The sequence below is a fragment of the Gasterosteus aculeatus genome, chromosome 12 (assembly GCF_964276395.1).
Source record: "Gasterosteus aculeatus chromosome 12, fGasAcu3.hap1.1, whole genome shotgun sequence".
NCBI lineage: Eukaryota > Metazoa > Chordata > Actinopteri > Perciformes > Gasterosteidae > Gasterosteus > Gasterosteus aculeatus.
In genome coordinates this window covers 3,403,931-3,543,366 of record NC_135700.1, presented here as the reverse complement: position 1 = coordinate 3,543,366, position 139,436 = coordinate 3,403,931, and the positions used below count along the sequence as shown (strand labels likewise).

At 45.5% G+C, this 139,436-nt stretch overlaps 10 protein-coding genes and 3 long non-coding RNA genes across 21 annotated transcripts in view; 5 read left to right on the top strand and 8 right to left on the bottom strand.

Annotated features, from left to right (window-relative positions):
* LOC120835581 (synapse-associated protein 1) overlaps nucleotides 1–1,974 on the top strand; it is a 3,899-nt gene extending 1,925 nt beyond the window's left edge. Inside the window, exons 6-9 of the mRNA XM_040204634.2 lie at nucleotides 1–18; nucleotides 982–1,031; nucleotides 1,128–1,290; nucleotides 1,400–1,974. The exon at nucleotides 1–18 is cut by the window's left edge and continues 134 nt beyond it. Of these exons, the coding sequence (XP_040060568.2) occupies nucleotides 1–18; nucleotides 982–1,031; nucleotides 1,128–1,290; nucleotides 1,400–1,530 (362 nt within the window). The 3' untranslated portion in view covers nucleotides 1,531–1,974. The remainder of the gene's footprint in view (nucleotides 19–981; nucleotides 1,032–1,127; nucleotides 1,291–1,399) is intronic.
* A 9,419-nt stretch (nucleotides 1,975–11,393) lies between these two features.
* Nucleotides 11,394–25,098, top strand: LOC120810147 (adhesion G-protein coupled receptor G1). 3 transcript variants are annotated; one of them, XM_040164465.2, is made up of 15 exons: nucleotides 11,394–12,054; nucleotides 18,167–18,242; nucleotides 19,361–19,626; nucleotides 19,719–19,905; nucleotides 19,990–20,035; nucleotides 20,237–20,330; nucleotides 20,707–20,829; nucleotides 20,943–21,059; nucleotides 21,348–21,390; nucleotides 21,475–21,581; nucleotides 21,682–21,797; nucleotides 21,887–22,146; nucleotides 22,226–22,325; nucleotides 22,498–22,772; nucleotides 23,891–25,098. In XM_040164465.2, the coding sequence occupies exons 2-15, from the start codon at nucleotides 18,176–18,178 to the stop codon at nucleotides 24,016–24,018; spliced, it is 1,929 nt and encodes a 642-aa protein (XP_040020399.2). In that variant the 5' UTR covers nucleotides 11,394–12,054; nucleotides 18,167–18,175; the 3' UTR covers nucleotides 24,019–25,098. The 3 variants fall into 3 exon arrangements, with proteins under 3 accessions (XP_040020399.2, XP_040020390.2, XP_077941137.1); XM_040164456.2 differs by having other exon boundaries at nucleotides 21,884–22,146; XM_078085011.1 differs by lacking the exon at nucleotides 11,394–12,054 and adding an exon at nucleotides 17,550–17,572 and having other exon boundaries at nucleotides 21,884–22,146.
* A 4,749-nt stretch (nucleotides 25,099–29,847) lies between these two features.
* LOC120834380 (adhesion G-protein coupled receptor G1) lies at nucleotides 29,848–41,306 on the bottom strand. The gene is made up of 15 exons (XM_078085010.1): nucleotides 41,155–41,306; nucleotides 37,536–37,801; nucleotides 37,257–37,443; nucleotides 34,310–34,355; nucleotides 33,972–34,065; nucleotides 33,767–33,889; nucleotides 33,703–33,731; nucleotides 33,559–33,655; nucleotides 33,228–33,270; nucleotides 33,037–33,143; nucleotides 32,821–32,936; nucleotides 32,472–32,731; nucleotides 32,293–32,392; nucleotides 31,846–32,120; nucleotides 29,848–30,767 (listed from the first exon to the last, which is right to left on the bottom strand). Exons 1-15 carry the CDS (start codon nucleotides 41,216–41,218, stop codon nucleotides 30,640–30,642), a joined length of 1,935 nt encoding a protein of 644 aa, XP_077941136.1. The 5' UTR covers nucleotides 41,219–41,306; the 3' UTR covers nucleotides 29,848–30,639.
* Nucleotides 35,466–36,267, bottom strand: LOC120834393 (uncharacterized). The gene is made up of 3 exons (XR_013451505.1): nucleotides 36,128–36,267; nucleotides 35,925–36,021; nucleotides 35,466–35,586 (listed from the first exon to the last, which is right to left on the bottom strand). It is a non-coding gene; the product is annotated as an uncharacterized LOC120834393 (long non-coding RNA).
* Nucleotides 41,307–62,692: 21,386 nt separating the features above from the next.
* LOC144385295 (uncharacterized) lies at nucleotides 62,693–68,383 on the top strand. Its single transcript, XR_013451504.1, has 5 exons — nucleotides 62,693–62,969; nucleotides 63,214–63,376; nucleotides 64,030–65,197; nucleotides 65,277–65,357; nucleotides 68,288–68,383. It is a non-coding gene; the product is annotated as an uncharacterized LOC144385295 (long non-coding RNA).
* Nucleotides 68,384–68,773: 390 nt separating this feature from the next.
* slc7a6 (solute carrier family 7 member 6) lies at nucleotides 68,774–73,206 on the top strand. 4 transcript variants are annotated; one of them, XM_078085006.1, is made up of 10 exons: nucleotides 68,774–68,994; nucleotides 70,115–70,625; nucleotides 70,712–70,837; nucleotides 70,915–71,059; nucleotides 71,145–71,268; nucleotides 71,353–71,456; nucleotides 71,597–71,667; nucleotides 71,801–71,950; nucleotides 72,460–72,643; nucleotides 72,726–73,206. In XM_078085006.1, the coding sequence occupies exons 2-10, from the start codon at nucleotides 70,148–70,150 to the stop codon at nucleotides 72,841–72,843; spliced, it is 1,500 nt and encodes a 499-aa protein (XP_077941132.1). In that variant the 5' UTR covers nucleotides 68,774–68,994; nucleotides 70,115–70,147; the 3' UTR covers nucleotides 72,844–73,206. The 4 variants fall into 4 exon arrangements, with proteins under 4 accessions (XP_077941132.1, XP_077941134.1, XP_077941135.1 ...); XM_078085008.1 differs by having other exon boundaries at nucleotides 71,571–71,667; XM_078085009.1 differs by having other exon boundaries at nucleotides 68,899–69,025; nucleotides 71,571–71,667.
* A 524-nt stretch (nucleotides 73,207–73,730) lies between these two features.
* On the bottom strand, nucleotides 73,731–78,221 carry slc7a6os (solute carrier family 7 member 6 opposite strand). The gene is made up of 5 exons (XM_040202332.2): nucleotides 77,919–78,221; nucleotides 77,091–77,420; nucleotides 75,523–75,729; nucleotides 75,112–75,244; nucleotides 73,731–74,728 (listed from the first exon to the last, which is right to left on the bottom strand). The coding sequence occupies exons 1-5, from the start codon at nucleotides 78,105–78,107 to the stop codon at nucleotides 74,589–74,591; spliced, it is 999 nt and encodes a 332-aa protein (XP_040058266.2). The 5' UTR covers nucleotides 78,108–78,221; the 3' UTR covers nucleotides 73,731–74,588.
* Nucleotides 78,222–81,593: 3,372 nt separating this feature from the next.
* On the bottom strand, nucleotides 81,594–88,037 carry adgrg3 (adhesion G protein-coupled receptor G3). The gene is made up of 12 exons (XM_040165720.2): nucleotides 87,835–88,037; nucleotides 87,653–87,707; nucleotides 87,280–87,364; nucleotides 87,005–87,133; nucleotides 85,912–86,064; nucleotides 85,780–85,831; nucleotides 85,604–85,695; nucleotides 84,726–84,844; nucleotides 83,994–84,274; nucleotides 82,800–82,902; nucleotides 82,408–82,724; nucleotides 81,594–82,311 (listed from the first exon to the last, which is right to left on the bottom strand). The coding sequence occupies exons 1-12, from the start codon at nucleotides 87,890–87,892 to the stop codon at nucleotides 82,199–82,201; spliced, it is 1,557 nt and encodes a 518-aa protein (XP_040021654.2). The 5' UTR covers nucleotides 87,893–88,037; the 3' UTR covers nucleotides 81,594–82,198.
* Nucleotides 88,038–88,546: 509 nt separating this feature from the next.
* LOC120811560 (adhesion G protein-coupled receptor G3) lies at nucleotides 88,547–95,915 on the bottom strand. 3 transcript variants are annotated; one of them, XM_040167022.2, is made up of 14 exons: nucleotides 95,685–95,915; nucleotides 93,191–93,275; nucleotides 92,883–93,107; nucleotides 92,574–92,742; nucleotides 91,929–92,088; nucleotides 91,703–91,825; nucleotides 91,486–91,608; nucleotides 91,257–91,296; nucleotides 91,024–91,118; nucleotides 90,671–90,786; nucleotides 90,320–90,588; nucleotides 90,053–90,158; nucleotides 89,322–89,650; nucleotides 88,547–89,192 (listed from the first exon to the last, which is right to left on the bottom strand). In XM_040167022.2, the coding sequence occupies exons 1-14, from the start codon at nucleotides 95,790–95,792 to the stop codon at nucleotides 89,080–89,082; spliced, it is 2,061 nt and encodes a 686-aa protein (XP_040022956.1). In that variant the 5' UTR covers nucleotides 95,793–95,915; the 3' UTR covers nucleotides 88,547–89,079. The 3 variants fall into 3 exon arrangements, with proteins under 3 accessions (XP_040022956.1, XP_077941127.1, XP_077941128.1); XM_078085001.1 differs by having other exon boundaries at nucleotides 95,629–95,725; XM_078085002.1 differs by lacking the exon at nucleotides 95,685–95,915 and adding an exon at nucleotides 93,730–93,880.
* Nucleotides 95,916–96,780: 865 nt separating this feature from the next.
* LOC120811563 (adhesion G-protein coupled receptor G2-like) lies at nucleotides 96,781–100,434 on the bottom strand. Of its 2 annotated transcripts, XM_078085005.1 has the most exons (8): nucleotides 100,160–100,434; nucleotides 99,952–100,046; nucleotides 99,615–99,733; nucleotides 99,104–99,372; nucleotides 98,745–98,832; nucleotides 98,354–98,483; nucleotides 98,070–98,226; nucleotides 96,781–97,126 (listed from the first exon to the last, which is right to left on the bottom strand). In XM_078085005.1, the coding sequence occupies exons 4-8, from the start codon at nucleotides 99,348–99,350 to the stop codon at nucleotides 97,032–97,034; spliced, it is 717 nt and encodes a 238-aa protein (XP_077941131.1). In that variant the 5' UTR covers nucleotides 99,351–99,372; nucleotides 99,615–99,733; nucleotides 99,952–100,046; nucleotides 100,160–100,434; the 3' UTR covers nucleotides 96,781–97,031. The 2 variants fall into 2 exon arrangements, with proteins under 2 accessions (XP_077941131.1, XP_077941130.1); XM_078085004.1 differs by lacking the exons at nucleotides 99,952–100,046; nucleotides 100,160–100,434 and having other exon boundaries at nucleotides 99,615–99,898.
* On the bottom strand, nucleotides 100,299–102,521 carry LOC144385293 (uncharacterized). The gene is made up of 2 exons (XM_078085003.1): nucleotides 100,868–102,521; nucleotides 100,299–100,434 (listed from the first exon to the last, which is right to left on the bottom strand). Exon 1 carries the CDS (start codon nucleotides 102,146–102,148, stop codon nucleotides 100,916–100,918), a length of 1,233 nt encoding a protein of 410 aa, XP_077941129.1. The 5' UTR covers nucleotides 102,149–102,521; the 3' UTR covers nucleotides 100,299–100,434; nucleotides 100,868–100,915.
* Nucleotides 102,522–103,934: 1,413 nt separating this feature from the next.
* On the bottom strand, nucleotides 103,935–104,542 carry LOC144385294 (uncharacterized). Its single transcript, XR_013451503.1, has 3 exons — nucleotides 104,404–104,542; nucleotides 104,245–104,317; nucleotides 103,935–104,076 (listed from the first exon to the last, which is right to left on the bottom strand). It is a non-coding gene; the product is annotated as an uncharacterized LOC144385294 (long non-coding RNA).
* A 3,940-nt stretch (nucleotides 104,543–108,482) lies between these two features.
* Nucleotides 108,483–123,406, top strand: mmp15b (matrix metallopeptidase 15b). The gene is made up of 10 exons (XM_040161235.2): nucleotides 108,483–109,253; nucleotides 113,826–113,974; nucleotides 114,214–114,336; nucleotides 114,481–114,788; nucleotides 117,191–117,352; nucleotides 117,548–117,744; nucleotides 119,408–119,546; nucleotides 121,358–121,508; nucleotides 122,005–122,123; nucleotides 122,465–123,406. The coding sequence occupies exons 1-10, from the start codon at nucleotides 109,134–109,136 to the stop codon at nucleotides 122,974–122,976; spliced, it is 1,980 nt and encodes a 659-aa protein (XP_040017169.2). The 5' UTR covers nucleotides 108,483–109,133; the 3' UTR covers nucleotides 122,977–123,406.
* Nucleotides 123,407–139,436: the final 16,030 nt, after the last annotated feature.

Genomic DNA, 139,436 nt, shown 5'->3' with positions numbered 1-139,436 from the left:
AGGACGTCATCTTTACAGGTCCGACCGACCTTCACATTTCCCTTTATTTATTTATTATCAACTACACATGAGGTTGGGTACCAAAAGTTTGTTTTTTACACATTTTTCAATGTAACGTAAATGCTTTTCAATAATATATACACTTCCGGTTCTAACAGAGGGGACACACTGTAAGTTTACTGTAAACCGTTGCTAACAGTTAATATTGTCCGCAGTTTGACGTTAAAAAGTCTGAAGCTGTAGTTTGAAGCCAGATGTTTTCTATTTATTTCTATTTACAGTATACTTTAAACAGTACATTGTTCAATTGGCATTGGCACTAAGAGAAAAGCCTTTTTTTAACGTTGGCAATCGTTGTTTTGTGGCACCGGTATTGGAAAACACCCAAACATTACCATCCCTAACTGCTCATGTTGTTCACAAAGCCTCAGCACTGAGCTTTGAACGGCTGCTGCTCACAGAGTGAACTTCCATCAGGCAGAAGCCTCCAACTCCAAAAAGCCAACGCACAGACACACTGTGGCTACTTGTGGCATACATTGATTGGTTGATGTGGTTTTAAAAAGTACTTGGATTGGCACCTAGCAATCAATAACATTAGCTGATAGGTTCAAACCTCTTCGCTCTGCTTGAATTATATTAATATATTATATATTATGACATAATGATCTACAAAACACATTCAATGAATGATAAAGGAGAGAGAAAAAAGTGCCTGAAGTTTGTGTGAGGAGCAGACTGCCGCTCCCCGTGAGGGCGAATGACCTGCCTTGTCATCAGGAGCTCCTCTGCTTTTTTCTCTTGGGAAAGCATCTGATTGGATTCCTTAGGAGGAAAATATTTGAAGTTGTGGTGTATATTGTAGTTGGACCGGGCTGAATGTGATCCCAGGAAAGTTTGTGTGTAAAAAGAGACAAGAGGAAAATAATCCTTGCCAACGCTGCGTTGTGATTCGCATTGTGTGTTGTTTTTTTAATGCAGACAACGTGAGACCAAAAACGCCCCCAGTTTCCATCAGCGACGCACCGAAGGTAAGAGCACCGAAATGCACGTGACTTTCCAACAATCATTCCGAAAATCCCCAAAGACGAGTACGGCCCTTTTTCCTGTTTTCCTGTGCCGCTCAGCCACCCCGGGAGGAAGTCGAGGAGGAGGAGATGTCCGCGAGTCCCGGCGTGTCCGAGTTTGCGAGCGACGCCTTCGACTCGACGGGCATCGACCAGGAGGACCTGAGGAAAGAGATGGAGCAGCTGGTGCTGGACAAGAAGGACAGCGTCCCCTCTCCAGAGGGTCAGCTTCTGATTCTTCAGCTGGATGCTCTATTTGGCCTTTGGAAGACCCGATTCCTTTGTAGTCTCACTGCATCGCGGAGTAAATAACCCGCCTTTCTCCTACTCAGACGAGACGGCGGACTGGGAGAAGGAGCTGCAGCAGGAGCTCCAGGAGTACGAGGTGGTGACCGAGGAGGACCACAAGGACGACCAGTGGGACCAAGAGATCGAGAAGATGCTGCAGGCCGACGACAGCTAGGCTGATCCAGGCCCAGAGCGGCGGAACCGCGAGCCAATGGCGCACGGGGAAGGAAAGGGGAGGGGCTTCCACCCTCTCTGTGATTACTATCTCGTAAAGCAGCCACGGTGTAGATCCGATAATAGCAGGAGTGCGTCTCCTCTGCTGCAAACAGCGGGTTTATCCGGGCGTATCAGATGAAGTAACGCTATTTCCTACTTTTATCTACTTGCTTTCCCTTCTCGCTTCCTGAAGGGAGAACAAGCTGCTAGAGGGCGCTCCTGTACAAGTATAGTGGATTTTATAATGAGAGGTTCGTTTGTTTGAAATGACATAAAATGATGGTGTATCTCTGTTTTCACTGCTGCTTTCTGGTGCGCTGTACAGTAAAGTGTCGTATAGTTCTAGTGAAGTAAAGGCAAATCTAAAGTTACATTTCTGTAAATAAAGCTGATTCTAACACAATACTTTGTTTTGGTCCGTTTTCTTTTGTTTCTCTGCACCTGAAATACTTTTCTGTTGAAGCTGTTGTGCTTAGAAACATATTTACCTGTTATTACGGACAACATCAGGAATCAGGAAACATTTATTGCCAAAATGTGTCAAACGTACAAGAAATTTGTCTTGGCGGTTGGTGCGTGGCAGTAGACACAAAACAGACAATAGACAACAAGACAGCAATGCACAAGTAACAAAATGAAATGCAATGCTAATGCAATGGGTTACTATAAAATAAGAGAATAAAGTTAAAAATTAAAAATATTAAAAATAAGGTGCACTATTGAACAAGTGACATCAGGTTTAAGGTGACCACGTATCCCTGTGCTGTTTCTCAATGTCGTTAATACACGAGCACCACAGCGCACTCCTCTTCACTGCAGCGTGTTTCCGACACTCTGCTCCCGTCAGTCCTTCTTCTGGTCCTCCCTGTCCTCCCTGTCCTGGTCCACTGGGTCCACAGCACCAGGGTGTCGGTGCAGACTGCCTGGTCGGATCAGCGAGGTGGATGATGGGGGAGGTCGTCGCCTCCCTTTTCCACCTGGGCAGTGGTTCCCTAAGTCCTTCTGTCGCATCCCCTTTGATGATAGAGTAACATTGAAGGCCCCCCATACCTTCCCGAACCTTCTTTAGTGGGAACAATGAATTAACTGTACGGTAATCTGGCTGCCTTGTAGGAAGAGAGCTTTCACCGGACCAGATGCAGTTTTGTGTGCCGTTGTTGTGGAGGTTTCATCACCTGTTACAGCGGGAACAGACTTATCAAGATTTACACCAGACACACATCTCCACCTGGCACGTTAGTTCCTCTTGATTTCTTTTTCTTCAATTTGTATGTCTTAGGTGCAATGGTAGAACATAGTGGACTATATTTTCAATTCATCAAGAAGTATTATGTCCCGCTTGCTTTTTAAATCTATCTTAACGTTATACGTCTTTGTAACCTGTCCTCCCACTTCCATGTAGACTTGACAATTTACATTGAATACCGGAAGAAAAACTAATGCAGTTTGATATTGTATAAACAAGTACAGACAAGAACACATATTGAGAAAGACCAGGGGCAGAAGTGGGAAGCCTGAAGGTACCAGGACATCTGATGAGGGAGAAATGTACCATATATACTGTATGACTTGTCACTGAAAATCCCACACGGTAAGATAACTGTGAAACAAAGTCAGTTTGAACATGAATCACGCTATAAAAGAATAAATGAGGCTAAATCACTGTGGTGAAGAGATGAAGAGATTGAAACCACTCTAATGCCTGTGATGTGAATATGAAGGTTAGTCTGCAGCCACTTAGCTTAGCATAAAAAACACACTGTCCAAAAGGTAAGAAGGTAAGACAATGTACACTTAATCCTTTGTATGTAGCTTCAGAGTGTCTTTAGGTGGACTTTCTTACTGTTTGAATGAACCAGGTTGACCCCGTTTCTAGTCTTTGTATTACGTTAAGCTAACAAAGTTAAGCTTTAGGTCCCTTAAGTATACCTGGGAGATCTGCAGCTATCTATGATCATGCAGGTAACATCTCGGCGATAGAAAGAACAAACCCCTCCATGGATCTCTTGAAGTACAAAAGGAGCCACTAGAACATGAGGCGAAGGTAAAAATGCGAGGTGAAGGATGCAGATAGGCTGGGATCCCTCTTACAGCTTCATCCGGTCTAACAAATGAAAAGGTTATTTTTCTATTTGTTGGGCACAGTGGTATCAATCTTCTCATCCAGCTCATGTAGGAGAGTGAATGAGCACATCTCCTTAGATGTCGAACCAGTCTGTATCCATTCTGTCTTTGGAGACATTGTGTGAGGGGGAGGTACGGACCCACATGCAGTACGGCAGACAGCAATCAGAGTATTTTATTTTCCTCAATGCAAGCAGACAGTTTAAAGAGTCACTTGAAAAAACGTGGTCAGGGTCAGAAGGCTGGGGCAAGGGCGAGACAGGGTAGTCCAAGACAGGCAGGGTCGGCAACGGGGAATCAGTCCAAAGGAAAGTGCTGGAAGGTCTGGCATGAATGCAAAATCTAACTTCTGCCCAGCCTTAGCTTTACTGTGTGTTGATAGGGTTTTCTGTGTTTCCTCGAGTCTTGTTTAACTCGGTGTCCGCTCGGTCCTCTGTTGTAGGGATTGATCATGAGGACTGTTGGCTTTCTTGGTGGCACATAAGCTGTTGGTGCTCTTGTAACACCTAAGTTTTCCTTCTTGGGGAGCTGCTTGGGCCGGAAGTTAAGACTGGGACAGCCAGACTTCTCTGTAGCAACTAGAGAATGGTTTGGGTTGGAGAGGCCTAAATCCTTAATCCAGTTCTCAACGCTAGCCGATTTGGAAAGTTGATTAGAAGAGGCTGTCTTCAACCTTGCTTTGGAAAAATTGATCTGAGGAGATACTGCAGTCTAAACCTTGCACTGACCATCGTCCGTTTGGAAAGCTTGATTCGGGAGAGATCCTACAGTCTTATCCTTACAATGACTACAGTCAGTTCGGAAAGAAAAGGTTCACACCGACCTGAGGTCAGTCCGTAAAGAGATACTGTTGATTTGGAAAGGATGTGGATTTGAAAGAGACTGTCTTTAACCTTGTGTTGGCAAAGGCCAGTTCGGAAAGAAATTTCGAGACTCACAGAACATAGAAAAGGGACCTCTGTGGTGTCTGTGGATTGGCCAATCAGATCTCTGGGCTGTTTCACCAAGAGAGAGAAATCACACCTCGGCATGAAGGCACATTCTTTGCGGGGGGGTTTATGTCCTACAGCAGAAATGCATTGAAAAGTCAGCCTAAAGCCTAGATTGTGGTTATGCGTTTTCAGAGAAACGCCGGGACGACCAATGCGTCGACCAATTTTTCTAGACTAGCGTCAAAAGCTACGCAAGCCTCATGCCGCCCGCAAGGCTGTGATTGGTCTGCCAACTACATTCTTTCCGGAGTCTCACATTTCCTGTTTCATAGCATCATTTTTAAAAAGAAGATTTTTGAAGAGAGAATGAATCAGATTGAAGAGCTTTTGTCGGAAGAAATACGGAACTATGACCACTTATACAAGCCATCATTGGCGGACTATAAGGACGCGCAGATGGCCTCTGATTCATGGAGGGAGATCTCTGCAAACGTCAGTCAAGGGGTGTACAAAGGAGGAATATACGGAACTCCCTCCTGGCTGGTCTCCCTGCCACCGCCATTCGACCTCTGCAGCTCATCCAGAATGCAGCAGCTCGACTGGTCTTTAACCTTCTGAAATTCTCCCACACTACTCCACTCCTCCGCTCTCTTCACTGGCTATTGGTAGCTGCCCGCATCCAGTTCAAAACACTGGTGCTCACCTAACATGCTGTGAATGGATCGGGTCCAGCTTACATCCAGGACATGGTCAAACCCGACATCCCAACCCGCACTCTCCGCTCTGCATCTGCAAAACTGCTCGTCCCTCCCTCACTGAGAGCAAAACACTCGACTAGGTCTCGACTCTTTGCTGTCCTGGCTCATAAATGGTGGAACGAGCTCTCTGAAGACACCAGGACCACAGAGAACCTTCACATCTTCCGCTGCAAACTAAAGACACACCTCTTCAGACTCTACCTCGACTAAAAGACTAACAAATTGTAGCACTTAAATTGTACTTTTAATGGCACTTATATATAGCAAATTGCTTATTTGATGAATTTGCACTTTCTTGTTTCTTGAGTTTGTACCCTATGGTTGAACGCACTTATTGTAAGTCACTTTGGATAAAAGCGTCAGCTAAATGACATGTACTGTAATGTGATGTTTCAGCCTGCTCCAAGGTGGAGCTGAGAGCAGAGAGGGAAGCCGGTCGAGAGAGTGACTAAGTACATGAGGAATGGTGGGGAGGGAGGCCTGGATGTTTCCGTAGTAGAAAGTCTGTAATCATGTAGCAAACCAAAAAAAGAGAAGAACGCATTGCTCTCCCTCTGCCAACCAGACAGCCTGTCATGTCTCTACATGCTCCATACGTCTCGCTGCAGCAGTGGAGGAAACAGATGGTTCACTGTCTGCGGAGTCAACACTACTCCCGACGTGCGAAAATGAATCGGGGAATAAATGCTCTTTTGCAACTGGCAATCAATACAAGGATCGATACTCAATATGTTAATGCGTGCAGTGCTTTCTCTCTTCTTCTTCTTGGGATTTAAAGTGTGTGCCTCAGCATTTAATGTGAAGAAACAGACCGCTGAATGAGTAATTCTCCACGCGGCTCAACATGTCGCCTCTTTGTTTTGTCTCTCTCACACACACACTTCACAGTCACCAGCTGGCCTCTAGCGGGGCACACAGTTGTCACCATGGTGACAAAGCCCGGCAGATGAGGACCCATGTGGGTTTGGTTTAGTGCTTGTGTGTGATGACGGTTTAACAATCTTTCAATAATGCACAACGGCAGTCCTGTGTGTGTGTGCGTGCGTGTGTGTGTGTGTGTGTGTGTGTGTGTGTGTGTGTGTGTGTGTGTGTGTGTGTGTGTGTGTGTGTGTGTTTGTGTGTTCAGCCAACAGAACCCTCAAATATTCATGCCCGTATTTCAAACAAAGAGATGAGAGATAATCCTGTTGAGACTCATGATTGAGTGTGTGTTTCATGTGGGTTTCATGAGGCAGTCATACTAAAGCAGGAATCCCACCATATCAGTTATTATCACATTTTAAAGCAACGGTAAAATGCCGTCAGGGAAAGGATGTTCCTAAAATAGGGATATTTAAAAAAAAGAAGGGGGCGGTGGGGTTAAAAGAGAGACCAAGGGAGGAGTTGAGGAGGTGGGAGAGAAGCTGCATGGCTGCTCAGGACGCCTATCGCTCCCACCTGGATCTCAATTACAAGATTTGGTTTCCAGTAGCTCTGAAAACTGCAGACAGAACAAACTGTCATCATACGATTGAGAAAAGAAAGAATGTTGATACATAATACAGAACAATTACTTGTTGACGAGAATTGAGCGACGTGGGTAGTCGAAACATTCGTAGCTCGGCACAGAGACTGTTTTGTTTGGCAAACGATATTTGCAAAATGTCCCTTACCTTAAACAGTTTGCATGAAAAGTGTTTGCTGCCGGCAAAACAAACTATTACGAGACGACTTCCTCTTAGCCAGTACCACCACTCTCTTGGCGTCTAGAAGTTTTTGTTCTTAGATGTAAGGTTCAAAGGTTACGCGTCAGCCCATCGTAGCTGGCCAGACCCTTCCCCATGCAGCTGCTCTGCTGCTCCTCGTTGCCTAACAGTGTTCTCAATCTCATTTCATTGGAAATGGCTCATTTGTAGCCTCTGACAATTCCAAAGAGGTGTCAATCATTGTAATCGGCCAATTATTTCGGCCTTGGTCTAAATAGATTATATATATATATATACTCTATACATTGTATTTTTTTGCACATTTTAGCATATTTGACCAACTTCTTCCAAAATTTATTTTTATTGGCAAAAAAAAAATTAATTTATGGATGTTAGTAAATAGGCTAAGAATTTGTCCTTAATGCTTTCCTATGTCTGACTTAATTCACTTCAAGGGAAGGACCAAAGGTACAACCTGCAGACACACTGCAAAGAATGATAGTTAATTAGTTAAAGACAAATGTGAATGGTTGCTACAATTCTGTGAAATTGACGTAAACTCAAAACTCCAGCGGGGGGGGTGCTACGCTTCCGGGGCAACGCCATTGTTTAGGATGCTCTAATCAGCTATAGCCTCATATACGAGATCCCAAATCAGGTCCATGCGCAAATCATTAGCGAGCAAAAGTCTTTGCAGGCTATTTGCTCGCTGGCTCGTGGTTTTTCTTTTTGACAGTAAGGGGGCGGAGCCAGTCACCATGGTATCTTTACATCTAATTGGTTACAAACCCCGTCTTTAGATTGGCTCGGGTTATGCATTCCCAGAACTATAGAAGCCTTTTTCCACACTAAAAATAAGGGATAGAAAGTCGACTTAATGAGATAAAACATTGTTAAAACACAAACTCTCTGTAACCGTGGTGAAGTCGACAACCAGCAACCTACAACCCCAATTCACCATCATTTTACCAATGCGGAGTCTCATTTCGGCCACGCATTAAGACCAATTTGTCCATTGGTGAAATAACATTTCGCTGACGAACTATTGAACCGGGAAGTCTGGATCTGTGAATTTCTTGCTAACTTTACGGAACTATAAAGGAGCACGCTCATGTCTGATCTCAGAATTTTAGCTTTATCTCATAATTTCGACTCTCCAATGCCTTTATGTTTTTTGTGCGGGAACAGGCTTCTACAGTTCTGAGAATGCTTAACAGAGAAGATGAAATCCAGCCAAAGAGGAGGATTATAACCAATTAAATGTAGAGATACCTTGACGACTGCATCGGCCCCTTTTTGTCCAAAAGAAAAAATGCGAGTGATCAAGCAGAGAACAGCCTCTCGACGTTAAAGTATGGACCTGATTTGCCTCTAAGTTTGCCTTCATATGAAACGGGCACTAAAAACACACATGGCGGGTGCGGCTAGCTCAACAAAGCAAGGAGAAGCTCAGATAACAAAACACCCAGAGCGAGAGTAATTTAAGTAATGTCATGGGATATCTACAAATTGTGGCGCTTTATTTTTCATAGGTATTGCTGCAAATGCTGTATAAGATTGCCTGCTGTGTCCGGGCATGTCTGACTTAGCAAATCACAGTAATTGGTACATCAATGCCTTTGAATCCCATATGTTACCTAGAAGGGAGGCCTGTGAGCTCCTAGCGTCATAAAAAGCATTTTATATCATATAAAATGTCCTCTGTTAGAACAAGAATGAAGTATTAGTCTAGATTGAAGCATTTGAGAAAACATTGCAGGCTGAATAGGAGAATGTGGGTCAAGGTCAGCATTGAGATTTGGAAGCAGGATAATATTTGGTAAAAAAAGAAGGAAATTACTCTTAGAGACCCTGCATGTAGCAAAGTGTGTTGTTGTCAGGGTTTCGTCCTTACAGGTGCACAACCAGCAATACCGTTGGCATTTAGGAGGGGACTTCCACAGCGTAGGTCATCTGCACAGTAACTCAAATAAACCTACACTCAGAGACAGAACCCTGCTCTTACAAGCATGAGATATTGGTCCAAAAATCATAAAAACATTTAGTGCTTTCCTGTTCCCCCCACACCTCTCACACGATTGGACGGTCCGACTTTCTCCTGCCCATATTTGGAGCTTTTTGACAGGAGATCACACACGGTCATCGCACACCTCTGGGCCGATATACACAAGCTGGGACATTGTTCGTTGCAGACCCGCCTGCTCTGATACGGTCTGCTGCCCCTCGCCTTGTTAACGACAGGCCTAATAGCTCATCTATTAAGGGAAGGAAGCGGAGCTCCACATTAGCATTTTTGCTCACCTGCCACTGTGGCTAGTGGTTTTCCAATTTTTGTTGTTGGAAATTGAGTTAAATTCGATTAAGGTTGACCACAGTTTGCTACAATTGACTTGAAAAAGTAGATTTACAATCCTTTCAAATGTATATAACCATTGTAAACGCCCGAATCAAGACTACAGAAAATGTAAAGCTCCAGCTCTTATAAGTGTGTAAAGCTCCTTTTGTATGAAAACATCTGCACATCTTGAACCGGCAGTGTAGCGTATTGAGCCTGACAGCTAAACTAAGGAGGCTCACGCTCGCGGCTTGGTGGTGGTGGTCCTCACTCGCTTTGCACCGACCACCGCTGTCACCAATAACCCCCCCAAGCACCCTTCTGCCCCTACAGCAACACCGAAGGGACATACTGGAAAACAAGTGCAAAACAAAACACTACGAGACCGTCCGTTACGCTACAATAAACAAACAAAGATGGGAGATACATGGAGTTCCACCCGCTAAAGTGGCTAACTGAGAGTGAGCGCTTTACCCGCAACAGCCGAATTCTACCCGCATTTGGCGGGTGGGCGAGTGTTAATATCAAGCCCTGAAGTGAAGTCACCCGCATGTCTGCTGGCAGTTCTTCTGCTGCGTTTTTTCAGGGGTTTTTTTTACTGTCGTATTTTACTCTCTTTCTTTGTGTGTGTGTGTGTGTGTGTGAGACAGAGAGAGAGAGACAGAGACAGAGAGACAGCACCGCAGTCAACGTGGAGACAGTGGGCCCTTTATTAGCCAAGCCCACGCAATTCAACTGAAGAATCCTGCTGACAAACGCACACACACACACACACACACACACACACACATTCTCTCAACCACTCACGTAGACGGTTGAAAAGAAAAGAGGAGCCAGGTGCAGAATCTAGCCACCCCCACCCCCTCTTTCTCTCTCCCCCTCCCCTCTTCCCACACTTTCGTTCCTTCTTTCGTTTAGAAGATATAAGAGTTCAATCTAACAGGTTCAGGATTTTAGTGGGAAATGTGGTTAAAATTGTCGGGTGAGCACTAACAATGTGAAATTGATAAAATGCCCCGGGTTTAAACATTAACCTGCTTTTGATCAGCTGCAGGTGCACAGTGGGAACTTTTATGCAAAGCACTATTACAACAGAAGGCAAAGTGGAGTTCATTTATACTTCAGAGGTCATTTCATCAGCGCTGCAGAAGCACCAGACGTTAGTGGAGCAACAAATGTGCAACACAGCCGGAAGTAGAAGAAATCCCACAAAGGGCTTATGAGCACGGGGCTCATGCAGGTCCTTGCTGGCTGTCTGATTCACTTTAGGACGACTGTGTTGCCTTTTATCGTCATATCTTCACGTAATGTCAACGGTGGCTGCATTAACTTGATCTGATTTGTAACAAAGGCCATGATAAAGGTGTCAGTCTGTTGTACCACAAAAGGCCGTGCACAATAGTGTTTATTGTATAGTGTTTATTTTCTTTTTTCATGAAAGGAAGCAATACTCTTTGGTGGAGCTGACGTTTTTTTAATCACTCTCACATCCCAAGGATGTGGATTAAAACTGCGCTAAAGAGACTTCACACTCTCCCCAAGGTGGCTTTATGTTTTCCGTTCACACGGCTGGTTTTTCGGAAATAACAATTTCTTTGCTGGATTACGGTTCAAAGCAGCCGAACACAAAGCTGCGGTTTGTGGTCACACGTAAGAGTGCCAGCTGCCTGTGGAATAAGTGTTCAAACAATACCTGAAACAAAAACACACAATGCACACATGCACACAAGGCTTTAGGAGATGTCCAAGGTAACATGTCCCCCTAAAATAAAACTCCTAAAAGGTCCAAACACGATAACAGTCAGCATCTTGAATTGAGCTCCAACTAAATCCTTCGTTCATTGAGTATTCAAAAGCATGAATGGTTATCTATTTATTAAACAAACACTGCTATGAGGCGTCTTCTTCTGGGATTGTTGCCCCTCCTCTCTGTGAAGCCACATCCAGGTCACTCTGTGCTCCCGTTTCACACCTTGTTACCCGACAGGTGAGACGTAGACGACCGAACATAAACGGAAATGACATTGCCTTCAAAATAAAAAAGAGAAGATAACTAGGGAGCAGCGTGTCAAGCTGTACAAAGTATTGGAGCAAGTGGTAGGAACTCAATGTGTAATAATAGCCGTCAGATTCAAGGAAGCAAACGTATGTGGACCAGAGGGAATGTTAAAAAGAAAAGAGACAACAAACTATATGAGTAGTTTTCTACATTAGGTCGGATCGTTGATTTCTTATTACGCATTTTGAAAATCCTGGCCGGAAGCGAAGCTCATCGCAGCTGCCTTGACCGGAGCTGCGGTTCCGCACCTCAGTCCCGCTGACAGCCCGTCCGCTCACAGGCTCCGCGTGACGGGGTCCACGGAGCGTCAGACCGGCCGCCGGTTCTTTTGGACTTTCCACTTCTCAAGTCTCGGGTTCGTTGAAGACGTCCAAAATAAGCCGAAGAGCAGCGGGTGAACAGCTATTTAAAGTCTGTTTGGTCTACCTGAGGCAGCGCGGGTGGTTCACCGAATAGGAGCGTCCATCCCCGACTGCCAACGCCGCGTGTAGCACCTTCCTCACCGGGTCCAGTTTGTGAGGAACCGGTGCGTGGAAGTTCTACGTGGAGGCTTCGGGCATTTCAGAAGAGACGAGAAACCTCCAGTGAAGGTAAAGGTCACAAGACCAACGTTACACCTCAGGTGGAACAAGCTGGGCTATGAAATGCATTTGACCATGTCTGATATTCTAAGGCACCTCTTTTACAAATAAAAACAGCACTTTTAAAATATGTTTATTATTGTTATAATATATTATTGTATATCATGTATAAATACTCATACAGAACCCATATTGGGAATATTTATATATTAAAATATGTATTTATTTATTTTTATCTCTCTCTCTCTCTCTCTCTCTCATATATATATATATATATATATATATATATATATATATATATATATATATATATATATATATATATATATATATATATAATATATTTTCTTTATTTTGTAAGGTTTTGGGGCAGGGATCACAAAGATCTCACTATTGACAGTAACAGGGCGACCAGCTATTATTCTCTCTCTACCTCGCTCTTCTTACAGCATGTGGTTTCCTGACTCTGCCTTTGTGCACAATCACGAGACTTCACTCTGTGGAAAAAAAAAGACATGGTGTGAAAAAGCCTTAAAAAATAACCGGGGCATTGCCCCATATTGAACATCTGCAAAGCCTGCAGATCAGACGAGTACTGAAAGTGAACAGATGACAATCATGGAGGGATTTTTTTTGTGAACTCCCCCTCCCCATAAAATGTAAATATTGCATAGGAATATAAATTGCAGAATGTCCTTCTCCATTGTGCTGGCTTTTTATTTCTGGTAATGAGGAAAAGAAAGCCCCTGAGGACAGACTAAACCCAGTGACCCACACCTAAGGCCACGCTGGGGGCTGAATTAGGCCCTAATAACATGCTGGCTGATGTCTGTGCATGTGTGTGGCTGTTGTTTTATTGATTTATTCATAGCCCCAAAGGACATATCTGCAGCATTCCACCTGCTCCTCCAATGTCCTCACAGAGATACAGATCAAGGAATACGTACACGCACACGCAGACGCGCACGCCGCATCACTATGGTGCTCGCACAAAGAATGCAAGGTCCTCCCACAAAGGTAGCCTCGGGGAAACCCACACCATCCGTACGACATGCAGCGTTCAAGTGGATACGTTGCCGTGCACAGAACTGTGCCGCTTGTTATTGGACTTAGTTTGCTGTATTCCGACGTAAAAGTAAACGCCACGGCTTTACGGGGTGTACGTTCAAGTAGAAGTCACAAGTCTGACTTTCAGTAGCTGCTCAGTGTGAGACCATCATTTTCCGTTTTCACACGCAGGTCCTTTTAATTCAACGTGTCAAGCAAAGAATGCCTCCAGAAGGCCAACGCAAATCTTATCTGTTGGCAGCAGCGCACAACAGTAGCACAGTGCGGCGTTCTCTCAGCGGCCACAGAAGTGAGGTCAGCGCGGTACTACAGAAGCAAAGCAAAGAAGGGATTTTCATTTACAAAATACATTGAGCTTCGCCGTCCACAGTTTAAAGCTTTTCCTGTGTGTATTTCTTCAGACCATCGGCTTTAACAGCCTCCGTAGCAGCCAGTGACCTTTGACCGGTATTCACGCTCACTGTCACCCTGAGGCCGGACAACAAAGAGCAGCTTTTGTTCCTTGGGTTACTCTTCGCTGCGCATTCTTTGCTCCCTCACTGGGCTGCTGGGACTAAACCCTAAAAAACTCTGGCAGGACTAAATACAAACTACAAATTCAGCCGACTGCAAAGCGGATGCTGTACGTCAGTCCGTATATGAGTCAAGGTTTGTTTACCGAAAGTAAAACAAGGTGAACGTCTAAATGCAGGAGCAGACATGAAAAGCACTCTCACAAAAGAACTTTGAGAACGGCAGGAAGTGGTATTTTCAAGGTAGCTTACTCTGCTGTACCGAAAACAAGTCTGACATGTCACAGGAATGTTCGATTTGAAGTGCAGCTGTAGCACGGAGGCCAAATCAGCCTTTTGATGGAGTCCACAGTCATATGTAGTACTTATCAATTAATAATCTGGGTACGCATGCAGGGCTTGACATTAACATTTTTGCTCACCAGCCGCTTGCTTTCCAAAGTCACTAGACATTCAGCAATTTCATTAGCCACAATTTAGTTTGGTGCTGGGAAATCAAGTTTTATTTAAATACAGTTGACTACAATCGGCTTGAAGAACAAGATTTACAATCCTTTCGAATGTAAATGACCATTGTAAATATATTAGTCAAATCTCCCGCTCTTATAAACGCGTAAAGCTCCTTTTGTATAAAAGCTGTTTAATACAAAGACAGAAAGAGGAGCTTGTTTCTTGTCCCTTAACCTTGTCACTCCCGTACGTCCTACAATCAGTGCAAGACACTATTTTCTTGGCTGGATCAGAAACCAGCTGTTCTCAACTGGACCTCCAACATTTCGTTGAACAGTCTTTTTCGGTTTCACCACCAGTTTGTCTCCTTTGCGTCTGGCCTCCGGGTTTCGCTCCACCTGCTACTGTATGTGCCGCCACATCCTTCCCTCGCACCCAGCAGGTCACCAAGTCGTCCCCAAAGCCTCCACCTGTGACGCGTGTTGCAGGCTAACAAAACCTGCGCTGGCCGAGACGGTTTAACGTCTTCTCAAGTTGTGGCGTGTGGTTTAAACTCAGTTTAAATTTATATTCAGAAGACCGATAATACCCAAATAATAACATTTGATCGAAAGTTATCCTCTCTAGATCTCATCAGGGTTTGAGGTTAAATATGAAGATCAGTTCTCTCTACTTCCATCGAATGACAAACACTTTTACCTAAATTGTTGTTGTTCTTATATATTTTTATGGTCATAGTTTTGGATATATATTTATATGTGCATAGTCATTAAATGTTTATCTGTTCTACTTTACGTGCTCCTTGTTTGATATATTTTTTTACTTTTTTATTGATAAAAACCTGTGTACGTATGTGGAGACCAAAGTGAAAACCGGAGCCAAAGTCCATGTATGCGTTTGCACGCATGGCCAATAAATGGTGATGGCGATTGCCCTGTTTGGCCCCTCTGTCTGCTGTCTGTGTCACACACGTCAAAACGGGACGCGAGGACGGCGGCGTGAGTCACAGAGACGTACCAAGCAGCCGAAGTATGACGGCGCCCGGCTGCCTTTTACTGGAAAGCGGCGAGCGAGGCGGCGGAGTGGAAGCGCGGGGCTTTTACAGCGGCCCGTCTCCTTCACACATGCGTGGGTCACTGGAGGTGAAGCGAGTGAGAAGGGGGGGGGGCGAGTTTCAGTAGTGTGTGCCTCCCGCTGAAAAAGACAAATGTTGCGTTAGGGCGGCATGTCTGCGGCGCTCCAGTCACACACACACACACACACACACGCACACGAGCGCACGCTCACAGAAAAGAATGAAAAGGGGAAATTCTTGTGCTGAATTGGTGCCATGCAGGAACAATGGAGAGGGTGCGGGCGGGGGGCCGGGTGGGGGTGAAGGGGGAGTTCGCTTACAAGTTGTTTCAACTAGTTTAGACGTCACGTCCGACAGAGGCGGATCATCACAGGCGTTTCATCTGAAAGCAAAGTTCTGCTTTTAAGCTCCATCTAAAGCATCTGACACTGAAATGCAAACAGAGTGGTCACACCTTTGTGTTTCCTACGTGTGGTGCGATCATGCACGTGCACACAGAGGGGGGGACTTGTGTCGGAGTTAATCACACATTAAACCCACGTGTGAACGTGCCACCAGCGTGATGCTGAAGGGCTGCGCTCTACTCTTGCTGCTGTAGGCTACATTTAATCAGCCAACGGGGACATTGTTTCTTTAGTGTGTGTAGCTATTAGCAAACGCACCATGACATCATCTCTGGCTGCGTACTGTGTCCACGGTTATCTTCAGCAACTTGCTCGGGATTTCTGTGGCGTTACCTCAATGTTGACCTTTTTAAATGTAATTTGTTTCTCAGAAGCGCTGTTTGTTGGAGAGACGGCAGACGGCTCTCCGACACTCGGTAACATCACGACAACTAGACGGCCACAGATTAGACCGATGCTAAATACAGGTGTTAATTAATCAGGGGACAAAGTGTCCCGTCGTGACTTCTCTGAGCAAACTCAACTGGTGAAATCAGTCTGCAGTTTTTAGATCCCTTCAAAAAGTCTTAACCGAGTCACATAGTTTTATTATTTTAGGCCGCTGTGCAGATTTCCGTCAACGCGTGTCAAGCAAACAACACATAATTCCGAACATTTCAATAGGCTAATATTATTCTTTCCATGTTCCCGCAATAGTCCGGTTGCTAATTTTGAATAAAAAGTGATAAAATAGAAAGATAAGTATATACATTCATAAACCAAGACAGTGAGATTATAACCGTGGGACATTTTGGTAAACTGCTTATCCTGAGGTATTTCTTTACCATCAAATTGACAAATTTGTCTAATCCTGATTTGTCAAAGGGAAATAGTCAATCAATTGACAAGAAGTTTGCTCGGCTGACAGAAGTTTGGGGCTCACATCACACGATGGACGATATGAGTCATGAATTAATACGTGAATTAACATCATCCGCTCATTTCCAAGTTCTCAAATTCCTCAACCGAATATCCATAAAATGTGTATTCTTATATGATGAGAGGGGGCTTTTACGGCCCACCCGTACCTGATGGATGGGTTTGTGAAGGGCTGTCTGGGCCATGATGCAACCGCAACACGTTTGTGCACGCCTCAGCATAGCAGGCCGCCAACGCATGCATGGCCCTCTTTTGGTCGGGTGTCCACGCACTCTGAGCTGTAGCCTCTATTCTATTAATATTAAATAAATAATAAATAAATAGTGTGTGCATTGTAGTGCTCATGGGTAAAGTCCACTGCGGCTTGCTAACGCTTTGTATATAATGCGTGTGTCATATTGGTTTATACCAAAGCCACAGGAAGAGACGCCTAAACACCTACTCACTATTGACGCCCTTGAATTATCAAAAATGGGAAGTGAACCACTAAGGATCCATGACTAAGTCATGCTGTGTTGAATATACAGAAGTTTCAGTTTCACACAATATCACCGTGTTTTAACTGAAGTGAAAGTAATGTTTTTGTTAATGTTAATGTGTTATTATAGTGCATTGCTTTCATTTAGCCTTCACCGTCATGCCGGTGGAAATGGCCCCAAATAAGGATTCATGTAGTCATGGAAATAATAAAATGTGGGCATTTGTCTGTTGGGGGTCAGAGTCACATGTCACCATCTAGTCAAAGTGAAAACACATGTATTGTGTCAAACAGTAATCGATATGCTGCATTCTTTACAGAACTTTCACTTTAGAGTCCCCTCTATTCATTATTTATATCACAGTGTCTTCACACAGTCCAGCAGTGAGGTCCGCAGAGAGACGTTTCTCTCGCTTTGCAGCCCTCTCTGTCTCTTTCTGTCTGTCTCTTTCATGTTGCTCTCTCATGTGTCTGCGGTTCCTCCGGGTTCCTGTCATGCAATGTTGCACCCCCCCCCCCCCCCCCCTCCCTTGTTCAGAATCGATGTCTGCATCTGTAGTGCGCAGTGACAGCCGCCCCCAGTGAGTCGGCTCGTCTGGGAGAAACCGAAGATGACCAGAAGGTCTGTGCGCGGGTCATTGTCACACGTCTGTGTGGTCACACTCACGTGACGAAGTGACTCTTTTCTGGGAAATCTGCTTTTTCTTCTCGTTCTATCCAGTAATGTGACATCTGTGTATACGGCACTATACACAAAAAGCACTAATCGTAATAACAAGATGGCAAGAGTGTGTGTGTTTTTGCGCGTGTGTGTGTGTGCGCGCAGAGGGGAAGTGTGTTTCCATTGATAACAGCACAGAAAGGTCCCTGTGTGTATTTTGAGCACAAACTCTTTTGTATTCATTGATAAGAGGGAGCAGATAGCAAAGCAGTAAGAATGCTGTCGTAAATAAATGCTGTTGTGTCAAACCTGTGTTGCCTTCAGATAGGAACTCTTTGTTTCATGTGGGATGTGCGTTTGCTCTCAGAAATATCTCGTGAAAGATCTGTTTGAGTCGTGTCTTTCGCCGTTCCATCTAACCCCCCCCCCCCCCTTCATCAGCAGTCAGTGGTTGTGGATGTGGTTGTAATGCACAGACTGCCCATGCAGAGAGAACATATAGACGTGTTCCTCTTTTACAACAGCATTTCTCTCTCTCTGTCCCCCCGACGGCAGCCGGTATCTATGGAGCCGCTGCTGACTGCTGGTCTGAGGGCTGCGCTCGTCTTCATCCTCCTCCTCCTCGCTGCGGGTAAGATGAAAGGATTGATGCCAATGCAGTGACTGACATCACGACAGCAACAGGTCCTGGATCTGTGCCTCCAGGACGAGGAGGTCGACTGAGTCGGAGCAGGAAAACATTGTGGGAGAAAACTGATAACAGCCTGACAGTTATTTTATTATGTAATGTTCTGGTAAAGTGGAAAATATTCAAAAAAGTCATATTGATAATTATTATTTCTAATGTTTGCGATGATTAACATGAAACATTTAATAAGGATTAATCATACATGTAGTAGTGAGAGTTATCTAGACATTCTAGATTAGCTGTGGTTCAAGAGTTCTTGATCCGGGGGAAAGTTGGCGCGCAGCGAACTGCGAAGGACTAAATCTGAATAGTATGTAAGGGTTCAGGGGCCCATTCTGCCTCGTGTTTGTTGGGTTGACTTGTGTTGAGCTGTTCAACAAACGTGCGAACCAAAGACAATCAAGCCGAGTGGTGCCCCGGTCATCTAAACTCGCCAGAGGCCACTATGGTTTGAACCATGGCAATTATGGTTGACCATTATTTTAGCCCAAAGAAATATACAAAAGCTTGTTTAAACTATTATTTAAGAGATGAGGATTTTCTTCATTTTTAGAAAAATTCTAGTAGGTTTTTGTTTTGTGGAAACCTCACAGAGGATTGTTGTGTCAGTGCATACGGCCTCTGCTTCCATAACATGTCTATAATAAAGTTTTTTATAACAGAACTCCGAACTTCCTGAGCAGGAACAGCTTTGATAGTCGAGGAGCCACCATTCTGCTTCTTGCTCATGTTTGCCCCATGGGGGGTAATAAACGCTTTTCCCCCGGGTTCCAACTCAGGGCTTTGCTGCTCTGTTGTGTGTTTGATGCAATGCTTCAACATCAATGTTGTTGCTAATTACTGACATGCCCTACACTATGATTAAATAAATCCCCTCGGCATTAGGGATACTTCAAACAATGACGTAGCATTTAAAAAGTTACATTTCTGAAAATGAATGAATATTTGGGACTAAAGTATTGTGAATGCTTTGACTCAGACATCAGAGCAATTTAGTTTGAATCGAATATACTTCAAGAAAAAACAACACCAAGCCACCTTTTGCCTCTTGTCTCCTTCAGGTACAAGTGAACATGATCTATACCTGAGTTTTTGTGGGACTTGGCGCCATGACAGCGGCGCCCTGAGCCTGAGCGTCAACCTCTCCACGGGCTGCAGTGAGATCTCCATCTCAGCGGGGCAGAGCTCCTTGTCCATCGACGGGCAGATCACGGCTGGGTGCAGCCGGTCCGAAGTGATTCCCCTCAAGCAGCTGGGCCTCAAGTCCCAGGAGGAGACTCGCTTCTGTCTGTACTGGGAGCCACTGCTGGACCAGTTGAAGCTGCAGGTCTAAAGAGTTCCCATGCAGTGGAAGACCAAAAAACACGTTTCTCTCTTTCCGAAAGGGAGGTTCATTTCATGTCTCATTTCGCTGTGCAGGTGGGAGGGAAGAACCTGAGTCTGTGCTGGCCCAGAAGTGTGCAGGGCCTCTGCTGCACCGATCTGTCCTACGGCCCCAACGCACCCGTGGCAATCTATGGCATCACCGATGGAACCAAAAATAACGATTTGTTGACGCACAAAACGCTGGAAGCCTACAAGTTCATAGGAGAGTCCACCGACTGCAGTAAGGGAGAACGAATGTGCAGCATTAAGCAGTGTTTTCCACACAAGTGTCACAGTTTAATGTTTGTTGTGTGTTTTTTTGCAGAATCATTATGTGACCAACAGAGCCGGGGATCCACCCACGTCAACGTGTAATTTCCCCTATTTCTGTTTCTTCTGAAATCCGCCGTCACTGTTTTTATCATCACATGAATTGCTGAGTCTGCTTCATGTAATGAGGCTTTATAAAGGGCTGTGACTACAAACAGGAAGCTAAAGTTAAGAGCCTGTTAGGTGGAGTTACAACAATAACCGTTGTTCATTTAAAAATGTGTGTTGATGTGTGTGTACAGGGAGCCGGCTGTAGGGAATGTAGAGCATCTGTGTGCTCACAGCTCTGAGGTGGACATGAAGGAGGGTTTCAGAGGCCACAACGTCACAGCGGCTGTAAGGACAACATACACACACAAACACACACACACACACACACACGGGGGATTTAGTGGAGAGAATAGGTGAGCAGTGAACCACATGAAAGCAAACGAAGGCAGCGTTTTTTCTGGCAAGGATGGATTGTGAAAGCTGACATTTGTCCTTAAAATAGTGCACCCAGCGTTTCACAGGCAGTGATTACCAACGTGTAACAGCAGGGGGCCGAGCAGCAGCGCGGCTCGACCAAACCTTAAAGTGCTCTTAGGTGACTTCTGGCGTGTTGGATGTGGTGGGTGGGAGGCGTTGGATGGAAAGGTTGGTTTCCACTTCTCTGTTCTCCGGTTCTCCGTCTCTAACCGAGCAGCGGCCCTCTCTCTGTTCTGTGATACAGGCCACTAAAGGTGTACCGGCAGAGTCCAGTACCACCGTCCACCTGCCCCCCGCTCTGAAGACAGCTGCCACAAAGACCAGCAAGGTCGTCTGCACTTTCTTCAACAACAACTCCCTGTTCCAGGTAGCTGGGAAAAGAACACGTGCCTCCACTTTGAGATTAGACCCCGAGGCCTTAGTCCTTCTGTGTGTAGAGTTGAAGATGTGTGTGTGTGTGTGTGTGTGTGTGCGCTCCAGGAGGGTCACAAGGAGAACAGGCTTTTCAACGAAGTGGTGGGAATCACCGTGGAGAACGAGGTCATCGCTAATCTGTCTGAGCCAATCACGATTGACTTTCACCACGATGTCATACCTGTAAGCTTGTGTGTTTTTTTGCCTTCATTTTGTCAGTGCCAGTGTGATCGTCGCCCACGCTGCATTGTGCCTATCCATACTTCAAATGATCATCAAATCGACTGTTAAAAATCCAGTACTGGAATCTGCTAAAAAAATGTAATTCAGTTTACTTTCATAGCCCCGAATGCCAAATATTTCTCAGAGGGCCAAACTTGACCACAACCTGTGTTACTGCAATGTTGTTCATGTGAATGCGAATGTGCAGCATCTGAATGAGAATCTCTCCCTCCTTTTTTTCTATTTCAGCAACTCCATTCAAAGAAATGTGTGTCCTGGGACACCAGGAAAGGTTGGAACCTTTTAGAATAAACATTGACTTGCTGTTAGTCCTGCAGATGAAGCCTGTTTCTAAAGCTGTGTTTCCTCATTGCAGATCCGTTGCAGGTGAATTGGTTGGCTGACGGATGTGAGACGCGACAGAAAGGAGCGAAACACACCGAGTGTCTCTGCAACCATCTGACTTACTTCTCTGTGCTGGTGGTGAGACGTGGTTACATGACTTCTACACACGTTACGTATTTGTAAAACAGGAACACTTGTGATTTGATGTGTGATGCCTCCGTCTCTCTGTTCATCTCAGCAAATGGAGCCTCGCCCAGTGCGCCACCTCCTGGCCCTCACCGCCATTACATCTCTGGGCTGTGCTGTGTCTGTAATCAGCTGTGTCGCTGTCTTCATTTTCCTCTGCAGGAAGAGGTGAATACTGATTTTACATGTGCAGTTTTCTAAAGGGATTTAGCACAAATCCAGCAACCTTCTCATTTCTATCCCCCTCCCTCTAGCAGACGGTGCAAGGAGCAGTCCATTCCCATCCACATGGGCTTAGCCGTGTCTCTCGGCCTCCTCAACCTGCTCTTCTTCTTCACCGGGGTCCTGGCCAACGTGGGAGGGGAGAGGCTGTGTGTCTGGGTGGGGGCGGGCCTCCACTACACGCTGCTCAGTTCCTTTACCTGGATGGGCGTGGAGGTGTTCCACACCTTCTGGATGGTCCACGTGGTTTTCAGCCCCTCCCCGAAGGCCTGCGTGTGGAACCTGGTCGGCTTCGGTGAGCGTGATGAAGTGATGCTTCTTTGGTGGCGCGTTAAGGTGGCGTAGATATGTGACCCGTTAAATTCCCTCTGCAGCTCTACCTGCACTGCCCGTATTCATCCTGGCTGCCGTGGGGGACATTTACGGAGTGAGAGAGGTGGTGCCAAGCGATGACGTCTCCAATCCTTATCGGATGTAAGCAAGCAGTGTGAAGACAAATATATTTTCCCTGAAGAACCGTGGTGTTTGGATAGTGTATTAATATCACTGAGTAAAGTCCCCCCAGCGTTTAGCAGGAATACCACTTTACCGTCCTCTCTGGGATTGGGTTTGCTTTTCTCTCTCTGAGTGTGTTTGGTGTTTCCAGGTGCTGGATGAAAGACACCCCCAAGGCCTTGCTGGCCCACTACTTCACCAACATGACAGCCGTGGCCGTCCTGGTGATCTCGGGCTTAGTGATGCTCTTCCTGGTCTACAGGAAGATCCGCATCAGGGACGAATGGAGGCAGAACCGTGTGGCTTTTCTCAGCATCTGGGGCCTCAGCTGCCTCTACGGGACATCTTGGGGTCTGACCTTCTTGGACTTTGGACCCCTCTCTGACGTTATCCTCTTCCTCTCCTGCGTCCTCAACGCTTTTCAAGGTTGGTGCTCGAGGTGCACTGCGCCAGTTAGTCGGTTTGTGTAGTGTTGTCTGCTTCTTTGTGGTTCACTAGACTTTATACGACACTCGTGATCCAAGGCTGGGGGGAAAAAGACACACGCCACATATTTGTGTAGTTTTATCACCATGTTATCACCTCCACAGAACTACACAGTCAGGGGTATGTGCAGCCAGCGACGCATCGTATCAGTGTGAGAATGGCCGTGGTTAATCAGGGTACTGAAGGAAAACTACTTTTCCTCTCGTGCAAGGGGCTTGTTTATGATTCAAGCCCAGGAGCTCAACTTATTAACCCTGTTTCTGCTGCACACTGGTGGCTCAGGGAGAGAATGTCTCCATGCCAACGTGGCGGTTTTATGAGTTAACATCAGTGGCATGGGTTGAGTTCTATAAAAGGTGGGTAACGTTTTGGTATAAACATGTCCCACTAAACAAATACTTAATTTGTGGAAATCCATTGAATTTCTTTTTTTCGCCATGTTGAGAAGACCTTCACCAGTACTGGAAACCAGAACTCATGCCCTCAGATCCTAAATCTGTTCAAGGGGATTATCAGATAGATATAGAGCAGATAGATGCACTACACTCTGTATATACTGTATTTTAGAGTAAAAAAATATACATCAGGAAAAAAAAATGAGCATCCTTAACCTCAACCTTTCAACAACCAACAAAGACACTTAACTCGTAACTCGATGATTGAGCTGTAAAAAAAATGGGTTGCTGGAAAACTTGAATGTAGCCCAAACGCTCAGTGTTGAGAATGTGAGGATACGCATTCACATCCTCTGCCAATGCAGTAGATATTTACAGTGCAGTTGTGGCAGATAAAACAAGTGACAAATGACTAATGACTTAAAATGACTTGACTTGACTTGACAATATCCTACAGCTCTATTATGACAGAAATCTTTGGAAAGAAAAGAAGTTGTCTTCTCCCCTTGGAAGATAGCTTGTTTCTCTTTAAGTTACTCTGTGGTCACATGAAATTAATTTCGGGACACAACTCTGCCTCGGTTGTGTCTCCACCTCCTGAGGAACTGACACAAAGGGGTCACCAAACCTTGTTTGTTTTTTTCTCCCTCTCTGCTGTCCCAGGTTTCTTCCTGATGCTGCGGTTCTACATGCTGGCCTGGATGCGGAAGCAGGCCGGCGGCTCGGCTCTGGGCAGCACCAGCACCGGCTCCACCCGCCAGCACATGCTACAGGCCCCGGAGAAGAGCTAGACGGGCCGCCGGCGCTGCAGCCCGCTGTGCCGGCTGAAGAGCTCTCAGTGACCCCCCACCTGTCCTCCCTCTGGCTGCTAAACGCAAGCGCAGCTCATGGGAGCACCACCTCATTGATGCACCACCTCATCCACTTTGATGCACTTAGTCAGTGTCTTGGGTTCAGATGGTGTTAATTTGGCCGTTCCAGTGTTTTCTCCAAGAAAAGCTGAAAACTGAGGGGAAACACTGATCATCACATGTTGGATCCACTTGGCTTCGGTTGATTAAAGCCACAGATTGCACCCGGGTGGAGATGAGCTGACTGTAATCAACCACTGAGCCGTCAAATTCACGTTCACCAGGACAACGGAGGAGATGAGACTGTCACTCAGGAAAAAAACACCTAGACCGAGTCTAGTAGAGAAGGGAGAGAATTTATTTGAAATACTCATTTGTAAACTGTATGTGAAGCTTTTAAATGCAGACAGGGACACGTGGGGATGTTAAAAGATTACAGGTTACTGTGCTGTGATTTCCCTTTTATTGAATTGAAAATGATCTATATTATTATTGTTGTCGAAGCACTCCTTGAACCTTAGATAAGCTTTTTATTTTTGTATTTGTACTTGTATGATTTTTTTAGCACTTTCGATTTTCAATCTTTTCAAAACAACTACTTAGTGAGTTGTGTTTTATATTGTTTTAATATTCTTAATATGACATGTGCATAGTGGAATAGATAGCTGAATGTTAATAATAGATGACAGAATTCATTTTTCATTTTTCCAGTCCATATTTATACCTTCAGTCAAAATAATTATTAAAAAAAAACATAATGTTTAGGCCTTTATCCTCCAAATGGACCAAAATAGAGTTGATTCAAACGATCTGGTTGGACGAATGCGGTCCTTTTAGAATATAGATTTCTTCTTCGTGATTGTATCATTTGGCCGAATATTTCATGTGAGATTTTTTAGATACTGTGATATTTGCACTTTTTGTGGATTTACTGAGGCGGTATGTTGTCATTTAAATGATTGTGCATAGCTGCTTTTTGTGGATGAAAAAAGACAATTAATAAAAGTCCTTTGAGTGTAACAGCTCTGGGTGCGTTTGTCTGATCAGTGAGAGTTCACCAGTGCAGAAGAAGCTTTTCACAGGCTTGCTGTTTTTCTGCTCACTCGGCCCTCCTTCTTATCTTTGTGCGAATCCCCCTGGAGCCTGTTATATTTCTTTTTCCCTCCCCAAACATGTGGCCTGTTTGCTGTGAGAATTCGCCATGTTTCCCCTACTGTACACGCACAGTTTTCTTTACAGTCCCTCTGTCACACGACTCTTATCTTATCTCCAGTGTGCTAACAATGAGCTCAAAGCAGAACCAGAAATCTGAGGAAGATCTGCACACAGTGGGACCATCTGGACCAGGAGCTGCTTCATTGTCATGGTAACTATTGACCTTAGGCGATGCCCTCCTTCACCTTCACATATTCAGAATATGATAACTACCATATCATAACTATTATAAATATCATATATATATATATATCATATAATAAATATATTATATTAAAGGATAAATATTTTTCGATATGAATATATTTATATTAAATCTATTAATTCAATTCATTTTATTTTGTATAGCCCTGTGACCGGTTCGTTCTACGGGGGGGTCTCGTAATGACGAGAATGCACTGTTGGTTCCATTTTACACTCTCTATTTTACTGTTCACAACAATCATGGACAGCCGGCTCCAGCCTCCTCGCCTCGCTCAGCACTCTCCCGCTGTCGCCGGATTTCTCCTACTTAAAAGGTAGGAGCACACGGATTGATTAGTCCCACCTGAGGCTGATTATGCCTCCCCCGGCACCGTTCCCTGAACCACTCCCCTCTCCGTCCCCCCTGCAGCTGAGCCAAACCACGCCCGCCACCACAAGCCCAAAATCGCAAATGACAAATTTGATTGTTAATACACGTGCTGCAGCATTCTGAATCAACTGGAGAGGCGAAGAGATTTAGCAGAGCAGATCTGATAACAAAGAATTACAGTAATCCAGTCTAGAAGTAACAAACGCATGAACTAATTTTTCTGCATCACTTTGAGACAGGAAGTTCCTGATTTTCAATATATTACGTAGATGAAAAAAGGCAGTCCTTGAAGTCTTCTTTATATGAGAGTTCAAGGACATATCCCGGTCGAAGAGAACTCCAAGGTTCTTTACGGTGCTGCTGGGTACCAGAGCAATTCCATCCATAAAAAGTGTGACAGCTGAGTTCAAGATAACTTCTGTTTTTTCTGAGTTTGGCATCAGGAAGTTGCCGGTCATTCAGGTTTTCATGTCTCCAAGACATTCTTGAAGTCTAACAAGCTGGTCGGTCTCTTCTGGTTTGATCGACAGATACGGTTGAGTATTGTTTATGCGGCGTTTCCTGATAAGATCGCCCAAAGAAAGCATATAGAAGGTAAATAAAATCGGTCCAAGTACAGAACCTTGTGGGACCAACATTGGTGGTCTTCGAGGATTCACCGTTTACAAGCACACACTGGGATCAATCCGACAAATAGGATTTAAACCAGCTGAGTGCAGTTCCTTTGATACCAATCAAATGTTCTAGTCTCTGCAACAGGATACAATGGTCTATGGTATCAAATGCGGCACTGAGGTCCAGCAAGACAAGAAAAGAGATGAGTCCTTGGTCCGATGCAAGTAGAAGATCATTTGTAATTTTCACCAGTACTGTTTCTGTGCTATGATGCACTCAAAATCCTGACTGGAAATCCTCAAACAAAGCATTGTTTTGTAGAAAGTCACATAATTGATTTGCAATGGATTTCTCAAGGATCTTAGAGAGGAAGGGAAGATTAGAGATAGGTCTGTAGTTAGCCAACACCTCTGGAGCAAGAGTAGGTTTCTTAAGAAGAGGTTTAATTACAGCTACCTTGAAGGACTGTGGTACATGTCCTGTCAACAAAGACTCATAATATCTAATAAGGATGTGCTAACTAAAGGAAAAACTTCCTTAAGCAGCTTAGTTGGAATCGGATCCAAGAGACAAGTAGAAGATTTAGACTTTATTATAGAAGTCAGTTGATCAAGGTTGATGGAAGAGAAGGCATCCAAAGAGGCATCAGGGCCCACTGCTGCATCCAAGGTTCCTACATCTGAGGACAGGTCGGCACTGGTTGAAGGCAGAAGACCATCAATTTTCTCTTTGATAGTCTTTGATAGATAGTAGAATCTTATCATTGAAGAAATTCATGAAGTCGTTACTACTGAGGTCCAAAGGAATACACGGCTCGACAGAGCTGTGACTCTCTGTCAGTCTGGCTACAGTGCTGAAGAGAAACCTGGAGTTGTTTTTATTTCCCTCTATTAATGATAAGTAATAAGATGCTCTTGTGTTGCCTTCTTATATGTTTTAAAGCTGTCTTGCCAAACTAGCCTAGATCCTTCTGATTTGGTGAAACGCCATAATCGTTTCCGCACAGTTTGCTTTAGGTTCCGGGTTTGAGGGTTATACCAAGGAGCAAACTTCCTTCTTCCTTCCTTCCAGAGGAGCAATAGCATCCAGTGCCACTCTCAAAGAGCCTGTAGCAGCATCGACAAAATGATCGATCTGGGATGGACTGAAGTTCTCACAGGAGTCTTCTGGTATCTTCAGACAAGACAATTTAGAGCAGAAGCAATGGCTTCTTTAAATGAGGTTACAGCGATATCTGATAAGTGTCGACTGTAGAAACCCTTGGCAGGAGGAGGAGATTCCGGTAGTAGAAATTCAAAGGTTATCAGACAATGGTCCGACAGGAGAGGGTTCAGTGGAATAATTGTTAAATGTTCAATCCCAATCCCGTACACAAGAACCAAGTGTATGGCAATGTCACGGACTGACCCGAGGTGTCAGAAGTGGGATCTGGAGTCAGGCGAAGAGGGATTATTACATCAAGCCGTGATGTCCAACCGAAGGGAGAAGAAGAAGGAGGAAGAAGAGGGAGCACTTGGAGCCGAATCCGCCACAGCTGATCCGGCTATCAACCGGATGGCAGCGTTGTTTGAATCCTTTATGGAAGTGCAGCGCAGCAGAGATGAGCGGCTGGAGAAGGAGTCATCCAAGCAAGCCCATCAGTTCCAAGTCCTCACTCATCAAGTGACTCAGTTGCAGCTGGATGCGGAGGTAACTCGGGAACGGGGGACCATACCGTTTCCAGCAGCCCTACGGGAGCCTACACCTGATCCACCATCGACCCTCAGTCAACGGCCTAGAGGCTATGAACCAAACATGGCTAGGCTGGAAGACTCTGATGACATTGAGCACTATTTAACCACCTTCGAACAGCTTGCAACAGTCTTTGACTGGCCAAAGGAGGACTCATTCACCTCATTCCGCTCCTGACTGGCAAGGCCCGGTGTGCATTTGTAGCTATGGATCCAGAGAGCACTTTGGACTATGACCTTTTAAGGGAGGCCGTGCTAAAAAAATATGAGATAAACTCAGAGACTTATCGTCTGGAGTTCAGAGCCTTGGAGACCAGCCCAGAGGAGACGCCACACAAACTTAACGTCCGCCTGAGGGATCTCTTCTCCAAGTGGGTCAAGTACGACCGGAGCAGCAAGGAGGGCCTCATGGAGACTATGGTGCTGGAACAGTATCGCAGAGTCCTCTGTCCAGAGGTGAGGACCTGGGTCAAAGAACACAACCAACTAACGGCAGCTGAAGCGGCCAGGCTGGTGGAGAACTTTGTGGCAGCACACCGAAGCTCCAGGAGCTACCTGACAACTGTCGAGTCAGTTGCCTTCAGGCAAATGCCTGAAACAATTATTTTGTGTAGTATTAAGTATTAAAAAGGACTTTTGTACTATTCCTTGATTTGAAGGCCTGTTGCCCTGTTGATTACAATAAATAGGTCTAAAAAATGTGTTTATTGTGTTTGACGGTTCAGTACTATTTATATTCATTACATTTAAAAAGCAGACATAAAAGTAACTTAAGTTACTTTCCAGAGTAACTAATTACTTTTGATACACAGTAACTGGTAAGTAATTCAATTAGCTTTTAAAAGAAGTAACTAGTACTGTAACTAAATACTCATTTTCAGTAACTTACCCAACACTGGTCAAAACAAACTCAAAACACCAACCAAGGGGACCTCACTTTGATAGGTAAAAAGAGTCTCTACACATTGGACTTGACATACTTATTAAAACACTATTTGAGAGCGAGGCAATCTATTTGTTTTGTTTGTGCAGCCTTTGTAGGTTCAACCAGTTTGATTGGGGCTTTATTTTGAAAGCCATACGCGGAAGTCACTCTTCAATGTAGTTCAATGTAAATTGACACCGGCTATTTCAGTGAGGAAAAGCCGGCCCGGGATGCTTTGTTGGAGAAGTGGGAATTTGAATTCACAACGCACACGTATACAAGGTAAGGGACAGTGGTCATTATTTGTTTGGTTATTTACTTGTGCCAGAATCGAGTTTTAAACTGTAATCAGCTGAGATTCCAGCAGCGCTAACCTTATGTGTATTTGTGAATCATTTCTGTCGGATGAATTGAACGTATTGTACGTTTTTTATGTTGTTCATTCTGTACGGCCAACAGAGTCTCTCCGTCCCGGGGAGGATCCTCCTCTGTCTCTCTAAAGGTTTCTTTCAGAATAAGTTTATAAAAGAAGCCTAACGAGTCTAATTCATAGTTATGAATAGTTACGAGGATGTATGTACTGTGTGTGTGTGTATATGTATGTAGATGACCATATAGAACTAGGAGTTTTATTGTGTATGCGTGTGTGGGAGAATCCGTTTATATCCATTGTTCATAACCAGACATTTGATCAATTGAAGCAGTGAAATATGGAACATAAAGAAGTTTATTAAGCGCCAAATAAACCAACAGATCTAAGAGCACAACATACAGCGGACAAGCTTTCACCACATGTTTTCCAGATGTACTCTGCATCGCAACACTGTAAAAACATGTACAGTATGAGAGAAGGCATGATACATAAGTGTGTGAGGCATGAGAGAGTGTGTGAGTCCGTGGGACAGTATGTAAGAACAGTCTGCAGTCAATGTTCGACTGCAGCGTGTGGCGCTCGTACAGGACGTCATCGTGATGTCATAACGGGTCTATGCGATGTCGGAGAACTCTCCCTATAAAACGTTAATCTAACAGATATCGCTCCTTCATCAATGAACTAATACAGAAGCTCAAATGAACCTGTACCAGTGCAGATTCAAGTTTTTCGATGTGTTGCTATGGTGAATTAGACAAACCTGCTTCGAGGAACCGAAAAGCCTGATCTACGTCATCTTATCCTGAAAATTACCCAGCTAACTCGTACGAGGAACGGGGCCCTGTTGGGATGTAGAAGAGGCTGCGTGGCTTAAATGGTTTGGGAACCGCTGTCTTAGAGGAAACACTTGAAAGGACAATTTAACACCATCTGCACCCAAGACACTGACTAAGTACATCAAAGTGGATGAGGTGGTGCCTCGATGAGGTGGTGCTCCCATGCGTTTAGCAGCCAGAGGGAGGACAGGAGGGGGGTCACTGAGAGCTCTTCAGCCGGCACAGGGTGCGAATCATCTACGCAGATAAGAAGACTGTCTTAAAGCTTTGGTGCTGCAGCGCCGGCGGCCCGTCTAGCTCTTCTCCGGGGCCTGTAGCATGTGCTGGCGGGTGGAGCCGGTGCTGGTGCTGCCCAGAGCCGAGCCGCCGGCCTGCTTCCGCATCCAGGCCAGCATGTAGAACCGCAGCATCAGGAAGAAACCTGGGACAGCAGAGAGGGAGAAAAAACAAACAAGGTTTGGTGACCCCTTTGTGTCAGTTCCTCAGGAGGTGGAGACACAACCGAGGCAGAGTTGTGTCCCGAAATTAATTTCATGTGACCACAGAGTAACTTAAAGAGAAACAAGCTATCTTCCAAGGGGAGAAGACAACTTCTTTTCTTTCCAAAGATTTCTGTCATAATAGAGCTGTAGGATATTGTCACTTGTTTTATCTGCCACAACTGCACTGTAAATATCTACTGCATTGGCAGAGGATGTGAATGCGTATCCTCACATTCTCAACACTGAGCGTTTGGGCTACATTCAAGTTTTCCAGCAACCCATTTTTTTTACAGCTCAATCATCGAGTTACGAGTTAAGTGTCTTTGTTGGTTGTTGAAAGGTTGAGGTTAAGGATGCTCATTTTTTTTTCTGATGTATATTTTTTTACTCTAAAATACAGTATATACAGAGTGTAGTGCATCTATCTGCTCTATATCTATCTGATAATCCCCTTGAACAGATTTAGGATCTGAGGGCATGAGTTCTGGTTTCCAGTACTGGTGAAGGTCTTCTCAACATGGCAAAAAAAAATTAATTCAATGGATTTCCACAAATTAAGTATTTGTTTAGTGGGACGTGTTTATACCAAAACGTTACCCACCTTTTATAGAACTCAACCCATGCCACTGATGTTAAATCATAAAACCGCCACGTTGGCATGGAGACATTCTCTCCCTGAGCCACCAGTGTGCAGCAGAAACAGGGTTAATAAGTTGAGCTCCTGGGCTTGAATCATAAACAAGCCCCTTGCACGAGAGGAAAAGTAGTTTTCCTTCAGTACCCTGATTAACCACGGCCATTCTCACACTGATACGATGCGTCGCTGGCTGCACATACCTCTGACTGTGTAGTTCTGTGGAGGTGATAACATGGTGATAAAACTACACAAATATGTGGCGTGTGTCTTTTTCCCCCCAGCCTTGGATCACGAGTGTCGTATAAAGTCTAGTGAACCACAAAGAAGCAGACAACACTACACAAACCGACTAACTGGCGCAGTGCACCTCGAGCACCAACCTTGAAAAGCGTTGAGGACGCAGGAGAGGAAGAGGATAACGTCAGAGAGGGGTCCAAAGTCCAAGAAGGTCAGACCCCAAGATGTCCCGTAGAGGCAGCTGAGGCCCCAGATGCTGAGAAAAGCCACACGGTTCTGCCTCCATTCGTCCCTGATGCGGATCTTCCTGTAGACCAGGAAGAGCATCACTAAGCCCGAGATCACCAGGACGGCCACGGCTGTCATGTTGGTGAAGTAGTGGGCCAGCAAGGCCTTGGGGGTGTCTTTCATCCAGCACCTGGAAACACCAAACGCACTCAGAGAGAGAAAAGCAAACACAATCCCAGAGAGGACGGTAAGGTGGTACTCCTGCTAAACGCTGGGGGGACTTTACTCAGTGATATTAATACACTATCCAAACACCACGGTTCTTCAGGGAAAATATATTTGTCTTCACACTGCTTGCTTACATCCGATAAGGATTGGAGACGTCATCGCTTGGCACCACCTCTCTCACTCCGTAAATGTCCCGCACGGCAGCCAGGATGAATACGGGCAGTGCAGGTAGAGCTGCAGAGGGAATTTAACGGGTCACATATCTACGTCACCTTAACGCGCCACCAAAGAAGCATCACTTCATCACGCTCACCGAAGCCGACCAGGTTCCACACACAGGCCTTCGGGGAGGGGCTGAAAACCACGTGGACCATCCAGAAGGTGTGGAACACCTCCACGCCCATCCAGGTAAAGGAACTGAGCAGCGTGTAGTGGAGGCCCGCCCCCACCCAGACACACAGCCTCTCCCCTCCCACGTTGGCCAGGACCCCGGTGAAGAAGAAGAGCAGGTTGAGGAGGCCGAGAGACACGGCTAAGCCCATGTGGATGGGAATGGACTGCTCCTTGCACCGTCTGCTAGAGGGAGGGGGATAGAAATGAGAAGGTTGCTGGATTTGTGCTAAATCCCTTTAGAAAACTGCACGTGTAAAATCAGTATTCACCTCTTCCTGCAGAGGAAAATGAAGACAGCGACACAGCTGATTACAGACACAGCACAGCCCAGAGATGTGATGGTGGTGAGGGCCAGGAGGTGGCGCACTGGGCGAGGCTCCATTTGCTGAGATGAACAGAGAGACGGAGGCATCACACATCAAATCTCAAGTGTTCCTGTTTCACAAATACGTAACGTGTGTAGAAGTCATGTAACCACGTCTCACCACCAGCACAGAGAAGTAAGTCAGATGGTTGCAGAGACACTCGGTGTGTTTCGCTCCTTTCTGTCGCGTCTCACATCCGTCAGCCAACCAATTCACCTGCAACGGATCTGCAATGAGGAAACACAGCTTTAGAAACAGGCTTCATCTGCAGGACTAACAGCAAGTCAATGTTTATTCTAAAAGGTTCCAACCTTTCCTGGTGTCCCAGGACACACATTTCTTTGAATGGAGTTGCTGAAATAGAAAAAAAGGAGGGAGAGATTCTCATTCAGATGCTGCACATTCGCATTCACATGAACAACATTGCAGTAACACAGGTTGTGGTCAAGTTTGGCCCTCTGAGAAATATTTGGCATTCGGGGCTATGAAAGTAAACTGAATTACATTTTTTTAGCAGATTCCAGTACTGGATTTTTAACAGTCGATTTGATGATCATTTGAAGTATGGATAGGCACAATGCAGCGTGGGCGACGATCACACTGGCACTGACAAAATGAAGGCAAAAAAACACACAAGCTTACAGGTATGACATCGTGGTGAAAGTCAATCGTGATTGGCTCAGACAGATTAGCGATGACCTCGTTCTCCACGGTGATTCCCACCATTCCCACCACCCTCCTGGAGCGCACACACACACACACACACACACATCTTCAACTCTACACACAGAAGGACTAAGGCCTCGGGGTCTAATCTCAAAGTGGAGGCACGTGTTCTTTTCCCAGCTACCTGGAACAGGGAGTTGTTGTTGAAGAAAGTGCAGACGACCTTGCTGGTCTTTGTGGCAGCTGTCTTCAGAGCGGGGGGCAGGTGGACGGTGGTACTGGACTCTGCCGGTACACCTTTAGTGGCCTGTATCACAGAACAGAGAGAGGGCCGCTGCTCGGTTAGAGACGGAGAACCGTATGTGTTTGTGTGTGTATGTTGTCCTTACAGCCGCTGTGACGTTGTGGCCTCTGAAACCCTCCTTCATGTCCACCTCAGAGCTGTGAGCACACAGATGCTCCACATTCCCTACAGCCGGGTCCCTGTACACACACATCAACACACACGCCGCAATAAAAATGGTGGGTTATTGGGTTATTATTGGGTTATTAAACGGTTATTGTTGTAACTCCACCTAACAGGCTCTTAACTTTAGCTTCCTGTTTGTAGTCACAGTCCCTTATAAAGCCTCATTACATGAAGCAGACTCAGCATTTAAGACACAGTCATGTGATGATAAAAACAGTGACGGCGGATTTCAGAAAAAACAGAAATAGAGGAAATTACACGTTAATGTGGGTGGATCCCCGGCTCTGTTGGTCACACAATGATTCTGCAAAAATACCACACATCAAACATTAATCTGTGACACTCATTGAGTCCTACACTGTAAAATGTAATAAATTGACTTTACTTCAGGAAACCGATTGCCTCAAAATTTTCTAAGAAAAGTCGCTCAATAATTTTAAGTTGTTAATACTGAAAATAACTGAGTTTAGGCAACTCATGTAACTGCAGTAAACATTAGTACAGGAAACTTGTAGGAAAATGATTAATTATGTTGACAATAAATAAGTCAGTTCAGACAACTTAAAGATCTGAGTTATATTAAGTAAGCAGTACTAATAAGAAAAAGTTAATTTACTTATACTAATCCAACTATTCCCTTTATTAAGAAATAATCAGGAAACCAATTGCCTTAAAACTTTCAAGTAAGCTGAACTAGAAACTGTAAGCTTCGAAAACAAAGACAGAACAGTTATAATGGAAGACAAAGTTTATTTCTAAGGAAGTTCCTCACACATTTTCTTAAAACGTGATTAAAAATAAAACAATAAAAAATGACATGTTTTGAAATGTGGACATTTTGCTGAAACTTTTAAAATATCTTTACATTCCAATAAAATAAACTGATTGCCTCTCTTTTTAGTGCCAATGGCATTTGAAAGATGCCACCACACCCACAGAAAAAAAGTCTGTCCTATCCAATTTAAACTGTAAGACTAAAGGCAATTAATCAAATATGAATCAATGTTCTGTTACTTGTTTGTTGTATTAAAATATTAGAATGAACTAAACTTTTGCAAAAAAATAGAAATTACTCACAATATGAAAATAGCATGCCTTGCATCATGAAAAGTTAGGACTATGGTTTGTAACAAACAGATGGACAATGTCTGGACAACATGAACAAAACATTTTCCATAGTAAAGAGTAAGGGTGAAGGTCTTGGGTCTAACGCAGCATATCACAGACCATAAACATCATGAAGACAACCCCTCACTGCATTAGTAGGTTTTTGAGTGATTGTAGTTTGGGTTTGAGGGATTTTGGTCCAAGTGAGAGAAGCACTCTATGAACAAACCCAAAGATGTTCCTCGGTATCGGAGGGTAGCAGGCACATAGTATGTGGCAGATTGTGATGGGAAATTTATCACCAGTGTTCCTTCCAAAATGACGGCAGTAGTTGTGGATTCAAGGTGCAGCGAGTGAAGAGAGGCGGCACCGTCTTCGGCAATCACTGTCAGGATCCCCATGAATGTGTGCGACATGTCTCGAGAGTCCTAAAAACAATAGCAGCATTAAAACCACAATTGCATGTCAAATTGCATTTCTATGGTAGAACACATAAGTTATATGTTTATGCCTCACAGAAAAACAATGCTCCCCAAATTTCACTAATCGGAGTATTGAAGAGACACAGCAATTGATTTAGATATTATTAGATAATCAAGTAAGAGAAGACACTTATTCAGAGTGAGTGGGGAAAGACAGTAGATACTAAAGGGCCCTGATCCTGCACCAAAATAAAGTATAGCTGCACCAATTGGAAGATAAGTAACATATACCAAAAGATTACCAGAGGAAACACATACCGATAATAATTTTGAGTAAAGTCTACTTAGAAAGCATGTCTTAAAGAAGTCTGTGTTCTCATCTCCAAGGATGACAGGAAGGCCACGGAGGACTGCTGTTTGCATCCCAGTAACATCTGTACCCTGAAAAAAATTCAAACACACATAATTATTAAGATTGACAGCTATGCATGCGCTGGCATTACTTTGGTCACTCCATGATTAGCATTACTTTGCTTGAGAAACTTACTGCTGTAGTGACTTGTTACAGATATTCCTGAAGTTGCTGGCCAACACTTCCATTTACGTTTGTTCTGCAAAGCTGCAAAAGAAACAACAAAAGCAATCATGGGATGGGAGAGCTTAAAGGTTCCTTTTTGCATTTTGGCTAAATTTCGTAAGTATTAAAATAGAAGGTTTTTTTTAACGTTACATTTGTCTTTACGCAATGACTACCGTGACTCCGACAATGCGGTGCGGTAATTAATAACCGTGCGTTAGGCGGCCACGTTGTTTAACCGTTATTACGTTAATAACCGCTACTGTCCTGTCGGACGTTAAATAAGTTAATACATGTTTCGGTTAACTAACGTTAACATCAAATGTAATAGCGCTAAGTGAATAAGTCGTATAAGTGCAGTGCAAGTTAACGTTACTAATGTTAAATTGATGAACGGGAGTATGTTTCCCGGTGAGGTCGCTTCTTTGAAGTCACGTTTTGCTGCACCGTAGAAAACAGTAGGAGACAAACAATAAAAAAGCTAACAAAAATACCTTCTTACCCCTGCTAATAAGCATTCAGGAGTATTCTGAAACGCAAGTTGTTGCTACATTTATTCTAGAAGGTTCCACACTGACGGTCAAGCTAACGTTAGCTTAACTGTTAACGGCTAACGTTAGCTTTGAAAATCGAAGAGATAAAAGTTAACCCCCCAAAACTAACGTTGACTAACACGTGAATAATATGGCAAATGGACGAGTAAGTTTGCTAGGTAGAACGGTGCCAGTAAACGGTAACATTTGATCATGTGACGTTAGCTGAAACTTACCTTCTGGACCGAGCAGCGCTTTTTTCCCGCTTCCAGCAGCCGCCTCAAAGGAAATCACGTCTTCGGTGGTCGAGTGCGCATGCGTATTAGAGCCGAGTGCAGCCGAGTATCTCCGGGTTTTTAAGTAAACGTTACTTGAAAGTTTCATAACTTTCCGGAGCAGAAAGTAACTTTACTAAGTTATCTTCAGTATGGTCAACAAATTAAGCAGAAATTAGTTAAGGGCACTCATTTTTTTAAGTAAAGTCAACAATTACATTTTACAGTGTACATGTTTAACGAGTCCCTGTGGAAAACACTGCTTAATGCTGCACATTCGTTCTCCCTTACTGCAGTCGATGGAACCTCCTATGAACTTGTATGCTTCCAGCGTTTCGTGCGTGAACAAATCGTTCTTGATGGTTCCATCGGTGATGCCATAGATTGCCACGGGTGCCTTGCCGCTGTTGGACAGATCGGTGCAGCAGAGGCCCTGCACACTTCTGGGCCAGCACAGACTCAGGTTCTTCCCTCCCACCTGCACAGCGAAAGGAGACATGAAATGAACCTCCGTTTCGGAAGGAGAGAAACGTGTTTTTAGGTCTTCCACTGCATGGGAACTCTTTTGACCTGCAGCTTCAACTGGTCCAGCAGTGGCTCCCAGTACAGACAGAAGCGAGTCTCCTCCTGGGACTTGAGGCCCAGCTGCTTGAGGGGAATCACTTCGGACCGGCTGCACCCAGCCGTGATCTGCCCGTCGATGGACAAGGAGCTCTGCCCCGCTGAGATGGAGATCTCACTGCAGCCCGTGGAGAGGTTGACGATTAGGCTCAGGGCGCCGCTGTCATGGCGCCAAGTCCCACAAAAACTCAGGTATAGATCATGTTCACTTGTACCTGAAGGAGACAAGAGGCAAAAGGTGGCTTGGTGTTGTTTTTTCTTGAAGTATATTCGATTCAAACTAAATTGCTCTGATGTCTGAGTCAAAGCATTCACAATACTTTAGTCCCAAATATTCATTCATTTTCAGAAATGTAACTTTTTAAATGCTACGTGATTGTTTGAAGTATCCCTAATGCCGAGGGGATTTATTTAATCATAGTGTAGGGCATGTCAGTAATTAGCAACAACATTGATGTTGAAGCATTGCATCAAACACACAACAGAGCAGCAAAGCTCCGAGTTGGAACCCGGGGGGAAGCGTGTATTACCCCCCATGGGGCAAACATGAGCAAGAAGCAGAATGCTAGCTGTTCCTGCTTAGGAGGTTTTGTTATTAAAAGGTTGATTATAGATATTTGGTTTCATGTATGTTTCAGCTTCCACTCTCTCGCTCATGAAATATGAATTCAACTCACCACGGCAATTGGATGATGAATTACAGTTTGATCACCAAAGATATGTTATACTGTTACAGATGCACAGAAACACAGCAAACGCTGTGTTTAGATTAAAATGCAAATGTACGTGACAATGGGACGAGATCATCGCCTCCTCAGAGGAAACTTGTGGCTTCTCTGTTATCTTTGGTTCGCACGTTTGTTGAACAGCTCTAAACGAGTCCTAGTAAGTGTCTATAGAGACTTTTAAACCACAGGTCTATTTAGATATGTTGCACTACTACATGTATGATTAATCCTTAATAAATGTTTCAGAGGGATGGGAGCGTGTTGTAAGGTCAGGGGCCCTCATGGCCTGCTAGAGAGGCGCAGAGCATGCGAGTTGACCAAAAAACACCAGTTGCAAATGAAGGCAAAAAAAATGTTTATGTCGCAATGTCATGTCATATTCTGTCGTAGCACAGCCAACTGAGATATTTTGTTTCCAGCCCCCCAAAAATATCCCCCAAAAAAGCGTCCTGGAGGAAATTAGAAGCTCTTTAATCAAATCACACAACTTCACCAGCCTTAGTTCTTGCCGCGAGTTCCTTCTTGTTTCAATCCTTCCAGTGACGTGCAGTTAATGGAGGCAGTGCCTCCCCTTGTGTCATTATGAAATGTGAAAAGAAATTATTAAAAAATCCACTGATCTGTGATAGAAATTGTGGCAAACCAGGAGGAGGGGCCCGAGCCAAGGTTGGGCTCCAGGTTTGGAGAGGTGATAGTATTACCCAGTGCATGGGGTGCAACTAGCATTGGGAACACCTGCAGCCAATCAACCCAATTAAGAGGTGACTCATATAGAGGATGGCTGAACGTCAAAGCAGGAGAAGGAAGAACACCGTCAGCATGGGAGATGACCTGCTGGAATTATCGCCTTTTTTTACGCCTCTTGACCCCCGCCCCTTCCCCGAAGTTATCAATTAAAAGGATCTTTATTTTGTTATCTGACTGGTGTGTCCATTCCTGAAATCTCGCCTCCACGCCCCCCGGTCTGCCACAAAGTGTAATCATTAGATTCCAATCAATCCGATGATTGTTATAGTCAAAATCGCTGAATTTGTGTATTTTCCTTTTCAAATACGGGGAGGCGGCAGCGACGCAAACCTCTTGGATTGCGCAATCCCGCATGAACCCGGTTGAGCTGCTCATGTTTTTGCTCAATTTGAGCATGTGCAATTAATGTCTATGTCACCAATGTGTTGTTTGTACACAGTTTTATCACATGTCCTACCATCCCATTGTCTGGGACCTGCATTTCCTCCTAATCTGACATAACGGCGCAGTTAAAAAGCAGTAAGGAGGCAGCTGGACTGACACCTTCCCTTCCTGCTTGTCACTGCTGCGGCAGTGGAGTCAGTACCTCTGCCTGCCTGAAGGGGGCGTGTGTGAGCACACAGGCTCCTTCTGCTGTTTTAGAGGTCTAGTTTTTCTTCTTCACGTATTAGACTGATGGCGTAGTTAGCATGTGCTAGCTAAAACATTCAATTAGCGAACGTCAAGTGCACATTATCAGTCCTTGAAAACTGAAAACACAGTCTGAATCGGACCGACCAAAGACCACTTTCACCCCGAGCAATAATGTCTATGGAGACAAAGACTGTTGAAAATATAAAGGGGACTTTTACACCAAAGTCATAGAGATGTTTTTCCAGAAGGATAGTCGAAGGGACTTAACGTAATTTTCGTTAAGAGCTGTTTTTAAGCAATCGCCACCGAGCTGTTTTTAGGCGATCGCCACCGAGCTGAAAACTGAAATGACAAATGCTCAGGTCAATCTAAACAGGTAACATTACATTATGGCTCAATTCAGTACACACCGTGACTCTCAACCAATCAGAACACTTGATTTCATCTCCCCCCGTATTATAAAAGAACATACGATACAGGATGTGAAATATAACCAGTAGTCGAAGTGCGAGCAGCCAGTTGAATGGTGAATTTGACTTTCAACCCGGTGTGCAGCCACTTGGTAAGCTCTCTTAATGTCCAATGTTTTCTTGTCTGCTTTATGATGTACGCATCATGTTGTCTGATGTTGCCATAATATGTTCCTGCTGTTTACTTTCTTTATCTTTTTATGTTTAAAGTATGAATTGCGGACTGGTATGTAACGTAGGTACTTCCTAGTTTGCCGTGGGGCATTTTGGTAGTTGTAGTTTCCAGCGGTAGTTTCCTGCTAAGGAAAGACTGCATGCATTGGGAATGTGGTGCATAATGTTTGAATGTACAGGCAAATAATGAAACTATGATGATGGTGGCTTATTATTATTGTTATTATAGTATATTAATGTTTATCTCAATAAAATTATTCAAAATACAAATAAAGAACTGGGGAGCTGTGTTGGTTGTACTATGCACATGGAAATTGAAACGTTGCATTTCTTATTATTGCAGGTTTATTACCTGGTTCCCCTTTGATCAAAATAAACAAACAAACGAGGAATCCTGAGTAATGTCCTATGTATGCCGGGTTGCCCTTTCCGTGGGGAGAAAACGGAACACAGACGCAGAAGCATGCGCCAGCCTTCAGACATCACTTAAGCATTTTGTAATGAATTTGAAAATAGTGTAAACATTCTGGAACTGTCGGAATTTCTAATACAAACATGTTAATCATTGCAAGCATTAAACGGTCCTCACTGCTAGATCGTGTGAATTGATCAATTTAATATTTTCCACTTTACCAGAACATTACATAAAATAACTGTCAGGCTGTTATCGGTTTTCTTCCACGCTGCCTTCCTGCTCTGACTCAGTCGACCTCCTCGTCCTGGAGGCACAGATCCAGGACCTGTTGCTGTCGTGATGTCAGTCACTGCATTGGCAGCTCCGGTACCTTTATAACGTCATCAATCCATTCATCTTACCCGCAGAGAGGAGGAGGATGAAGACGAGCGCAGCCCTCAGACCAGCAGTTAGCAGGGGCTCCATTGATACCGGCTGCCGTCGGGAAGACAGAAATGCTGTTGTAAAAGAGGAACACGTCTATATGTTCTCTCTGCATGGGCACATTACAACCACATTCAGACACTGTTGGGGGGGGGGGTGGTAGAGGTGTGAAAGTAGTTGGCAGACGGAAGAGATCTCTCGAGATATTTCTGAGAGCAAACACACATGCCACATGAAACAAAGAGTTCCTATCTGAAGGCAACACAGGTTTGACACAACAGCAAGTAGTAAGTGTACGGCAGGACCACTGCAGGGACAACTAACATCATGTTTGACACAATACATTTGATTTCACTTGTTTGTGTGGACATGTGACTCTAATCTCCATCAAAACACATATTGATTTAATTATTTCTACGACTACATAAATCCTTATTTGGGACTATTTCCACAAGCACGATACAGTCATGGCTAAATGAAAGCAATGCACTGTGTAAGATTACTTTCACTTCAGTTAAAACACAGTGAGCTTGTGTGAAACTGCAACTTCTGTACATTCAACACAGCGCGTCTTGGATCCTTTGTGGTTCGGAAACTTCCCATTTATGATAATTCAAGGTCATCAATAATAGCCCGGCAAAAAACAGTAGGTGTTTCGGTATGTCTTAATGACAGACACACATGATGATGATGTCCATATAGGACATCATTGCACTGAGAGCACCCCAATGCACATACTTACTATTTATTTAATATTATTAGAATAGAAGCTACAACTCAGAGTGTGTTGAGACCCGACCAAAAGAGGGCCATGCATGCGTTGGCGGCCTGCTATGCTGAGGCGTGCACAAAAGTGTTGTGGTTGCATCATGGCCCGAACAGCCCTTCATAAACCCATCCCTCAGGTACCGGTGGGCTGTAAAAGCCCACTCTCATCATATAATAATACATAGTTGTCACGCTGTGCACTAAAAAAAGAGGGAAATGGGGGTTGTTCACTTTACAAATGAACAGTTCGTATACATAACACAATTGATTTATGTTCCTCCTCTAAACATATGTAAATCGTGTAGAATTCTTGTAATCTTCAGGGATGTTTAATTTTTAAGTTTCAGTCATGTTATAGACAAGTTTCCCGGGGACTTCCGGTTTACTTCCTGTTTCTGCCAAGAAGTTCCAGCGCAGACTTAGTAGTGGTGTAAAAATGGCTTTGGAATGGCAACATTCGACCAAAAATCTTGTTAAAAATGGTGTTTTGACCATTCCGCATCCAAGTAAGGTAACATCATGGGCGGACAACATGTCGATATGGCCCAGCATCACAACATCCAAGATCTTTTCTTATTTTATTGATTCCATGGCGGTGGATGGGAATGCAATTAATAACCTGATAAGCTCAGAGGCGTTTCAGTACCTCCATTCCGACAAAGTGGGCTGTCTACTTTTACACGATATAGGCATATAAAGGCCGATGTTCAACCAAGCCAGTCCGTTAACAATTCAGCGCATTACGCCTGGGTTTTGGTTACCAAGACGGAAGATGTGGAGACTGCAGGCTGTACCTGTAGCCATGCAGCCGCCATGCTTTGGAAGGCACGTTAGCCCATCTTATTAAGATGTTTGTATGTATCCGTGTGTTAATATATAACAGAACACGAAGAGTAATAAAAAGAAAAAGTAATCCTTCTAGCCTGCCTGCACTAAAAGCATGCTTTAACCCTTCAAAGTCGACTGACGAGCGTCAAAGTGCGCACCCCTGACATATCTTTTAATAGCTTCGGAATGGATAAAGGTATTAACTTACTTTTTTTTCTATGAAAAAGCTGACATTCGTCTGCGTAATAATTAGTAGACTGTGTTGATTTCCGCGAATGATAAGCCGTCCGTATTTGAGTGCAAATCTATAGCATTTTACTCCCTTGTAAATGGTTGATGGTCGAAACATTCTCCTTTCGACCAAACATTCAGCAATCGCCACGAGTTGTTGCAACCGTGAACAGCACAATATGTCCCGGAGCCGTGTCGGCGTGTAACACCATCCATTGTTTACTTTTTCTGCACGCTAACCAAAGACCGTAAAAGACGCTAACTCGCTAACCGGAAGTGCTTTGCAGACACAACCGGAAGTTGTTGGCAGAGTGAAAGGCCAATGGCGGCCCGCTTATTTTACTCAGGAAACTTGTCTATAAAGAAAGGAAGTTGTTATGTTTAGTCTGGAAACTCCGCCCATTAGGAGCAGGTTTTTGAGGGAAATCTTTGTGCGCCATTTTTTCAATCCAGTCGGAGGAATTCATCCGTCTGGACCATAAAAGTCTGGACAGCTCTTCACACGGTGAAGTTAATAACACTGTGTCATTTATTTGTCAAAGACAGACGTAGTCCCGTTTGACTACAATTTTGACTAAGCTGAGGTTTTTATCTCCCAGTATAACATTGAGCAGGAATTAGTCAATGTCAGTCAGTTACCTAACGTACATTAGTGGTAACGTTACCACTCGCTACATGGATAGTCAATGGTAATGCTAATGTTGCTACTCGCTAGCGTTAGCTAACGTTATGCTAAAGATATTCCTGTTCGAGGCATTATATTCGCTGAGCAGAGGTTTTTAAAGAACTAGCAAAAACAAGCAATGCTAAGGTTAGCTAATGTTTCTACTCGTATTATGCTAGTGAGGGCAACTTTTATCTTAAGTGTAACTGTCATTCTTGATAGGTAATTTTAAATGTATAAGTACAGACTTAAATTAGACCACATGGTCAACTTATTAATTAGCTAGGTTATCTTAAGCTAGTAGTTAAGGCAAATGTTTAATGCAGTTTTTTTGCTGACCGTGCACAAATTTGCTCTGTGCTTATTAATTAGAACGCAACACTTGATAAAGTCAGGAACGTGAATGTTCATGTTTTCTAAATCAAGCTGAGAAAAAGGTAACGTTAAACTGCTCGGTTATACCAGCACGGGAGTTTTTTGCGCATTATTGACTTAGGCCCTGTCCACACGAACACAGGTATTTTTATAACCGTGACTTTTTTTACGCGATTCGGCCTTCCATCCACACGAAAAGGCAGTTTCAGGGCACAGAAACCGAACATTTTTGAAAACTCCGGCCAGGGTGAGCATTTTCAGAAACGCTGGTTGTAGTGTTGTCGTGTGGACAGTATAACCGGGTTTTTTGCCTTGCGACGTCAGAGTGTGCGCCGTTATCCGCTGTGTTTGACATCAGAATGTGCGTCGCTAACTGCTTTGTTGACGATTCTGTGCAATGGCGGATGTAGCCCAAATCGTGCTTATAATAACTGTGCTGCTAACAGGGCTTCTAACATGTATACCGATACATGATCAGTTATATCACTATATTGAGGAACAGAGGCATCAGAATGCAATTCTACGCAGGGCACTGCCAATGACAACACTTGTCCCGCGACACAGACCCCCGCCACCGTCGCCGGTTTTGGACGAGACCCGGTCGGACCTCTAGTTGGTGGGAAAACTTTGAGAACGAAGTGGTTGTTGTTGTTGTTGTTGTTGGTCTAGCGGAACCGGTAATACATTTTTGCTAGGCTAGCGAGTGGTTCTTCTGGACAATTTACCGGGATACGTCACAAATGCAAGTTTTTCAGTGTAGTAGCAGCTAATCTGGCAATAACCCTGTATTTAACTGACTGAGTTTATGGATCAATAAATGTGCCATTTTTTAAAAGAAAATGTTGTCTTTTCCTTTTATTTTCTTCTGGGAGTACACCAGAATGCTTAATTTACATGTTAAAATAGCAAAATTTGGCCGGGGGAGGATGCCTCAAGACCCCCCTACAACGGTTTAGTTTGTCACCTTTTTTCAACCCTTGAGTTTGCAGGTGAGAGACATTCCTCAAACGTCCTCATCTCAAGAAGTCCATATATAGGAGGTGCATTACTCTGATTAGAGCAATTCTTACCATGTCCGTATTCCTGATGTTAACTGTTCAGTAATTATTTTCAACATTTTCTGTGTTGGAATTAAAATTTGAGATTTACATTGGCAAGAAAATGTATCTAAAATCAAGATTATTTATTAGATCGTTTTTAAATACTATGATGTAGTGCAGAGCATTATTCAAATTCCTTTTCATAATTTTTATTTTTATTTTTGACAGTTAAATAAGCTGTGTCACAATCAGGATGCTTCACCAGCTTGTAGAAATAATAAATTAATTTCAAAATGTTCTTGTTTTCTGGATAGGTATTGGGTGTTCCAGTTAAGATCTCCACTTTGCTTTGTGCTCAGGATCAAAGGCTCTGTAGTAAATGATAAGTAATATATACATGTTTTAATTTTATTTGACATGTTTAAACTAAATTGTCAAGACTTTCAAAAAACGTTTTTTTTTTTGTTGCTACAATTTTAGGTGGAAACTAATTCAGTCTAATATAGTCCTATAATAAATCCTACTTTCGTAAAGGTAGCAAAGTGCAGTATTTGTTATAACTGTTTAAAAAAATGGTGTTTATAATATTTAATCTAACCTGGCTTTTCTTAATAACTAACATTGGGCTGTCTCTGATTTGTTTCTCTCTCTCCCTCTCCCCCCCAGTGAATGTGGCAGTGTAAGGGGTGTTCAGTAGCAGTTGCAAGTAGGTCCGAGCTACTTAACCATTACAAACTCAAACATCCATATTTTGGACGTACTGTCCGCTATCCATATACATATTGGAAATGCCCATGCTCATTCAAGACATGGAATGCTTTAATCGTTCATCAAAGTAGAGTGCATTCCACACACGTTTGTCAGACTCAAAAAGAGCTGTATAGTTTCAGCTGCCACTTATGTACATGTAAACATTTATCAAACGAAAGGGAGTTCTTTGTTCATATTAACACCCATCTGAGGAAAAATGAAAACGTTTGTTGCATGTTTGTTGGCTGTAGTTTTCAAACTAGCATTTATGGAACCTTTAAGTCTCATAAGAGCCGCCAACACACACCTCAAACACTAACTGACTTTATACCTGGTATTGTTAAAACAACAACATTAGCACCTCCATCAGTACAGGATTCAATTGCTGATTGCCAGGATGATGAGTCTGTAGACGAGGAAGTTTCTGGGACATCCCTAGATCCAGGTCAACAGCAGGACTTCCCAAGTGTAGTTGAGCAGCAGCTTGCAGCAGCCTTGTTGAAGTTGGAATATTTAGTGCACGTGCCAGGTACGGCTATTGGTGAATTTTTACAAGAACTTAACTACCTAAGTTCTGCATCAGACCCACTATCTAGAGGTTTTGTGAGTGATATTTCTCTCAATCTCAAAGTTGATCATTCTGTGGTTACCAAAATTACGACCGCAGTTTGCTCATCTAATCCAGTTCATAGAGCTATTGAAAAAGGTGGATCTCTTAGCACTTCATATAAACGTAAACAATATTACAAGGACAAATTTTCTGTTGTCTAACCAGTTACTTACATTCTTGATCATATAAAGAAACACACCTTTCAGTATGTCCCATTGTTAAAGTCTTTGCTGCAAATATTAAATTGCAAAGTCATTCTTGATAAGATCATTAAAAATCATTGAGGACATGACTACATTGAACTTGACCCCTCTTGTGAATTCAAGTCTCCTGAAGATGGTTGGCATTTTAAGGAAAACCGCTTTTTGAATGCTGAGGATTTACGAATATCACTGCATCTGTATGTGGACGATTTTGAGACCTGCAATGCCTTAGGTACCTCTCGGAAAACACACAAGCTTTGTGGTGTTTATTGGACACTAGGTAACTTGCCACCTGGCTCTCACTCGTCTTTATCATCTATTTATCTTGCAATACTTTGCAAAAGTGTTGACGTAAAAATATGTGGTTATGACAAAGTGTTGGAGCCTCTATTGCAGGATCTTAAAACGCTAGAAGACCATGTGTATGTCCCTTTATTAGGTAGCTCTCTTAAAGGTACAATTCAGAGTGTTGTTGCTGATAACTTGGGTGCGCACAGTATTGCAGGCTTCTCTGAAAGTTTTTCAGGTGAGTTCTTCTGCCGGTTTTGCACAGGAAAAAGTTTTGATATTAGAACTGACTGTGTTGCATCTGGTGCTTTCAGCCTTAGAACCAAAGAGGCGCATATAGACCATGTAAAAGCAGCGCTTGAGTCATTCCCTTTGCTTTGGAGTTAAACGAGTGTGTTTTAACCAAAAATTTGTCTCACTTTCATGTTGTTTCTGGTTATCCTCCTGATGTTGCACACAATGTTTTGGAGGGTATTGTGCCAGTCGAGCTGGCTTGCTGTTTGGCTTTAATGATCTCAAAGAAGATAGATTGGATTACCTAAATAAAGCAATTTTGTCTTTCCCTTATAAATGGTCAGACAAAACAAACAAACCACACGTTTTGCCACAGAGTTTGAGTCGGAAAACTATTGGGGGCAATGCCCAGGAAAGTTGGAGTTTGCTGAGGTTTCTCCCATTTTTGATTGGACCTCTAGTGCCAGAAAATGATCCAGCACGGCTAGCATTGATGGACTTAAAAGATATTGTTGAGTTAGTTGTCGCTCCTGTGCATACTGATGAATCCATCTCATATCTTGAAAGCAAAATAGTTGAGCACAGACAGCGGTACCAAGAGTTGTTCCCTGGTGTCAGAGTTCGACCTAAGCATCACTATCTTGAGCACTACCCTCATATAAGGTGTTTTGGACCTCTAGTCGCACTCTGGACAATGCGATTTGAGTCCAAACAGTTTCTTTAAGCAGATTGTGAAGCACACAAGTTGCTTTAAGATATACCTCTGACTTTGGCTTCCAAACATCAGCTGATGATCGCTTTCCACATAAACTCACCGTCTTATGGTAAATCTAGCCTTGATATACTGAATGTGTCCACAGTTCCAGTTGATGTACTGAGAGAGGAACTGGCTCATGCTATTAGGTCAAAATACCCTAACACATCTGAAGTACATCTTGCTAAGAACGCAACAAGCGGTGGCATAGCCTACAGCAAGGGTATGATAGTTGCCTATGGATCAGCAAGTGGATTACCAGAGTTTGCAGAAATTGTTCAGATGTGTGTTGTAAATGAGTTGTTCCTCATGGTCAAAGTGCTGTGTGGGTGGTACATTGAACACTACAGAGCCTTTGAACTACGCTTGTCACCATCAAGAGAAACAAAGCTTGCGGCACTCAGTGAACTTCTGGACACCTATCCATTGGCTGATTATGTGGTTCGATCAAATCGTATGGTGACCTTAAAAAGGCATGTCCTCGTAAAAGGTTGGTTAACCATCAGGATAGTAATTATAAGTTAAAGGCTTATTAAAACAGTATAGCAACCTTGTAATAATTTTTTGTCTTTCTCTTCTTAACAGACTAGAGCACAGAATGATGAATCCTTTGACCATTCTCAAAGTAATCCTGGGTGACAACAGCTGCCAAAGGTTGACTTTCCAAAACTGACTTCCTGGATCTGTTAATGAACTTGTTAGTGAGGTACAAAGACAATGTGGTCTTAACTCAAACTTCAGACTACAATTCATGGATGCACTATTTGGAAATGAGATTATGAATTTCACTTCAATGGATGAAGTACAGAATAAGGGTACCATTAGAGTAATTCCCATGAAAGAAATCTCACCTTCCACTCCAGTTCCTGCTCCGCACCAGCACGTTCTTGAAGAATCCTCATCCCTGTCTAGTGGGAATGTTGATACTGACATACTCTTCACCAGAGTCTGAGTCATCCAGCTCAAGGTCATCTTGGCCCAGTGTCTTCCATGTTCCTCAGTTTAGCTATGACGCCGAACTCAAACTTGAGCAGGGCAATGCAGCAGAAAAGGGTACATTGCTTAATCCAGATCCAAAACTGAAGTCAAACATTTTAGAGGGACTGGTGCAAGAAATAGTCCGCTACAGGAGTTTATGTCACTGATAAACAGTTTAACATGGTTGGAAAGGCTCTCATCTCAAAGCATCCCTGTCTAACTGAGAAAGGCTCCCTCACTGGATATGCTGGATGGAAAGCTAGCTTGAAGAATAAACTTGCAATTTACCGCACTCACTTGAGGAAGCTGGGGTGTCGTGAGGTGATGGTAAACTCTCTCAAGCACAAACCAGAGGGCAAATCAAGTGCTGCTTTTGGCATCAAAAAACCAAGAAGATTCGAAGTGAACTACTGCCCCCCCTATCCTACCGGAGAAACTGATGTGAGCCTTGAGTGTAAGAGTGAAACTTCTTTCAGATGTTAAGAAAAGGAACACCCGGGAGATGGTGAGGATGAAAATGGAAAAAACATTTTCACATAGGAGATATGAACTGGTTTGTGACGCAACAATTATACGAGACTTCCAGGCAAGGTGGCCAGCGCTGTTTGATGTAAGCGAGGTATGTGATTTATGAAATTTGAATATGAAGTTTTCATAATTTTTTTTTTGACTGAATATGTTGATCATGCAGTGAAAGCTTTTATAGAAACAATGTTTGGGTAATGTATTCCTTTCCAAAGTATTGTTACAGTATTTTTATGTCTGATCATTCTTGTTTTCAGATAAATTCAAGCGCATTACCACCATGCCCCTGCAATCCAGATTTCTCTCACAGCTAGATGTGCTGTCTGACCGACTTGCGAAACTATTCGAAAAAAAGAGGCTGTAGTTTTCAAACTAGCATTTATGGAACCTTTAAGTCTCATAAGAGCCGCCAACACACACACCTCAAACACTGATCTGATTTTATACCTGGTATTGTTAAAACAACAACATTAGCACCTCCATCAGTACAGGATTCAATTGCTGATTGCCAGGATGATGAGTCTGTAGACAAAGTTTCTGGGACATCTGGGAATATTTAGTGCACGTGCCAGGTACGGCTATTGATGAATTTTTACAAGAACTTAACTACCTAAGTTCTGCATCAGACCCACTATCTAGAGGTTTTGTGAGGGATATTTTTGAGCGTCACAATCTCAAAATTGATCATTCTGTGGTTACCAAAATTACGACCGCAGTTTGCTCATCTAATCCAGTTCATAGAGCTATTGAAAAAGGTGGATCTTCGAAAAAAGAGGACAGATAGGCAAGCGGCAGATATGAGTCAAGTAAGAATGCATTTTTTGTGTGGAGGTGGGGCTATTGATTTGTACACATCTGATAGAGCTATGGCCTCTAACCCCATGACTTGTTCTGTTTATTTCCCTTTACTTAGGATGATGATGTTTATGTTGGGCGGGAATGCGTACTCAAGGGTCTGTGTGTGTACCTCAATGAGGATCCAGAAAATCTAGTGAGAGAATACTTTTGAGATTTATGTTAAATACTTCATGAACTTCTAAAACATCTAGTTATTGAAGAAACAGAACAGCTATCCAATTATTTAGATATCCGTATGGTAGTGTTTTTGAATTTTAAAGTGGTCTAAAATTAGTTTGTTTGGTAGTAGCCTAAAATATGTTGAAAACTGAAATTAAAAAATTAATGTTTTTTGTGAATATCCATTTTTACATTTATAAGACAAGTAGAGTGAAATGTCTTAAAATATGAGCTATCAGAAATTAAACACAAAATGTATTTATCACTATGATGTCATGTTGCTTTGTGTTGTGGGAATTTTTATGATGGCTAACCATTGAGAAAACAATAGATCAACTAATGACAGAATTGTTAGTCACTGACCTTGGTATTCCATTAAATTGTAGTATAATTCAAAAATATTTTACTGACAGTCCTTCTAGTTACATAAAATACTATGACCTTTTTATAAAAAATATTATCAAGTATTGCTTTGGTACTGGCTATATTTCTTACTTAACAGCTGTTAACCAGTTAAAGTTCCTGAATGCCAATGTAGATCTGCTTTAATGTAGACTATAATAAAAAAAATAGGACTTACTGCAGACCTGGTGCCCTTTGCTGCTGAGGTAAATAAAGGCCCAGACCATTATTTGAGGAAAATTATCAGTTAACGCAGATACTCATTAAATAGTATGATGTTTTAAGGGCATGATAGATTTAGGTTTTAAGTGTTTTTATTTTCTCTCATATGACTCTTTTTGTGAATGTGCACTCTGCAGGCAGAAGATGTAGACCTGAACCAATGAGCCATTGAGGAGACCACGCTGGGAATATGTGTTGTGAAACCCACAGATGGACCAGAGAACATTGGGATTGTCCTGGAGGGCCAGGTGGTACTGCATGGTCTGGATAACGTTGCCTTAGCTGCTGCCATGTTGTTTGGCCTAATGTATGCCTTGAACCTCAGCTACCCTCCTGAACTTAAGTACTCGTTCGAAGTGCTCAAGAAGGTTGTGATGGAGCTGGACGGCAACACACTGTCAAAGAAGGCTTAGGCTCTCAAAAACAGACTCCATCAGTGAACTGTTGCCATCTAATGGCAAAATGGATACAACAGTTTCGCCATCTTGTTTTGGAATATGGACCATTGCTGCTTTTTCATTGGACTTTCAGTAGGATTATTGGAACCAGTCACCTGCATGTTCTGTGATGGGCTGCTACCAAGTGTAGTGTATTTTTTTTTCTCAGGGTCATGTGCCTTTTTCATTTAAGTGTCAGCATTTGTCAGATGTGTTGAATAGACCTCCAACAGTTTACCCCATTTTCAAATTTGGAGGTAATTTTGGGATTTTGCACATTCTTAACTGACATAGTAGTGGTGGGAAAGCAAGCCATTACTTAATTGTATTACTTTATTTTCAAAACCAAATTTAGTTTAAGCACAAGATCTACATTTGCAAGGACAATAATGGTTCTTACATGAAGGTAGTTGAGGTTCAAGAACAATACCAATGTCCTCTACTTCATCACTGGAGGGATCTTTGTTGTCAAAGAACATCCAACAGTGGTGTCTTCAATGGCCTCATTGATGGTGTGGTTACCCAGGCTCTGTATTAAACAGACAAAAAGGTAAATAAACCAGTTAGCCAAATCAAAACTATTCACCAAGCTCCATCAAGGACATGATATATTATAAAACAGTGACACTATCTAGAGAAGGTGAAAGTTAGTGTCAAATATAATAAGGCAAATATAAACATGAAGCATTATCTGTTCCATGAGCCATCTTTGTTGCATTTATGTGCAACAAAGATGGCCGTGTATCAACACAGGATTCTCTTTCAGCACACACAGATGAGACAGATGCTGAGCTATGACAAAAGTCTTGAGAACCGTTCATCCTACCGAAGTTATTTTAGCATCAACAAAAAAACACTATGGATTTTTTTGTATGAAACAGTAAGCCATTGATGATGAAAATTATTAATGATTTTGATTAATAAATAATTTCAGCACAAGTAATCAAGAATGAGAATTAGAGAAGAGCGGAAGAAGAGTATAAGCACGGATTCATATACACATATTCATGTAGAAGGTTAACTGGATCTTCGCCCATGTAGACACAGAGTCCTTTAATGATCCACTCTCATCCAGCATCTACATCATCACACTGAAAGGACATTTTCTAGATTAGTCTCTTAATTCAGCTCATGTGCCTTAACTTAACAACATCCATTGGTATAAACTGTCCTAAGGGTGCAGAGTATTTGTCTCAAGTTTCCTATGATTGTGCAAGCCTTGCCATGTACTCCATGGTGGAGGAAGATTGAAGAGACTTACAGAAGAGGTAGAACATAGATACATTTCTATGACTGTAGGAGGCATCACTTACATTAGCGACTTGTGCAGTGACTGTTTTGAGCTTTTCCCCTAGATTTCCTCCCCTCTTTTGGAACAGCCTTGTCAGATTGTCAGAGTGGAGGTCTAGCTGAGACTGGACTGAAGGGGAACGGTGGGAATTCTCTGAATTCAGCGTTGATCTAAAAAAAGCACAGAACTGTCACCATCACACAAAAGCAAAAGCAGGACAATAGAGTAAGATGAGGCATAGACATAACATGATGTACTATTATGTATAATAGCAATTTGACAGTACAAAAAAAACAAAAACAGCATGAGATCAGCCTTACCTCACTGACTTCGAACAAAGCAGGCCATCTTGCCATGAAATAATCTACCATCGGTGCATCACGCACAACCTCATGTCTTCTATATGCAAAAGTCTTTTCCATATTGTCACGACCTGGCTCTTTGGGCCATGACAAGATTGGAGTTGCACTGGTTTCCGAGGTGTAACATATTCTTTACTTAACACAACAATGACAAAAAGCCACAACCATTCCAGATGGATGTGAATGTCAGTATTATCAGTAGTGTAGGATGTGCATGAGGGTAAAGTGTAAATGATGGGTGTTGTCAAGGGCTTTTAACCAAAAGGAAACAGGATTCAACAAGCGGCTGCCCTACCACAACGGACGTCTGCTGGAGAGAGGAGAGAGCGACAGAATGAATGAATACGGGGCTTTCTAATCACAGGGTACCCGGCCCAGGTGCCTTCAATCACCAAAACCAAATTTCATTGGAAGGCTGCTGCCTCCACAGCAGGGGTCGTCACACATATTAAGCTTCCCAGCTTCTCGGTTGTTCCTCTTCTTTACATCCAAGAGTAAAGATTTCCACATGGCTCCTAGACTCTCCTCAGTTTCAGCTGATGGGTATGTGGGGCAAAAATTAACTTCTGCTCTCTTTGCCTTTTTGATGCCAAAGGCTGCACTGCGCTTTCCAACAGGTTTGTTTTTCAAAGAGTTCACAGTCACTTCTGGGCATCCCAGTTTTCTCAGTTGTGTGCAGTAGTTAGATAGTTTATATTTCAACCTCATCTTCCATCCACCATATCCAGTACTGGACCCCTTCTCAGTTAGACATGGATGTTTCTTGATGAGACTCTGGGCTACTTGTTCCATCTCCATATCACTAACATAGACTTTATACTGCACAATTTCCTGCACTAACCCATCAAGGATGGCAGACTTCAACTTGGGATCTGGAATGAGTACAGTGCCATTTTGAATGTAGACTAAACTTGCCCGCTGAAGTTTTAATTCTGCATCATAGGAGAACTTGGGTACATGAAACACAGCTGGCCAGGAGGACCGTGAGCTTGTAGACTCATTTGATGACCGTATATCTGTATCCACAAGTTCATCTGATAGCGATGACTCTTTAGATGCGAAAGGACTTGATGGTTGGAGGGGTAGAACTGTAGAGCTCTCATGCTGCATTGTGGGTGTTGACAAATCAATTATTCTTAGAGTCCCTCTGTCCTCCACCTCTGAAACTGAAGTTGGATTCATAAACTCATTCCCAAACAACGAGTCCATAAACTGAGGTCTGATGTTTCCCTGAAGGTTACACTGTTTTTTTACTTCAGCCAGAAGGTCTTCAAGAGATTCAGGGAGTCCATGTGCAAGACTCCATGCCATCAGTCAGTAAGATCTTCACGATCACAGCCATGGCCATCTTCAAAGCCCTTTATTCTGCAGAAACACAAAGGATATTAATCACAATCAATAAAATTTAAAATGTCAAATCCAGTATAAAAATAGTAGTATGGTGGGAAAAAAGTCAACTAATATTTCTATTTAATTGATTTTCAGTAATTCAAGTTAGCCAATACCCAAACAGCACAGAGCTTATGCTTCTTTCGTGACGTGCCAAGTGGGTTAGAAGTTTCAAAGTCATCAACATAAAAATTTAGGATGATCCTTGGCTTTTCTCCAGCAAAGAAACAATTTTTCTTAAATAGCGAGCTGTCCCTTGAGGTTCTGTACTGATGTGTCCCACCAGAATTTGTGCCTTCCTGTCTTTGATGACCCTCAACAACTTTTGTAACAATGTCCCCTCTATTTAACAGCTGCTGTAAGGATTTCAATATTGGGACATAATGGAAACTGCGTTTGTTTTCAGCATCAAGAATGCGCTATAACCCCAAAGTTTCTTTTGCGATACTCCTTACGCAGATAGGCTGTACTTAGAGAGACACCTTTTTGTATGGACCTTTGCACTGGATTACCAGAACAAATTGCATTAACAGTTTCTCTAATTACAAGTTCATCAACAGAGAGGTTTCTCTGATGAAAGATGTCACTCACAATGTCACAAGATAATGGCACAGGGGCAGAACAGATCAAATGATGGAGTTCCTCAAGAAATTTATCTACAGCTGAAGTGGGTACATGGACCAAATGTTCTAACTTCAGCAAAGCTGCGGCAAATCTATGCTCAATGACCTTATGCAAGTCTTGAGAATGACTGTTTGAACGAATGGAAGTATCTGACTGTTCAACACACTCCTCACTGTTTGCTTCCAATTTGTTGGCAGATGGTTTAAAATCAACTTGTCAGGACCAGATTAAAATGAGGACTCCGATGCAGAGGGTTTGGCGTCTTTATTCGCGTCGTGAAAAAACAAACAAACGGCTATGAGCTATCAGCGTTTCCGACGAAAGTTAACAAACTAAAATCTCTTATACGAGGAAAACGAACGGCTTCGAAAGCGCGCTAAAACTAAATCTAAGAAGCTCAAACAAAAGGTCACTCTTACTCAGAGGAAAAACAAAAGGGGTAATCATTCCGAGACAAGGCAATGGTAGAACAAATCCTGTGGCTGTGGCGAGGCTTGGGTGAACGCACGGTGGTACACTCAGGCACAAGACAAAGGGAGACGCAGACTATAAGACACATGAGGGTAATGGGAAACAGGTGGACACAATCAGGAATCAGGGGAGACGATTCGACTGGTGACATGAGGAAGGGCAAGTGACCTGAAACGAGAGGAAGGTTACTACTTTCAAAATAAAACGGAAATGACAAGACCAAAACATGCCGACAAAAACCCAACTTGACCTCACCCTGTGACACAACTAGTGTGTGATGAGTGTTTTCGGTTTTTATGTGATTTAAAAGTACAATAAATGTTTGTCTTAAAGTCACATCCTAAATACATACAAATGAATGTCTCCTTTTGTTTGAGATGTCCATTTATATGAGAAAAATAATCCTTCTCTGATGCTAAATCAGTACAACTACAAATGTGACAACTGAATATAGCTTCTTTTTTGTGAGGGACCCCTGCGGTGTGGATTTTACTTTGGTGGACAATAAGGGCATTCCACATCTTAAATGTGCATGGACTGTGCTGGTATGTACATGGATAGCGAGAACTACGTCCAAAATGTGGATGCTTTAACTTGTAGTGATGTAAAAGCTTGGACCTACTTGATACAGTTTCTGTGCACCCCTTACAGCTCCACATTCTCTGGACCTAATCCTGCAATATACATCAAGACCATTAGTCATATCATTCATCCCCAAAATGTGAGTCAGGACAAAAAGGCTCACTGCACCTACCAAAATTCTATACAAGATAGAAATATGCTATCATTTCCAAATAAATCCATAGGACTAAGCCATTTTCAACTTTCAACTTTAACACAGAACCGTACCGACCCATCATTCTTAGCCACACGAACGATGGAGCTACACCAGGCGCTGTTGGACTCTTCTATTACCCCCATCTCTAACATACTAGCCAATTCCCCCCGAACCACTTTTCTTGTGTGTTCGGGCATCCTGTAGGGTCGTGATCTTACCGTCACCCCCGGGGGAGTCTCGATTGGGTGAACTATCAGGTCGGTCCAGCCTGGCAGGGGGGAGAACACATCGGCAAACTTTTTCTGCAACTGGGCAATGTTCGTTCTCTGGTCCTCGGAGAGACGTCGTACGGGAGCGGTGTGGGATTAGCCGCTTTTGGCACCTCCGGCTCTTCTCTTTCTGATACCGCGGACACAAGGGCAACGGACTCCGCCTCCCTCCAGGCTTTCAGGATGTTTAGGTGGTATATTTGCGTAGCTCTGCCCCGGTCAGACCGCACCACCTCATAGTAGACATCCCCCACCTGCCACGTGACCTCAAAGGGCCCTTGCCACTTAGCCAGGAGTTTAGAGTTGGAAGAAGGAAGTAACACAAGTACCTTTTCTCCCGGTGTGAATTGTCACAGCCTGTTGCCGTTCTTGGGCCCGGAGGAAATTCCCCCGTGACATCCTACCCAGTGTGTGGAGCTTTGCCCGCAGGTCCAGGACGTACTGGATCTCGTTCTTGCCAGGGCTCGGACCTTCCTCCCAGTTTTCTTTAATCAGGTCCAGCACCCCCCTAGGTGTCCTGCCAAACAAAGTTCATAGGGAGAAAATCCCGTGGAGACCTGAGGAACCTCCCGCACTGCAAACAACAGAGGATCAAGCCAGTTATCCAAATTACGTTCATCTTCGCTAATACATTTATGGATCATGGACTTCAGAGTCTTATTCATACGCGGGTGATACACGCTAGTACGAATGGACTTAATGCCCAGTAACCCGTAAAGTTCTCTCAGTGTGCGCGACATGAACGAGGTGCCCTGGTCAGTCCTCTTCTTAGGGATTCCAACTCGGGAGATGACCTGGAACAGAGCCTGCGCGAAGCTCTTAGCAGAGATATTGCGCAATGGCACTGCCTCCGGATAACGCGTTCCATAATCCATAATGACTAACACAAAGCGATATCCGCGTGTGCGCCGGTGAAATGGCCCGATGAGGTCCATGCCGATTCGTTCGAACAGGACCTCTACCAACGGTAAAGGACGCAACGGGCCCCTCGGAATGGCCGGGTGGTTCACTAATTGACACTCCGGACGTCCTGAGTGTCAGGGCGTCCCCCCATATGCATGGCCAATAAAATCGGGTCATTATCCGGTCTAGTGTTTTCCCGTACCCCATATGCCCCGCCATCGGGTTGTATGAGCCATGAGCCGCCTGGAAAATAATTTCCCGACGGCTTTTCGGCAACAGCAATTGGGTGTTTTCCTGACCCGTCACGGAAGTCACGACTCACTCTATACAATCTGTCCCTAATCAATGAAAAGTGTGGATATGATTGCGCTGCGTCAGGGCGCACCAACTGACCATCAATCCTAATCACTTAGGAAAGTAGGTGAAACCAGGGAAGCCAGCGGAGCCTCCCGTAGAGTCTCCGCCGGCTCCCCCTCCCAGTCTGCAGTGTCGGACGACCTTACGTCACCACTGAGCACCGCGCACATACTGCATAACCCTGTCGGCCGTGAACGCACCCCCGCGGACAGCCCCATTAGCTTATTAAACCCCGGGCCAATCTGTTCCCAAAATTACGGGGTGCGTCAGGCGAGAGCTAACCGTTACCTTCACACTATGCTTTTTCCCTCTATGCCTAAATTCCACAGACACTATGGGATACTCGTGAACGTCCCCATGCACACACCTTATTTTCACCCGTGATGCATCCACCAATGCCCCGGGCTGATCCAGGCTCTGGTGTATCATAGACTGCGTACAGCCCGAATCCACCATCGTCTGGCGTTTACCCCTCTGGATTCTTACCGGAACGCGGTATGTCGCTCCCGGACCAGGGGAGGGTGTTGGAACGCCGGCAACCCAAATCACCTGCCCGCACCTCCAACATTCCTGCCCTGGCATTTGAGAACCCCTCTGTGGGTGGGGAAGGTCGCCGGTGCTCTCTGCGTTCGGTGGGTAGCGGGCCGAGAGGAACGATGTCCGTCGTGGGGCCGGCACGGGTCGCTCCACTGGCTGCTGCTGCTGCCCCCCTCCCCGTTGCGCTGGTCGGGCCGGGAATGGCGTACCCCCCTGGTCCCGCTGTCTGCTGGGGTATACCGCCAGGTGATCCTCCGCGTGGGTGATGGCAGCTTTGAGGGTCGGTGGGCGGTGGTATTTCACCCACGCTGCCGTCCGGGTCAGGAGACCCTCCGCAAACTGCTCCAACACCACCTTCTCCATCACGGCCTCCACCCCCCATCACTGTTAGGCAGCAGCCATCTGTTCGCGGGGTCTTTGAGCCGCTGCCCGTACACAAACGGCTGGTCCTCTAGCTCCAACCTGGTCTGCCGAAACCGCCGGCGGTGGTCCTCTGGCAGCAACCCCAGCCTGTCGATTACCGCCTTATGCACGGACGCGTAGTCCCCCCGGGGGCAGCCCCATGGCCACCGTCTGCGCCTCCCCGGACAGGAGAGGCAAAAGCCGGACCGGCCACTCATCCGCCAGCCAGCGCCTGTCTTCCCACCTGGGCTTGGCGCGCCCCCAGGAACTGCCGGTTGGCCTCTGCTTGGTCGCGCTGGATGACCGCCAGCTCGCCGATCATCTGTCCCAGCGCCATGATCGGCTGAGCCGGCATCCCCTGCTGTCGCTCGTTGTGTGCCATCTCGTCGTCCCCCCGCTACGTTGGGCGCCACTGTCACGGTGTGGGTGCTTGGGGCACCTTCCTCGGTACTTCCTACAGACTCGGTACGACACAGTGGGTTCTGTTTCAATGAGCTTTTTATTGATGCTTTTCTCTTTGATCCGCGAGGTCTCCCGGCGTCTTGCTCTCTCACACCGTCGCTCGCTCTCCCGCTTGCCTCTACTGCATTTTAAAACCACAATACAAACAGTCAGTGTGTAATCAGCTGAGGCCAATTGCCTCCACCTGGTACCGTTCCCTGAGCCACTCCCTCTCTCCCCCTGCAGACGAGCCAAAACCACGCCCGCCACCACAATAGTTTATAGATATTCGGAGTAATTTGAGAGCTTGGAAATAAGCGATGATGTTAATTCACTTATTAATTCATGACTCATTTTGTCTAATCTGAGCACCAAACTCAAACATCAGCTGAGCAAACTTGTCACCAAGCAGGCATAAATGGATGTGTGTATATGCGTGGGACTGGAGCACCGCAAACATCCTGCACACTTCCTGCAGTCGAGCGGCCGCCATAGCCGCGTGTGACACAGACAGAAGACAAAGGGGCCAAACAGAGAGCTACTCTGAGTAATCACAATCAGATTTATTGGCCATGCGTGAAAACGCATACATGGATCATAGATCTACATCTTTTTTGTTCCCAGGCACGTGCACAGATAGCCAGACAGACCCCTAGTGATGCTCAAGCACCTGTCCTTCTACCCTGGATGAGAAGTGCCCCTTCTGATGGAGCCTAATTTTCATCAATATTTAAGAATGAAAATTACTGTCTTTGTCATCAATTCCCTGCAAATGTGTTTTGATATGTGACGGGGCATTTATTTGAGTTATTGTGAGAATTTTGACCCGACATGCTCCTTGGCGCTCAGCCCCCGCCGCCCCCGCCTCGTCCACTTAGTGTTCATGCAGTGCTGAGCGCCAGGCGAAACAGCTACAGCATCAAACAAACCGGGAATGATGTTGTCTGGTGATAAATGAACCACAACATTAGCGACCCTGAAATCATTACGTCGCAACTGGTCCAATGTTTCGTAAAAAATAAACAAACAAAAAACTCAGTGATTTCAAAGCCTTGCCCAGCTGTTTACTGACGGTTGTCTAATGAAGTGAGAGAGGTAGAGATATACAGACAGGCAGACAGGCAGTTTGAAAATGCTACAAAATTTTTTGTTTAATATGCAATTATTGAAATGAAAGGTAGGTCTTAAGTTGAGCTACATGTGTCACACAATAGACCACATCATAGTTTAATTTCATCTTCACTGCATGTTTAATTTCATCTTCACCGCATGTTATCTAACTCTGTCTTTTCAGATCCTCCCACATTATCAGCTCGTTACCCTCACCTGGTTCTCCTTGCCCTCACCTGAAGCACATCCCCTCATCAGCCACTCACTATTTAAGGCCGTCACATTTGTTTGTTCCCTGCCAGAGTGTCTTGTGTGCATGACAAGTTTTCCAGCGTTTTTCCGATTACCAATATCCCGTCCTGACCTAGCCTGTCTTCTCTTGACCACGAACTATTCGCCTGCGCCCTTTCTGGATTTGTTTGCCTGTCGGATGGCCATCCTGTTTCTGAACCCTGCCTGTCCCAGTTTACGGATTTCCTGCTTGCCCCTCTGGATTTGTTTGCCCATTGGACTGCTGGAGACGACTGGCTTAAGGAAGGAGACATGGAATACTGGTGGTATTGCAGTTCAGAGACTGGGTTGTTGGAGATGATTGGGTAGGGACCGCTATATCTGGGGGAAAGCTTCCCAGACTCTCTGCGTAGGGGGATGTCCCTGGACGAAAGCCAAACACTTGACTGCCCGATGCAGTAGGCCGGGGCGGGTGCTTGTCGTTGATTTACCACCCTCCTGTTCTGCTCTGCCGTGCGAAGCAAAGCGGCCGTAGTGTCTCTCCACAGCCGCCCACAACGACGGGCATTGCTCAGAACTGATGGTACTGCAACCTCAACTTCCTGGCTGGGGAACAGTGGAGGCTGATAGCCCAAGGACGCCTCAAATGGGGACAGTCCAGTGTCCGTAGACGTGTGGGAATTGTGGGCGTACTCGACCCAAGGGGGGGTTGGTAGCAATCACACACCTGAGGATGGTCTTGAGCTCCTGGTTTAGCCTCTCCGTCTGGCCATTAGTTTGTGGGTGGAATCGTCCCGGATGAATCGCCGATAGAAATTCAAACACGAAACGGTTAAGGAAGTTGTGTAGAACATCATTAACCAGCGCTTGAAAAACGGCAGGAGCATTAGTTAATCCAAACGGCGCACCAGATATTCAAAGTGTCCCAAGAGTGTGTTAAACGCCGTCTTCCATTTGTCGCCTTCCCTAATCCGGACAAAATGATATGCGTTGCAGAGATCCAATTTCGTGAATAGCTTGGCCCCAGCTAAGGGCCCGGAAACAGAGGATCATGAGTGGTAAAGGATGTTTTTTTTTATAGTAATTGAATTCAAACCTCAGTAGTCGATGTAGGGGCGGAGGGTCTTGTCCTTCTTGGGGACAAAGAAGAATCTCACTCCCACGGGTGAAGACGAGTTACGTATGATCCCTGCGGCAACAGAGTCTGATATATTTCTCCATGGATTCGCGCTCTGGCCGGGAGAGATTGTCAATAGCGCATCATAGGGCCGTTGAGTAGGATGTGAAATGGCCCGCTCCATGCTAAATGCCTCTGCTAGGTCCTGATATTCCTCAAGCACTGCGGCTAGGCTAGGACCGGTGTCTGGTCTGCCTGGGGGAAGAACCTGATGGGGGACCGGAGGCAGCGGGAGTGGCAGGTGGAACTCCACCGACCAATCAATAGTGGATTATGATCCATGAGCTAGGGAAGGCCCAGGACCAGCAGTGTTTGAGGGGAAGTGAACACGTAGAACTGGGTCTTCTGACTGATTCCTGGGCACGAGTAGGGAGATAATCTTTTTTTTTAAACTGCAGTTTACGACGACAACTTGTTATCAATATTTGCTGGTTGTACTGTGAGTGAGGTGACATTTCCTTTGCTGTCACTTTTGTCAAAACGTCCACAACTCCATTAGAGAACAAGGATTTGAAAGAAACTGGGACTCAAAACACTGCAGCAACATCCCAACACTGTCACACCTGTATATCAAGTAGGGTTTCTGTCCTGTCTCTATGGATGTTTTGTGACTTCCTGTTTTATTTTGACAATTAACTCCTCGTTTCAAGTTCCTTGCCCTTCCTCATGTGTCACTGCAGCTATTACACTGCAGTTATTGCAGCTATAAATGGACTAAGGAAAAGAAACACAGCCTAAGTGTGGGGGAATGGGGATGTAGAAGAGGGTGCGTGGCCTAAAAGGTTTGGGAACCACTGTCTTCGAGGAAACACTGGAAAGGATAAATTAACACCATCTGCACCCAAGGCACTGACTAAGTGCATCAAAGTGGATGAGGTGGTGATCCCCTGAGGTGCTCTTGCGTTTATCAACCAGAGGGAGGACAGCTGAGAGCTCTTCAGCCGGCACAGCGTGCGCTCATCTACGCAGATAAGACTGTCTTAAAGCTCTGCTGCTGCAACGCCGGCGGCCCATCTAGCTCTCCTGGGCCTGTAGCCTGTGCTGCCGCCGCCGCCGCCGGCATGCTTCCGCATCCAGTCCAGCAGGAAGAAAACTGGGACAGCAGAGAGGGAGAAAAAAAACAAGGTTTGGTGACCCCTTCTGTTGTGTATTGATATTAAGGTTGTTCCCTAAGGCATCCCTGCTGTAAACTGTTAACCTGCACCGAATGCTGGGTATTCTTTCTCCTATGCAACATCCATTGAAATATACACATTATCTTCCATGTGATCTTTACTTCAGTTGTATTAGTATAGAGTGTGCTATACAACAAAACTGACGACAAGGATGGGATGTTCTCACGTTTTCTTTAATTGTGCTCGGTGAAAAGTTTGAGTCTTCAATAGGGCGAAGAGACGCGAAGAAAACGAGAAGGTGGCTAGCGGAGAGTAAAGCTAACTACCGTTAGCTACCAACGGCACGTCAGTGGGACAGGAAAAGTTTTCCGCGGGAGAAAAAGGGGAATCTCAGCGAGTGTTGAAAGAAAACGGACAGTAAGTAAAACACTGATTGGAAATATTGGACCATTTGATGAATCTGTGGAACAATGGAGTTTGTACACGGAACGTTTTGAGTACTTTGCGTTAGCTAATGGCATCAAATCAGATGTGATTGTGCCAACATTTTTGACTGTCATGGGAGGAAAAATGTTTAATCTACTGCGCAGCCTAGTAACACCTGGAAAGGCAGGGGACAGATGTTGTGAGGAAATAGTGCCAACTTTAAAAGCATCATTGCGTAGAGCTTCAGATCTAAATCAAATAAAGAGGAGGGGGAGTCAATCTCCCAGTTTGTGGCTGTGCTTCATCTGTTCATCTGAACACTGAATTTGGACGTTCTCTAAATGACACTATATGTGATAGGTTGGTGTGCGACATGCGCAGTGGGACAATACAGATACTCACTTTGAAGGAGGGTAACTTAACATTCAAGAAAGCAACAGAAGTCAATGGAAAACAAAGATGCACAGCAGCTAAGTGCATCAACCCAAGTGCATAAGGTGTCTACCGATTTCAGGAACAAAACTGTTGGTGCCAAGCCATGCTATTGCTGTGGGAGAACAGGTCACCAAAGTGTATTGGTGCAAAGACTTAGACTGCAGAATAAGTACAAAATCTGAAGTATTCGCATGTTTTGTCTCTTTCAGATGATTGACATGGATGCTGGGTTACACCACTACTGGACGGAAAAGCAGCACGGATGCGAGTGGACACAGGAGCACCCTTTATCCTTGGTGCCTAAGGTTGTATATCGGAGGAAACCACATCCCCTCACACCACAGTCAACACAGATCACGCTGAAAACGTACACTGGTGAGCAATAGCGGCTGGTCCATAGAGAGCAATGGGACGTGGCCTCAACATGAGCGATTTAATATAATGTTGTTTATTATATTAAAACTACATTTTACAAGTAGTCAATATTTGTGTTTTTGAAACGTGGATTAAATACCCGGTAATTTTTGTAAATTAAGATATCTGCGGAAAATATATACTCATCCTCTCCGCATGTCTCATCTGTGCACGGGCCCAAAGCGGGTCTAAGAAGCAGTTAGCCAATCACTGATGAAGTTGATGAGTGAGATTATAATTTTAGCGTCCTAAAATACATTGAAATTTGGGCATGGCCCTTCGGCGCCCCCAGTGGTGATCCAGCCGAGGTCGACGGCAGTCGGGCGGCAGAGGAACTTCCATGGGGCGGCCGGGACAGCAGTCAGGAGCTATGGTCGGGGGCCCCGGCAACAGGTCACGGGGAGCCGGACATAGAGGTGTGTGAGTCGTGGAGCAGGGACTGAAGTCGGGGGCATGAGTTGTGGAGCCGGAGGTCACTCTCAATTTGAGTGTGTAACACCACCTGCTGGAAGTTTAGTTTAACTCTTCGTACGTGAATGACTTGCAAAACACCAGTAAATGCATTGGATTTAACCCACATACATTTTATTTGTTCAACACATGGTGTAGAATAAGAGTTATTACAATTAAAATATTCAACCAATAAAACCATTTAAAATCATCTTCGTCATCCAGCTTCTCTTCCCAGCCCACACATAGAAGCTGCCACTCGTGGTACCACACATCACACTGGACCCACAACACCTCGAGCTCACAGCTTCCCTGCACTGGCCACACTCTCAAGCCGACTCTGTGTCTTCAGGAGTGTGACCCACTAACATAATAAAAACAACTTTTAATTAAAGAAAGTGATCACATTTTCATGAGTTGCCATGCAAACAAAGTTAACAGTAACTACACTACCGGTGGATGTCGTGGGTCCAGCAGAAGAGGAGCTGGATGGCGGAGGTCCTGTGTCTGCAGGTTAGAAAAAAGCATTATTATCGTTTGTTTACTCTTATTGGTTTCAACCAACATGTTAAAGGTTTGCTTGTTTTTTCAGATTATATGAAGGATTTACAGAAGGAGGGAGAAGAAGGAGGTTGGGACCCACAGGGGCCACATCCAGCTGCCGATGTTGAAGGTGCTAAAATAATAATATTTTGTTATTACAACATGAGCTTATGAGTCACAATAATGAATACATTCAGATTATTTCAGACTTGAAATGCCATGGGGGGAAGGGGGCGGTGCCCCTCAGCAGGCAGGCTCCTCTGCAGTGCTGTGCTGCTGCTAGCAGGCAGCTGTTGACCTTGGGAGGCACTAGAGGGGGCGACGCGGGATGAGGGGCCGGCGATCGAGTGTCTGGAGCCGGCGGCTGATGCGGCCACGAGGGAAAACGGTCCTCTGCCGCTGGGGCGGAAGCCGGCAGACAGGGTGGAGGAAGTGATTGCCGAGCTACCATCTAGTGCCCGCTGCTGCTCTCGGTCTCTTCTGACCAGAGCTTGGGCCTCCCTAGCTGCACGGTCCTGCGCCTCCACAATGACATCCGACATCTCCTGAGCTGTCACTAGCCTGGCCTTGGTGGTGTTCCTCCTGGCCTTACCAATTTGTCTATTATAATTTATTTTGGCCAGGAGGTGGGCCAGGTCAACTGGAATTCACCTGATGTTACCAGGGGGTGGGTGCTATAAGGGTTGGGAGCAGGAATAGGTGGAGGTTGCTTCTGAGGGATGGGGAAATGGGCTGGATTCAGGGGATGGGGAAAGTGCATTTTGGGTAAGGTAACATCAGGAGAAGTCCAGGAAGATGAAGATGCCATTCTCCGATCCGTCACCTTCTGGTAGGAGTTTTTTAGGACCCTTGAAAACTCCTTCTGGAGACCAAGAAGGAGTGGCTTACTGCTGACAGATCTCCCACAACACCAGAGAAATCTGCCTTCAAGGGTCCAAAAAAACTCAAGTTGTGTTCCTAGTTCCCTGGGCCTGCCTGTAGGCATGTTTAGTCCCCCGGGGCACAATGACCTTCTTCCTTATGGAGTCCAGCTGAAACCCTGTCTTGTCGCAATTGTATAACTGACGGGGACCTCAACCCGTGCTCCTCGAGGCTGAGGGTGAGGAGCCTAATGTACTCCTCAATCGGCCACCTCTTGGCACAGCATGCCCTCCCGCGGTCAATGATGTCTGGGGTCTGGGCAGTGAGGCAATGTTTCTGCCGCTCCCTAAAATGTATCCACCTTGCCTGGCCTAGCGTTAATTTGGGGGATTCAGTGTGCCGATGATTGTAAATGGCCAGAGCGTGGGCCAGGACCTGAGGCTTCGTCAGTGGAAACCCGTGACTGGCAGAATACAAACAGTATTCCAGGGAATCTGCAGGGGTGAGTGTCTTCTGACCGTGGAAACAGTCAGAGGATACACATCTAGATACATATAAAACACACATGAATTTAATCAGTGACAATTAAATTCCAAATGATCTCAGACACAGGTAACCTACATTTTTCATTTATTTCTTTCCCTCTTATTTCTACACTTTTTGGAATCTTTTTTTCTCTCTCTTCTTTCTTTCTTATTCTCCCTCTTCAATTAGTAGCGGTAACCAACAACAGCGCTGCCGTCACGGCAAAACGAGTCAATATGAACAAAACAACGAGCCTCTCATCTGTCAGAAAGAGGAAACCGCCACAAGCTAAGCTAGCGTTAGTAAGCAAAGATTGCTCATTAGCATTACTTATTTGCGTCATTTATAAGATAATTGTGTATGAAAGTGCTTGATCCCTGCGTTATGAAAAAGAACACATTACAAAGAAAACATTGTATTTTACTTATTTCTGAAGTTCTGTCCCAGAGAAACAAACCAAGAAGCTGCCCAACATAAACCGGCGCAATAATTCTTTGCTCATTTGTTAAAACTTTTTTTAGGCCTCCAACATTTCTGCCTCCCTCCAACAAATGATATCACGAATTGGTGCCCAAAGTAGTGTCAAGCTAGCTACAAGCTACATTCATATTAGCAGTAGCCTACAGTGAAAATACAGAGACACTTTTCAGAGTATAGACCATCGGCCGAGCGTCGCCCCGAACGTTGCCCGTGTCTTGTTTTGTTTTTTCCTGTAGTAATTACACATGTAAACGATTGTATATATTCATGAGATTTGACACGTAGATTCGTTGACATGTGTAAATAAACATAATTTACGTTACATGGGCGATCAACAAAAAAAAAGATTCTGGGTGTCCGGGTCATGCTAATATTAGCTTTCCGTGTCCGGGTTTAGAAGACATCACGTTATGCAAAAGGAACAGCTGAAGTGCATTTATTTGTTAAATTGTAGGTTCTAAATTAATTTACAAGTAGTTTTATAATCCATGTCGCCATTTTGTGTAAAAACCCACTTAATTAAAATATATATATATTCAATATTAATTATTACACCATTACACTTTTCCCTGTAGAGGCCGCTCGCGCACGCCCAGGGGATCGCACACCACACTTTGGGAATCCCTGCTCCAAGAAAAGCTGCAAACTGTAGCGGAATCACCGATCATCACATGTTGGGTCCACTTGGCTTCGGTTGATTAAAGCCACAGATTGCACCCGGGTGGAGATGAGCTGACTGTAATCAACCACTGAGCCGTCAAATTCACTTTCAGCAGAACAGTGGACTTTTAGTAAACGATGTGTAGAACACCTAGGCCGAGTCTAGTAGAGAAGGAAGAGAATTTATTTGAAATGCTCATTTGTAAACTGTAGGTAAAGCTTTCAAATGCAGACAGGGACACGTGTTGTGATTTCCCTTTTAATGTCTGTGAAGAAAATTCTCTTATTATTTTTGTCAAAGCACTCATTGAACCTTAGATAAGCTTTTTATTTTTTCATTTGTAGTGTCAACGACTTAGTGAGTTGTGTTTTATATTGTTATAATATTCTTAATAGATGACATGTGCATGGTGGAATAGATAGCTGAATGCTAATAATTTAACTTTTTTTTTAGATACTGTGATCTTTGCACTTTTTGTAGATTTATGTATGTATGTATGTATTTATGTCGGTATGTTGAAAATCTGCACACAGTGGGACCATCTGGACCAACTATCACCTGAGGCAATGCCCTCCTTCACTGTACCTGTCATGTATTAGCTGGGCCTGCGACCGGGGCCCTGCACCGTCTGATCCCACACCGGCACGCCTGTTCAATCCTGTGCTGTGCTCAGCAAGCACCTGGTTCAAATGTGTTTGACTACCCCTGACATTTCACTTACATGACGTTGGCACGTAGTGTCCAAGGGCCAGTGGCCCCGGCCCCGTGCTCATAGCAGGCCCGCTCTAATTACAAGTCAACTCTCCACCCGTCAACTGTGGAGAGAAAGTAAATCAGCCACTAAAAACAATATTATAATTAAAGAAAATGCTAATGTTATCTTGAGTTAGTGCATCAAGAGCATTTAGACTGAGCTCTTTGATTTACGTGCCAGGATGTTTTTATGTTAACAAAGATGAATTTATTATTCTTTATGAAATACGGATGGAAATATGTTAAACAAACACAAACACGTCTTATGTAATATTGACTGTTCTCTGTAAAAGGAAAATAAAAAAGAGAGAGCGTAAATAAGAGTGGATGGTTCCGTTCCCAGCGCGTGCACACGATGGTCGTATAACGGCGGTCACGTGACTCTCCTCCTAGCAGCGCTGCTTCGCGGCGCCGCCGACGCACTTCACGTCAGAAGCCGCGTTGGCCGCCTTGTCAGCAGCGCTACACGGGACGCACAGCCGCCCAGGTGAGACTGGAGGGGAGGGGGACCCGAAACGGTGAGCAGGAACCGCTGAAATGGGACAAATGCCTGCGTGTCCGCCGGAGACACACCTGCACCTACATTTATTATACAAAAAGTCCCTTTCCGTTTAGAGTCGCGACAAGCTAACGGCTGGTAGCCGGGATGCTACCGGAGGGGAGGAGGTTGGCATTCAAAATGAATGCCCGAATTACATATCCATCACTTATTCTTATTCTTATTTTTGACAGTTCATTCGTGTAGAGGAACCGAACTCGAACATTCCTGTAAGATTCGGACCAGTGACGTGCTGTTGGTCTCATCAGAGAAAAAGCCGAACTAACGTTACTATAAGGAGCTCATTAAACCTGCTATTATTTTACCTGTATTTAATATCAAAACATTACACGACAGCTTAGTTACCCGTTGGCATGCTGTTTGCCTCGTGGCCCGTTATTTTGCGTCATGCTCTGTCGGGTCGTTCCATACGCATTATTACATTTGACTTGACATGTTTATCAAAACACTTTATTTTGAAAATGACAGGCGGAAGTCACACTTAGTTCAATGTAACTTGACACCGGCCAATTCAGTGAGGAAACGCCGGCCCGGGATGCTTTGTTGAAGGTCTATGTCATCGCATATCTCATACGTAGACTGACTTTAACATCAGACTGAAGTGGTTTAGGTAATCACAGCTCCCGTGGCAGCATTTGAGTTCTACTCATCAACATCCACCCTTTAATTCAGCATTTATCGTTATGATTTATCCGCATTTTTTCTTAATTTGCTGGTATACTGTGTCTTGCTTTAGCAAGGATGCCTGCATAACATGCCTATTATTATTATTATGTATTTTAATTGTCAATTACTATTTTTTAAACGTGATCACCCTAAAAACTTCACATGGTCCCAATATATTATTCAGGATGTTGTGTGTGTGTGTGTGTGTGTGTGTGTGTGTGTGTGTGTGTGTGTGAGCTATGACACATGGTGACCTGTTCTCCAATGCCCCCCCTGCCGGCTCTCCTCGGTGCTAAACTCATCTTGAGACATTGGAGATCTGACTCGGGCTCCTTTTATAAAGACCCAGCACTGACCGGTCACGTCTCCATGTGTTGGACAGGTTGTTTCCGAAGGGGCCACAGCATCCACGGCCATGGCCGCCCACGAGGGATCCAGGATCTTGAGTGTCCCCCCTGGCCTCACGGAGCCCCCCAAGGAGAGCATGCAGCTGAGGAAGGAGATCTCCCTGCTGAACGGGGTCAGCCTGATCGTGGGCAACATGATTGGCTCGGGCATCTTCGTGTCCCCGAAGGGCGTGCTGATCTACAGCGCCTCCTACGGGCTGTCGCTGGTCATCTGGGCCGTCGGGGGCCTGTTCTCCGTGGTGGGGGCCTTGTGCTACGCCGAGCTGGGTACCACCATCACCAAATCGGGGGCGTCGTACGCGTACATCCTGGAGTCCTTCGGCGGCTTCATCGCGTTCATCCGCCTGTGGACGTCCCTGCTGATCATCGAGCCCACGAGCCAGGCGGTCATCGCCATCACGTTCGCCAACTACCTGGTGCAGCCGCTCTTTCCGACGTGCGAGCCGCCGTACGCGGCCTCCCGGCTCATCGCCGCGGCGTGCCTATGTAAGTGCTCCCGGCGCGCCCCGGTGCCCCCTGCTGTCCGCTCGCCGCCTGTCTCCTCGTCCCCTCAGCCGTCCCTCTCTCCCCAGGCCTGCTGACATTCATCAACTCCGCCTACGTGAAGTGGGGCACCCGCGTGCAGGACGTCTTCACCTACGCCAAGGTGGCGGCGCTCATCGTCATCATCGTCACCGGCATCGTCAAGCTGTGCAAAGGTGAGGGAGGCGCCTGTTTTTAGCGCGCCGTCACATGCCGATCAGAGGGACAAGTCTGCCGTCCTGCGTCCCTCCAGGTCACACCGACAACTTGGAGTCGTCTTTCCAGGGATCGTCCACAGACCCCGGTGACATCGCGCTGGCCCTCTACTCCGCCCTTTTCTCCTACTCCGGGTGGGACACCCTCAACTTTGTCACGGAGGAGATCAAAAACCCGGAGAGGTTTGCGTTTCTTTCCGTGCCCCCTTTGTTATTTTCTTACTCTAGAAAAGGTCAGAATGATGAGCCGACTTCCTGTCGCCTGCAGGAACTTGCCCCTGGCCATCGCCATCTCCATGCCCATCGTCACCGTCATCTACATCCTCACCAACGTGGCCTACTACGCCGTCCTGGACGTCAGTGCCATCCTGGCCAGCGACGCCGTCGCTGTGGTGAGTAGAGCGTCCGTGCCGCGTCCCTGCACTGACTGACCGCAAGAGGAGGCGCCGCTAAACCGCCTTCTGTCGCCGCTTCAGACCTTTGCAGATCACGCTCTCGGCGTGATGAGCTGGACCATCCCCATCGCCGTGGCTCTGTCCTGCTACGGAGGCCTCAACGCCTCCATCATCGCTGCATCCAGGTAGAACACACACACACACCAGTGGAATGCTGCTTATTCGAGCCTTTGCGGAGGTGATGGTGGCGGCATGAGAGGCGGGTGCTTTGTGTCTTAACTCGTGTCTGACGTGCGCAGGCTGTTCTTTGTGGGTTCTCGTGAAGGTCACCTCCCAGACGCCCTGTCCATGATCCACATCCAGAGATTCACTCCCATCCCAGCTCTGATCTTCAATGTAAGCTACCCGACTTCCATCCTAAAAGGAAAAAATCAACAAGAAATATCTGTAAAAAGAAATTGAAATAAAAATGTAAAGGACAACGGTAATAGCATGTCCTCTTTCCTCATCGTCTTCCTCATCGGCCCAGTGTGTCATGTCCCTGATCTACCTGACGGTGCAGGACGTCTTCCAGCTCATCAACTACTACAGCTTCAGCTACTGGTTCTTCATGGGCCTCTCCACCGCCGGGCAGATCTACCTCCGCTGGAAGGAGCCCGACCGGCCGAGACCTCTCAAGGTGACCCTGGGCATCCACCCACACACCCATCCATCCATCCACCCACACACCCATTCATTCATCCACCCACACACCCATTCATCCATCTATCCACCCACACACACACCCATTCACCCACCCATCTATCCACCCACCCACCCACCCATCCATCCATTCATCCATGCACCCATTCACCCACACACCCATTCATCCATCCAGCCACACACCCATTCATCCACCCACACACATCCATCCATCCACCCACACACACACATCCATCCATCCACCCACACACCCACCCATCCATCCACACACCCATTCATCCACCCATCCATCCACCCATCCATCATTCATTTGACCTCCCAGAATATGATATATAATCAATAATTGTTGCATCGCTATTGACTGTGATATAAATACGGAGACCAGTGTGACGAGAAAAGAACCAAACACTTTGTCTTTAAAAACTGTGTGGAGGCAAAAAATAAATGAAGTGTGGTTGACGGTGTTTCCTGGCTGTCTCCGCCCAGCTGTCCCTCTTCTTCCCGGTGGTGTTCTGCTGCTGCGCCGTCTTCCTGGTGGCGGTGCCTCTCTACAGCGACACGGTCAACTCCCTCATTGGCATCTCCATCGCGCTGTCAGGGGTCCCCGTCTACTTCCTGTGCGTCTACCTGCCGGAGTCCAAGCGGCCGCCCATCATCACCAGGATGCTGCGTGAGTCCTGCCCCCCCCACCCCCCCAGGGCTGCTCCACCTCTCTCAGCCCTCTAACGTGTTGTGCTCTCCCTTCACTGCAGGCTCCCTGACTTACTCCACCCAGTTCTCCTGCTACTGCGTTCTGACGGAGGCAGACAAAAAGCAATAGTGGGGAGTCCAGCTCCATCTTCTGTGGAGGGGTGGGGTTCTCCACATTGAAGCTCCCAGCTGCCAGCGACCTGTTTACAAAACACTGAAAGAACTGCTGCATGAAGGTTTGATTCCGGAATTGAAGGACATTCAATCACCCCCCCCCCCCCCGTTGAGGGTAGGCGATGGCCCAACCCTTCACGCCGAGGCGCTGCTCATGACCTCAGGACACTGTAACAACACTTGAGAGAAGCTCGGTGCAGAAAAAGAGAAGAGGTTTTGTTTTGAATGCTGCTACGTGAGGACTTGAAGTTCTCATCTATGTTCACTTCATTTTCAAGGCGAGTTTAGCTGCCTGTTAAATGCAGTCAGTCCAACATCGTAGGAAGCTTCCTTTTTACTTGTATTTGTCACAATAAATGTTTCTTCAGAGTTGTGTTTTTACTGCCTGCAGAATCACTCAGCGATGAAACGGAGCCCGGGAGGGATTGAGAAGAACTTAATTTCTCAACTATAGCGTGTATTGTTTTTATATCAATGTGTTCAAAAATGGATCCGATAGAGCAAAACGTGGATGAATGTGCAGAGGAGTGAAGATCACAGGTGTCTGAAGTAGTGAGACGGGTCCAGAGGTCGTACTCAGACACGTTACCCAGCTCACCGCTGGTTATGTTTCTCTTCGGATGTCTGGCTTGTGGTAATATAAATAAAAGTGCTGCTGCAGACTGGAACGTTCGCGTGTGGACTCGGCCCAGATGAAACCATCTTAATATACTGCTGAGCATTGAACCATTTAGTGTCTAATTTACAGATTAAGATTTGGTAGAAAAAATAGTACAAGTGCCAAAAATGTTTTGGGTCTGCATTATTAGCACTTTGTTCTGCCTCAACAGGTTATTAGATCCCAACTAAACACAAGTGTGTTCTTCCATGCAGGACAAACTCACACAGACATGTTTAAAGTTTAATTGAAAGCTTTCATTTTATACACATCTACATATTTACAAAAAGTTTAATTCACCGAGCATCAAAGAGACCAAACTCACACACCCACAACAAAAACAGACTGCGTCAGGCTTTCACATAGTGCCAAAAATCTAACACACATATATACTTGCACACACACTACCATGCACAAAATGCAGCCACACGCGGCCCGAGACGTCTCACTGACGCAAGTGTTAAGAGCACAAAGCATACGAGGCAGATCACGCTAATGTGCACCATTTTTTTAAACACACGTCCACATTGAACAAACACCCACACGCACAATTCACGCCACCACAATAAAAAATAAAAAAAAGACACTGGATCCTTCTGGAAACAACTCCTCCTTCCCCGTCTGTGTGGGGGACAAAGGGACGTCATGTAGGTGTACGGGTGCGGGGGGGGCTGATGCTGTTACTCTGACAAATGAAAGTGGATCTTTTATCCTTTTTGATTTGGACTCCAAAAGAATGTTTCACCTACAAAATCACCTGAGTTCTTGAAGAAATTTGACTTCATGGTGAGTTCTTCAAGAACTAAAACAGCAACACTGTGATAGTTGATATACTGTGATGTTTTGTGGGGGAAAATAAAGTTCAGGATGGTCTAAATCAATTCAACATTCCATAAATGTGACGAGTTGCTGCCCTTTAAGGCGGGAGTTGTTTTCCCTCCACTCTTGCAAACACACACGCGCGCACACACACACACACACACGCACACGCACACGCACGCGCACACACGCGCACACACACGCACACACACGCACAGGTCCGGGGGTGAGGCGTTGTCTGTAGGGGAGGCCATTGGGAACATCCACAGACAGATCAATCCGAATTATATTTGTCTCCGTCCTCCTCCTCCTCCTCCTTGTCTTCTTCCCCACAGTGGCCCAGCTCCTGCAGCACCTCCCTCTGGTAGCGGGCCCAGTTCCTCTGGCTGTACGAGTGCTCCTCCTCCCAGTAACCTGCACAGGAGACGCCATGACCAACCAGAACACCAGCAGAAACACGGAACACTCTCTTCACTATCTTTGATACAACTTTCATATCTGCAGTACACCATTGAGCCACAAGAGGGAGCCTGTTCGGTTTGTTGTAGCCTCCTTGTGACATTTAATGATAGAATTACATTACAATTTGTCAAACCGAGGAGATGAATGAGAACCTGTTGACCCCAACAGTAATGAAGGAGAATAGTGATTTATCAAAAAGACTTGGTCGGGTTTACCTGAACATAAAGCGAGCACATTCTCTAAAAACCTTTGTGTGTGACTCCGGGACAGATATCCACCTGGAGGCAGAGCTCTGACACACACACACACACGAGGCCAGATAAATCAACACATACCCCCGTAGCGCTCCTCTGCATCACTGTCTGCATCACTGTTCTCATCAGGGTAGTCATTCCTCCAGTTGCCTTCCTCGTTTTCATCATCGTCGTCTTCATAAACCTCCTCTTCGTGAACCACAAGGTCAGGCACCTGGGACAAACAGTAACAACCCATTTACCTGAAGGCCTCAGGTTTACTTGACTCATTATATTCAGAGACATTTGTAGTAATAATAATAATAATAATAATAAATATATATATGAATTTAACAATAAACCAAATTAATACATTTGGAATCGTTTCATTTGGGCCAAAATATGAAAACAAAACAACTCTCCACATGTCTAATCTTTACGTCACCCATGTCTTCATTCACTCACTCCGAGTCCAGCACTCATTCATCTGCCGTTCCATCCATCCACACACACCAGTTCTCCCTCGTCGGTGTAGGCCCTGACAGACAGGATGTCCTGGATCCAGCCCGGCGTGACCGTCTCCTGGTAGTACAGGTCGTACACGTAGTCGTCGTCCTGCTCCCGGTGCCCCCCCCCCAGCTGCTCTCCAGTTATGCTCAGGCGCTCACGCAGCATCTTGGTGCTGTTACACAGGATCATTTCCGGGTCTGAGCACAGCGCCTTCACAAAGAAGAGATCAGCACTGATTATGATGAGTATTGGGTTACGCGGACATGGTTCAAATACAGACAAACGGTTTAGAAAACATTTTTGCTCACCGGCCAATCAGCAATTTTGTTGTTGGGAAATTGAGTTTAATTTGATCTCGTTTTGTATGAAAACATGTAACTCATAAAGACAAAAAGAGTAGTTCATTGCATAGAACTGAGCAGGGATGTGAAGCTGCGGCGCCTTCATGAGGATCAGGGACCTAAATGCAACCCTTTGTTGTCTTTGTCCGTTTAGTCGCAATGATTTTTTTTCTTTTTCTCCTTCATTTTTGGTTTCCTCACCAGTTTCTCTTTTGTGTGTCTGTCCTCTGGGAAAACGATACGCGCACAAAACGTTTCCTTCAAGTTGTGCCGTGTGAACTGGTTTAATTGCGCGTGTTTCACGGTCAATGCGTGAGGCTTAAAAACCCTGTAATGGCTCGATTATATTTAATTAAGATAGAAGAATTTAATTATTAGTAAACGGAGCATGGATCTCTGATGGCCGACCGCCTGCCGAACAGCACCGAGCTCTTAAACCGGTCTTCATCTTGACGCGGCGGCGCTCTCTTACGGGGATTGGGCCTGCGAGCTACACCAAGGACGCGCACACACTCACGCCGTCGCGCTCCATAGTCGGCTTACATGAACCACCGCTGCCGCCGACGTAACCGGGCGTTCTGGGTTTGCGGATGATGCACCCGTGACACAATAATAACCACCGCCCCCCCCCCCGCAGCCCTCAACCACCCTTTTGCCTCTACGACAACAGTGAAGGGACCTGCGAACAATAAAAGTCACTGCTTTACCCGACACGGCCGAATTCTACCTGTATTTGGCAGGTGCTAATATTAAGCCATGAATAAAACAAAAAAAAGTTAAGCCTTTCCACGGAAGGATGGGAATGGCATCGGCAGCATCCGATTGATAAAAAACACCTTTCCATCGCGGTGCAAAAACAACAAGTAATTGAGAATGTAGTGGGAAATGAGTTTAGGGTTTATTGGGTTGGGTCACTCTGCTGCGTACGGCACGGTACTGGTTGAAAAATAAATAAATGTTGTTCTTTTCTTTTTTTTTTAATAGCATTCTATTTCCGGGTGTTGCTCCCCTGTTATAATGGTTGGAGAAATACTCAAAGTATTCAGTACCAGTTAACGTTTGGGACACAAGTGTATCCAAACTATTGACCGGTGCTGTTTATTTCTGAATAAATGCAAATCAGAAACTTTTGGTTCTCATCATCCATGTGGATCTATACTTAAAAAAAAAAAATCAAAAAATGAAAATGACAACCGACCCCACGAAGGACAAAAGCAACGCTCATCTCACCTTACTGGACAACCCGTCCTTGTCCTCCACGTCCTCGTGAAGGACATCCACCACCTGTACCGCACCGAGACCCAAACATTTGTCCTGCTCTTCAGCGGGTTGCGCCGCGCTCTCCGGAGCTCCCGCCGGGGGGGCGAGCTGCTCCGCCGGGCCCGAGAGGCCCGAGCGGTGGCTGGACAGGATCCGGTAGCGTTCCTCCCGCCGGGTGCTCCACTTGGTGCTGCGCAGGTCCCCGGTGATCCGCTGGGAGCTGGCCGCGGAGGGGCGCATGGCGTGGGCCATGCGAGGCCGAGCCAGCGCCTGACGCACCTGCGTCTGAACGGGAGCATCCTGGAGACAGGAGGACAACGCGGGGGGGGGGGGGGGGGGGGGGTCAAATGAATGTGGGACACATTACAGAGAGGCGAAGGCCTCGTAAGATCACGCTATTACACGTTCCGATGTTTACCGGCTAGGCTAACGCTCGTTAGCTCGCGTGATCGTTATACAGCCGTAAATGTTTGAGTCACACTGCCGCGTTAAAACGATGACAGCCTGCGATTTGGAATAAAACTAATAACGCTTTGTAGGCCAGAGAACACGAAACACATCGCAGCAGCTAAAAGAAATGATGCTAACAACAACTAGCACAGACGGTGCCTCGTCTCCAATAAACACCAACGTGTTAAGTGTTTAAAACCAGCTAACTTAGATTACACCTTAGAACAGCGCGTGTAATTTACTGAACACCGGCCCGTTCGAACCCCCGTTTGTTGGACGCTTCCGCGGCCGCAGCGTGGACGCGAGCCCGCGGCTGCGGCTCAGCTAGCACCGCGGCGGGCCTCTCACCTGCGTCGCTACGGTTGCCACGAGCTTGAAGACGGAGTTTTCCACCTCGGCCTCATTGGGCTCCGGCACCACGTCGCCGGGGCTCTGGGACGTCTCCGGCCGGATGCGTTTGCACGCCAGCAACAACGCATCCGCGGGGTCGGTTCCGCGCTTTCTCTTGACTCGCAGAATCGTCGTGTTAGGATCCATGTTGTCCCTCTGTCTGTCTCATAGGTCTGTCTCGCGCACGGAGGAGAGTAAACGGAGAGCTCCGCTTTTACTTCCGGGTATCCGAGAAAGAGTTTAATGCGCATGTGTACCTCATGCGAAAGGCTGACGTCACGTCTCTTATTCCCAATTCGTTAGATTAGATTAGATTCAATTGTATCGTCATTGCACAGAGTACAGGTACTGAGACAACGAAACGCAGTTTAGCATTGCAAGAGAGCAGATAAAGTGCAGAGTGTATATAAATATATACATGTACAGTGGTAAATATACATGGAGCAGTATATACATTAAGCAGCGGTTAAATTTTGAATTTGAATGATAATGTAGTGCAAATCGTGCAAGTATGGCATAATTGAAGTGCAGAATGTTCAGTGACTGGTGGTGTAAGGGGGGGACATTGGGGAGGGGACGAGGGGCTGTCACCGTGGTGCAGAGTTCAGCAGGGTGACAGCAGCAGGGAAGAAGCTGTTCCTGAACCTGCTGGACCAGGCTGGAGGGCCCTGTAACTCCTCCCGGAGGGGAGGAGGGCAAACAGTCTATAGCTGGGGTGAGCGTTGTCCTTCACGATGCTGAATCCTGAAGCTCACAATGATCTCCTTGGTCTTCTTGGGGTTGAGTGCCAGGTTGTTGTTGGCGCACCACTCAGTCAAGTGCTGGACCTCTCTCCTGTAGGCCGACTCATCGTTGCTGCTGATAAGGCCAATCACCGTTGTGTCGTCTGCAAACTTGACAATATGGTTGGAACTATGTACAGGTCTGCAGTCGTAAGTGAGGAGGGAGAAGAGGAGAGGGCTCAGCACGCAGCCCTGTGGGACACCGGTGGTTGTTACTATGATTTTTACATGACATTTGGTTCCGCTTTACTTTTGCTCTCCACATACTGGACATACAGTTATCTTTTTACAAATAGACAAGAAAAAGATAAACACAGACAAAGACATGGACAACACGAAGAAGTAAAAAGAAGTACTGTAATTCTTTGTTATCAGGCTGTTCTTGTAAATCTCTTAAGCCTCTCCAGTTGATTCAGAATGCTGCAGCACGTGTATTAACAAGAACGTAGAAAAGGGATCATATCACTCCTGTATTAACTTCTCTGCACTGGCTCCCTGTTAAATCAAGAATAGATTTTAAGGTACTTCTCCTCACCTACAAGGCACTTGCTGGTGAGGCACCGTCGTATCTTAAAGAGCTTGTTGCCCTACAAGGCAGCTGCGCTCCATTGATGCTGGTTACTTGTTGTTCCTATGGTTTTACAAAGTAGGCTGGGGGCCAGAGCCTTCAGTTATCAAGCTCCTCTTTTGTGGAATCAGCTTCCACTTTCAGTCCGGGGGGCAGATTCGGTCAGCTCTTTTAAGATAAAGCTTAAAACTTTCCTCTTTGATTCTTCCCATAGTTAGGGCTGGCTCAGGTTAGCCCAGACCAGCCCTTAGCTAAGCTGCTATAGGCTTAGAATGCCGGGGGAATTCTTAGGACACACCAAGCTCCTCTCTCACCCTCTCGTTCTACCATAATTCACGTTTTATTAATGCACATCACTAATTCAGCTTCTTTCCGGGAGTTTTTTGTGCTTTCTCCCCTATCAGGTCTTCGTAGATCGTAGTTCCTTCTGGACCCTGGTCCTGACACCTGCCGTGGCCCTGCTGACGCCTGCTGCTGCCATCATCATCATCATCATCATCATCATCATCATCATCATCATCATTATCATTTTAGATATTAATTATATTACTCTACTCATAAACCGACATTACCCTCTCCTAAAGTCTCTGTGCTCTCCCTCCCCACAGGCTTCTGTGGATGGTGGTTCTATCTGATGGTGGTTCTATCTGATGGTGGTTGCCCCTGCAGTGGTCCTGCTGTGCGCCTGGCTTACTACTCACAATTACTTGAATCCTTTCTGTCATAGGAATTGCATGTATTATACATTGCTCATTCTGTACACATGGCATCCATTGTAGTCTGTCCATCCCAGGAGTGGGATCCCTCCTCTGACGTTCTCCCTATGGTTTCTTCCCTTTTTTTCCCTCTTGGAAGGGTTTTTTCATTTTTGGGGAGTTTTTCTTGTGTCGATGGTGGGTTTCGGGACAGAGGATGTCGTATGTGTACAGACTGTAAAGCAATTTTGCAAATTTGGGCGATACAAAATAAAATTAATTTAATTTAATTTAATTAAAATAGGTTTAGGTATAAACCTTTAACAATGATAGAATATGCATATAAATATACTTATTAAACAGAATGTTATAAATGCAGACTCATCTGTTGAACGTCACTGACTGGGCTCGGCCTTGGTTATGAGCTTTTCTTTCATGCGATGTAACGCAATTTGGGTCTTGCCGAGGAGCTCCATTGGTTTGAGCTTGTTTGGTACGCATAACGTGCAGGCTAGGAGGGCTGGAGTGCCTTAAAGATTGGTCACTACCAAATCAGATGAGCTGCATTGATTGGACCAGTTGAAGTGAATGAAGAGTTGGAGAAACGCTGTAAAGAGTCACATGCCTTCAGGGTAACCAGAGGGGCATACAGCATTTCACAGTTCTGCAACTTAAGTGGGCGAAGTACCTAATCTGATGCAAGCTGAGGACATCTGAGTTCTTCCCCAACTCTGAGACGTTGTTGTAAAGTTACTGTAAATGTGACACCGATGTTCCTGCATCCTGCTACACCGACAACTACAATTGAACTTATAATACTTTGAAACCATTCTCTTCCAGTCACAGAGTGAGTTTGAAGCCAGAAGACTGATACTTCTCCTTCCACATTTCTCTCCGACTCGCGACCTCTTACTTTAATTCTTCTGCTCATGGAAGAAGAAAGTTTACCACCTGCAGCCTCATGGTCAGACGTCCCTGTTGGACCAGTAGGACGCTGGATGTCTCGACGTGTCTGCAGAGGATTGTCAGGGCTGCATCCAGCACACAGAAAGATCCCTCCTCAGGTGTACGAGAGATGATGAATGGGCAGATGTGGAACTGATGCAGAAGACGAGATTGACCAGCACTGTATATATATATTATATGTACTGTTTGTATATATACAGGTATAAGTGGAGGAAGAGTCTGTCTGTGGAGAATTAGAGATTAATTTGGGGGCGTACATTAAACTGCGACGCAGTCTGTGTAATAACAGCAGCCCATGTTTTTGTCTCATCGATCTCATCACAAATATAGTTATAGTTAAGATACTTAACAGACAATAGTGATACATGTTGTGATTATAATAGTCAGGGGTTGTTTTCAACAACATTAACACGGAATATCATTTTCTGTCTTTTAGAGATGTACTTACTGTTTCGATAGTCAGTGTTAGTTGACTGCTGTGGGAGCGCTGTTATTCTCATGTTTTTATGGTACATTGAACCTTGTGGAGCCAGCAGATGGCGCCTATTTGTATTGTATCGTATTCAATGTAACGTAATCAACGGAAATGCATGCATGTAATACTTGATAGTATAGTTGATACTTTTTACCACAACCCTTTCTTTTATTAAATACTTTTGGTTTTAACTCTTCAATACAAGATGTCTTCTGTCCGTCCGGAGGTTCTTCATTTTTAGAGCAGCTTAACTGAACTTTGACACGGAAATGTGCACCATTGACCAAAATAACGCCATTACCATCCAGGAAACAGAAAGTCAAAAAGTCAAAAATGAATCTTATTAACATGCGCCCACTTTTCTTTCCGGCCAAGTTGAATTTGTTACTTAAATTAGCAGTAGCTAGTTGGAAGAAAGTCTTTCAACCAGATAGATTTAGCAGGACGTGTGTTCAATTTAACACCGACACACTTTTTATGATGCTCACTCACCCACAGAAGCACATACGCACACAGGTTATTGCATGATTCATCAGGCACAGATAATAATTCTTTTTGATTCTTGGTTGCCCATTGACTAACATCCATGTAACCATAAGCTTGATTTGCTTGAATTGTCGCAAGAGTAAAAAGATGTTAATGTTCTGGATTGATTTAAAGAAGTTATTGTGAGTTTTCCGCATTTGGCTGGAGTCCAAAGGCCCGTAAGCACCTAACATAGGCAACCGCTGATACACTTGTCCCTGCGAATATCAGTTATTGAAACTGGTAGTCATCATTTTCTGCGATGAAGGGTCTTTGACAGAGGAGTGGTCGGATCGGGACTTGCCGGACAACGCCAAGGACCACAGGAACATGAATAGACCTGGCAAGGAAGAGCAGAAAGGCAGTGAATCCTTCAAGCCAATTATTTTTTTAAAAGCAATGACCACTTGTTACGAGGGTCGTGCAATGCACTCACCCTGTAGGGAGTTTAGTATCGTGAACACGTAGATTCCTGCGAGGGAGACGTAGGTGGTGCTCGCTAGCCCCCAAGGTAAACCCAGCACGACGCTAAGGCCCAGCACCGTGGCACCGTCCTTCCATAACTTCACCCATTGCTCTCTGGACATCTTCTTTGAGCCACCGCCGCTTTCCGCGCCGAAACCGCTTGCCCTCAGCACCGAGAGCTTGAAGACCACCACCCCCAGCATGCAGGAATTGCCCAGTATCACCAGGGACGGGAAGGCCACGGTCGTGACGAAGCTGACCGGAAGCCTGTGGCTGCTCATCCAGCATCTGCACCATTTCCCTCCATGTCAGTGTACGATTATCATAAATATGACATAATATGAATTCATATTGGTGTCTTACATCTCAGCGGTGGAGCTGCGGTTGTTGGCGTCCGTCAGTTCAGGCCTGTATCTACCATAAACACCTGAAATCCCACAGACCACTGCAATCAGTGTTGGGAGACCTGCATAAAGGACAGACAGAGGAGTTGCTTGTGTGCACAACAAAAGACAGCTTTTTCATGTTTACGTCGTAAACCGTTGTGAGCCTGAAAATGTGAGGATGGAGGGAAGATAGTTGGAAAACATTTTAAAATCTTTTTTATAAATCTTTTGAATGACTGTTTTCAATCGATGTTCTTAACTGTTTTTAAATATTCTTGCTTATAATTTGGATCTTTTTCATGGTTTTATGGGAAGCGTAATTGTTTGAATTGCCCTGTTGTTGAAATGTGCTATACAAATAAAATTGCCTTGCAATATTGCTCAGTCTCAATTGCAAGGTGGCCTCTTGTTTTCTTTAGATCCAAAGACCAAAACGTACCCTTTAATGGCCTAAAATCTTGCTGTGCAAGGACATTGCAACAATATAATATTGAAAAATGAATTTACCTTATCTTAACTCGACTGGCCCATCTCTACCACTTGTCCTAGCTTTGTTATTGGAAAAACATAATCTACTTGTGACTAAATGAATAAATATGCGTTATTTTATATGAAAAAAACACATGTAATTATTCACTGCTCTAAATATGATACATGTAATCTTTTATCATCATGCTAAAACGTTTTCATAATAAGGATTCTTATAAAAACAGCTGAATGTCTTTTCATAGTAATAATAATGATTCTTAAATAATAATAAAAGTATTTTTCTTATGTGTATATATATATATATATATATATATATATATATATATATGTCTGTTTGATGAAAACACATAATTAACATCATATGGTCTTCGTACTTTTTTTTTAGAACATACAATGTTTTGTATTGTTCCCCTAATTGTTTGAATGAAAAAGAGATGTCGCATCACCAAAAATCGGAACAGTGAAATATTTCTACTACACAGTTCCGGGGGTTTCATCCACATCAATTACTAACAGCTGTATTGGACAATAAGAAGCATGCCAAATCATAAACATGAGGCACAAAATACAGAACAGGGCTTTGTCATACATGTTGTCCACCACTACGCTAGTATTTATATTACTTTCTTTAGTTTAAATGAACAGTAAACCCCGAATGGCCCACGAACTAGGCTCCACTCACCCCATCCCACCAAGCTGAGTTTGAGCAGGTATCTCCTGACGTAGATGTTGAAGACTCGGACGAGGAGAAGGTAGAGGTGGAACCCCTCCAGAGCCGTCCAGGTGAAGGTGGCCATCAGGGACCAGTGCAAAAGGAGACCCAGACCCCGGCAAACCCAGTCCTCCTCTTCCTCGTTCAGATGCCACACCCAGAAGCAGCACAGAAGGAAGCTGAGGTGGAGGCAGAGCAGCGCTCCGGTCAGCTGCAAATGCAAGCCGACAGCTTTCTCGGGACGTCGACGCCTGCAAGGGAAAGGTTTGTTATGAGCATTTTTGTATGCTTCATCAGCAGATGCTATTCGTGACCTGCAATCTACAGGTATTTGAACCGTGTACCTGAACCAAACAGTTCTGAAGGAACCTTATGAGCTACCGCTTGAACGCTGTGTGTGTTGACTGCTTACGGGACAGCACGGATTTTGCCATTATTTATGATCATAAAGTAGGTAGGGTGACATGTAGGGATGCAGACGTCTTTTCTTTTTTCATTACTAATCAAGACATAGCAAATGCATGAACTGAATTTGTCAGAGTACATCAGGATAACGAGAAACAGAATAAATGAATCCAGAAATAACACACATAGTGACAGCCACATATTGCTTTGCTCTTGCGGCAGTCTTTTGGTTAAACAAAACATTACAGATGTGTCATGGCATCTTAATATCATTCAAATAAAGACAATCAAACTCACTGCAGACGTATATAGATGATCAAGCTGATGACCACGAAGAAGATGGAGAGTGCTGATCCAATGTAGGTGATATAGCTGAGGTTCACAGCATGTCTTTCATCCACTGTTAACACAGGGTTCTGGAAGGGAAATAAACTTTACTTTTAAAATGTAGATTAAGTTCCGAAGCCTGGTAGATTCCTCTTCAGTATATATGAATTGATTTTGATGTGTCTTAAGTAAAACTCTATCCCTCTATAAGTATACTAGTAAAAATATTTTTATTTGAACTATTAATCTGCACTTCTTCAGAATGAAGGCATGTTTATCACACACAACCAAAAAGTTTGTCTGAAATTGCTGCTTTCTTTAACCGTTTTATCAGGGAACTGATACAGTTCATTTGTGCGACATTTGGATGGAAACCGGAATGTGTTTATTCAGAGACTGTAGATTAGTGTGAATACTCTACGTTAATCAGATTCGGAACAGGATTTTAATTTAATTAATTTTAGGGCTTAATAACTGGCGGCTTGTGAAGCAATCTGTTACTGTGCACAGAAAAGGAAGGCCGTCGAGAAGCGTGGCTTATGTGTGTGTTTTGACGCAACAACACTTGGTTAGGTGATTGTTTGTTCAATACAACCAATGGCTTCTCTTGAGGGGGTGGGCTCAGCTGCAATTGGGTGAGTGCTGTTAGAAAACAACGCTGAATTCTTCATTAAAGGCGGAGCAAAACAACCACTGATGGTGTCTCGATGGAAAATTTTAGATTTAGTTTTAGATTAACAGACGGTTCATCTAATCACATGCTGTGTTGCATCAGTTCCCAATTACTTCTGGTTGTATGTGACTTTGAGTGGCATGCGGCTTGTGCTAGAATTTTTTTTTTTTTTTACCACAAGCACAGCAAAGAAGCTCAGGTGGTTGCAGGTGCAAATAAATTCACTTTCAGTGCGGTTGGTATCACAGCCTTCTGTGCTCCAATAACCTAGAAACACATATGATACAGGATAACTCATCTTGTTATTGTGTAATTGCAAAAGAGAATTTTGGCCTCCATATGTAGCCCTACCTGTTCCATTTTCAAGCTGTGACTCCGCCCAAAACACACAAGCTCCGTCCACCTGAATCATAAAAAAAAGTTCATTCAAAATCAGAGGAAAGCAGATTAAAAAAGTCTCCAACCGGGCTTTTGGTTTTATACCTGTTTGTCGTGTTTGAAGCCTAGTTTGATGGCTTGTGAGAGGTCGCTGACAGGATAGTTCCCCGCCCTTACTGCAAGGACAGAGCTCCCCAGAACTGTGCTTTGACTGGGCCTGTGTACCGTTATGTGTCTGCTGCGAGGGGGAGGGCCCGGCTGCAATGACAGAGAGGGTTAGGGCAGATCAGACACATGCCTTAAGGTGTGGTTAGTTAGATTTGAACCTGCTTCTTTGATCAACCGCTTCCCCATTTGCGTTATTTGTTAACTTTGACTTCATGGAAATCAATGCAAATCAGTATGAAGGGAAAATGCTACCGGGAACAATTATACAGTATCCATTGTATCGACTTGGTGGCCCGATGGGAATCCAAATGCAAGAATTTTGCGAAACACATTTCCCATGAACTGAGTGAGACTGATAGGTGGCAAGTAACAGGTTCCATTTTCAGAAAGGCAAAAAAACTATCTGCAAATGTAAGGATACTATAAAATGCAAGAATTTTAGGAAAGTCTGAATCTCTGTATATCTTGTCAACTTTACCAAACTATGGGGAGCCTGCGCATATCTTATCTCATAATAACGACTTTACCTCATTATTTCGGCTTTCCAATCTTTTAATTATTTCTTTTAGTGCGGAAAAGGGCTTCTATAGTTCTGAGAATGCATAACTCTCCACAGAGATGAAATTCAGCCCATCCAAAGACGAGGTTTGTAACCAATTGGATGCAGCAATACTGTGGTGACTGGTTTTTACTGCCGTGAAAATGAAAGTGAGCAAATGGCTGATGTCACACGGACTTTTTATATTTGCGCATGGACCTGGCAGGTGGCAGGTTTTGACATTGATTTGCCTTCATACACTTGCCTTAACGGCGTTTGATAGTAACCTCTCTTTTCTAGGTACAAGGAGAGCCTGGGGAAGGCAGTGCTGTTTACAACCCTACTGTTTTGGGGTGAACTGTTCCTTTGAAGAAGACCGTACAAAAACAGGAACTGAATTTCCCAACTGTAGCCACTTGTCATTTTGCAAAGCTTACAAAATATCCAAAAAACGAGGCCTGCCGTGAATGTTTGATCTTCAGAGCTCCTGACCTTAAAATAAGTGCTCTGGATCACCGTGGCCACCAGCAGCACCTCGCTCTCAGACACGGCTCCTCTGCTTGTGAGGAGGGCTGAGGAGGAGATTAGGAACCTGTGGTCTGCAGTTGGACTCTGTTCCTCCTGAAATCCACAACATAAAGCGAAAAAGGACTTTTGTTCAATTAATAATTATTCAAATGAGCAAAAACATTTCTAATTGGTTGTCTTCGGATGGTTTGAGAGCCAAGTGAGACAGCTGGGAGTCCATACTGTAAATATGCCCTCACCTCATACGTCCAGTTCACCCTCCGATAGATGAAGCTCGATGAGCGGCGTCTTACAACACAGCTTGCTATCCGGTCCTCATAGCACCTACCAAATCACATTTCAAACAGTAATGACCCCAACAGATACAAACATTTGAATGACAATTGATGTCAGGTAGAAACACATTGTCTACATCGTCTTTTGTCCATTCCTGTAACTGCAGCTCACAGCTATTTCACAACACTGTGGTATTAAAGCAAAAGTCATGTGCTTTTGGTTTCCGAAAAGGCTGACAAGCTGGTGATCCCATCCGCATTATGGTATGTTGTGATGATTTCTTATAATGTTTAAATCACATGCTGTTTGTAGTGTTAGGTAAAGCTTGTGGGTTACTTGGTCCATGAGATGTCGCCTCCCTGACACACGTTCAAGACATTCTCACAGTATTCTGAAAGAGAGATGAATGATATTCCATGGGGACATTTTTATCACCACATACTCTTATATTGTTTCAACAGATCAAACGGTATTCACCACATAACCTCACAGCACCAAAAGAACCTCTGGCAACTCACCGGAAGCTCGGGTTGTAGACAGCCACGCGAGCGCGAGGGGAAAAAGACAAATCCACATTGCGTCTCGCTGCTCCTCGCACACAGAGGATGTGACTCTGCACACAAAAAGGTTCTATGTGTTTTGCTTGATGGGCAGGGAGTTTCACATCTACATTTCCCACGTGGTTGTGGCGGAACTGGGGGGGGTTAACTCACTCGTACCAGAAGTGATGCATGACCGATAAGCCTTTCCTAGGAGATATTTTGCATCTATTTGTGGATTGGTGCCACTGTATTGACAGTCAGAAAGAGAGGGATAAACCTCCACCATTGAAAGTGTGGTGAGAAACGGTATTTATAATAAATCGCCAAGGTTAGAGGAAGGAGCAAAGAGGAACTTTCCAAATGTTACAGTTTTCTTATGAAGTAATGAAGTGTGTTAGACGGAAAGATTTGCCCGAGGACAGCGGATGGAAAGTAGTCTCTTTGGCCAACTCTGGCTGTCTTACAGCGCAACTGTTGATTGGTGTGCATTGTCCCTGTAAAATAAATGAATAAATAAAAATACATGGTCAGCTAATACTGACACTCGTAACCTGCTGAGGAAGCGGAAGTAAGACTTTAACCACATGTCGTTCTTCAAAGCTGCAGCACATACCGCTTATAAAGAAATGCCTCTCTGAAAAACTCAAGCTATTCATGATGATTTCCAGGATTATAAACCACTCACAACTAGCAACACATGAACGCTGCTTTATTCTGATCCATTTAGATTACATTCACAAAAACAAGTTGAATATTTGACAGTACGTTAGTTAAGGACACAACTTTACCTAAATCAAAAAAGCTAAACAAACACACACAGACCAAAACATGTGTTACTGTTTATGTGAGGAAAACAGAAGTTACACAACACAAAGTTCAGGAAAACTTGACAACTAACACGTCAGGAGGGTTACATGTGGGAGTTTCCGTTCCTCCTATGTCATGATTACATAAGCGCTTTATCATTTATGCCTCATCACAATGTGACATTTTCATACGTCTCCTCCGATAACCTCTTTGTTTTATGCGGAATTATGCGTAACTCAGGAAAAGTCAGCCGAAGGTATCAAAGGTTCAAAACGTCGGTGAGAGAACCTCTGAAACACTCAGTGATTAGTCAGTCGGACAGAGCTGAAGCCTCCTGGACTTTGCAGGATTGTGCAATAAAGCGTAAGTGCGCGAGAGGGAGAGATTGCGGTCGGGCCAAGGCCTTGTAGCGGTCTAATTGAAATTGACTGATGAGGTCTTCACAGCAGAGGACGTCAGTCTCTCCTCCATGTCTCTATCCCTTTGCTTCTTGGCCGACAGACAGATCCACAGGAAAATGAAGAAACCTGCGCAAAGACACACATTCAAACCATGAGCGGAGCTCCAAGAGAATCTATCTGACAAGGAAAAAACCTGTCAAGGTGAAGACAGGTTCAAATACGGTTGAGCAGAGAGGAACGGGGTGGTCCGCAGACCTTGTGTGGAGTTGAGGATGCAGAAGAGGTAGAGGATGGGGTAGTTGACGTATCCTGCACCCAGGAAGGCCAGACCCCAGGTGGTCCCCATCAGGCAGGTGATACCCATCACGGTGAGGCCGCTCCTGCAGGTGTCACCGAACCTCACAGGGTTCCCCTGAGTCGCTGCCTTGGCCCCTGCCGCGGGCCCCGAGCGGCCCCTGGTCACCCGTTCCATGTGGCAGACCTTCGAGGCCACTGCGATCAGAATGCCAGTGTTGAAGATGAATATGAGGGTGAAATACACCAGGTTCAAGGAGTAGAAGAAGGAGTCATCTGTGATCCAGCAGCTGTGGTACAGATGGGTCAGAGTTTCACCGACAATTCAGGGGGACATGCGGAATAACGCACAAACATAACGGTGAATGAATGAAATAACATGATCTTAAATGTTTAAAGCTACATTCCTTCCTTTCCCCATGAAAACAAGTACAGTTTTTGATGCTATTTATAGGTAATATTTGTTCACGAGTATAAAAGTGTCCTCACTCACTCTCTCACAGTCTCACAGGAGATGTTTATAATATACACTTTGACTCCTCTGGGACAAGTTTGTCATATGCTGATTAATTGTCACATGTGAGACACAAATGAGAGAGCACTGAATATTGTGTAATAACGTAAAAAGGGTTCAGATTATTTTTATAGTTAGAGGTGATTCTTTCCATCAGTAGACGTCCGTGTTCACTCACATGGCGTTGGTTCGGTTCGTATCAGCCACCCTCATTTGTGTGACTCCATAAAACTGTTTGAAGTCCTTCACGCTCAAAGAGACGGCCACGATGACAGCCGGGATCCCTGAGAACCACACAGACACACACACACACTCGGCGTTATGTCCTGGTCAATCGTGCGCCGAGGTGGAAGTTGTGTTCAAGGACACAACGCCCCGATGGATTTTTTGTGCAAACGTTTTTGGGCTTCACATGTCTAAGCCAAGTCCCTTCGGCCGCACTCACCCCATCCGGCGAGAGACAGTTTGGCCAGGTAGTGCTTAAAGTAGGTGTTGAACACCTTTATCAGCAGCAGGTAGAGGTGGAGGGCCTCTATGGCCATCCAGGTGAAACAGCAGAGCAGGGAGTAGTGCATGAAGGCCGCGACAAACACACACACCCAGTCCAGATCCACCGTGGCCCCCCACTCGGTCAACAGGAAGGTGGCATTGAGCAGGAACAAGGCCCCGCTCAGAGATACGTGGATGGAGATGGAGACATCCAATCTGTCGTTTCTGAGGAAGAGATAGGAGGAGCACGAGTCGCTGGCGTCCTTTGGAGCTGAGAACTAAGTGCAAAGAATACGCGATTACCTACCGGCTGAACACATGAATCACCAGGGACAGAGCAGTGAAGAACGCAGACAGGCCGCAGCCGATGTAACTGATGGAGGACAGGATTTGCCAGTGGACTTCTGAGATTGGGCCCCTCATCTGCAGCAAAAATATGTTGAGCATGATCTCCATTTAGTTGGATAACCTTTACTGTACGCCCGGGGACAAGTCAGAGAGGGGTTTTTAACACGAATAAAGCAGTAGTACTCAGTAAAGCGATCACAGATGAGCGCTGTCTGTTTTTTTGTGTGGCATTAAATGATTAAAAGGTCGGTGAAGTGGTTCAAGTATCGTGACGAAGAATTCAAAATTCTCAAAACAAGAGGGTTTTCTCACCAGCAGGATGGCAAAGGGTGTTGCGTGGTCACAGTCGCAAGTAATTTCAGTTTGGGTGACGTTTGTGATACATCCATCTGTTTTCCAAAGCCCACCTGGATACCATAGTTCACTTATTATCACTTTTCACATTTAGTGCAACTCATTGAACATGCCAAATTATATAGCATGATAATAATTATTATATTGCTTTGCTGATTACCCTCCTGCAACGAGCCACATATACAACCTACCTTTTTCATCAAAATAGTTACACTGTAACCAGGAGTTATTCTGTAAAAATAAGAAAATACAAAGCTCTGAAAACATGGCCTGTAATGTGCCGTCATCAAAATCGAGTCAAGTCAAGCCAAATAGCTTCTGTCAAATCTTTACATAGGCACGATGCATCCTTAGGCCAATCAAACAGTTGAAACAGGTCGATGCTAAAAAGGGGAAGTATGCGTGCGTAGACTCACTCACATCATTTTCCACGGGTGGAATGTTTCGGAAAATCATCTTGATTGGTGTCTTCAGATCACAAAAGGGTCGTGGACCCAGAGTCTCTATCCGGAGAACCATTGAGGAGATCTCTTCCTGTCCAAACTAACAGACAAGTCCTATGAAAGTGGATATTTATTCACACAGTATGTACAGTATGTACTGACAAGGCAGGAACAAATACGATGACTGGATATACTTGGAACTGGCTGTGTTGCATGTAGCTGACCAAACCAACGACTCTTTTCTCCTGAGGGATGCCGTGCAGGTCTGATACAGGCAGGAAAACGTCGGGGATGCACGACTGGTTCTGAGGCAGCAGCTGACCGGGGAATAGAAGCAGATACGTTTGTGCTTTGATGCAAACTAATAAACTCCGTTATGCAATCGGCATCATCATCGCTCCCTCTCAAGTCGTCGTGTACCTGTGGCGCCTCTATCTGGATCCTGGGGTTGTCAGAGCTGAGGTCAGCGTCACTGATGTTGGCCACACGCAGAGTGTAGCTCCTCAGGCTGTAGTGCATGCTGCGTCCGGGGTCAAGCTTGGACTTCCTCATGATGTTATGTATTATCTGTCTCTCCGCACTGCGGAAAAGACAAATAACCGCAAACAAAACAGATTAGTTCTTCAGCTGCACGTACCAGTGGCCTCTGTCATCTCCTCCTCTCTGGTGTGAAGAAATGTACGTGTGTTCCAGACACGTCTCGTGTGCAACGCTAACCACACACACATGGTGCTTGTACAAAACCGGAGGTTCATCAAGTCATTGAGGTTGCAACCTTTCTGATGCATCTCTGAGGAAAGGTTGGGAAGAGGTCAGGAGATTACATTCTGTGTATTGATTGGTCAGCTGATCTTTAGCATTACATTACAATTTGTAATTATTTGTGACAGGACTGGAAGCACGGAGGGTAATATTGTTTTTTTTTTCTCTGTTCATCCTCTGGGAACCATGAAGATCTGTTGAAATATTTCAGTCTGGACCAAACACAACAGCTGGGGCTAAAAAGCGACCCTGAACTAGATGTGTGTGCAGAGCAGCACGCGAGGCCTCGGGTCGGACACTGACCTTATGTAGGACCCCTTGAGTTTATTGTCACTTCTAAAGAGCAGATGACACGAATCCCAAAAGTAGAGGAGCTGCATCATGCTCTCCTGGTAAGAGTTGTTCCTCCTCAGCAAGTCAATTAGCCACAGGAGGGTGTCGCTGTTGCATGAATAGGTGGTGCAATTGTAATCTGCCAAGTGAGAGAGAAATCCGACTTAATATGAACACATATGGTCAGGTTGGTTGGAGGCCGGGCCGACGGGGAGGGGTACGAATCACGCACAGGGCCTCTTTGAGTCAAAGGGTCTGCTTGAGATTCAGCGTACTTACAGGGATCAATGGTGATTGCGACCCCGTCAGGTGACCAACTAGCATGTGTGCATGTTCTCGAGTCATTGAATTCAAACGAGTTGCTGGAGTTGCACATGAAGATGCACGTCTCCTTATACGCCAAGCACGTCACTTGCCCGGGCTGCCCGTTAATACGGTCACTGAGCGTCAACCCAAGACTCGCCATGGTGAAAGTAATTTCACTGTCTGAAATGTTAAAACAAACTGAACACAGGAGAGACAGGACATTAGAAACCACTCAACACTCAAAGGGTTTATAAATACTCAAGATGTGTCAAATGTCACACCTTCCTCAGCCGGCGCTTCAGGAAGCAGCAGTAGCAGCAGCAAGGGCACCATTGTACTTGGTCTCAGTATGTGTCTGATGGAAGGCTTAAAAACACAACGAACACACAATGAACCTTTAGTATGACCCTCATTCATAAATGGTACCTTTATAGTAGGGGAGAGCGAGGCATGTTGTCACACTTTTCACACTGTCTAACATTTACTGAGAACCATAGAACACAATGGTATAAAAGTCATGCCAAATGAAACAAGGAAGTCTTGGGCACATATGTTGTAGTCATAACATTTTCATATCTTATCTGATTAAAGAGTTGTATACTGTGGTGGCGTGGTGGTTAGCACTGTCGCCTCACAGCAAGAAGGTCCTGGGTTCGACTCTGGCTTCCTCCTTACAGTCCAAAGACATGCTCTGGGGATCAGGCTGATTGGGGACTTTAAATTGCCTGTAGGTGTGTGAATGTGAGTGTGAATGTGAGTGTGAATGGTTGTATGTCTCTGTGTAGCCCTGCGATTGGCTGGCGACCAGTCCAGGATGTACCCTGTTTATCGCCCGAAGCTGGCTGGGATGGACTCCAGCCCCCCCGCGACCCTGTGCGCAGGATAAGTGGTGTGAAGATGGATGGATGGATGGATACTGTAGAATAGAGAGAGTGCACTTAAGACAACTTGCCCCATCGGCGGGTATGTTGTCACAATAGATTATCTAAAAATATGAGCACAACTACTTAATTGTGAATATAGATTTTTTTATTTTATTTATAATTTTATTTCATTTCAAACCAGAACTAGAAATATAAACTATTGTCCCTGGAGAATCTGGAAAAACAATTATTTAAATCCAAATAATGCACATTGTTCAATCAAAACTTTGCTGCAGATAACTTGATTAACTTAACCTCTGAACAAAACAGATTCCCTATATCTGACTAATCAGACTCATCTTCAGAGTCACAATTCTGGCACACATAAATTGCCTGGCAGGAGGTGCAAGCATCATGGGCCCATTTGTTGCATTTAACACATTTCACCCAGGTCTCCTTTGGACGACTGTTAGAAAATGGCTCAACACAGACGAGGCAGAAGCACTCTTCGTCATCTGATGATGACTATGCTTTTTCTATTTTTATCTGCCTTCTTCTTTGTAGGTCCAGATATTGACTGCCCCCGTTGCTTCCCTTTCTTTTGGAACAGCTTTTTGAGAGATTGATCCTTATTCTTTTCTATAGTTGCTGCTTCACTGGCGTGTCAGTAAGAATTGCTGATTTGCGTCATTTTCTTCCTTTGCTGTCTGGTTTTCGGGGGTCAGCTTTTGGATATGGCCGGATGTCCTCTGGAGTAGGTAGCACGCTGTCAGCAATAGCAGTGCTGGGTAGGATTGAGCTGGTAATAGCAGAAGCATAACTGGGCCTGCTAGGCAGAGCAGAGTTGGTGCTGGGGCCTGGCAGGGCAGAGTTGGGCTGTACTGATTGATTTGTTCTGCAACTTTACCTGCCTGACTGCCTTTAACATTATGTCAGGTGGTGTACTGCCATGCTCTGTCGTTCGTTGATAATTTCGAACCATCTTCCTTCCTTCTTTCTTCCTTCTTTCCTTGATTCCTGCCTTTACTCCCTCAATTCCTGCCTTTCCTTACATCCTTCCTTCAAAAACATTATAGCAATTACAAATAAATTAGCATAAATATCACATTTTTTTGAGAATGTTCGATGTGTTTATTTGTACAGGGGCAAGTTGTTACACGAGACAACTTGACATGTGTGTTAATGTTGGCTACATCTCAAGGTTAGCTTAACATATGACTTTAGCTAAGGTATCAAAAGACTTGTTACTGTCTCCTCTATTTTGTGCAAAATAATTATTTTTAACATTCATATCTAACAATGTTTGCATAAAATGTAAAGTGCACATTTTTTACTTTTAAGCAGAAAAACAAGAAAATTGTGCTAACCTCAGAGTGACCGTGACCACATGTGAACAGGAAGTTGACTATAGAAGAAGAAGTTACACAAATTGGCTATTTGATTTTTGAGATAGCACTAGTGTTGGAGTTCTGAAGAGTGTGACAACTTACCTGTGAGACAACATGCCCCGCTCTCCCCTACATAACATTAATATACTACAGTTAATAAACATTGACATTTTTTTACAACTTAATTTAAGTCCTATTTTACATTACATTTTATTTTGAAATGGTAGCAGACAAACATAAACTAGTTGTAAAGTAACAGTAGTAAACGCGTACAAGCCGATCATCCCTTTATCACACACGGCACTTGGTTTTAACTTTAATATAATTCAAATCATTACGGCAACAAGCGTCATCGCTCCTATTGAGTCACTGCTAACTACAACAAAGTACACAAAGAATCTAAAATTAAATTAAAATTCTAGAACACCTGTCTACAGACCTAAAGAAGCATTTTAGTCCATTACCAACCTGTATGTCTGGAATAAATCCCCCCAAATGACTCTTCTATTCCGACAAATACTCACAGCCTCACTGCGTGGCCCTCCACTAGTCCTGCTCTGACTCCCAGGGGGAACAGGAGGAAACGCTGGGTGGTTAAAGCACAAAACTGCTTGTGTCCTGCCTGCATTCATGCAAATGTATGTTTTTATCAGTGCAATAACTTTACTGCCGGTGTGTTTGTTTCCTGTGTGTGTTGAGAAGTGATGTCACAGACTGTATTCCACTGCTGCAGTAAAACAGGCCTGTCAACAGAGACGACCTTACGGTTTGGAAAACCACTGAAGACTTTAAAAGATGCAGGTGAGCTGATATGTCAGCCTTTCATCATTTAATAAAGGGGTACAAACACACTGACATCGACCACGTTTAGTGTGCAAATATGCAACATTCAGAATCTATGTCTCTCTCACAGCACCTCAGTAAATGGCAGATCAGAGCCGGATCCAATCCGGATGAAGTGGACGTGTGCCTCCTTGATGCTTCCTCTCTTTTCCCTTTCAGACACTCTGGGATCTCCACACTAACTCGTTTTTGGATATTCATGTACGTATGTACTTTTGAATGAATAACGATATTGATTTTGTGTAGTTGTCAAATATATTCTTTTTTATTGTATGTACTGTAAATGCACTACGTATGTCCATTGAGAACACATGTTACCCGGAGTCACATTAAATGAATGTGATTCTGAAGTGCTCTTTTTTCTCTCGAAACATTCACTGAAAGGAGTGAGATGGTGAAGAGCTTGTAAAATGAGAAAAAGTAAAACTGTGTAACCTATCTATGCTGGATTTGAATGAAACTAGACCAGCAACTCGTGTTCTTAGTGGTGAAATGACGTTTTTGTACAGACAGTTCCAGTTCCTCATTGGAACCAAGCATCTCACGTCATCTGAAGTGAAGCAGAGAAACTACTCTAAATACACAGATATTGTTTTGTGTTAGGTGCTTAAAATGCATTTTGCTGCTCAGCCCGCCCACAGCAGTACATGTTGTTGTTGTTGCTGTTGTTGTTTCCGAGCAAGTACTGACTGCTTCTCATAACCGGTGAAAGCCTAAGTAAAGAAAAGTTAACCTTTAACGCTGGTGATGACCAGCATCCAAATAAAGAACCTACGGTTTTATGTTAATTATTCAGTTACAATGTTTTATTAACAGCAGGATGTGACAAAACAAACAAAGTATCACTGTGAGATTCTTAAAATATACACATTTGATATTGGTCACCTGCTGCGAGTGTGCTCTGACCAGCACGCATGCTTCTGTGCTGCATTGTTGAACATCTTGACATAAAGCAGTAATGATGACGGCTAAACTTCACAGCGTTTGCACACGAAGAGACACAGCGCGTCGGTATGTTGGGCTGCCGCTCAGCTGTTGGTGTTATGTGTCACACTACTTATGGAAGTGGCTGAGTTTCCGCTCTTTCTCAAAGACAGCACAAACCACAGGAAGATGAAGAACCCTAAACCAGAGGGGCGACCGAAAAAGAGTTAGAGATTGCGGGGTCATGCAAATCATGCAAATGGTACTGACAAACATTCCTACTGTGTTTGTCATTAAACAAAATAGACACTGCACATCAAACACGATCGCGCCCTGTTTGTTATCTAATGTTACTGACATTTACAATACTCAACTTTTGCATGAGGAATACAATTCATGCAATGTTGAAAATGCAGACTTTGACCCTTGACCCGAGCCATCCATTCACCGGACTAGTCTCTGTTTACATTAACACTAACACACATTTGGGCCTTTTAAAAAACTTCTTTCCCTCACTGTGTTTTGTGTTAGTGCCTTAATGGCAGAGGCGTTGCCGTGGCAACCCATTGCACTGTGGGTGACACACTATTACTCTGCAAGGCTTCCTGCACATATCAATTTCTAGATGACAGACAAGTGATCTAGACAAATGATAACTGAATGGCTTTTCTAATCATTGACATATTTTGTGGCTACTGCAACTCGTTGATTAAATTATTTAAATCAATGTAAAACAATAATATAATATTTTAGAATAGTTTTACAACAGGACATTTGACACCTTTTGCACAAAAATGCATGAAATGCATCAAGATTTATGCTGTTGCTCGTGATTGATAGACATATTCCAGAACGTTAATTCTTTTCTTTTTTTCAGCATTTTGCCCACAAAACAGGCATTTAAAATGCAAAAATTCTGAAAATGGATGAATCTAATATCGTTATGATCAGGTTTTTGAAGGTTACACAAGAGTTCCCTACATTATAACATATATGTATTCATATGAAGACTACAATGTTTGGCTTTCTATACTGTTGTTGTGTTGAATCCAGAGGACGAACTCTGCAGATGCAACAAGTGTCACTGATATATGAATGCGAAAAGGTTTACAGCCGAACAGGAGAGGGCAGCTTGTGCAGACCTTGTAGCGGGTTCAGGATGCAGAAGAGGTAGAGGCCCGGAGTGGTCAGGTACCCAAACGAGAAGAAGACCAGGCCCCAGGTGATGCCGAGCAGAGTGGTGACTCCCAGCAGGGTGCACACGCCTCGCTTGGCTTTGTGACGCTCGCGCTGCCCAAACTGTAAACAAATACAAACATTCAGCATCTGTCTACACTGTGGAGCTCTGTGGATCACCAACATACGTCACCATACGCTGTCTTTTATATAGAATAGCAGAATGCAGAGAGTGCAGATTGACTCGAACCTCTTTGGTCTGGCAGAGGCCCAATATGCGTCTCACTGTCACCACCAACATGATCATGTTGAAGACAAACACCAGGCCGAACACTCCTAACGAAGTCACCATCTTCACCGTGGGGTTGACTATGTAGCATCTTCAAAGAGACAGGGAGTAAGGATGAGGATTTAATAAATACATTTAAGGTTACAAAATATCTATGTAAAAGGTACCCTATAGCATATAGCATGTAAGGATTCAGCACCAGCTTGAGACCATAGATCACTTCCATTTTTGTACTAAAGGTTGTTACTGTAAATGTTGTTTGTGCTTCATTTGCTAAATACACTCAAATACACGCCAATGGACATGCAAAACACCTAATAAACATCATCAGTATCTCCTTCTCCTCCCTTACATTTCAGAGGTGCTGTTGTCCAGAGCAACGCGTCCATACCAGCCTTTGTCGATGGTGACCACGAGGGACACGATGAGCGCAGGGACCCCTGAGACAACGATGAATGCAGGTATACAAGGATACTGTCAATCGTTTATCTTTAACTTCTTAAATATAAAAATGGAGGACAAGCAGAAATAAATTCTGAATGATTTTTTTGGAAAGCTTTAAATACATTTAGATGCTATTGGTCCTTTATTTGTATCCAAGTGTTGTATACAAATGTGTCTGCACTGTTGTATTGCTACTTCTACGTAGTATCAGATCTAAGTACTGCTTCCAACACCACTGAAGAGATGGTAGACTGTGACGCCCCTCACCCCATCCCACCAAGCTGAGTTTAAGCAGGTATCTCCTGATGTAGATGTTGAAGACTCGGACGAGGAGAAGGTAGAGGTGGAACCCCTCCAGAGCCATCCAGCTGAAGGTAGCCAGCAGGGAGTAGTGAAGAGAGAGGGCCGCGTAGAGGCAAAGCCCAGTGGAGGACCATGCTGCCACCCACTGGCTGGGGAGGAAGTGCAGGTTGAGGAGGATCAGGGCAATTACCAGGTTGATGTGGACCTTCATGGAGACATCTGCCCTGACTTTCCTATAAGAAAGAGGAGCATCAATCCATTGTCAGCTAAATCACTTATGGCAGGGATCCCCAACTACCGGGCCGCGGACCGGTACCGGTTTATATCTAAACAGAAAGAGGAAGGGAAACAAACCAGTCAACACAGAGAGGCCTGACGAAGAGAGCAAGTGAAGGGAGCAAGGACAAAAGGAGGCTGCTGTTCTAAAAATATGTGGGAGGATAGATGGAAGGTAAATCTTGGAAGAATAAATGACCTATTTGTAACAAAGAGCACAACGGTGATGACCAGTGCAACAAGAGACAGACTACAGCCAGTCGTAGTGATGTAGGTCAGAATCTCCTGGTCCTGATGGGAGACGGTAGAAGAAGACACCTGAGGATAGAAGACACAAGACATCCTTAACTTTATTTGAGTATATTAGACCTTTAAGGGAAATGTTGGGCAAGTCGTGGCGGCCATGCAGTCAAACAGGCCGTGCTAAAATGCCGGCCACCATACGCTGTATGTCACTGTCTGTCACTACGCGGCCCCAATTACCTCAGTTGGGATTGTTTCTCTGCAAGTCTACCTTATATTGGGAACAAGCCTACCAGTAGCACGCCAAAGTACGTGAGGTGATCGCAGCAGCAGGTGAGGTTACCCGGACCACCCGCCCACTGGGTCAAGCAGCCATCGCTGCTTATTCCTGGTGGTAAAATAACAACACGTCAATTGTGCAATTATTATTAGTCCAGACGCATAGAGAACATCGACTCACCAAACCGGTCAAAAATAATACAAACTCAAATTCATACTCACTCTTTGATGAAAAGTTAAGGAACACACATCTGGGCGTTTGGGTCTTCTGGAACACAACAATATACCGTGTTCACATTTGGGTTTACATTGACTGTATGTTTGTACCTGTTACCTTTGCTGGACAAAAGACACGAATGGAAGGAAGTTGTCGTTACATTTGCAGAAAGATGCATTGTGATGGTGACAGGATCCAGCAGTCCTGAAACGTTCTTGCCCCTCACGCTCAGGCCAACCAGTCTGCTCTCATATAACACCCCTTCAGCTCCCAGTTCGGTCTACATGGGGAAAATACAGTCAGGCAGTTAGTTTATGCGACACAACTCAAATGTGTCACTGCCACACTTTGGTCCTCTCACTGCTTTGTTTTGTATGATTTGCATGCTACTGCGGAAAGCGATAGTCAAGAGAAATTTCCTCTTGGATTGTACGTATATCCTCACCTCTTCCTGTCTTACGTTGCTTTTCTGTAAAAGCTGTCAGAGCTTTTTTTTTTACCTGAACACACCTTTATGTCATTACTTGTTTTTTATATATTATATAATATATTATATTTAATAGCAACTCGTAATTTGGCTCAAAGCAATTAAAAACCGTCTTGAGCAAATGTTGCCTGAAGCCTAGCTTAGCACTATTTGATCAAATTGAATTGTTGATATACAGCAATATTTATGATATTATAATAATATTATAGTGCTTCATTCATCTCACCTAACTTGGCTCAGTTCATCCTCCTGCAGCTAAATGAGTTGCCGGCGCTCAGAAGAGGGGGAAGAGAAGGGAGAAGAGCGAGAAGGGGAAGAGAAGGGAAAGGAACACGCCGCAGTGTTGAGCGGATGCAAGAAGCAGCCGCAGAAGAAGACACACCACCACCACCACCACCAGCAGAAGCAGACACACCACCAACACCACTAGCAGAAGCAGACACACCACCAACACCACCAGCAGAAGCAGACAAACCACCAACACCACCAGCAGCAGCAGAAGCAGACACACCACCAGCAGAAGCAGACACACCACCACCACCACCACCAGCAGAAGCAGACACACCACCAACACCACTAGCAGAAGCAGACACACCACCAACACCACCAGCAGAAGCAGACACACCACCAACACCACTAGCAGAAGCAGACACACCACCAACACCACCAGCAGAAGCAGACACACCACCAACACCACCAGCAGAAGCAGACACACCACCACCACCACCACCACCACCACCAGCAGAAGCAGACACACCACCAACACCACCAGCAGAAGCAGACACACCACCACCACCACCACCACCACCAGCAGAAGCAGACACACCACCAACACCACCAGCAGAAGCAGACACACCACCACCACCACCAGCAGAAGCAGACACACCACCAACACCACCAGCAGAAGCAGACACACCACCACCACCACCAGCAGAAGCAGACACACCACCAACACCACCACCACCAGCAGAAGCAGACACACCACCACCACCAGCAGAAGCAGACACACCACCAACACCACCAGCAGAAGCAGACACACCACCAACACCACCAGCAGAAGCAGACACACCACCAACACCACCAGCAGAAGCAGACACACCACCACCACCAGCAGAAGCAGACACACCACCAACACCACCAGCAGAAGCAGACACACCACCAACACCACCAGCAGAAGCAGACACACCACCACCACCACCAGCAGAAGCAGACACACCACCAACACCACCAGCAGAAGCAGACACACCACCACCACCACCACCAGCAGAAGCAGACACACCACTAGCAGAAGCAGACACACCACCAACACCACCAGCAGAAGCAGACACACCACCAACACCACTAGCAGAAGCAGACACACCACCAACACCACCAGCAGAAGCAGACACACCACCAACACCACCAGCAGAAGCAGACACACCACCACCACCACCACCACCACCACCAGCAGAAGCAGACACACCACCAACACCACCAGCAGAAGCAGACACACCACCACCACCACCATCACCACCACCAGCAGAAGCAGACACACCACCAACACCACCAGCAGAAGCAGACACACCACCACCACCACCAGCAGAAGCAGACACACCACCAATACCACCAGCAGAAGCAGACACACCACCACCACCACCAGCAGAAGCAGACACACCACCAACACCACCACCACCACCAGCAGAAGCAGACACACCACCACCACCAGCAGAAGCAGACACACCACCAACACCACCAGCAGAAGCAGACACACCACCAACACCACCAGCAGAAGCAGACACACCACCACCACCACCAGCAGAAGCACACACACCACCACCACCAGCAGAAGCAGACGCGCCAGCAGAGGGCAGCTGGCAGTCAGAGACGTCTGAACCGGTGGAAATTAGGACGCGCAGGACTTCGCTCTACTGTGGTGATGAGTTTGGACGGACTATTTTAGCTTCCTTTTATATAGTTTAATCATTGTATTAAAATATATATTCTTTTATTAGTATTTCCGTCCCTGTCTCCTCTCGGGTCATTGTTTCACTGCTCTCCCCCAAACAAACGGACCTTGTTTTTAATTATTTTGAGTTCCTAGGGCTCTTAGCTTTTACCTAGGTGCCGTTGTTTGCAACACACTTTTAGTTTTAGAAAAACCTCGGCCGCTGATATATTCACTTCTTTTTATTTCAAATTTGAACACATGGCGGCAATAAAGGAAGTTTTGCAAGTTCCTTTCCTTTGTCAACTGTTCACCCGACCTTGTGGCACTACTTCCTGAATCACGCAGCCTGGGGAAGAGAAGCTCTTAATGGCAACTAAACATATTCCCGATAGTGCCATGGCGTCCATTTTTTACTTTAGCCACACACGAAAACGGCAAGGTTTAATTTTTTTAATTTTTTGAAGCAGCATTGCCATTTTTTTTATTGTTGTAGTCGATGCTACGGTTTAATACTCATGTCTACATAAAAACCATGATCAAAGTTAATGCTGCACGGAATGCAAGTAAATAAGATGATAAATAAATTCATCCTCAGATCCCTCCACCAAAATGTCATAGAGAGAAAGTTTAGTCTCTGACCACGTTTGCTTCAGGCCAGGTCAACATGCAGAACACAATGGTCTCGTTTGATCCAACATCCAACTCTCTTGGCAGTTGGACCCTCACTCTGCTGTTGCTGAACACTTTGTTGGCTTTTGCCTGTATCAGAGAAATAAAAACAGGGAAACCCTCCATGTTGGTACTTGTAACACAACAATGAAACTCTCTCACTATGGTACACATTGCACAAGGAACTCACAACCACCCCTTCTACCACCTTGTTTTTGGGCCTTTGCCGCCTTATTTTTTGTTGCAACCAGAAGTGAGATGAGATAGTGGAGAAAAGAATACATTTGAAACATTGTGAAAGCGACCAAGGTACTCTAATGCACACCTGCTTTATGATCTATTTCACGGACCGTCGTCTGGTTTCTGTACTGAAGAAGACGTTAAACTAGAGATTGAGAGGTTAGGTTTGCAATAGGGGGAATACATGAGGGAATAAATTAAGGAGATATTTTCCACGGCTGGCTATCAAAACAAATAGGGGTTTAAGCCCCTTCAGCATTCTTTCCACTGCTCAGAGGTTGCTGCCGGCCTTTTTGACAAGAAGCCCAAAACTTCAACTGGATGGTGGCGCTAGAGAAAACCTTCAGGGGATGAGCAGAGTTTCTCATCTGGGAACCGAAATGTCACGTGGTACAAAGCGTGATGGCCTCAAATAGTAACTGAGATGGTTCAGTCAAGGGCCATGCGACTTGCTTACCTCTTTATCACTTGCATAAATTTCCAGGCCTTTGTAGAGGCCGTCAGGTTTGTGCAGGAGGGTCACAAATCGGCTCTCGAACACAACTGTGGTATCGTTCACCTCTGTTTCCTCTAGAACCTGTTCTAGGTTCTTCATGGCTCTTGTGGAAAAGGACAGTGAATTACTTCTGAGCCACTGCATGCCTTAACCCAAACTCTTTGCAAATGATTAATGGTTGCCTGCTTCTTAGATATCGAGTAGAATACTAAAACAAACACAGATGCTCTCAAAAACAACAAAATCCATTTTAAAGAAATAAAGTGATTACTCGATAGCGTCGCTGTTCTTTCCATTTTTCAAACAGTGGTTTGTTTCATTCATACAGTTTCTGGACTCCCAAACTGCAGTAAGGTAAACAAATGATTTATTCATATTTAAAAAATATCCAAATTGTATTTTTAGTAAAAAACATATTCAAGTAGCTCACCTTTGTTTTGTTTATTTCGAGACGGATTCAGTAATGGACATTTCGGGCCCTTACATTTATTTGATTTTCTACCCCCACCCTTACATTGACTTGTTTGATCTATATATGAACAACTGGACAGCAGGATCAGCCAATAAAGGAGCCTGCGCTCCATCCTGTGAATTGAAGAGGATTTATTAAGGGAAAAAAAACAGAAATACGTCATAAATGTATGTTATAAAAATATTCATGTCCTAGGACCTTTTCACATTGACGCAGAGGGAAGTACAAACATGATCTTTCACCACATTCATTGATCTTAATGCAACAAGTATATTGACAGTCATTGCTACGCAGTTGCCTCGGTAACTGACAGATATTAACTCAGCCTTAATTTAGATAAAAAGTTATATGGTAGCGACCAAAAGTAAATGCAAATAGAGCTTACCTATGTTATCCTGCCGAGTCTGTGTACAAATAATTTTGGCCTGAACACACAGAGTACAGCTGATATGAGATCGGCTGAAGCCACAGAGCTTCGTGGGAAGTGAATATGCAAATGACAAAACGAACCAAAAGAGGAAGCAGCATTACTCTGAAAGGTAAAAATACCTCCTGTTTCACCCGCTTCCCCCGCCATGGGCATTGAACACGCCACTTACTTCCCTACACATATTCTTTAGAAGCTGGTTCATCGTGACCTCAGCTGTTAGTTACAGTTTTTCTCAGTTGCTTTGTTACATTTCTCAGATTAGAATTGAAATTCTCAAAACTACCTGTAAAATCTTCACATCATTGTGTCACTTACGCACATCCAAAAAGCAGTTTGTCATCGTTTTCAACGAGTTGCAAATGCTTTGGTACATCCATACAAATGATTATATACAATTCTCTGCGGTTTGCTACATAATCAATTGCACATGTCATCAAAATGTACTATTTTGCAATACATTTTAATTAGAATTGTTTTCTAAATCTGTCCTAATTTGGTATATTGCTCTCAAGGGAGAAGAAGAGGCAGAAAAGCCCCAGGTCATATTAAGCCACATTACGTTTTGGGCCATACAACACAAAGCGTCTTACCACCTTTTTACACTCTGTACAGCAGGGGTCTCAAACTCAAATTAAAAGAAGATATTTGTTGTAGGTGGATGTGAATCTTTGGCCCAATCGACATGAACGAACGGAGGAACGTGTAGGAAGACTGCAAAGTAACTCCTTCAGCACTGCATGGACAGCTTTCCCTAAGGAGATTGTCCAATGTTCACATTTTTACTTTAATTTTGGCGTCTTTGTGCTATTCAGTGCTGTCTTTTCCTTTCTGTATTGCAAAGACATGTCTGTCAACAAATTACAGTAGTCAGTCTCTTGCGATCAATCTCCCACATACACTAAGGTGTAACTTTACAATTTACAATAAATGTCATCAAAACTTTAGCCATATTTTAGAACAGTACACTGTTATGATGACAACACGACTAAGTTTTGCAAATGTCGAGGATGATTTGAGAAATGTACCAAAGCAACTGAGAAGAACTAATATGCACTGACTCCACTTGGTTTATGGCTGCATGTCAGTACTCCCACCAGCAGAGGGGGGTAGCACGTAAAGAAACAAGTTACACCGGCATGGAAAGTTGCCTAATATGCTCTCATTTGTGTGTGTTATGAATCAAAAAACATGTGGGCTGTACATGGAAAAAATATTTTCTGGTAACAAAACGTTTGCATATCAGATGAAAACCTGAATCGGTTCGTCATGTTCCAACTCCCATTTAGTATCTGTCTTATGTGACGTTCAATGGAGCATAAAACATAAAGCAGAAGCTCACCAGAGGAATCCCAAAATGAACAGTTGACATTGACAGGGGGACAAGAGAGGACATGAGGAGAACATAAAGTGAGATGTGGAGGAGACATTATGGCAAGAAACAAGTTTGACTGTCAGATATAACGTGTGTAGCGTGAATAAATGCATGTTTATTATGCTGCATTACTGAATCCATTTAAAGTAGTTTAGGAAAATATTGCCTACTGAACATAGCATAAATCTAACATTATTACATAATGCAATAGATACAATACTGATACTTACTGAAATGCTACTGGTTGCTGTCGTTTTAGGATATAATGTTACGAGTATTGGGAGATGAATATACGTGTTTACCCACCAAGGAAAACAATGAAATACTGGTACAATCGCCGGCAATCAGAATGGGGATTTCCACATGTTTGCTTGGGTGATGCCAAGACACTTGAGATCAGTGTGGTCTGGGAAAGTGCCGAGTGGTTCAATCCCACCTGCTACAAACGCATCACACTCTGCTCACCTGGATACAGACCAATGAAGCTGTATGATTCACACGCAAGCAGGTGCTGATCTCCGTGACTCACTGGTGATTAAAACACACCATATATGTGTCAGTCGATGCTGTTCCACTGCTTTGTTGCCTCCATTGCTTTAAAATTGTCATGTTTTTATTTGTATGCAAACTTTTAAAACACTTGCTGAGAAACACTATGATACACCACATGAACCTAATCTGGAATACTGAGAATAGTTTAAGGGGGCTTAGTGGAGACCTCTGTGTGTGTTAGGGAGACTGTGTATAGACCCCCTGCCTCAAACAACAGTCAGTGCACAAACAGTTTACTATCCTAAAAGAATGACTTCCAAACATATCTCCTGGTTTCCCAATGTTTTAGGATTGTGTCGACCCTTCGTGTATTAGTAGTGACGGCTGGTGAAGTATGTTCTCAGTCTGACAATCGAATCAGTAAAGGCAAACATCATGATTTAATGCAAAACAATTAAGTTATCAAAAACGCATTTCTACTTTGCAGTTAAATATTTATTATTATTCAGACATGAAAAAAGGTGGAAATAACACTTCTATATATATCAGGTATTGTGTGTCAAATTTGGAGGAAAAAAAGTAAGTTAATCCATTTTGGAGGCTTTAACCTAAATGTGAAAAAGTGAAGCCCTGTGAATACTTTCCGAGTATATACAGTATATATAAATGACAGGCAGTGTCGGGCAGGAAAAGCATATTTACATCATATTTTACAAATATAACTGGGTACATTCCATATTATTTATAATTTAATGTTATCTCTTCTTTTTCTCTTTTTGGGCTCCATTGCCCTTATCGACCAGCTGCCACCGCGTGTTACCCCCTCTCTCTTGCCCTTTTGACTCCTGGTGAATAAGATTAAGCGTGGACACAATTATGTGATTTGAGAAGCCATTAACTTGCCCATTTGCAAAAGAGTTACTTCCTTTTAGCCCCAGATCGGATCCCTTGATAGGGATCACGTCTCTCCACAGTCTCGGGGAGAGGGCTCAAAGAACAAAGAACTGGGATCGCTCTCTGCTGTCCTGTTAGCCCCCCTGCAGCGATGACGGGCTCTTCTTACCAACATATTATCAGTCATTATTACCAAAGTATGGCTCCCATTCTCTATTAGAATTTCAAAGCAACATGGATGCAAAAAACGTAAAGGGCACTGAATTATGTCAATATAAAGTGAAGGAAACTTACTGCCCCTTGCTGTGGTTTTAAAGCTCATATCATTATCAGTAGCCTACTTCCTGTGATATTAGGAGTGTGTGTGTGTGTGTGTGTGTGTGTGTGTGTGTGTGTGTGTGTGTGTGTGTGTGTGTGTCTCCGCGTAAGGGGGGGTGAGAGGGGTCATGTTGGCTGACGTCCGCCTCGGGCTCTTTCTCTGCTTCCTGCCTGCTTCCGCCTCCATCCGCCCGGTTGATAGCACATTGTAGTTGGTCACTCAATCAAGTCCGACCCCGGAAAACGACACAGCGCAGGAATTGATTTGCCTTCAGAACAAGAGCAAAACTTAATTACACCTGCGAAGAAACTTATTAACTACTACTTTTAACTATTAATTTAGCTAATAGATCTGCCCCCCCCCCAACCTCTCTTAGACCTTGCAAAGTTCTACACTGTAATATTAATGCGATATAAATGTGATATGATCATATTTTGGGAAGGTAAAATCTCACATTCATAGTAGAAAAAAAAATCTGTATTTAGTTTCCTTTCACCCAGAAAGGAGTCCGGCTGCTTGGCCTCTTATTGTGGAAGTCCTGACAGGAAGCCATCGTTGCCATGCCCACACACTTGACGACGATAAAGGGTGCTGAAACACCGCGAGCAGCTGAGCCGCAGTTCGCCCTGCTTCGGTGGGGAGGCAACGCACTCACACGGAGCCACTGCACCGGGACATGACTGGTGGCAACTAGAGCTAAGTATCGGCTTCCCGCGGGGAAACGGAAAACACGTGAAATATACAACGTTTGTATACATATCTATTTTTTACCAGAGAGGTGTGTGCGCCCGCAGCAACGACACTGCGCGAAGCTTTAACTTTGGGCTCATCATTTTGTCATAGTTCTTAGGCTGACGTTTAGCATCTTCGACTGCACATGAACAGGCTGCGTCTCTTAGTTTGGTGTTGTTGGTAAATGACCCACTAGCTAGTGGGCGACTCGCTACATTAGACTCGCACATGAGTGAACCGGCTCTGGCGATGGAACTGGCATGGAGCTTTTCCCCAGGAAACTGATGAAGACTTATCGCGGCGCTCTCAGCACGGAGCACTTTACGGGATTTTCTAGTATCATCAGGGCTTCTACGGCACCAAACTACCTACACCGCGAGTGAAACTCGTCGAGGACTTCTTGCGGACCCCGGTCGACCCGCGACGGATTCCCTCCGCGCGCGCGGACCATGGCTCCCGCCTCGCGGAGCAGCTGCGTCTGGTTGCTGTGGAAACGGACTTTCCTCGCGCTGTGGCTGTGTGCGCTCGTGACGCGCGGAGCGGAGGACGACGCCCCCTTCAGCTCAGAGGTAAATACCCCGCGGGAGCGCTCGCGTCCAACGTTACCTGTGTAACCGCTCAGGACACTTAGGAGTGGATGTTCTGAATGGACGTAAGACCAGCTAGTGCACAACATCCGGGTTATAAAGACACTATTATAATGAAAATAATCTTTTTTCTTCTGTACACCCCATCACATCAATCCTCCATTTTTATATGAGTGTGCTGGAATAAAGATTTGTCCTTGATTTTCTTGGTCAATGGGAGAACACACACAGTGCGGCCTGTTCAAAATGATGTAAAATGTATTTTCCTTTGATCTATTGACTATTAGGGACGCCGGGACACAGTTTTAGGTGTGCCATCAGAGGCCAAAGTAGCAAGTTGGAACAGCCCAGCAGCCATCCGGCACACTTGTTTGTTTTTGAGAGAGATGAGAGCTGACTTTGTGCCTGCGAGGTGATTTGAGGTGGAGCTTCAGCACAGACGGATAGAAAGACGGACAGGCAGACACATAGAGACAGACAGGCAGATAGAGATACACAGACAGACAGACAGACAAACAGACCGATACAGACAGACAGACAGACAGACGGACAGAGACCACCCGGTCAATAGAGCTGAGCTTGCTTTTGAGCTTTCTGGTGACCGGGGGGCGGCGGGTAGGTGGGGGGGTCTATCGGGGTTGTGGGTGCGTGTGTCTTTGTGTGTGTGTGTAGGTCTTTGCTAATGTGTCTTACTGAGACAAGAGATTTACACAATGCAGTAACTTATGAGTAATTCCTAAAGTACTTGTTGCTAAATATGTATGTGTGTGTGTGTGTGTGTGTGTGTGTGTGTGTGTGTGTGGGCTGAAATTAGTAGCATTACCCACTTGGCCTATTTACCATTTGGAGCGCTCGTTACATCCTGTAGCATCCTGGACCAACCCCGTCTCACAGCAAAACGTGTAATAACTACGTGACAATACTACGTTTTATTTGGCCCATTCCTTTACATCGCCTTGCAACTACGTCACTAGAAACTAATAAACGGAAGGTCTACATTCTCTGATAGAAGATTATGAAAATATAACGTATACTTCTCGCTAGAAATGCCATCGAAATGCATACAAATGCTGATGCTTTTTTAAAATATTGTGTTTTTCACAGTTAATAGACTGACAGTCCACCAGTTTCTTTTTTTAGCTGAGGGAAAGTTGATCACTCCTTAGAGAAGAAAGACTACTCTTGCATGACAATCAAGCCAATTACAGGACCCCTACTCCGGGCATTTATTTTACTGGGTAGCTGTAGGTAATAACCAACATAGTCACAAAGCACGGACAACATGAAGAGGGCGTCACACGCTTCTCCCTTAAAACCCTTAATGTACACGGAACACAGCTGTTTATATTCGCAGTCGATGTAACACTCCAGACCTCTTGTTGTTGGGTTGCCTTGTGGGAAATTAGGCACCTGTCACCTCTGGCTTTCCATCCGACAGGTTCAAAGCCTTTGAATGTGTGGCAGCGACAGGAAGTGTTCCTGTAGACCCTCTGGTCTTTATGATCGGGGACACCCGGCTTTTATAAAGTCACTACATGGTCTTAGTGGCTGATTTGTGCCCACCGGTGCCCACTGGTGAAGTTCTATGATGCGTTAAGGGTTTCTGCCGGGACCTCTCCCCCCACTCTGTCTGGATAAGAAGAGAGAGAGAGTTTGATCAAAGAAAGGAAACAGACATAATGTCAGGTAAAGATGGCGGGAGGAAGCTGATGGGGGGCGGCGGCGGTCGGTCTCAGCTGTGTGGCATGTGATGGCTGAATGTGACAGCTGTTCTCTAACTGGGACACACACACCCAGGCTGTGCACAGGCATGCTGGTGCCCCGGGACTCCGAGGCATCCCGGCAAATACAATGGAGCCTTGTGTCCGAAGAGACTGAAAAGGACGAGTCGAGGACCCGAACTGTGTGTTGGTGCAGCACGTCATCTCTGTCTCTTCGCATTGCAGCTCCTCCACCAAGCCTTCGAACTGGACACATTTGTTTCTCTCCCTCCTGTTTGTCCCCGTCTTTTGGTCTTTTGTCTTCCTCCCTGCTCCTTTCACTTATTCATCCTCTCTGGTCGCACTTTGAGGGGGGGGGGCGGGGGGGGGGGGGGTGGCAGCAGACCAAGCCTCGGTATAAAACCTCTGTTAGTATCTTGGCTGACATTGTGGCGGACACACACACACACACACACACACACACACACACACACACACACACACACACACACACACACACTCTGCTGGCAGCTTTTACTACTCCTTGTATATTGCTGGGTTGGCTTTTGGCAGGTACACTCAAGGACTCTGTGAAAGATTTAACAGAGGAGCCCCCCCCCCCCCCCGTTCCTGCTGTTGTCTGAGACTTGTTTTGTATTCAACCCGGCTGACGAGGGGCGGTCAGCCTGCTTTGCTGACTGAGAGGGGGGGGGGGCGCGTCCTCCACTCCGCAGCGTGTCACCCGGCTGCAACCTGGTGTCACCCGGTGCTGGTGAGCAGAGACAAGATGGGACTCCTGTGTCTTCCCACAGACCGACATCAACGGACCTGGAGTCAGATCAAACATGACGCTGATGCTGTCGAGGGGTCTCAACGATTGTCTCGCAAATGAAAACAAGTTATTTTCAGATGTGTGCGTGTGTGTTGCGGGAGGGAGTGTTAGGAAGCGCATGTTTGCATTGGACAGTGTGTGTATTTGCTGAAGGTTCCTTATCGTAAAGGCCGAGGTGGGTCAGGGTCGGGTCCAGCTCTTCCTGCTCCCACACACCCACTCACAGGCACAGAGACGGACACGGCAGGGACACACAGATGTGTGGAAGTTCCTTATTTTAAGCTGCATGTCTGCGGAAGGAAATAATAGAGGTGTTAAGAACATAATGTGAGATGACTCTAAATTAGGAAGAAGAAACAGGCGGCGTACAGATACAATAAAAGGTGAAAGTGCACCTCAATGGAAAGATACTGAAATCTCTATTCAGATACAACACAATTGTAACTAGAGAAAACAGACAGAACTAAAAAGCTTTAGTGTTGTACTGTGACCCAATATGCATTGACCAGCAGCAGTTAAAGGGAAGAAATAAGTATTTGTGTGTATGAGATAAGCCCGGTACAGGATGACATAACACGTGTATTACAGAGTGTATATTCATATACATGCATCAATAACTGAAAATGTCATCAGCAGACCCAGAGAGCTCAGCATGTATCTTTAGGAAGATAACCACTCTGTGTGCCACCGGCAGCTCGGCAGCGCCGCAGGAGAGACGCCATGAAGACACCAGGTTCTCAGGTCAAGAGGCCGGCCTCCTTCCAGTCAGCCCTGTTTTCAAATGAACGCGCCCAACAACTTTTTGCTGCTGAACTTTTGATATAGAACCATAACCTTCAGAGGTCCTCACTCAGCAGAGGCCGTTTATTTAATGGTGGACTGTAGTCATCTTCTGCTGTAATTGATCCCAGCAATCGCGATGATGGAGGAGATGGCGTCAGGCGACAGAGTGATTGATGCTGCGTTACTGAGCTCTGATGGCGGAGGAGGGTTCGGTATCACAGAACCGGGCAGACGGTGCAGGGAGACATTCTCTTATCGGTTTTCATTGGCTGCTGGGGACATAATAAACCCTGGTGGGGGGTGGGGAGGGGGCACTAGGTGGTGGGCAGGAAGGCAGTAGGATGCTAACTGCAGGAGAGCTGATTCATATCATATGATACACACAGTTACACAGCTTCACATTCTTTGAAGTATGTACTTCTGCCTCGCTGCGTGAATAGATATGCCAGTTAGATACCGTAGATATAAACACTACATTAAACTACCGTTTTCACGGCTTCCTCTCTGATACTTATGAACAAACAGCAGAATCCTCTATTCAGAGAAACACATTCTGTGTATTCATAATGGAGTATAACAGGTGTACTAGAGGCACGACCTATGAGGACTCAGGGAGTGGATGAGCAAACACGGCTTATCACGCTGGGCCGCGTTGTGACAGACGGGCGTAAACCTGAGAAGTGCACGCGCAGACGTGCACGAGCCCACGTGCACACCCAGACATCCGCTCTGTTTCCACCCCCCCCCCGACCCCACCACCCGTGGGGAGCATGCCCATGTGTCCGCCTATCTAGTGTCTCAGACTAGCCAATGTGCAAGCGCTTGGCCTGTGTGTGTGTGTGTGTGTGTGTGTGTGTGTGTGTGTGTGTGTGTGTGTGTGTGTGTATTAGGTTTCCACATAACAGGTGGGTTGGGCCTTGCGTCATCTGTGATTGGGTTAGATTTCACATTTTCTCCCTAAAGTCTGTCATTACCCCCGCCCCCCTCCACCCACACACACACTCCACAGTGAGAGCGTACAGGCCTCGCAGTGAGACGGATGTCTGTCTGAGTACCAAAGCTAACCTGATGAAAGGTCAGCGATGCTCCGTCTCTGCTGCTCCAGTCTATTGTTCTCATATGCTCATACAAGAGTTATAGCCACTTTCCATCCTTTCTGCTTGAGTTCCCTCAAGTGTAAAGAAATGTAGTGCAGAGTATCTGTAGCAGATTCCTCCATCCTGCTCTTCCTGTCTCCAGTCATGGCTGCGGATGTACGGTTACCTGCCCCAGGCCAGCAGACAGATGTCCACCATGCGATCGGCTCAGATCCTGTCCAACGCCATCAGCGACATGCAGCGCTTCTACAGCCTGGAGGTCACTGGACTCATGGACCCAGAAACCATCAGGTTAGCACAGATTAAAACACACCCACAAATCGTGCACCACGCACCCTATACTGCAGTTGACCTTGTTTTATACTCAAGTATTTTATTATTGCAAGCTGGACCGGACAGTTCCTTTAGAGGAACCGGATCAGTGAGCTTTGCTGCGAAATTGAACATCACAAAGGCAGTGGAGGTTTTCCCCTCTCGTTCCCCTTTGTCTCCTCTGCTTCCTGCTGCTGACTTCCTATGACCCCCTCCAGTGCCATGAGGAGACCCCGCTGCGGTGTACCAGACAAATTCGGAGGCCAGATCAAAACCAACGTGCGGAGGAAGCGCTTTGCCCTCACGGGACACAAGTGGAACAAGAGCCACCTCACTTACAGGTAACCAGTGTTACTCGTGGTAACGTTTACAGTACAAAGGTTCTCTAGTTGGGGATTTAAATGTAACGCTTTTCTGTTTACCATTTTCTTTGTAGTCCATGAATCCACAAAATGTTTCCTCTCTTCCCTCATTTGTTCACGCAGCATCCAGAACTACACTCCCAAGATCGGGGAGTACAACTCGTACGAAGCCATCCGTCGGGCGTTTAAAGTCTGGCAGAGCGTGACCCCGTTGACCTTCGACGAGATCCCCTACCAGGAGATCAAATACGGCCGCCGCAAAGAGCCCGACATTATGATCTTCTTTGCGTCGGGTTTCCATGGAGACAGCTCTCCTTTTGACGGGGAGGGAGGCTTTTTGGCACACGCCTACTTCCCCGGACCGGGGATGGGCGGGGACACTCACTTTGACTCGGATGAACCGTGGACCATAGGGAACGAGAACATACAAGGTGAGCGCTCGCCGAACGTGCTTTTCTTTAGTCACGGCCAAATGCTACTAGGGAAAATAAGTAGATAGTATATTTCTGATGCGCAGGTCGCCGGCTTTAGGGATTGTCCAGGCCCTCGGCCACACCGGCCCATGAGCAGTTTGCGGCCCTCTGTCAGTTCTAATAGATCTGGGGAGCAGATTGCAAACAGCCGTTCCCATCGCTTTGCTCGAGTTGGCACGGCTCAGCCGGCCACATCATCATCTCGCATTTACCTGTGCGCGGCTTCAAAGCCGACCCCTTCACAAGCTAGCGTACAGCAAGCCATTAACTGTGTGATCCCTCCGTACGAGCAGCATCCAACTTTCAGGCTTTTGAAGACGTCAGTCTGTTGAAATCGTTGCCCAAACCCACCTCGTCCCTTTCTTTATTTGAACCATTTAGAGCCCCTAACACTGATGTCTAGCACGAAGCTAATCACATGCAGCAGTGAGGATTAAGAGAATGTCTTCGGGGGGAGGGGGGGGGGCTCCTCTCGCAGTGCACCCATTAACCCTGCTGAGGTTCTTTGTTTTTGCAACAATGGGCTTTCTTGCCCTGTTATCTCCACACACACACACAGCAAACAGAGGCACTCTGTGTGCGTGTGTGCGTGTGTGCGTGTGTGTGTATCTCTGTGATCAGCTGTGTGTGGGATGTGTAGCCGGACAGATCACAGGGACAGAGGAATGCCACAGTAAGTGGGACTGTGTGCTTTAGGCCGGGTCCCTTTGTTTCACCGCGTCACTCACATACTCACAAAAGCAAAGTAGAACCAAGTTGGTGCTCACCGGCTTGAACCGCACACACATGTAACTAGTCTAACCTCTCACCTCACCTAACCTCCGGTAGTGAAATGAAATGTTGAATGAATGAATGCTGCTTATACTGGTGCAGGTCTGAATCAAGCCTCATTCAGTAGATTTGTTTGGGCAGTTATCACTCAAAATACAATTTGTCAAATAGGAAAGACCTTTCACACTGTTAGTTGGCTACTTGAAAATAGTCTGCAGTACTGACACGGGACCACTGTACTAAAGTGGAGCAGGTTGTATGCGGAGGGTCCGTGTTCAGGCCTCAGCCTGCCCTTATAAAGATCTCCTTGACTGAGAAACAGACGTCTGACAGAATCAGATCCTAGATCCTAGATAATCTTAGATTAGGGATCAATATCTTAACGCATTCGTCCATTCTTTGCAGTCTTGGTTGTTTCTCTCTCCCTTTTCATTCTGCAGCAAAGAAGAAATCCGTTGGTGTGAACCCTGTGATGCAAAGTGCGATTACTCAGCCTTCTTTTTAGCACGAATGTTCTCACAAAACAGCTCTTCTACACTTTTCGTCGCCCTAAGACACTCCTCGCTCAGACACAGAGGTCAAAGGCTTTTATTGTTGCTGTCAGATGAGACTACCGTGAGTAAGTCGCTGGCAAAAAGCACAGCCAACTTGCAGAGTGCTCTTTGGTTGCCGTGGCGCTCCTTAGAGTGTCCCTCGGCCCGCTGGCGAGCGAGGTGTGAGACGCGGTAACAAGCAAACAATGTCTGAAGTTAAAATGGGACTTGAATGACAAAATGTGTGTGCGTGTGCGTGGGGAGTCAGAAATAGCGATAGTGGCGTTGGCTCAACTCCCAACTCCGCCAGGACCTTTGAAGTCTGCTGGTGTTTTTCTCCGTCCAACTGAGCGGTCGTCACGGTTACCTTCACAAAGGCCTCTTTATCTCCTCTCTCTGTTCATCCTGGGCCACCTCTAGCACTCCGTCTCGCCCTCTGCGGTTTCCTCCCCTCTCGGCTTAGGACGCCGCGAGGACATTCATGTGACTCTGAAATTACAGCTGGCGGGCGTGATGTGCACTGTGTGTCTCCTTGTCCGTGTGTGTGTGTGTGTGTGTGTGTGTGTGTGAGACTTTTGCAAATGAGGAGATGCACAAGACATGCATCCGTCACGCCAGCCAAAGTAAATTGCAAGTTCAGAGCAACAAAGACGTGTTGCATGAGGGGAAGTAACCAAAAGTCACTTCAGAGATGAACTCTCCACTCTGGTTCGCACGTCTGTGTGGCCGACCTGTCAATGTGTAGTGGTTGCAGTGGACAACGGCGTCTTTTGATTGGTTAGCAGGGTGTGCTATGAATCAATGTATGTTGATGTACGCCAATCGTCGGTGTCCGATCTGTGGCGATTTGTATTGGCATGATAAACAGTGAGCAGGCATTCTGCAGGGATTTAGTAGGACACACGCGTGTAAATGCACAGGGTCACATGTATTCTGTCTGCGTTTCCCTCAATCAGCTCCAGCTCTTCTTTTCTAGTTATTGAGGGGAAAGAATGAAGTGCATATTTTACATATCGTTCCCCCCCCCTGACTTGTGTCTTCGCCGCGTCCACACAGGCAATGACCTCTTCCTGGTGGCCGTCCACGAGCTGGGCCACGCGCTGGGTCTGGAGCACTCCAACAACCCGCTGGCCATCATGGCTCCCTTTTACCAATGGATGGAGACGGAGAACTTCCAGCTGCCCGAGGATGATCTGCGGGGCATACAGCAGATCTATGGTGGGTGTTCTGTGACCCCCTTCCTCACAGAAAGAGTGGAAAGCAAAAGCACCACTGTCATAGACAATACTGCTTTCTTCTTTTCTTCTTTTCAATTCCTGTTTAAAGTATGACGTATTTTTGCTGAGCGCCGGATGAGTAAACGGATTACAGTCCTTCGTCAATCATCACTTTCCACTCCGTGTGTCCATACAGGCCAACTCGGCGGCGGCCCCACTCAGGCCCTGCCCACTGTGACGCCCCGTCGACCGGAGCCCAGGCCCCCTCAGACACCACCTCGGAACCCTGACCGCCCCAGGGCCACCGAAAGGCCCGATCACTACGGACCCAACATCTGTGAAGGGAACTTTGACACGGTCGCCATGCTGCGAGGGGAGATGTTCGTTTTCAAGGTAAATGCTTTGGGCCACAGACACGCCAGCTTCTAAGTTATGAGCAAACTGCTTTGGAAGAGATCCGTTGACCTCCACTGAGGCTTCCTGCATGTCCTTGCTTGGGCAGCCAGTGGGCATCCAGCAGAGGAGCTTTCCTGGCGGCTCAACTGTGTCCATAATTTAATGCTCCTTTTCTGTAGAACCGGCCTGAAACAAAAACGTGTGCGCAGCCAACGAGGGGCCTGTTTTCAATCAGGCTTGAGGATTGTAAACAAACAGGGCCAGTGTCTTTATGAGGCGGAACCCTGTTAAGAGGGTGGAGTGTGGTCAGGTGTTTGCATTAAAGAGCCCCTAGACCCAAACAAAGCATTCAAAAGGGCCGAGGCAGAGCCATTAGCTGGTGTTTTACCCTCAGGACGTATGGTTTGCCAATACAAGTCATCTCGCTGTCGGCTCTCAGTCTTGTGATATTATGCAACTCAGCCCTGTGGTCACACGCTGTTCGACATCTGCTCAGTGTTTCTACCCGTCAGAGGTAATGACTCGGAGCGGACCACCAACACCTCTCCAGCGATACACAAGTGTCACATATCAGTCCAAAGTTTAGAAATCTTCTGTAACGAATCAACATTTTCTTTAATTGTGATCAATTGTGTCAAACATTTTGAGCCCCGGATTCATCCGTTGATGCTCTACACAGAACAGCTCTACAAAGAGAAGTGAGGACGTGTTTCAGGGTCACAGGAGAAGCCCGCTGTTGGCGTGCAGATATCGGACAGAGCTGGACACGGAACATCCAAGAATAGAAAGATGACTTGCTGCCACGATATCAGACACTTGGAAGAACAGCGGTGGGGATTCAAACAGCTGAAGATAATCCAAGTGTATCAAGCTATCTGCCACACCTTGAACTGGTTCCCAGTAAGCCGTCTGACGTGCGAAGCGTGACATATAAAACTTCTTTGCACTGATGAAACGGTGATGCAGGTGCTTCGGTTTGCATTAGTGTTAGAAATTGCATTTAGTTCTGCAGCCTCGCCTTGTCCTTCACATATTGATACTCCCGTGGTCAGAGAGTGTGTCAGAAAGATTGACAGGTGACATCATTGCCTGTAGTCATTGACTGCTATTAATCCTTTGTTTCTCTCTATCACCGACTGCGCTCTTCATGTACACTGTCCGTGTTCCTCGGCCGCCTCCGCCTCTCTGCCACGGTGTCCTGCCCGAAGGACAAAAGTGTCCGCGCTTGCCAGAAAGAAGCAGCACGGAGCGTTTCCCCGTTACATTAGAGCGGCGCTACTGACTCACCACTTATGAATGAGGTTGACGGCTGCCGGCGCGCGGGTGCACAGCATATAGAGTGGATATCTGTGTGGCTTCTAATGCACCACCAGCGATGTTCCTTGTTTGTCGCCACGGACAACAGGAAGTTTTCTGGTATCCGTCACAGATGAGCAGAGAGAATCCATTAAAGCCACACTATGATCAGCCTGCCCGAGACCTGCTGTTTATTTATTTCACGTTTGCTTGGCATGAGGACATCCAACCCCGGAGAGATCAGACATGCACGGACCTGTTTGGGAATTTTGTTTACTTTGGCTCGGTGGTTAAGAACGACAGAGAGAAACCAACGAGCCGTTTAAGCTGTGTTGAACCGACGATGACCTTTCTTCCCCCTCAGGGCCGCTGGTTCTGGCGGGTGCGTAGGAACAGGGTTCTGGATAACTACCCCATGCCCATCGGCCACTTCTGGAGGGGTCTGCCCGGGGACATAGACGCCGCCTACGAGAGACACGACGGCAGGTTCGTCTTCTTTAAAGGTAAGCTGCCAACAGGACGGAGATTCTTATACATCTTTGTATAAGCACCAGAATTTGTGTGAATGAATGAATTCCCTCGTAATGCGCCTTACTCACATCCACACTCATCTTAATCTCTCCTCCACTGGCTCTCAGGAGCCAGTCTACATCTCTGCTTATTGTCACGGCCAAAACAGGCCTCAGTCTGTCCTAAATAATCTTCTTCTGGTATCAATAGCTTGTCATTGTCAGAGCAGGACAGAACACCAGCCGTTGAGCCGTCTTCCAGCGAACACACACACACACACACACACCGTGTAGCAGCACTGATCGTGCTCGGGTAGAAACAATGCCAACAACAACACCGTTGGACGAAGAAGCATCCAACGTTTGCTTTCTTCTTCACAACCCAAATACATTCAAATTTGACGGCATGTCGTAACGCGTTCAAAACAGATTGTGGAACTTGTGGAGCCCCCCCTCCCCCACCCCCCGCGCCGCCCCGCCCGCCTCCTCTTTAAGAGCTAACGTAATCTATTCTACATGCAGAGCATAAATCTCTTTCAGCACAGCTCATTATTTGCTGCGTGAGTCACTGAGGGAAGCTCGTCTTTTACAACGGTGGATCGAGTTTGTCCGGCGCAAAAGAAGGAACCGGGTCTTTAGCGCGGCTCCAATCTGGGGGCGACGGGCTTAAGAGCAGCTGTTGATAATGAGAATGAGGAGGAGGAGGTGGGGGATGATGTCATTGGCAAGCCTTTCAGTGTGACACTTGGCTGCAGGCCATTAGCAAAGGAAGAAGGGAAGTGGAAGAGGAAGGAAGGTCTTGCAGAGCTGAGTGCACAGGAGAAGGAGACAAACGGAGACCTTTTAATGGCCAATCAGATCAGTCGCTTTCTGTCACCGTGAAGACAGCAGGCCTTTTCTCAATGGGAGCTTTTCTGTGTGTTCGATGTGTTCTTGACATAGACCGATGCGTTTGGAGCGAAAGTGTAAACACAAAAATAAATACCATAAAACAAAATGATCCTCTGTAATAAAATGAACCTAAATGCACGTTTTTTACGTTGAATGTTCATGACTCAGACACAATAACATGAGCATAGTTACTGTGAAGTAAATAGTGTCTCCACACCTGGGGCTGATCCAAAAGGAGCTGCAATAGAACCCAAACAGCAGTTCCACGGCATTGAGATCTCTTCAGGTCGCGGAGGCGCGGCCAGGTCATGGAAGAAGTCATGGGATTGTACATGGTTGCGTGCGGGAGCCCGCGGGGAAGCATTGCGTCAGCGTCTTGTTCTCTCCAGATGCTGAGCGTAGGGCTTTTCATTTCAAACAAGAAGCAAAGGGCCCGCGGGGGGGTGGGGGGGTGGAGGGTGTATAAGGCGGACTGAAGCCAAGAGCAGAGATGTAATGGTGCCTGGAGGAGCGGAGTCCCCCTGTCTGACACAGTAAAAACACAATAAAAGATTCCATCTCGCCTGACATGAGACGAGCCGCTCCTAATGGATAATTACAAGCTCAGCCAAATGTCCACAGTCTGCTCCTTTCTGCCATTCTGCTCTTCTGACTGCACGCCAGCACGTCATTATTGCATTCACATCATTTACAAGTGTGCAAATGCTGCTCTGGCTTTTCTGATTATTTTTATTGTTCTCTTTGTTATTCCTCATTCAGTTTCAATTAATACACATATTGCGTGCCAGCTGGAGCCATACACAGTGTGATAATGTGTGCTAATATTTTCCAGAGTCCAGGGTTATTATGATTGGGGGGGGGGGGAAATGCACCAATCTCCACACCTTGCCTCATTCCCCTCTCCTCCCCCACAGGAAACAGATTCTGGCTCTTCCGGGAGGCCAACCTGGAACAGGGCTATCCAATGGAGCTGGTCGATTTCGGTCGGGATATTCCCTACGACCGGATAGACGCAGCCATCTGGTGGGAGCCCTCGGGCTTCACCTACTTCTTCCAAGGAGACCGGTAACGCAGCCTGCAAGCCGCCGGCATCGCGTGAAAGCGCTCTAATTGCTTCATCATCTGTTTGATCAGCTATTATTCCAGAAATACAAAATGCATTGCACATATTCAACTACATGGCCCCGACTCTTTAGTTAGCACCGCTAGCGTCTGTGGTCCAGAGCAAAATATCCAACTATAGACTAAAAGATGACGTTCAAGTCACACAGGAGGTCTCTCCTTTTATTTTAAGTGATTATTTCATAGTTCAGAAATAGTGTGCCCACATTCGTACTGCGAGACACTACTGGTTCCAATCAAACTACTTCATGCCAGACCTCTATTTAGCTCCATTTGTAGCTTACATTTTAGCTGTTTTTCTGTGTTTTTAACTGTACATTTGATACACTTTTGTTCTGTCTTTCGATTTAAAGACTGACATGACTAACATTACAACATGGACATTAACCGCATAGTATAAGTGAGAGAGTTGTTAAAAGGGAAACATCGTTCTCTGCAGGTACTGGCGCTTCAACGAGCAGTCGCGCCACGCTGACCGAGGCTACCCGAAACCAATCAACGTGTGGGGATCGTCAGTGCCCTCATCTCCCAAGGGAGCCTTCCTCAGTGATGACGGCGGTGAGCTGAGACAGGAAGAGTGGTTTCTGTGTGTGTGCGTGTGTGTGTTTGAAAAAGGGCAAGGAAGGAGGGGCTGGGGGGACGGACGCTCGCCTGAAACAAAGAATCAGGTTGTGGTCAACGCGGAAGGAGTAAAAGCGATCCGCTCTCTAAGCCCTTTTGTTACGGACAGCACATAAATGTAGCTTAGCAGGAAAACTGGGAACAGGTGGAAACAGTTAACTGCTAACAAACGTTCTCTACGTTGAGCTAAGCTAAGCTAAGCTAGCCAGCTGGCCCAGGCTCCATTGACAGTACAGTGAGAGGGGTATCAATCTTCTTGTTGTCTCTGCCTCCTCCAGCACACACCTTCTTCTATAAGGGCTCCAAGTACTGGAAGTTTGACAACCACCGCATGAAGAGCGAACCAGGCTACCCCAAGTCCATCCTGAGGGACTTCATGGGCTGCAGCGCGGACCCGGACAGAGACACGGACGCCGACGCGGGACGCAAGTATCCGGACGTGAACCGCCCGCCCCGCAACCCGGACACGGGCGGCCGCGATGGCGACAAGGGCAAAGGCGCCGACGGGACGGACGGCGGCGCGACGGACAAGGACGCGGGCAAAGGGTCGGAAGACGGCAAAGACGAAGACCACCGCGAGGGCCGCGAGGTGGACACAAACGAGGTGGACGTTGTGCTGAAGGTGGACGACAGCGAGGAGCGGACCATGAACATCCTGATAGTGACCATCCCGCTCGTCCTGGTGCTGTGCATCCTGGGACTGATCTACGCCATCATCAACACGCTGCAGAGCAAAGGGGCGCCGCGGCTGCTGGTGCACTGCAAGCGCTCGATGCAGGACTGGGTCTGACCCCTTGACCTTACGGGGGGACGCTGAACTTTGGACCACAGACACCGCCCTCCATTTAACCAAGTTCTCTTCCCACTGACCACTCTCAGTCCACGTGCTAATAGATCCATTACTGTCTTACTGACACACACCTCCTCCTGTCTCCACACGGTGCTCCACAATACGGCGACTGTAGTCTATTTATACGAGAAAAGTTTGCACATTGTTTTTTTGTGTGTGAGTTTTTAGTTTTCAACCAGGAAGGCTGTTCTATTCTCTCTGCGCCACCCTACTCGTCAGCCACGGCCCCAGCAGAGTCGGTAATGTGATGCTACCCATGCTGTCATCAAAAAAAACACATGCAAAGGCGATCTGGGAATGTGGTGAAATTGGTAAAAGCATTTGGAAACCCGCAAACCCCTCATGATAAAAATAAAAATAAATACCCAAACAGGCTGTAGTACTAGGTCTAGTTTGACCCATCATACTTAGCCGTAGTTTTGCACACATAGTGTCACTTTCGGCATACATTCAAATAAAGTAGTTCAGACGGGGTCTGTTTAAAGAACTGTTATTTGGAAATTTGGACAGTTTCAGGTGGACAGAGTCAAGCCAGTTACGTATATTCATGTATGACAAATCCCAAATTTCCCAGAAGGGGCTTTAGGATCTTTAGGCATTGGGGAGGGGTCAGTGTAGCTGTCTCCTCTGCTTCCGACCGAAAAGTCAACTTAAAACCACAAAGAGAAGTTACATAAAGGCTTTAAAAACAAAGTAATAATTGCTATTTATTACAATAATAAATTGTAATAAATAGCAATTAACCTGTAAATTCAGCCCGTCAGAGCCTTGTTTTCCTCCCTATCTTGTCGTCTCACAGTGGGACTTATTCCGTTGCCTTATTTGGACGCCTTTTAAAGACCTCTTTGGCTGAAAGGTCTTACACTCTAAAGGGGACCTGCATTCATGTGGCTGATTCTCGCACAGCTTCCTCTCTGTCCACAGTAGGACCTCTTCGCTGTGCTCGAGAGGAAACCGACTAACGCGCCATGGAGAGAAATCCGCTGGCTGGGAAATGACACAAGTGAGGAGCATTCTGTGTGTGTGTGTGTGTGAGACATAAAACAAAGCCAGAGCCTTTAACTTCAGGATGTGACACCACGCAGGCAGCACAGCGGTGGTGGTGTGCAGCTAACGCAGCGTGCAGCTTTTACTGGACTTTTTACTGCCGCTGTTTTGTCAAAGGACAATTTAAGAAAGTTCCCAGGTGACCGGCGGCCCAAGTGTTGTTAATGTGAGGTCGCTGTGAGCAGCGGGGTGGGCTCGGGACATGCGGGCTCATGTGAACACGGACTAATCCTCTTCATTAAAAAACAGCAGGTGTGCGCAAATGCCGTTAAACCCCACAACCCCTAAACTCAACCTTTAACTCCCAGAGGCAAAATATTCCCCTCTCCCTTTTCATCTTGCAAAGGGGAGTGTGTGTCTTTACTGGGCATCATATCAGCGTTCCTCCAGCTGGGCCTGGTCTCCGTCGTTCATGTGCAGCGTGAAGATCACACGGGTCCTTAAAAGGATAAAATAAATCACTCGGATCATGCAGCAGAAGATTGCTTACGGGTTTTCGTACGGTACAGAAATAAATGGAATCTTGAGGCGGAAATTGTTTCGTCACTGAAAAAGACGTGAAACAATGTAGATAATTACACTTTTTGAAGGTCTGTTGACATTCCCCTTAACGTTGGAGTCGGAGTTGTTCAAATAGCGTCGGAGCAATCGGAGAACGGGAAACGTGATTATGGGAAACCAGCATAAGACAAGAGAGGGAGGGGGAGAGAGAGCACGGCTTCAAATATGAATGGGAGGAAGGCCTATGGGAGGTGGCATTTAGAAGTGAGCTTCCGATGGGACGGTAGGGAGGGGGGGGGGGTCGGGGGGCGTAGGCTCAGGTTACACATGTGGAAGGGGAGGGCGAGGAGGAGAGACCGGCCTGCTTATGCAGCTGAGACAGGGGAAGGGGACGGGCGCAGGGGGGGAGGGAGGCTGACCTCGTCCTCCTGAGTCTGCGAAGCTTGTGGGGAGTAGAGTGGTGGGGGGAGGGCAGCCAGAGGCAGACTGTGATGGCTCTGTCCCTCTGGCAACCGTCCATGTGACCAGTTTCAGAGGAAACTCCAGCTTTCAGTATATAATGACAATGTGGGGGGGGGGGCTGCTGCTGTTGGGGTGCAGACAAGGTGGAGGTGGGACAGAGGTGGGGCTGACAGGACACACAGGAGAATGTCGTCCTGCGAGGATCGCTCACCTCCTCAAGCGGGGGGGGGAAGGAGGGTGGATGCAGCTAATCAGCGTTAAAAGCCCCCCCACGGCCCCTCCCTGTCCTGTGCTGAAGACGTCACGTTGTGTGCGTGCTTCATCAGCTCCTCTTCTTTTCCTCCATGAAACCAGTCCATAGGGGGGAGGGTGAGGGGAGAGGGGGGGGGGGGGGGGGACGAACCACTTCCAACAAGCTACAGTAACCACTTCCAAGTCTGCTGCACCTGAACGTCCTCTTGACGTGAAATAACCACTTTCTGCCACTCAGCAGTTTGAGGGGTTCTCTGCAGGGCGACGCCAACCGTCTTAGAGGACAGCAGGCGGAGGGCAAACAGTCAGTGGTTATGGAGGGAGATTGATGAGTGTGTGTGTGTGTGTGTGTGTGTGTGTGTGTCGAGGTGTTCAGTTAATCAGCTCCACGCTCCCTGAGAGATAGGCCTGTTTTCCTTACTGTAAATCTCCCACGCTCTCTCTACATGGACCGGGCCCGGCCTTCTGAGCCCGGGGATCATAATAACAACAATGGACTCTCTCTTTCTCTCACACACACACACACACACACTCTGTCTCCTCCCCCTGTTTTGTCTTTCCCCAATGCACACACACGTGATTGTCTTCCCCTCAAGGGGAACCGGTCCAGGCCGAGGGTCCAGCCCCACAAGGCAGAGCCTGTTTGTATTTTAATTTTATTTTTTTACATCCATCTCCTTATTCAGCAGCTTTTGAACAGGGGACGGATTGACTGAATCACGCCGACCTGACGACAGGACGCCGCATTCAGAAGGTCTTTTTATTTTGATGTCAATGCCCTGTTGGTTTGGAACCCGGGGCCGTGGTTAGAATAGCGCTGAGCTTTCATCTCAGGATGTGTTTCTGTAGAGACGCCATGTTATTCGTCCCTCAGCTTCCTCACCTTCGCTTTTGTTTCTATTTTTGAGTGAGTGTCTTTTTTCTTTTCCTCTCCGCTCTGTGCACTTTTGTGTTTTTCGCCCCCCCCCCGTCACTTCAGGAAGCCGTGGCGTTAGCTCTGTGTAAAGTCTGAACTGTTCCAGAGGAAAAAACAGATCAATAAGTGACGAAATGAACGGATCAAAGATGCACAAAGAAAGACAAAAGAAATCCCTCCACATGGACGGACAGTGTTCAGTTGGATTGTGGGTTCTTCAGATGTTTCTCTTTTCCCATAGTGACCCGTCCACTCTGACAGCACTCATTTTAAGTCAGCACTCACCAAGGCTAAAAAGATGGCCGCCAAATGAGTCCCAGCATCTACGCGGTCGCTGCGCCGGACGAGAGCGGCGGCTCGGCACCGGACCAGCGGGTCGCTTTAATGACAACTGTCTTCATCCACTAACTGCAGCTACAGTAGCGAGTAGACTTTGTTACCACCGTCGTAGAGGTTCATGACTCTGAGCTCAACCACCATCAGCTAGAAGAAGCAGCAGCCAAGCAAAACAGCTGTTTGGTTTTGGTTGTTGTCTCTCTTTGATTTGATATTGTGTATTTGCTTTCTCTCTAAACTAGTTTTATTTTGTTAATAACATTCCAATTGTGTTTTCTGATCGTTTTTTAGTGCTTTGTTTTTGACGATCTGTAGAAAATGTAATATTTTATACATTTGTGTTGTTGTGTGTTCACCTCTAGTTGAGTGTGTTAACAAGCCATGCTGGACATGTACAAATAAAAATAAATTGCCATGACAATACTAACAGCAGTTTTTTTTTCTAACTGGTGTGAACTATCCAACGACTCCCGTACAGTCACAGTACACACGCCCTCCGCCCTCTTCCTGCGATGAGGTCACTGTCCACAGGGCCTTGTTTCCTGTCTCACACGGGACAGGCAGCACAACTGGCTTCATGGACAAATGGGAGGTATGGGAGGAGGGGCAGTGGCTGACTGCCAGGAAGCCACATGAGCGGGGCAGGACGTTAGTGGGCTGCTGGTTGAGAAGGGGCTTCGGTCTGTATCATATTGAGTGGAAATACATGGTTCCCCGCACAAAAAGGCATTTTTTTTGGTGATGGATTTTGTCCAAACTCTAAAATTACAGACTGACAACAGCTTTTAATGAGGTGTATTTGTGATTTGGAGTAAGTTGTTGACAAGTGAAAATGTTTTAGTTGTTTCAGTCTTTTTTTGATTTGCTATTAGCTGAATTTAAATTTAAAAATATAGAACATTTTGCCTTATATTACAAATCCAACTTATGATTCTCTGGCTTTTGCAGGTCAAATGATTGTGCAAAGAGGAATATACACACTATAAGCAAAGACTGCTTACACATTATATGTTTATATATATATATATTATATATAACTTTAGATGTTGCATGAATATTATTAGGAATTTCTTTGGCCAGCATAATTGTAGTCTGATACTGTGAAAGCCCATTTGTTTGGATCTATGGCCCATCCAAATGATCAGTTAACACAAAGGCACCCTTGTTTCTCTTTCTGTGGCTTCAGGGTTTATCTTGTCCCTAGTCGCATCTGATCATTCTATCTTATTTGAGGGATGCTCTCACTCTCCACTCAGCTATGATCGTAACTTGAGTTTTCACACTCAATCCCACAATGCTCAGACCTCAGCCACACCAACATACTGACTTGCTGATGTCCACAACTGATTGATCTAGTAAATCAACCAAACGATGCAAGCATCTTTTTTCTTTCTTATACTCATGTGTGCACCTCCTCTTTTGTCACAAAACAAAAAAAAGAAAGAAGATAAAACACTAAGTTAGCTGGTCATTTTTCTCTGGGCTCATTACAGCAACACTATATTTCTCTATTCTATTTATTAATTATAGATTATATTATTTTTAATTCAATTTAATTTATTTAGTAGAGCCCCAAAAACACAAAACTAACAATTTGCCTCATCGGGCTTTACGCTCACATGCAACATTCTCTGCCCTAGAACCCTGATTGGAACAGGAAAAACTCCCATCAAAAAAAGAAAAACTGTTCAACAGGGGAAAAAAAGGGAAGAGACCGTAGGAAGATTGGACGGGATGGAGGGGCAGAAATGGATGCAGAATGTACAACGTAAGGGATGTAATACGTGTCACAAATTATTCAAATATTGTAGTGGTTCCATCAGATGGAACCTCCATCAGATATAACGACCATCAGATGATAAATAACCACATTCAGATGGAACCTCAGTTAGATGTAACCTTCATCATTCAGATATAACGACCATCAGATGGAAAACCCTTCCATGGGGGAAAAAGGGAAGAAACCATAGGGAGAACGTCAGAGGAGGGATCCCACTCCCGGGATGGACAGACTACAATGGATGCCATGTGTACAGAGTGAGCAATGTATAATACATGCTATTCCTATGACAGAAATTATTCAAGTAATTGTGAGTAGTGAGCCCGGCGCACAGCAGGACCACTGCAGGGGCAACCACCATCAGAAAGAACCACCATCCACAGAAGCCTGTGGGGAGGGAACGCAAAGACTTTAGGTAAGTTGTTAGTTGACGGCGACGTAGGCAGCAAGTGTCAGCAGGGCCACGGCAGGTTTCAGGACCAGGGTCCAGAAGGAACTACGATCTACGGAGACCTGCTAGGGGAGAAAGCACAAAAAAACTCCCGGAAAGAAGCTGAATTAGTCATGTGCATTAACGAGAGCGTGAGAGAGGAGCTCGGTGTGTCCTAAGAAGTCTATAGCAGCTTAACTAAGGGCTGGTCCGGGCTAACCTGAGCCAACCCTAACTAAGCAAAATCAAAAGGGAAAGTTTTAAGCTTTATCTTAAAAGAGCTGACCGAATCTTCCCCCCCGGACTGAAAGTGGAAGCTGGTTCCACAAAAGAGGAGCTTGATAACTGAAGGCTCTGGCTCCCATCCTACTTTTTAAAACCCTAGGAAAAACAAGTAACCCAGCATCTATGGAGCGCAGCTGCCTTGTAGGGCAATACGGTGTTAGACGCTCTAACACATGACTGCCTCACCAGCAAGTGCCTTGTAGGTGAGAAGTATCTTAAAATCTATTCTTGATTTAACAGGGAGCCAGTGCAGAGAAGTTGATACAGGGGAGATATGAACCCTTTCTTACAGTCTAGAAGTAACAAACGCATGAACTAATTTTTCTGCATCACTTTGAGACTGATCATCCAAGTAGGTATCAGGGCCCACCAATGCGTCCAAGGTTCCTACATCCGAGGAAAGGTCGGCACTGGTTGAAGGCAGGAGACCATCAATTTTCTCTTTGATAATCAGAATCTTATCATTGAAGAAATTCATTTCTACGGAGGTCCAAAGGAATACACGGCTCGACAGCTGTGACTGTCAGTCTGGCTACAGTGCTGAAAAGAAACCTGGAGTTTTTTTTATAAGGAATCAGAAAACATGTATTGCCATAATGTGTCAGACATACAAGGAATTTGACTTGGTTGGTGCTTAAGACAGTACGACAGGACACCAGTGCACGAGGAATAAAATAATGCTATGGGTTAATAGTATAAGGCTATGGATTAGCTAAAAATAAAAGGAATACAATTTAAAGTATTTAGACGTGTTAATAAATAAAGTGCACCAGCGAATAGAAAGTGGCAAGTGAAAGTGACGTGTGTAGTGAGAAAGCAAGGGGCCACTGGAATGTCAGAGTCTGTCAGTGGGGGACCAGGCTCTCTTGATGAGCATGACTGCCGACGGGAAGAAACTGTTCGTGTGGCGGGAGGTCTTAGTCCTGATGGACCTCAGCCTCCTGCCAGATAGAAAGGGCACAAACAGTTTTTGTCCGGGGTGAGAGGGGTCGGCTACGATCTTTTGAGCTCTTTTTAGCTCGCTTCAGGGTCCTAGAAGCGAACAAGTCCTGCAGGGACTACGGACACCAGTCCAATGAAGGTGGGGTCATCCGCAAACTTCAGGAGCTTGACTGACTGGTGACTGGAGGTGCAGCTGTTTGTGTACAGGAAGAAGAGCAAAATGAGCCTTGAGGGGGAGCCGGTACTGATGGTCCGGGAGGCTGAGACATGTTTCCCCAGCTTCACGTGCGGCTTCCTGTCAGACAGGAAATTAGTGATCCACTTGCAGGTGGACTCGGGCACGTGCAGCTGGGAGTGTTTGTCCTGCAGCAGAGACGGGATGATGGTGTTGAAGGCAGAGCTGAAGTCCACAAAGAGGTTGGTAGAGCTGTGGAGGATGGAATCAGGACATTGTCTATCAAATCTGCAGTAGAACTCATTCAGCTCGTTGTTGGAGTACAGACATGTAGCATCTCCCACCACCTTGCTGAACTTGTATTCTGACTCTGTATACAAGTCTTTGTCCCCACTCCTAAATGCCTGATCCTTCGGCAGACGCAGTTACGCTGTGAACCAGGGGTTGTCATTGTTGAAATTCACTTATTAAAATGTTAATGTTCTTGCGTTACGGAGAGCCTAAGGCTGTCTTGCCAAACTAACCTAGATCCTTCTGATTTGGTGTTTCGGCAGTTTGCTTTAGGTTCTGGGTTTGAGGGTTATAACAAGGAGCAAACTTCCTTCTTGTTGCCATTCTTATTTCCATGGGAGCAACAGATAGAACCTCCTCCAGATAGAACCTCCTCCAGATAGAACCTCCTCCAGATAGAACCTCCTCCAGATAGAACCTCCTCCAGATAGAACCTCCTCCAGATAGAACCTCCTCCAGATAGAACCTCCTCCAGATAGAACCTCCTCCAGATAGAACCTCCTCCAGATAGAACCTCCTCCAGATAGAACCTCCTCCAGATAGAACCTCCTCCAGATAGAACCTCCTCCAGATAGAACCTCCTCCAGATAGAACCTCCTCCAGATAGAACCTCCTCCAGATAGAACCTCCTCCAGATAGAACCTCCTCCAGATAGAACCTCCTCCAGATAGAACCTCCTCCAGATAGAACCTCCTCCAGATAGAACCTCCTCCAGATAGAACCTCCTCCAGATAGAACCTCCTCCAGATAGAACCTCCTCCAGATAGAACCTCCTCCAGATAGAACCTCCTCCAGATAGAACCTCCTCCAGATAGAACCTCCTCCAGATAGAACCTCCTCCAGATAGAACCTCCTCCAGATAGAACCTCCTCCAGATAGAACCTCCTCCAGATAGAACCTCCTCCAGATAGAACCTCCTCCAGATAGAACCTCCTCCAGATAGAACCTCCTCCAGATAGAACCTCCTCCAGATAGAACCTCCTCCAGATAGAACCTCCTCCAGATAGAACCTCCTCCAGATAGAACCTCCTCCAGATAGAACCTCCTCCAGATAGAACCTCCTCCAGATAGAACCTCCTCCAGATAGAACCTCCTCCAGATAGAACCTCCTCCAGATAGAACCTCCTCCAGATAGAACCTCCTCCAGATAGAACCTCCTCCAGATAGAACCTCCTCCAGATAGAACCTCCTCCAGATAGAACCTCCTCCAGATAGAACCTCCTCCAGATAGAACCTCCTCCAGATAGAACCTCCTCCAGATAGAACCTCCTCCAGATAGAACCTCCTCCAGATAGAACCTCCTCCAGATAGAACCTCCTCGTATATATGACCCCGCACACAGAGACTCCACTCAGGACAGAAAATGGGTTCAAGGAATTTAATGAGCGCAAATACTCAAGGGGAGATGAAACAGGCTGATCTTGGGACCTCTTGGAAGGAGTTGGAGCTCCACAGTGGAATCCAGGGGACGCAGGTGTGGAGGTCCGCGGGATGTGAGGCAGGCGGTACGGCAGGTGAGGAACAGCGGAATCTGTGCAGAGGAATGGAGGTCAGACACAAAGAACCATAGAGACAACCAGTTAGCTAGACCACACGGCCGGGATACTGAGCCAAGTTACCACATGGGAGTGTAATGATCTGCCGCTGGAGAGGAGAACAGCCCGGGTCTAAGTACTGCAGGGGTGAATCATGGAATGTGGAACAGCTGTGTGGGAAAGGAGCAGGATAGATGGCCACACCTCTTCTAGGTGGCCTAAAAAAACAACATTGAGGGTGTTAGTCGGCCAAATGGCATGACCAGGTATTCAAAATAGCCTAAAGGTGTCAGTCAGGCCGGAGCCGGGGAGGAGGACAAGGACGCATAGAGGTTTGACTGCTGTAGATTTATTCCAATAATTCCTATCTAATAATACCAAATAAAGATCCTTCACAAACACAACACTAACGTGGGTGTGGACATGCACAACTACAAGACACACTGGCACAGGACAAAGGGAGACGCAGACAATAAGTATCCATGAGGGAGGGGAGGGAACAGGTGGAGACAATCGACAGGAGACACCTGATGAAGGGGAAGGCACCTGAAACGAGAGGGGGTTTAGACGCCACAATAAAACAGTATCAAAATCAGACGTAAGACGGGACACAAACACAACTTCACCAACATGTATGACAGTACCCCCCCAAGGCCGAATTCCAGGCGGCCTTGGAATGTCCGGATGGTCTCTGTAAAAATCTCGAACGAGATCAGGGTCCATGATAAGGCTGGGAGTAACCCATTGTCGTTCCTCCGGGCCGTATCCCTCCTAGTCTACGAGGTACTGCCAGCCTCTGCCGCGCTTCCGTACTGCCAACAGCTTCTTCACTGTGTAGACCGGACCACTGTCGATCATTCGAGGGGGCGGGGGGGGCTTGGGGTCTGGCACCATACTGCTCTCCTTGACTGGTTTTATTTTGCTAACATGAAATGTGGGGTGAACACGAAGCGACCTGGGCAGGCGCAGGCGTAGGCGTACAGCAGCTGGGTTGATCACTCTGTACACGGGGAACGGGCCGACAAACCGTGGGGCCAGCTTGCGTGACTCCACCTGCAGGGGCAGTTCCTTGGGCGCGAGCCACACTCGCTGGCCGGGCTGATAAACCAGAGCTGGTCTCCGTCTGCGGTCTGCTGCCCTCCTGACCCTGTCCCCCCTGTCTGACCAGCGTCTGCCCAGATGCGGCGGCAGCGGCGGACCAGGGCGTGAGCAGAGGGCACAGACACCTCTGATTTGGACTCTGGGGAAAAAGGGGGGTTGGTAGCCGAACACACATTGGAAGGGGGACATACCAGTGTCAGAAGTGGGGAGGAAGTTATGGGCAAACTCTACCCACGTCAGGTGCTTGCTCCAGGCGCAGGGCACTGCGCCACCAGGCACCGGAGGCCAGTTTCCAGCTGTTGGTTGAGGCGCTCAGTCTGGCCGTTAGCCTCAGGGTGGTACCCTGATGTAAGGCTCGCCTTGGCTCCGATGAGCTTGCAAAACTCCTTCTGGAACCTGGAGACGAATTGTGGCCCCCGATCCGACACAATGTCCCGGGGGAAACAGTGAATCCTAAAAACACTGTCCATCATCACCACTGCCGTCTCCTTAGCTGATGGCAGTTTAGGTAGGGCTATGTAGTGCACCATCTTGGAGAATCTGTCCACCACAGTCAGGATAGCGGTGTTACCGTTTGACGTCGGGAGCCCCGTGACAAAGTCTACCGAGATCTCGGCCCATGGCCGGGACGGAATGGGCAGTGGCAAGCCTGCTCGGGTTCTGGAGGAGTTCTTGTTTCTGGCACAGACTGAGCATGCCTCCACGTACTCCCGGACCTCCGGCTCCATGGCTGGCCACCAGAACCTCTGCGTGATGGCAAACATGGTCCGCCGTACGCCCGGATGGCAGGTGAGCAGGGATGAGTGAGCCCAGTGAATCACCTGAGGGCGCAATTCCACAGGAACAAACAGGCGATTATCAGGACACCCACGAGGTGGAGGGGTCTCACCTTGGATTTTATAGGCGAGGTCACTGCTCCAACCACACAGTTTAGTGGGAGGATAGGCTCAGGTGCCCTGGCCACCGACTCGGGGCTGAACAACCGTGACAGAGCATCAGGCTTGGTGTTCCTCCACCCCGGTCTGTAGGATAAAGAAAAATCAAAGCGGTTAAAAAACAATGACCATCGGGCTTGACGCGAATTGAGTCGCTTGGCTTTCCTAATATATTGTAGATTCTTGTGATCGTCCAAACCAAAAACGGGTGCTGAGCCGCCTCGAGCCATTGCCGCCATTCCTCCAATGCTGCCTTCACTCAGGTGTCTCGACAGGAGACACCTGAGGAAGGGCAAGGCACCTGAAACGAGAGGGGGTTTAGACGCCACAATAAAACAGGAAGTATCAAAATCAGACGTAAGACGGGACACAAACACAAACTTCACCAACATGTATGACAAAAGGGGTGTTGAAAGCTCTCTTCAATTTGTCTCTATGACTAGTTCGAACAAGATGATAGGAGTTTCGGAGGTCCAGTTTGGAAAAAAAACGTTGCACCCTGAAGCGGAAGGGGCACTTTCTCATTATTAGGTTATCGAGCGCACGAAAGTCAATGCATGGCCGTAACATCTTGTCTTTCTTTTCGACAAAAAAGACAAAAGACAAAAAAGAAACCCGCCTCAACCGGGGACGACGAAGGACAGATGATGCAGCCAGAGAGTCACCAATGTACTTCCCTCTCTGGCTGGGACAGATTTGGGGTTATGTAAACTCAACCGAGAGACACCGAGGATTAGAGGGGTGGTTGAGGCGGACAGGACCTTAAAATTGATCGTTTCACAATGGTTTCCAGACAGAATTAACGTAGGTTTGGAGAGTAATCTTCGCAAGGCAGTGACCATTTATGGCAGTAACACTGGGAGGGGAAGGTAAAGACTCAATGAGGAAACTGGCTTGAGTGACAAGGTTGATAGTCTGCGCCGGAGTCAATGAGGGCTGACAAGGGCAGGGAAAGATTCTTGTATTGCAAGGTGGCTTTGATTTGTAATCTGGGTGCCTTGGGTACTGTGTCAGATTCCGGGCTCGCTACTAGGCCCACATTTACTAGCGGGCATTTCTTTTGGCCGGGAGGGGCATTTTGCAACATAGTGAGAAGAGTCACCGCAGTATAGGAACTCACCCGCCTGGATACGGCGCTATCGTGCCGCAGGGGAAAGCCAAGCCTCAACCCTCAAGGCTGGAACAGGAGAGGTGGGCCGCAGCAACAGAGGATGTGGTTCAGGAAGTTGATGGTATAGAACCCCAACCAGTAGAGTTTGGCCGACCGCTTCTCTCCAGCAGCCTGTTATCTATTTTGATAGCAAGGGACACTAGACAGTTTAAATCATTAGGTTCATCCCGGACAGCTGGTTCATCTTTAACAGCATCATTCAAACCATTGAGGAATGCTCCCTGTAGTGCCTCCTCATTCCACTTGGAGTCCGCCACCAGTGTCCAAAATCCAATCGAGTAGTCAGCCACGCTGTCCGCACCCTGCTTCAGGTTCAGTCGCTTTGAAGTGCTCCCAGCATAGTCCGGCTGATCAAAAAAACATGAGTTTGGAGGAAAAAATGATTAAAAGTGAATCCTGACCACAATTGATTAGTACTTACGACTTTAGCGCAAGCCAGTGCTCTGCCTCGGAGTAACCGCAGGGCATAGTGTAGTTTAGATGACTCCGTGGTGAAGCTAGTCCGTTGGGCGCCATCTGTAAAAGCCTGGGGTATCTCTGTAGGGTCCATGGCCAGATCGTTCTGTTACGACTGTATATATACACACACATATATACAAATACTCAAGGGGAGATAAAACCAAGGCTGAGCTTGGGGTCTCTGGGAAGGAGACAGAGCTCCACAGTGGAATCCAGGGGGACGCAGGTGGGGATGTCGGCGATGTGAGGCAGGCGGTACGGCAGGTGAGAAACAGCTGAATCTGCGCAGAGGAATGGAGGTCAGACACAAAGAACCATAGAGACAACCAGTTAGCTAGACCACACGGCCGGGATACTGAGCCAAGTTACCACATGGGAGTGTGTAACGATCTGGCGCTGGAGAGGAGAACGGCCCGGGTCTATGTACTCCAGAGGTGAATCATGGAATGTGGATCAGCTGTGTGGGAACGGAGCAGGATGGATGACCACGCCTCTTGTAGGTGGGGACAAACAGCACAGACAGACACACGGGAAAAGGAAGATTCAAACACACAAGATGGGGCAAAACGGCAGCTGACCCACAACACCTGTGAGGCGAGATGGCAAGGCGAGAAGAGAATCCAGTGAAGAAGCAAAGTCAGTCGTCATGTTTGTTTTTTATGACAGTAATAGTAGTGTGATAAATAATAATGTTAGTAGCCGCAGGTTTCAGGCGGGCCATGGAATAAGAAGCAGGGTCCAGACAGGGCGACCATCCATGGAAGCCTGTGGGGAGATAAAGCACAGGAAGAAGCAAAGGAAGAAGCAAATTTAGGGATTAATGTTAATGCATTTATGTTAATGACCATTTCCATTTCTCTAAAGAGTTTAGGATTTGTGAGGAATGAACTTTATTTGAACTGGAAATTGTATTTGGCTGGTCTCGTGTCAGACAATGATCTGCGTGAGAAAAGAGTCTCCCCGCAGGGGGCCTATGCGCAGCCGACCATTGCAATTTGTTTTTCAAAACGCTGGACATTCCTGCGTGCAGTTTGTAAACAAACAACTTTAATGGAGCGTGTCATGCTTCGGTTTATTGTGCATCGTGTTTACATGCTTTTAATACTTTCCTGCTGCTTATGTGAAGTCTGAGTTGGGCCTGGAGCATTGCATCGTTAAATCTATCTGCTACAGTTATCACCAGGTACACCCTGTGGAGAAGCATAATTACTTGCAGTCATCACTCTACTCTGCACAGAAAACAAACTCTCTCATAGCTCAATTACTACACACAAACACAAATTAATCACTAGCAGCTACGGCTAATGAATCAGCTACAATTGTCTTCATGTGGTGATGCTAAGGGACTTGTACACAACACTGAGTGCTTTTAACAACTAGGCAGGGATTGACAATGGGTGATTAAAATCTCTGTGGTTTAGGTTACATTCAACATTTTGTTTGTTATCATTGGAACTGACTGAAAGTACATCATCAAAATAATAAAAAATAAATAAATAATAAAAAAAAAAAAAATTGCAAAATGCTGTGCTGCTGCATAAGTGCAGGAAGAACAGCAGTCAATTAGTCGCTGAATGTGCGAATGTTTAATAACTTTACCATTTATAATATCACATATATGCCCATCTAGAGCACCATAGAGCTGTAATAACGTGGGTTTTCTGTAAATGTATGTGGTGCAATGGATTCATACGGTATGTATGACAATGTGTGAGCCTAAATCTTTCAGCTGCAAATAAAAAACAAAATCTCTTTGTCAGCTCAAAACTCCCATCCCATATCTACTTGTGTTAGTCCGATTTCTGAGCGGTAAAGCCAGAGAGATAAAGATACCATACGTGTGCTTGATCGGGTTTTGAGTAAAGATCACTAAATGGGTTGTAGGAGGGAGTTGATGATTCTTAAATCCTTAATCCTTACCCTGGTCTCCCTTTTTTTCCACATTCTCAAGGACATGATTGCATTAATTTTCTTGGTTCATCCAGGCCGCAGGATTGTGGGGTCGTGGCGGTGTCACAGTGTCCACCAGACATCCCTCTGCCCAGCAATGCCTCTCCCTCCCCCTCCTCAAGGTGCTTCCAGGCCAGACAAAATACATAGTGTCTCCAGCACAGTAAAATCCACAGTGTTAAACATGCCTTGTCAAAGTCCATTGACTCTTTCAGAGTTATTTCATCAACAGCTAGAGTGAAATGGCTCCCAATGTTGGTGTTAATCCAGGGAGTTAAAACAGGTGGTGTCAGAAGTACTCCCCGCCCATCCCCTCGCCATGTTTTTAACCAATCTGGATTTTTATAGTATTACATTTGAGTGACACTGAGCAGTTTCAATAGACAGTTAGAATTGTACTCTATCAGTGCTGTTTTCACATTTACTCAAATTGTCAACACAGTAGTGTGTAACATCAACACTTACCAGAGTTATTTTATAATTTTGCTAACTAGTGTTAATTTAGTATAAATCTGACTATAACTATGTTGTCAGGCGGCATGGTGGTGAGGTGGTTAGCACTGTCGCCTCACATCAAGAAGGTCTTGGGTTTGACTCCCCGTGTCTGTGTGGGTTCTCTCCAGGTACTCCAAAGACATGCTCTAACTCTAAATTGCCCGAAGGTGAGTGTGAATGGTTGTTTAATTAATTAATAAAGCAAAACCCCCGATTGGCTGGCGTCCAGACCAGGGTGTACTCCTGTCTCTTGTAAGCTGGGATTCACTCCAGTCACCCTGTATGAAGGATAAGTGGTTTGAAGATAGTTGATTTGTTACCACAGAAAAGTTATGAACACTAATGAGAATGATATTAACACTCTCCACACTTAAGTAGTGTTACATTCTTACTCTATTTAGAGTTAATTCAACTCTAAAATGTCAACACTTGGGCAAGAGTTAGTTTAACACAGATTCTGATTAGGACCAAATACACTCGGCAATAGTGTTAAATTCAACTTAAAGTGTTACTTTAACACTGCAAAATGTACTGGGCCCTTATAAGTTACGTATCGCCAAGCCCCCCCACCCAACACCCAACACCAACGAACCCAGTCCGGTAAAAGCATACATGTATTATGTGGCATGCGCTGTAAAGCAATTTGGGGATCTATAAAATAGATTTAGACAAGAGTCAATGTGCTTTAAATCTAAAAGGGCTCCAACTTGTTGTACTATTTCCTTAAGGTGTGATATGACTTATTTTGATTATCCAGTTAGATTGGCTACGATTGACTAAGACCCCAAGTATACGCAATTACACTGAATGAAACATGACAGAATATGAAGTTACATTACATTACATTACACAGAATATGAAGTTACTTGAAATGTACAGAATGCGCTATTGGATAAGAAAAGAAGGCCCGGTCGTTCTGTGCTGATGGTTCAAGCACTTTGACTGAATATAAACCATCAGTAAATCTACTTCTTGGTGTATATTTTAGTGTATAAATTCCTCACCATGAAGTTTCCATCTTTCCTCCCTTCCGTCATTCACTTTTACTGTTTCTCAGTGAGGTAATGTCGAAGTAACATCTGGAGCTGTAGTACAGCTCGGCCTAGTGTGTTTCGGTCCTGGCTCTGGCACACATCGCAACATCACAGGCCACAACGGGTTTACTGGTGAGATGGCCAATGGCTTTTTTTTTCAGCACCTCGACACTCCACATGCTTGTAAAACGCCACAGGTTCTGGCTACAGTAATACTGGTTGTGCCCAGCTGCTTCAGGATGTAGCCGAGAAGGGCAGACTGCGACAATTCATTCATAGGGGAAACTCAACATAACCATAGAA

Excerpts from the sequence above, each read along its gene's own strand:
- adgrg3 (XM_040165720.2), bottom strand. The coding sequence starts at position 87,892 with ATGTGGATTTGTCTTTTTCCCCTCGCGCTCGCGTGGCTGTCTACAACC. Across the intron at positions 86,065-87,004 it reads TCCAGAGCACTTATTTTAAG|CCGGGCCCTCCCCCTCGCAG; the intron begins GTCAGGAGCTCT and ends CTGTCATTGCAG. Across the intron at positions 82,312-82,407 it reads GATACTAAACTCCCTACAGG|GTCTATTCATGTTCCTGTGG; the intron begins GTGAGTGCATTG and ends CTTCCTTGCCAG.
- LOC120811563 (XM_078085004.1), bottom strand. The coding sequence starts at position 99,757 with ATGTCTTGTGTCTTCTATCCTCAGGTGTCTTCTTCTACCGTCTCCCAT. Across the intron at positions 98,833-99,103 it reads ACTCAGCTTGGTGGGATGGG|GGGTCCCTGCGCTCATCGTG; the intron begins GTGAGGGGCGTC and ends TCGTTGTCTCAG. Across the intron at positions 98,227-98,353 it reads GCCTCTGCCAGACCAAAGAG|TTTGGGCAGCGCGAGCGTCA; the intron begins GTTCGAGTCAAT and ends ATTTGTTTACAG.
- slc7a6os (XM_040202332.2), bottom strand. The coding sequence starts at position 78,107 with ATGGATCCTAACACGACGATTCTGCGAGTCAAGAGAAAGCGCGGAACC. Across the intron at positions 77,421-77,918 it reads TGGCAACCGTAGCGACGCAG|GATGCTCCCGTTCAGACGCA; the intron begins GTGAGAGGCCCG and ends TCCTGTCTCCAG. Across the intron at positions 74,729-75,111 it reads TGCAGAGGAGCGCTACGGGG|GTTACTGGGAGGAGGAGCAC; the intron begins GTATGTGTTGAT and ends TCTCCTGTGCAG.
- slc7a6 (XM_078085006.1), top strand. The coding sequence starts at position 70,148 with ATGGCCGCCCACGAGGGATCCAGGATCTTGAGTGTCCCCCCTGGCCTC. Across the intron at positions 70,626-70,711 it reads CATCGCCGCGGCGTGCCTAT|GCCTGCTGACATTCATCAAC; the intron begins GTAAGTGCTCCC and ends CTCTCTCCCCAG. Across the intron at positions 72,644-72,725 it reads CATCATCACCAGGATGCTGC|GCTCCCTGACTTACTCCACC; the intron begins GTGAGTCCTGCC and ends CCTTCACTGCAG.
- LOC144385293 (XM_078085003.1), bottom strand. The coding sequence starts at position 102,148 with ATGGTGGTGGTGGTGGTGTGTCTGCTTCTGCTGGTGGTGTTGGTGGTG.
- LOC120811560 (XM_040167022.2), bottom strand. The coding sequence starts at position 95,792 with ATGAATGCAGGCAGGACACAAGCAGTTTTGTGCTTTAACCACCCAGCG. Across the intron at positions 93,276-95,684 it reads GAGGGCCACGCAGTGAGGCT|CCTTCCATCAGACACATACT; the intron begins GTGAGTATTTGT and ends TGTGTTTTTAAG. Across the intron at positions 92,089-92,573 it reads CTCAAGGGGTCCTACATAAG|TGCGGAGAGACAGATAATAC; the intron begins GTCAGTGTCCGA and ends TCTTTTCCGCAG.
- LOC120834380 (XM_078085010.1), bottom strand. The coding sequence starts at position 41,218 with ATGGAGCCCCTGCTAACTGCTGGTCTGAGGGCTGCGCTCGTCTTCATC. Across the intron at positions 33,144-33,227 it reads GTCCTGGGACACCAGGAAAG|ATCCGTTGCAGGTGAATTGG; the intron begins GTTGGAACCTTT and ends TCCTCATTGCAG. Across the intron at positions 32,937-33,036 it reads CTTACTTCTCTGTGCTGGTG|CAAATGGAGCCTCGCCCAGT; the intron begins GTGAGACGTGGT and ends TGTTCATCTCAG.
- mmp15b (XM_040161235.2), top strand. The coding sequence starts at position 109,134 with ATGGCTCCCGCCTCGCGGAGCAGCTGCGTCTGGTTGCTGTGGAAACGG. Across the intron at positions 117,745-119,407 it reads GGGAGATGTTCGTTTTCAAG|GGCCGCTGGTTCTGGCGGGT; the intron begins GTAAATGCTTTG and ends CTTCCCCCTCAG. Across the intron at positions 121,509-122,004 it reads TACTTCTTCCAAGGAGACCG|GTACTGGCGCTTCAACGAGC; the intron begins GTAACGCAGCCT and ends CGTTCTCTGCAG.
- LOC120810147 (XM_040164456.2), top strand. The coding sequence starts at position 18,176 with ATGGAGCCGCTGCTGACTGCTGGTCTGAGGGCTGCGCTCGTCTTCATC. Across the intron at positions 21,060-21,347 it reads TTCACCACGATGTCATACCT|CAACTCCATTCAAAGAAATG; the intron begins GTAAGCTTGTGT and ends TTTCTATTTCAG. Across the intron at positions 21,391-21,474 it reads GTCCTGGGACACCAGGAAAG|ATCCGTTGCAGGTGAATTGG; the intron begins GTTGGAACCTTT and ends TCCTCATTGCAG.